This window comes from Euleptes europaea, chromosome 1 (assembly GCF_029931775.1).
Source record: "Euleptes europaea isolate rEulEur1 chromosome 1, rEulEur1.hap1, whole genome shotgun sequence".
NCBI classification, from domain to species: domain Eukaryota; kingdom Metazoa; phylum Chordata; class Lepidosauria; order Squamata; family Sphaerodactylidae; genus Euleptes; species Euleptes europaea.
In genome coordinates, this window is record NC_079312.1 from 52,664,919 (window position 1) to 52,809,097 (window position 144,179).

The following is a 144,179-nucleotide window of genomic DNA, read 5'->3' on the forward strand; positions in this document are numbered from 1 at the left end:
TATTTTGTAAACCCTTAACCCCCCTCCTTACCCACTGAAACTGAACCTAAACACATACAACAGGAGTTCACGCATAGCCTTCTCATGTTGTTCCCTTGTTCCTTCTCCCTTATAGCAAACTTTAGATTGTAAGATCTTTGGGGCAGGGACCTGGCTTCTTGTACTCTGTAAAAGGCCATGTACACTTACAGTATTGAATAGTGATGGTTACATCAGTGCTTATAAAAAGGTTTGTCCCGTTGCTGGCTTGCTTCTTGAGAAAAGGTTGAACAAGATGTTTGTGCTGCTGTCTGTTCAGATACTAGAAAGCAATACTGATGGGATATTGGCGTTCCCATCTTAGCAGCTCTAGTGAATCCAGATAGGAGGGGGAACATTTCAGACTTACAGATCTTGCATGTAACACATTTGGAAATTGGCAGTGCATGCGTCTGTGCATGTGTGTGTGCGTATAGACAGGATGCTGGACTAGATGGACCACTGGTCTGATCCAGCAGGGCTCTTCTTATCATAGAATCAGAATTGAAAGGGGCCATACAGGCCAACTATATTTTGTGTTGTTATGTTTTGAAGATTAGACCTATATTGAGTAAACAATGAGAGGTCCCTGTTGAGACCAGGCTAACAGATTTCTATTTGCATTCTCCTTTTGACGTTTTTCTATTGGAAAAGAGTGACTTTGAAGATTAAAATATTCACCTACTCATATTGTATTATTTGATACTGTAAGGCAATGAGTTCTCCTAACCACTAGATGTCAGCCAAAGCCAAGGTTGAACAAAAGAATGGACGGTCCCAGCTACGTGAAGTACCAAAACACCAAATAAAGCACCGGCAACTATGAGAGCTGTATAGAATGAAACCATGCAAAGGTGCTGTGATATACATCTAGTGATTTGTCAATTATTTTTGTTTAGGGCTTATGTTCTAAACAGTGGTTTACTCAGTGGGAGCCAGTGTGATATAATGGCTAGAAAAGATTACCAGGCTAGGAAGAGAGGTTCAAATCAAGCATGAAGTTCGCTGGAGACCTTGGGGCAGCCATTCTCTCAGCATAACTTACTTGACAGGCCTGTTATAAAGATAAAGGGAGAGAACAATGTAAGCTGCACTGAGCTCCTAGGAGGAAGGGTGGGATTAATGGGGAGAAACTGAAGGCCTAGGGTTGCCAACCTCCAGGTAGTAGCTGGAGATCTCCTGCTATTGCATCTGATCTCCAGCCGGTAGAGATCAGTTCACCTGGGGAAAATGGCCGCTTTGGCAATTGGATTCTATGGCATTGAAGTCCCTCCCCTCCCCAAACCCCGCCCTCCTTAAGGTCCGCCCCAAAAACCTCCCTCCAATTGTGAAGAGGGACCTGGCAACCCTATGTAGGCCTCATGATTGAGGCCTGGATGCTGTTTTGAGCACATACATCCATATTGACACAGGAATTGTGGGAGTTGCAGTGCCCATGCTTCCCAAAACTAATGGATAGGGTTGCCAACTACCAGGTAACGCTGCAAACAACATAATAGCAGCATAGGTTTTGTGTTTGTTATGGGGACCATAACTACCAGGTAATAGCTGGAGATCTCCTGCTACTATAGCTGATCTCCAGCCGACAGACATCAGTTCCCCTGGAGAAAATGGCCGCTTTGGCCATTGGACTCTATGGCATTGAAGTCCCTTCCCCCCAAACCCCGCCCTCCCTCAGGCTCCGCCCCAAAAACCTCCCACCCGTTGCGAAAAGGGACCTGGCAACCCGATTAATGGATGCTGCACCTACCTTCTCTGCCACCCTGCTTCCTCAGGATGCTTGAGAAGGGAGGTGGGAGGGTCTTGGGGCGAGGTTTGGTGGTAGGCCTTGTCGTGTTCCTAGCGACATCACCATGGGTTTCGCATGGCCCAGTGTGGGACGGAAACTGCATTAAAACAAATGTTGGAGTGTCCGAGAAGCATTCCTCAAACGTTTTCAGCTTATTCTTAACTGAGCTGAGGGAAATTTGCCTATCTACAGATCACTGGTGAATGTTCTTTTAAAAAAATATGAATTCCTGCTCAGAGTCGTATTTGTAGGAGCGGTTGGTTTGTGGTATTGGTTTGGGCTCCTGGTGCTGTCTCGCAACACATCATTTATCCTGAGCAGGGCTACCAGAAAGGGGGGGGGGAGGAAAAGAAGCCAGTCCAGAAGCCTCTCTTTAAAGCGAAAACTCTGGGTTTGCGATGACATGTGTGACGGATCGAAGGGAGACTTGTATTTTTCAGGGAAATTAGGCCTGTCAGAAATTTGCTGGCACGCAGAGGCTTGTGGTAAAAGTTCAAAACAGCAGGAAGTTATTTATAACAGAAAAGCAGGACGAGGATTTAGGCAGGCAAACTTGGATCTCAGAAAGACGTTAGTAAGTAAAGGTAAAGGTCCCCTGTGTGCAAGCACCAGGTCATTCCTGACCCATGGGGTGACGTCACACCCCGACGTTTCCTAGGCAGACTTTGTTTATGGGGTGGTTTGTTTGCCAGTGCCTTCCCCAGTCATCTTCCCTTTACCCCCAGCAAGCTGGGTATTCATTTGACCAACCTCGGAAGGATGGAAGGCTGAGTCAACCTTGAGCCGGCTACCTGAAACCGACTTCCGTTGGGATTGAACTCAGGTCGTGAGCAGAGCTTGGACTGCAGTACTGCAGCCTACCACTCTGCGCCACGGGGCTCCTAGAAAGGCATTAGGATGTTCCAAAAAACAAACAGAGAGTAGGCACTTCACAATAATATATATTTACACAAGAGAGGTTTGGTTCTTCTAGATGGTATGGCTCAATTCACTTCAAGATGCTAGATCTTTGTTTTCACTGAGAGGCTGTCAGTTTCTGGTTTAGATTTCACTTGAGTTGGCTTTAAAACACACTCCAGTTTCAGTTTCTGAAGTAAGGAACGACACGGCACTCTTCACCAGTTTAACACCTAAACTGGACTGGGATTACTCAGGACTCTGGAGACTAATTCTCCTCAACCTTACTTAGGGATCACTCAATACACCTGAGATGTCCTTCCCTCTCCCTGGTTTTTGATAACTCTCTTTTCCCTCAGCGCTAACTCCCAATGTCAAAACCCAGATGCACTCTATTCACTCAGAGTTAACATCCTTGTTACCCAGTTGTGGGTCCTGTATTAATCAAACAACTTAAAATCGTGTTCCTTTATGTTTCACTCCTGAGGACTAATCCTCACCCAGCTGCCACTAGCTTCTCAGAGCTGAACTGCCCCTCCCACTGATTGAGAGTGGAATGTAAGTAACACTTTCACTAGCCACTAGGCTTGCCAACCTCCAGGTACTAGCTGGAGATGTCCCGCTATTACAACTGATCTCCGGTCGATAGAGATCAGTTCCCCTGGAGAAAATGGCCTCTGGCAATTGGCCTCTGTGGGAGTGAAGTCCCTCCCCTCCACAAATCCCTCCCTCCTCAGGCTCTGCCCCAAAAACCTCCCGCTGGTTGCAAAGAGGGGCCTGGCAACCCTACTAGCCCCTCCCAGGACTCCCTTTAGCTGTCAATCAACTGCCTGTAAGGCAGTTTCTATTGTCTTCATCACAAAATGATTCAGCAGTTGAACAATTGGAACAGATAAGTGAGGGAAGAGCCCCAAACCACAGGTGCTTTGATTCTGAACACTCTTGACTCCCAACTGCAAACCCAAATATGAGATACGCACCTCTCCTACTCACCCACAGCTGTGCTGTTTAAGCAGCTTTTCTTGGGGGTGGGGGAGAGCAAAATTCTTGTATGATTTTACCGCCACTGGAACTACAGAAACGGATGTGGCCAGTTCATTTAAGCCTGGACATTGCTGTTTCCCTTTTACACATCTCTATGTGAATAGTTGTCAGAGGACTGTCTGTGACAAAGAATGGAGGAGATGCAGACATAAATATAACTGCAGAACAGCTAAAATTGTACCACCAGATGGCACACAAGACCAAGAATAGACTGAGATAAAGTAGTTACCCAGCCATGCTCTGTTAAGCACGAAAAACAATGGTTTCATCCACAACCTTAATAACGATGCTAGGATTTCCATTAATACAGCCCCCAGTGCTCTTCTTCATTAAATTGGCGGCACATGTGAGCCTAGTTGAGATCTTTCCCCTGAACTTAAAAGTCCCTGAAGAGTTGATATTAGCCCTGTTGGGGGAAACATACGGGTGCTGGTACACATACCTGTATGCTTGTTCCTATAGGGCAGACAGGAGCTCCGCAATTCATATGGCCATTTCAGGTTGTGAAAATGGGCTGCGCGTATGCTTTAAGTCCCTCTTCCAGCATGCCATGGTCCTGATCGAAAAGGGAATGGCTCGTGCCGATTTAAACACTTACACACATACAAAAAAACAACAACACACTGTTGGGAGCTTCATTCACAGAACTCCCAGTATCATGTCAGGGTTCATATGCACACATGACAAAATCCTCATGTTTGTTAGGGAACAAGAACTTTGCATGAAGGGAGTTTTCTGCCTCCCACATACACAGCTCTGTGGGATCCACTGTTAGAATCACGTTATTTATGAGGCTACACCTAAGTTTCACAACAAAGCCAAAAGCAGCTTGACTGGGTGGTTTGCAAATGCAAAAATAGCAGTGGGAAGAGGCTTAAGCTGTTTCTTCCCTCCTGCTATGGTCACAAGCAGAAAAGTGTGTGTGTGTGTGTGGGGGGGGGAGAAAACTCCCATCACACATCTGACATAAAGTCCTTGTGTTATTCCCCACAAAACATGAGGATTTTGTAATGTGTGGATGGAGCATCAGCATGACCCTGAAAATGTCTGTTAACAGATGATCCTTGTCAAGTAAAATGTCCCCATGGAATAGGCTTTCCAAAACGCTCCCACAAGAGGGTGGAATTGCAGGGGGATCAAATTGGACCATTTTCAGAGTATATTTTCCATCCTTATTATATATGTCCAAAAGGTTATATATAGCCTGAAAATTATATTCTTTTTTCTGGTGTAGAGTGAGTCAAAAATTCACAGAGGTTCTAGGGGATAAAATTCCTTGTGAATTCTTAAAGTTATGAGGTTTCATAGCGTCCACGTTTATCAAGACCTGACCTGGATAGCCCAGGCTAACCTGATCTTGTCAGATCTCTAAAGCTAAGCAGGGTCAGCCCTGGTCAGTATTTGGATGGGAGACCACCAAGGAAGTTCAGGGTCACGATGCAGAGACAGGCAATGGCAAACTACCTCTGAAGTGTCTTGCCTTGAAAACCCTACTGGGTCACCATAAGTGAGATGGGTGTTGACTAGAGACAGGGTATTTTCTGTAGTGGCACCTCATCTTTGGAATGCCCTCCCCATTAATGTTCAGTTGGCACTTACTTTTTTTTGCTTGTTAAGGTGCCAGGCCAAAAAAAAGTATCTTTTTACCCAGGCTTTTAATTTGGGGTTTATCTTTCCAGCTTTTAATGATCTGCTTCCGATTTGGGTTATTTTATGGATATTTCCGTCTTGTGGCTTGATTTTAATGGCTTGTTATTTTTTATATCAACAATTTATTGGTTTATTGTAAGTCATATTGAGCAGGACTCTGATGAGGCACCATCAAAATCAAACAAATTAAATAAATCATCTACTCTTGGTATTGCACAGCACCAAGGTGCAGCTGAGACCCCACCAATAAGTTATTTAATAGTTATCAAAGTAAAATACCAGTTATCTTTATTAATATAAAACATTTCTATCCCACCTTTCCACATAAAAAGGTCCCTAATGTGGCGAACATCAAAACAATGTCTATTTTAGGTCCTCTGGTAATTATGGGCACTTGAGAGTCTTACTCCAGCTTAAAAGAAAATATAGAAACTTAATAAAACTTTTTTTAAAAACCCAGCAGTATATCCAAAAGGAGTGGGACCTACTTATTGATGCCTCTAGGGAAAAAGACACAAAACAATTTTGGTCCCTGATCTCTAAAGTGAGTCATCAACCCTCAACAGGGAGCTCTATTTTCTTCTCAAAAGCGGGTTCAATACTTTTCTGAGCTTCTTACGCAATCACACCCAATAACTGTCCTACCTCAGTTTCACTTCCCAAAGTTACTGCACTAGAGATAGAAAATCTGATCAATAAATTGAAGTTAGCAAAGCCCTCTGGTCCTGATTTTTTTTTTTAACCTCCGGATCTTTTCCACAATAAGGTCAAATGGTGGGCCCCTATACTAGCAGAGGCCTTTATGAGAATAAATGAGTCAGGCTTAATTCCTGAGAACTGAAAAACAGGGTCTTTTGCCGGTGCCAACCTGCAAATGGGCAAAACCATCTATTGCCTGTACAACCGTTTTCTCCATTGTGGTTCCCGCCTTAAGGAATGGCCTGCCTGACGAGGTCAGGAAGGGTCACACTGTCCTAGCTTTCTGCAAATGATGTAAAACTGAATTATTCAAGAGGGGCTTTTTGCATAGGTAATAGGGTTGCACTGCACAAAAGGGTCTCAGAACTTACTTGGATAAATGATTAGGGACCGTGGTCTATACTACTGTGTTTAGTTTACTGTAAGTACGCTCCTGCTATGTAATTTTTGTATGCACTGCTTAATGTGTCACGTTAATATTTATACTATGTGTCACATGAACACATGAAAACCTGGAGCTGACTTATACTGAATCAGACCCTTGGTCCATCAGTCAGTATTGTCTACTCAGACTGGCAGCGGCTCTCTAGGGTCTCAGGCAGGCGTCTTTCACATTACCTACCTGCCTAGTCCCTTTAACTGGAGAAGCCGGGGATTGGACCTGGGACCTTCTGCATGCCAAGCAGATGCTCTACCACTGAGCCACGGCCCCTCAGTTATATCTTTTAAGTTCCAGAATTCTACAATTCTACTGCATTGTTTATCAAATTTCTCACTTTGTTGGTTGTACTGACTCATTCTGTGTAATGTGCCTTGAAGCCCTGTGAGAAAGATGGACTATAAATAATGTAAATAAATAAATTTAATGCAGCATTTGAAAGTATATATAAAATAAACAATTCAATAAAAACATAAATACACCTGACACAATAAGGGAGAAGAGCCATTAATAGTTACTGGGGGTACTCCAAACAAAACAAAAAAGACTTCACTCGCTGGTGGAAGACGATTGAGGGAGAGGGACAAATCTCCCTAGGGAGGGAGTTCCAAAGTTTAGGTGCCATGACAGAGAAGGCCCTAGCCTCAGATGGAGGGGGCACGCAAAACAGGGCCTCAGAAGGTAACTGGAGCAGATGGGTAGGTTCAGATGGGAGAAGGTCCTTAAGGTATACTGGTCTCAAGCCCATATCAACATCGTGAATTGTGCTTGAAAGCAAATTGGGAGCCAGTGTAGATGGTACAAGACTGGAGTAATATGGTCCCTACAACTCACTCCAGTCAACATGCTGGCTGCAGCATTCTGTAGCAACTGTAGCCTCCAGACAGTCTTCAAGGGCAGTCCCACATACAGTACATTACAGTAATCTAATCTAGATGTTATCACAGCATGCACTACCACAGTGGCAAATTCTTTCCCATCCAGGTGGCTCACCAGCTGAAATAATACAATAATTTCCCCCCAAAAGAGTTGGATTGGTAAACTTTAAGTTAAAAGCAATGGCCCTTCTAATTTTGTTTGATTAAATACTCTCCAAAAAGGATTCCATTTAATTTTTCACTTTTTAACTCTATCTAGCTAAATAGTTTAGTATGAATCAACTGCACACTTTAGATCAATGTTGAGCTTTTGGAATTTCAAGAAAAGTTAAAATGCTGCCACCACAAAATATAAAAAAATCAATGAAGCAGAGAATACAAATGTGATATAAACTAGAGCATTTGCATTAAAAACATAATTTAAATTAGATATGATAAAGATTAGAATATTAAAAGTGCTAAAAGAATGAACATATTTATCAATACCATAAAATGTATGAAAAATATTAGAGCCGGTAAAGATAAATATATGAACACTGGTGAACAGCATGAGTGGGATATACACCCCACACCCACCCATCCACCCACCTACACCCACCCTCACACACACAGACACACACACACACACACACACACACACGAACAGTGAGCCACAGTGGAAAAATAAATATTCAAGTGAAGTAGAAAGGGGAATCTCCATCTCCTTCCTGGATGCCAGCAATATTTACTTCTGAAGGGGGGGGTGATATAAAGAAACCACTTTCTCTTTCTCCAGCGAGGATAAATGTGTGGGGGGAAGAAAATGGAAGGGTGAAAAAGTAGTGAAAGACTAGAAAATATAAAGGAACTGGTGGCAAAATTAGGGCCAGACTGAAGACAAAGATCTATGACCAGATTTCCCTGTCATTGAATATTGAATATTTATGGGGTGCTGATTTGGATCCAAAGGGAGATTTAGAGCTGCCTGCAGGCCCAGGTCTCTCTCCCCTCCAATACTGTAGCATTGGAGATGCATATTTCTTATCTTATTTAGTCCTGTTGTTGCTGTGGGATGTAAAAGGAGCTCCACAGAATAAGAGCTCTGTTCCTTTCCTCAATTACAAAATGTATCATCAGTTTATCCCGGGGGTCCCTGTGATATCATGTGGAGCCTCATGCATAATCTGCTATTTCCCAATCAGAGGGGTCACCTGCACCCAACCAAGTACAACTCCTCCATACTCCTTTCACCATGACAGAGTCATGCTCTGTCACCTTCACCAGGCGCCTCTACCTCCAGGCATGGGGCCCATCAAGGACTTTCTGAACTTGGGATGTCTGAACACTGCTGAGCATGACTTTTGGCTTCTTTGAGCACAACACTTCCACACTCTTCTGTGTTCTCCAACAGGCAGAAAATGATATTGCTCTAGAGGCCCCTGCGGATGAGGCCTCTGACATGATCTTGGGAGGATTTTTGGAGGTGGACCTTGGCATACTCATCCTTTTGGAGGCACAGGACCTCAACAACACGAAAGAGGTTGCTTTCACACACCCTCCAGCAAACATTCTTTTGCATTCTGCTTCCTCTACCACATCATGTACTTCTACCATGTTTATGATCATGGGAAACCATAAGGACAATACTGAGCTAGATGGACCAACTGTATGGCTTGCCATTAGGCAGCTTCATATATTCAGTGTATCCCACACAACAACTGCAAAGTACTATTCATTTTTTTCTTCTTCTGGATGTCTATATATCTGTAACAAATGATTTTGTTTGCCCAAAACATAATTTCTCCTTTTGCCAATAAAAACTCACAAATATTCTCTGCTTATCTTCTGCTTATGATCAGTAAAAATAACTTGTATTCTTAAATTACAAGGTTTCACAGCGCTTAATGAAACAAGAACTAAAGTAGACGGCAATTCTCATGGTGCTGAAGTCTCCAATATACTGTGTCAGCAGAATTCAAGGGGGAAGAGCTGATGACTGCATGAGCAGCGCTCGGTTGGTGCAGTTCGAAATCCATGGTAGATGCTTCTGTCATTGATAGTCTGATTCAGCACATGTACCTGTTCTTTCCCACAAGAGCATAATGGGGGGAAAGTATGCTGCCGATTTCTGTAAGCCTTGGGGTCCAGTTTCAAGCCTCATGTAATTACTTCAACACATGCTCAGACCTAAAAACCCGGGACACCCCTGCAAGGAACCACTACGGTATATTAAATAGATGTTGTACTTGTTATGGGAAGCCATGAATGTCACTAGGAAATCCTGGGATAGCCATTACCTCTGAGCTCAGCAACTCTCTGGAGAGATTGTGCAGTCATGGGAGTTTTGGGTGTGTTCAGGTCACATTACCAGTTCATCGAGTGTGACGGATGAGGGCTACCAGGCTGAACCAAGGTTTTGTGCGAACCATGTTCCCTAAATGACCCCAATCCAATATGCAGAGTTTCCTCATCAGACATATGAATACGAGTTCCTGAAAGGTAGCAAGTGCGAACCATACTGTCAGTGAACAGTTTCTGTAACAGAGCACGTACTTTGCATGTAAAAAATCTTAAGAGTGTTGGACTAGTATCTGGCAGACCCAGGTTCAAATCCCCACTCATGCAATGGAAGCTCGCTGAGTGACCTTGGGCCAGTCACAGTCTCTCAGCCTAACCTACCTCCCAGGGTTGTTGTGAGGATAAAATGGAGGAGAGGAGAATGATGTATGCTGCTTTGGGTCCGAGCTGGGGAGAAAGGCGGGGTACAAATGAATAAAATAAAATTCATTTGACTCAGTTCTATACTAGTTTGCAAAGTTCAGGTAAAAACAACAACAACAACACAAAACAGCTAGCACCTTCAGTTTGAGCAAAACATGCCCGATACCTTGCCAGTAGTGGGCTAGTAAGAAGAAGAGGAAGAGGAAGAAGAAGAATCAAACCAGCTTACAATCTCCTTTCCTTACAGACACCTTGTAAGATAAGTGGGGCTGAGAGCGGAGAGAACTGTGACTAGCCCAAAGTCACCCAGCTGGCTTCATGTGTAGAAGTGGGAAAACCAACCCGGTTCTCCAGATTAGAGTCCACCGCTCTTAACCACTACACCACGCTGGTTAGATCAAGTCTGATGCTTTATATGGCAGCTTTATATATAACCATGAAATGTAGTAAGTCACCTGAATGTAGTAAGTGGCATGACTACCATGTGCTCAGAGAATAAACACCCCACATTCTATATTCACTCAGCCAGCACATTGTCCTCAGAAAGGGTCATGTGATACAGCTGTAGTTGGGAAGTTAGTATTTCCTGCAGCAGTATAAAAGCGCTATAAATATCTTACAACACACTGTTATTTTTATGCGCAGAACCTAACCCTCTCCCCAGACTGCCTTTAGAAACACCGAACTCACACAATACTTAATATCTGAGGTCTTTATTTAATTTTATATACAGTATAAGTCACAGACAAACCTGTGACTACCAGACAAGACACATGTCAATCCCTCTCAACAGTTAGCAGCTTAAAGATCTATAAACTACAGTGTTACGTTCACAAGTGTCATTTCTGTACTCTTCATCCCGTGCAAGTGAGTTTTTTATACTTTAAAAAAAAAAAAAAAACCCCCGCACTTACAGCTATGTCAGTTGCCTACTAATGCACGATACCACCTGGCATACACAACACAGACACACACACACATACGGAGAACTCTTTAGCCACATTCAGAACTCTCTTAGAACTGGCAAGTGATCGGGCCAAGATCAACACCCACTATCCACCCTTCATCACCTGGCTTCAGTTGTATGGCGGGCAGCTTTCACTTCTTACGGTCCTCTTCCCCAATCTCCAATAGCTGAACGACAATGCCCTTCTAGGTCAGCAGGTCAACCTCCACAACAAAACCTGGTTTGTAAAAGTGTCCACAAGATTGGTTTGTTCCAACAAAATAACTGATGTGAACACGCTCAGTTATTGTCTTCGAATACACAGTATCACTTTGCAGTGGTAGAAGGGAATGCCATCTAGGATTTTTTTTTTAAAGTAGCAGGGAAAGGGCGAAATATTTACGAACCATGGAAAGTCTTTTAAACTGTCAACCCCTGACTTTTTAGCAAGGCAGTCTGCTCTACATTCTTTCTTTGTTTATGATCATATGATATGTGAGGAACTTAACATCTCACTCTAACCACACAGAAAATTTTGTATGAGGAAACAAATTCCACAAGTTAAAAGAGGGCAACAGTAGTAAAAAACCCAATGTTAAAAACACACACACACCAGTCACTGTCACACACAGCCTTCCAGGAATGCTTCATGTTTAAGAGAAAAAAATACAGCACTTATACAGGGCATGGGAGTTTTAAAGCTAGAGTCACATTGTCAAACAATTAACATGTGTTAAGCAGTTTGATGCAGTCACAACCCTTCACACAACAGGAGGCGGAAACTGAACAACCTGCTAGCGAAGAAGGCAAAATGACAAAACAAGAGCCATGTTAGGATAGTCAATCGATTGGGTGCAACATCACATAAAGCACTGACAGCTTAACTTAGTATCAAGACATAATTGCAATCTAAAAGGCCTTCAACAGAACAATTTTGGAGAGGAAGGTTCTACCAACCATTTTCTTTCTAGTAAATAGCTGGTCAAAGATTGTACACTTACAATCCAGAAACTGAATTATTTTTTACTGGCGTCCTTTCTGACGTGGGTGTTGAGATCAAGTACCAAAATGTGGGTTTATAATACACTTCTTATTGGTTTATATTATGGACTAAACCTATCTTCAGGGAACACGACTGGTTGGATTCTACATCTCCCTCTCTTAATGTTGAAGCTTTCCACCCAGCACAAAGAGTCTTGAACTGGCACAAGAAGCTCCTGATGCTGGACAAAAGCTCCAGCATTAGTGGAATAGAGCTGTAGGATTAAACCCTATGTATGGCCATACATCTTAAGATGGTACCAGGAAATGGGTTTCCAGAAGTGGCCCATCAAGCACTTCAGGTAGCAGTCAAAGCATTTGTTTTTGTTTAGTTTGAGGATTATCATGATAAAAAGGGAGAGGAAGAAAGAGTGCTTGGAGTTCTACTAGGAAACTGGCATCAGATTAATCAAGGCTTGCTATGATTGGCCAAGATGAACGGTAACAGGAATGCTAATATATTCATCCTCCATCTGCGAGTCTAGGGAAACACAAATGTTTCTTTTTGGCTTGGGTGTTGAAACTGGCAAGTTATGTCCTTACAAGAACAAGCTGATATTCACCCAGTGACAATGAGGCGTAAGATTTTAGCATGAGGAACCTGAGTATATAAAGAGCTGTGACTATGGAAGTGATATGTTGGATCTCTTGAATGATGAGTGGGGACACAGGGAAGATTTCCTATTGCTGGCAGTTAGCAATCAAAAGAGCAAGTCCCATTTATCAGCACAAAGGAGATGGCGACACCACCGTTCTAGAGAATAAAGCCCTCACAACATGAGTTCCTGGACTAATTATTTTACATTTTTTAGGTCACTTGGGCATTGTTAGGTTCTGAGATGGACGACAGGCTAAGGATGAATTACGATAATTAAATTCCAGCAATGTAAAAGAATCAGGGTTTTTTTTTTTTTAATGTTCCACGGTGGAAACAGCCAGAATTAAGAATTATACTGAATTATATATCTATAGAAAGCCTGTTAGCTTATTAAAAAACAAAGACAGGACACTATGGCTAAAGACACACAAATACAACCAACATTCTTGCAATCCTAGAGCCAGTTCATATGTTACCAAAAAAAGTAGAAGCGGCTCATGTAATCTCTCCGTTCTGGTTCTCTAAAATGCAAGTGAGCACTGCAAACTTTGTGAGAGCTGAGAGCCCCCGTGGGAGCCATCTACAAAAGATGCAGGAGTCCCTACTTGGCATCTTAGAAACAGAGGAAAGTGTGATAAGTAACAGAGGGGGTGGGGGAAAGCAACATAAGCCACTGGTGATTCTGGCTTTCCTCATTTCTGGGTAATGCATGAACCAGAGCTGAGTAAAATTGTACCAAGTATTACAACTTGTGTGTGTGTGTGTGTGTGTGGGGGCTCTATCTGCAATATACTATATGGGAACAAGATGTACAGATGCGCGCAAAACACAAACACACCAACAAGGAACATTGTTCGGATTTGTTATCAGGGCAACTTTGGTTTCAGTTATAGGGGAGTTTGTTGAATAATAAGTTAAATCCAAGTGTGTCTAAGGAATTGGGCTTCTGACCTAACATGTCCTTTAGCATTTACTCTTTCCTTAAAGGCCCAGGGTCACTTCTTGACTAGATCCTAAGTTACTAGGTAGCCGTCATCCAGTCGGCAACCCCAACTTTGGCATGCAGGAGACTAATCTGAGAGTTTAAATCCCTATGGATTATCAAGTGAGACTGAGACTGCCAAGTACCAACTTCGTTTCTCAGAACAGAACTTCGGCTCTCTCTCTCAGTTGCTTAAAATAAAAAGTCATTGTTCATCTCTGTTAAGACAAACAAGGATATCCTTACTTCTCATGAAAATATTCTGAGTCTGGATGCCACAGATCCAGGATAAGAGCTTTAATTCTTGCCCCTATAAAAGAAGGGGAAAAAAACCTGTGCGAACACTGAGAGGAGGAGAAAGAGGATCTTTTTTTCCATGATGTTGCATCTACAAGTGCAGGATAATGCAAAAATCGCTTCTGATCAGGTGTCACTAGAAGCTACTTTCTGCCCTCCTCAAACCTGTTTCAGGACAAGACACCTCACATTTATTCACACGTTTCTTCATTTAAGAACATCACTTCTTTATTTTTTAAGGAAAAAAAAGAGAGAGAGAGAGAGAGAGACAACTCTCTCCCAACCCCTAAATTTAAAAACAACCCCCAATAACAACAACAATAAAAAATCCTATTAGAAACAATAAGGAAGCACTGAGAGTTTGAGTATTACACTCTTCAAGTATGCCATTTGGATTTTTAAATCTGTGACTATACATATTTTAAAAAACCGTAAAAGTGCAACCAAGGGCTTTTTGCTTAAAGTATTTAAAGGGCTACTTCAAAATACTGTAGAATGACTGTGCAGTTACTGTACGGTATTATTCATCCACTTCATATACCTAGCCAAAAAGTTTAGCAGGCCTTACAGAAAAAAGAGAGGCAGCCAGGTTAGCAGAAGGGGCCAACTCAGCAAGAGATCCAGGGAGTTCCACGCATTGTCTTGGTCTTCCACTAGAGAAAGCCACCCTGAAGCTAAACATTCGGACATGGAATGTGGTCAGGTTTCACAGTAGCATTACAGGATCGTCCAGTACCATTGTACGAGGCTGTGCACTAGATTAATCTTTGTTATGCTTTATGTAACCATATTCTCCTCTTCCCAACAGGTTTAGTACAGTAGTCCGAGCCATAATTTAAATCGCCCAATGGTGTGCTCCAAATCGGTGTTTTTTTAAATTTTGTACACTTAAGGAATCTTAAGATTTGCATCCAAAGAGAACCATGCTACATAAAAAATTATCCAGGATTTTTTTTTTTTTTTTGCCAAAAAGAGCTCTTGAATAAAATCTAAAAAATACTATTGCCAATGTGTCTCGTAGAGAGAAAACGTTATTTTTAACTGTAAACAAATTCACACTCTGACACTTAAAAAACTTCAGTGGAGGAAGGAGTTGCTGACTCAGCTTTGCCGCGCTTGCCAGAGCAAACTGGAGTGGGTGGAGTAGGTGGGGGGGCAACAGCCAGTTCTTCTCAACATCATCTAGGGGCTGAAAAGAATCGTTCCAAGTAGCCAGCGAGGGCATCCCAGTGCTTCCACAAAAAGGCAACGAAGACCACTGCGAATAAAGTGCTGAACGTCCTGCTGCGAGTTTTCATGAGGGGCACGACACAGTTGGCCACGGTGGAGACGAAGACCAACAGGACAGCCATGACGGCCAAGAGGATGTTGATGAGTTTGCCCAGGAGGTTTCTGGCAGTGGCATTTTCAAGGCCCTCCAACTGGACAACTTGCTGCTGCTGTTGCTGCAGCTCCATCTTTGAGATTCTGGTCTGACACGCCTCTAGTGCCTCCTGTGGAGCAGAATGGGGTAGTTTAGTAATGGCATGGGGCATTCTTGTGTCTGCGTACACACCAGTAGCGTTTAAAATATTCTGTGACAGTGAGAATCAAAGCAGGCCCTGAAATACTTTTTACCCAGGTGGTAAGGACTGACCATAAGCAGGATGCAAGACACATATGGATGGCTTCAGGGCCAGTTCCACGTCCTGGTGGCTCCCTTCCCCTCTTCTGATCACCTCCAGGCCCTCCTCTCACATCCTCCTTCTTCCCCACCCATCCACCTTCCTCCCCTGCCTGCTTATGAGCCTCCCCACCACTGCCAATGCCCACCGCCCCCTGCAGTGCCTGCAGCCCTTTCCCCAGTGGCACTGGCAATGCGAGCATTTGAGAGCACGGGTGGAGCGCTAGCAAGTGGGCAGGGGTGCGCGTGGCAGAAGAGGGCCCCGACAGCTGCCCCGCTTCACGGTATGCTGACACCAGCCCTAGTGTGCTGTTATTTGGACCATGTGTGAAAAAGCCTCAGGGAGTTGACACATTATGGTAGTGGCAAAGCATGGGAACTGGCTTGGCTTCTAAATAAAGTGCTTGGGAAATACGGATGTAGATACAGCATGATGTGTCTGCATTCCTGGTTCCTCAGTCACTCGTTGCAGGATGTGAGTCACTCCTGCTGGTTTCATATATCAGAGACCAAACAAGAAGTGGTGTCTTCATGTTGCATACATGAAACCGCTGTCTCATCAATGAATGGTGAGCAGGGGGATCCAACCAGAATGCTGGCTGGTTATCACCTTTACAATGGTATTTGCAGTTTGGTGGCATATTTCACCAGCCGTAATTAGCCTGGAGGGTCTTCTATTTGATGTTTTCAAAGCCAATGGTCTCTGCTGTTACAGATAGTGCAACTTGGGAGATACAATGAAATTGAAATCCTCCAGATAAGACAAGACCAATAGTCACCACAGTCAGAAACCCACCCTGGGTCTATGTGTTTTTTTTTACATGTGTGTTGAGTATTTCTTTGCATGTAAAGTGTCTTCCTCTTCTTCATGCCACCACCCCAAGTTAAAAATCCAGCCTCCCATGTCACCTGTGACTTGGGGGACACTAGTAAATGCTGCCTCTGAGCTGGTGACAAAGGACAGAGTTTCCAAACTACTTCAGCCCTCTCTCCTGTGTGTGCTTATTTACGTGAAAAGGACTCTGAATCACCATGTGTGCTCTTCAACAGGAAAGGTTTATTGCTATAGAGAAGGGGTGGGGAACGTCAGGCCCAGGGGGCCGTATAAGGCCCGCGAAATCATTTGGTCTGGCCCTCCATGGGTCCTGGCTTATCTCTAGTTCAGAAGGATGCTGCCCTGCCTGAATCTCTTGGGCTCAGCTGGGGACGGCAGAGCTCAAAAGCAAGTCACTCTTTGAGCCATCTCCTGTCATGCCTCTTGGCTAAATGTTTGACCAAATATAGCAGGCTAATTTTTAAGTTTATAATTTTGTATGGCCCGTGAATGATGTCATAAATATCCAAATGGCCCTTAGCAGAAAAAAGGTTCCCCACCCCTGAGTAAGCTAGAGCATAAGACAGAAAATACTATTGTGCCTACTGGGTTACAGATCTAATGAAAAGAATGGAAAACACAACACTAAGTTAAACTTAAAAATACAGAAGATTTACCTCTGACCCCACCCCCCAGGTTTGTGGAACAAATGTGCATCCTGATCCCCACTAGCTCCATGCAGGGGAATCTGACTTCCAGCATTTGAGCAAAGACTAACAGATGTTACCAATCTTTTAACCCTTCCTGCCTTTACTAGCAGGAGGCTTCTACTCAATCCAGATTTAGGGAACTCACTCTCACAGGCAGGTGAAGCTCAATCTCCCAATCAACCTAGGGTGCGTGTCCCACACATCTCAATACCTAGATCATGTTTGAAAATAACTATTCATGTTGCCCTCCCTAGCAGGTAGAGTATATGGTTCTCTCTCTGTGGAAATACATCTCTGCTCTCTAACCTCTAGGTGCATTTTATGGCTCTCTTCCCCAGGAAAACAAGCAGCTGTCAGGATCCCAGGAACTTCCTGGTATGCTCCAAATCACGTTACATCTCCAGGGCTTGACAACTATATTTTCAGTTATACTTTCCTAACATTTATTGCCTGCATAACTGCTTACATCTCATGCACCTGACCAATAATGGTGGCATTTCATAGACTAAAGACTTCAGTCATGATCATACCCATAAATGTTTAACTTATTTTGAACAACAGTACCACAACTGGTCAAGAAACATTTTAGGGCATCAATTCAAGGCTGAGATTTGGAAATCTCGCAAATTCAGCTCAGCCTAAATGCAAAGCAGAATGATACTGAGTGCTCCCTGCCTTGCCAATGATGAAGGTACCTGATCTTTCAGACTGAGTAGTGATAGAATGGGAAAGCAGGGGGAAGCAATGAAACTTTCTTTTTTAAGTGGCAGGAACTCCCCAAATGGGGAAATAATGGGAAGTCACTTCACATTGCTGTAACTGCCCACTTGCTGGTGACTGTGTTCTTCCGTGCTTCTAAAAGGGAAGGCTATCTCCCACCCTACTGCAAGTCTGATGTTTATCTGGCTATGAACCTGCTCACTAGTCAAGCTGGGCATCTGAGGTCTTGAAGAGCATTTTCTGTGGTGGTGGCTTGGCTTTGGAGTTCTCTCCTTACAGTGGTTCGCCTAGACCCTCACCCAACAAAAGCCAATTTCACTTGCCCAAGATCTCTGTTCATTATGAAGTGTTATTTGTTCTTTCAATTGCTGTGTTTTTTGACTGGGCTTGCTGAATTGTGCAGTGTTTTTTCCCCCCTATCACCATGTAAAAAGTCTGATCTACTCCAGAAAGCAACTGGCAGGAGAGAGGAAAATGGCTCAAATCCCCGTCTGGCCTGCTGCTCCTTTGGGTGAAATCAAAATCTGTCTCGCTCTCACACCCCCTCCACACTACACTGCTGTGTGGCAGACTTACATTCTAGCATTCGGGGCTGCTGCCATCACATTTAGTTAGCTCCTCACAATATGTTTCCCTTTTTTTTCTATCTCCTGCAAGAATCCTTTGGGCTTCAATATCAAGGCGAATGTACTACAAACAGATTTGTTGTGTCACTGAACTATAGCATGTGGTCCTAGTGTTTGCTCTGCAGCTGCAACTCTCTCAGCCCAATTTCCCACTTTTGGCTTCAAATACTTTACTTACAGACCAAACCTTCCCATCAAATGCCTCCTTATTTGGGCAAGAAAAACAGAATAGGTTGCTTCCTGAATGGGCAGCATAGACATATAAAGCCAGCTTACTGTTTTTAGTTCAACATCTGTGTTGAATGCATTCAGTCTAACGACAGACACATCCTGCTAACAGTGGACCAGGAACAATACTCAAAGAAAGCTCTTGGTGCAGCCTTTTGGCCCCCAAACAAGTGGAGGAGATTCATTGCGGCTTCCTTCCACATATGGAGAAAAGCTCCTGTTTGAACTATAGGCAGCAGAAGTCCTTATATCAGTCAGCAAAGTAATATAAATCAGGAAGAGCAGATAGCAAGTTTAAAGAATAGCAAGTATAAAATGGCATGGCCTAGATGGTTTATCTTTACATGAACGAGCCTGCAGGATCCGTTGGGCTCCATGCTCTCTTCCCTCACTTTCTGGCCATGGCTTGACAATTAAACCATTCTGCTTTAATGCAAACCATTATTTGTCATTATGTCAATGCCATAGACTATGGTTTGCTCTGTTTCCAGATCTGAGAACAAGCCATAGATGTATAACAAACTATATCTTGCAATAAAAGTGGAAGATTTAATTAATGAGGAGGAAGGAAGTGAGAGAGCATGTGAGCCTGAGGATTCCCAGGCTAACTCAATTAACAACAAATCATGGTTTGCCAATACATCTGATTCATGGCAGTGGCTTGTTTCAGAGCATGGTTAACAGTTTTGAACAACACAGCTAAAAAGGAAGTCATGGCTTTGTGTGTAAAGTGCCATCAAATTGCAGTCGACTTATGGCAAACCCTTAGGATTTTCAAGGCAAGTGAGAAGTAGAGGTGGTTTGCCATTGCCCTCCTCTGCAGTCTTCTCTGGTGGGCTCCCATCCAAGTACTGATCCTGCTTAGCTTACAAGATTGTGCTGTACTATACCGTTCCACATCCCAAACCAGAGTTTTAGAGCACAATAATCCAATCCCATTGATTAGGGAGATTAATATACACAAATTTAACCATCCCAATATTTGAGGGTAGATGTTGGAAGGGTGTGTGTGCGTGTGTGGGGGTCTTCTTCCTTTCACCAACCTGAATGTCTCTGGCTCGCTCGTAGGACTGATAAGCTATTTTTTCCTCCATGCTGGCCAATTCCTGCTTTAAATTGAGGATCTCATTCTGGTGGAGCTCAGTCAGGTCATTCAGCTGCTCTTCTAACCGTTCACATCTAGAACACAGAAAAATTGTACTTGCTTTAGGGAGATCACCGACAATCCTAAGAACCAGAGCTGATACATTCCTCTTGTGATGTGATGACTGTAAAGGTTAAACCTGTTTTAAGGCTAAACACTTCCAAGGAACCAAGCTGGACTCACACATCACAATAAACACTGGCTTGCTTAAACCCCAGTTTTGCACAAATCCTGGTTATCTACCAGACATAAGTAACAGTCTGTCTGTAAATCTGAGTTAGTCTGCAGTTTGTTTCCTTGTCTGCCTCTACAGAGAATCCTGGATGCTGTAGCTGAGCTGCCCTTCATTGCCAAGCGGCTAGCAAATCTGACCAATATATCCAGTCTGCTTCCTATATTGTTTGGCTGAAATAGGGAGGTAAGGGAGTGGGGAAGCCTAGTTAGAGATGTAAAGGCTGACAGGAAAAAACCCTGGTAATATTTTTTTTGGGGAAATCCTATTTTTGCAAGGACTTAAAAAAAAATTTCCTTTTTCAAAATTGGAAACTTTAGGGAGGGAGGAAAAATACTCCTATGAAGTATTTTCTTAAATTAAATGCTTTTGAAGCCAAGGAATGAGGATTTTTGTGCAAGTGAATCTTTGTATACTACAGACATATAAACAAATATATTTTTGAAAATGTTGTATATGTGTTCATTTCAGATAATATATAAGTGTTCAGATACGTGTTTTAAAGAAACACGCAAAGGCTATAGCAGTAGAAAAGAGCAAGAGTCCAGTAGCACCTTAAAGACTAACAACATTTCTGGTAGAGTATGAGCTTCCGTGAGTCACAGCTCACTTCTGAAGACTCATGAAAGCTCCCACCTTACCAGAAATGTTGTTAAGTCTCTAGGGTGCTACTGGACTCTTGCTCTTTTTTGTACTGCTACAGAAAGACTAATATGGCTACCCATCATGGCATAAAGTCTATGTTATAAAGATACCCGCTCTGAGCCCAGCTTGTCTGAAATGAGGGCAGGCTATAACTGTAAAAAAAAAAAAAAATCTAGATACGCTACTAGTCCTATAGTGATTGCATGAGACTGATTTTGTCCAAATAAACTTTCTTCTGTTAAATACAGAGTGTTTCCCCCCTATTTTCACCATATATTTTCTCCAACCTCCCGGATGACTAAAATTAAGATAAATATGGTACGGTAGCATGTGGTGCAACAGTTTGTAGCTCTCTCTCTCTCTCTCTCTCTCTCTCTCTCTCTCTCCCCCTCTCTCTCTCTCGTACTGGGTTTATTTCCAATTTTGCATGTAGAAAACTAAGGCATTTATAAATTTCATAAGTATGCCAAATCGCACAAATGCATATGCTAAATAAGTTATAATCAATGCATGTTATTTTGTTAAACCAATAAAATATGTTTAGGTTTTATAAGAAAATAAGTACTGCACATATTTCAATTATGCCTTTAAAGTTTCTAGAAGTTTTATATCTTTCACCCTCCTCTTTGGTCTCATCTAAGGACTTTCAACCACCCTCCCTTTCACCTTGTCTAGCCATTTCTTTGTATCCTTTAGCCTTTTAACTTTGAAGCAAAATGCATCATTTAGAGCATCCTCTCACACTGAGATTTCCCTTCTGCCACATTCCCTAACTGGGTTTTCTCTCAGAAAGAAAATAAAAACTTGGGGAAAACATGCACACGTACACCCATGGCCACTCATTCATTCACTCTCTTGGAATATAATAGGGGGAGTTCTCTTTAAGGGTGAGCTGTAAACTATTTTTGACTATTGTTATTTTTTGTGGAGCAATTCCTATTGGAGAATTGAATAAAGGTATGTGAGTAAGCACGATCTTTTGCCATGCTACCTTTTAAATTTATCTTCTGCAGAGGATGGTTAGGGAGTCTTCACTAGAGAAGGAGGGAGAAGAGGATACAGAGAGTAGGTGAATCCTGAGAAAGCCCTATTACTAGGTCAGTTCAGTGAGATCAAAATTTCTCCTGTTTCATGCTATGGTCTGTATGCAGGAGGCTGAAAAATGCAGTTATTGCTGCATTCAGGCATCTGGCACAGTTATTGCTGCATTCAGACATTGGGCACTGCTAGTATTAACCACAGTTAACAGGCCATATACAAGCCTGGGTTAGCACCCACCAACAAACAACAGTTTGTTAGGCAGTTGGCATTTACACATCACAATAAGCCACAGTTTTATAAATCACGGTTTGACTAAACTATGGTTTATTGTGACATCTAAATGAGCCAAAATCTTCACCATCCTCATCTAAAAGCAGTCTTGTAGCAATGAAACTGGAGATAATATATTTATATTTTGAAAGGACAGGTTATAGATAAATCTAATCAAGAATACATCAATGTCTGTCAGGCAATCACTAAGAAAGGAAACTACAGTAATTAAAAATATACCACTGTCACAGGCAGGCTAAGAATATGATGCAGGCTTTGGAATGGCCATGTCTCATGAAAAGTCAGGTGAGTAGATTTCATCTTTTAACAACCATGAATAACTTGGCTTTGCCGGACTGAATCTATTTACATTGATCTAGCCATGTGAGTTTCAGGGCTCAATAACAAAGGAAACACTACTTAAATTTCCTATAATTGCAAAAGAAATTGCTATGTGCACACTTTACTAATGACTAAGCTTAAAGCACGTGAAGGGAAGAGCAACTTAACATTTGCACAGCAAATCTGTAGGAATGACCATGTTGCTTCTAGACACTATATTATTGGTGTAATTACCTGCCTCAAAAATAATTATAGCTCAACACTGGCAAAGTTCTAAATCCCATCTGTTAAGGCATGGGCAAATAAAATTTGTTTTGCTACATTCTCAAAAGCTTACAGAAATGGTTAGATTGAAAGATGGGAAACAAGTGAAACAAACATTTGAAGCTGTTTGAAAACCCTTTCTTGAGTTTTGGGAAGAAAAAGAAAAGCTAGCTACAAAAAGTTATAACTGTCTTCCGTGGATTTAAATAATGTATACATCAAATGAGATGTTTTAAAAGTAAATATGGTTGCTTAATCTTTAATCATACTAATTTGACTCTACATATTTAATAGATCCTACTACTACTAAAATGCCTCATTAGTATGTCCCTCTTCTTTTCTTATGGTTTCTTATGTGAATATTTGAATAAACTTTTATGTGGAGGTGGTGGAAAGTGCCATCAAGTTGACTTATGGCAACCCCACAGGGTTTTCAAGGCAAGAGACGTTCAGAGGTGGTTTGCCATTGCCTGGCTCCACGTGGGCTGAGAGTGTTCTGAGAGAACTGTGACTGCCCCAAGGTCACCCAGTAGGCTTCATGCGGAGGAGTGGGGAATCGAACCTGGTTCTCCAGATTAGAGTCCACCAGCCTTAACCCCTACACCACACTGGCACTTATTTGCGATATGCTAATTCATGATAACCATAATTGAAAGTTTCTATTCTAAATTAAAAATAAATGACCAAATGCATACCCCATTATAACACTTTATTATGTGCTAAAAATGCTGTCCTCACAATGGCAGGGCTTAGGTTCTGCTGGGCTCAGGGGGGACATCCATTTTCCATGCCAAATCTTAACACTGGAACATATAAAGTGAATACACGAAAGGCTGCCTCTGAGAAGGCGCAGAGTAACTAAGAGAAAACTCCACACACAGAAAGCCACTATGGCGGTGATCTAGATCTGGGAAGACCTGGGTTCAAACTCCAGTCCAGCTATGAAGCTCCCTGGGCGAACTTGGCCCAGTCGCTCTCTCTCAGCCTTACCTATCTTTTTTTTAGATAGATAGATAGATAGATAGATAGATTTTATAATAACACATACAAAAAAAGAATTTTTTTTAATAATAATAAAATCATAATCCAATACATCAACAACAAAAAATAAAAACGTAAAATACACAAAAATATATACAGAGCACTAATATGCTACTAATACATTGTTTACTAACTCGTCTTTTTATAAAAGCTTATAGTGCCCTAAACCTTAAACCCTACCACCCACCACAGTGCCCTTCACCATTGGACTTCCGGCAAGGTGTTATGACAGTATATAAAAACCTATTATTATAATCATTAATTAAGAATCACATAGAACTATAATTCGTTAATTATACCTTTAAAATCCGTTTTTGCCAATTTGTCCCAATATGCAGATGCCTTTAACCATGTATGTTTAAATTCCTCCATATCTTTACCATGTAAAGAATCTGTAATTTTGGCCATCCGCATATACATCCATAATTTTTCTCTCCACTTTTTGATTGAAGGTTTATTTATTTGCTTCCATTTTTTAGCAATTATAATTCTTGCTGCGGCAAAGCTATATTGACATATGACTCTGTCACCTTTATCTAAATCTTTTTTTGGGATACCCAGTAAACAAAAGGCGGGATCTTTTTTTATTTTTAGTTTAATCAAATTGTTAGTTTCATTCAAAACTAATCGCCAAAATCTCCTAATTTTTTTGCAAAACCACCAAACATGCATGAATGTACCTACATCAGAACCACATTTCCAACACAGGGCTTTGTCATCTTACTTAATAATACTGGGGTTATGTACCATCTGTAAAACATTTTATATAAATTTTCTCTTATTTCATTCGTAATAGTAAATTTAAACTCCTTTTCCCACAAATTTCCCCATATTTCCAAATCTATATTATAACCTAAATCCCTCATCCATTTCACCATCACTGGTTTAATCCTTTCCTGTTCTAAATTCATTTCTATAAATGCTTTATAAAAAACTTCCTATCAATCCTTTATTACCCTTAGATAATATATTCTCAATTTTAGATTTGGTTTGATTAAAACCCAACCTGTTATCTTTACTAAATACATCCCTTAGTTTATAGTACATAAACCAATCTTTAATTTGAAGTTCTTCTCGCGATTTCAACACCCATACCCCATCTTTATATTCTATCATTTCTCTGTAGTTATCACAATCCAAATTTAAATGTGCCCCTCTTCTCATAAATGCTTCTATGGGGTTAACCCAACCAGGAGTTTTACTTTCAAAAAAACCTTTATATTTATTCCAAATTTGTAATATTTTTTTTCTAATTATATGGGAATTAAATTCTTTATTTACTTTCTCCTTCTTGTACCATAAATATGCGTGCCACCCAAATCGCAGTTTAAATCCTTCTAATTCTAATAACTTCGGGTTCTCTAAGAGAATCCAATTTTTAATCCAGGTGAAACAAGCTGCTTGATAATACATTTTCAAATCTGGCAATCCCAACCCTCCTGTTTCTTTTAACTCTATTAAATTATTATATGCAATCCTATGTCTTTCATTACCCCAAAGAAACCTCAAAATATCTCCCTTCGTATACGTGGATTGAAAGAAAAGATTGAAGATCGAGGCCTGCGTGGATATTTGACAGTACTGTTGGCAGATTTTTTACAGGAAGCGGAAGAAGTCATTGGGGGTATGATTGTGACAGCCATTGGGATAAACTTTTAAGACAGACAGATTAGGCCACAAATTTCAAGAGACACTTGAGCTCCACTATCTTTTAACAGAAAGGCAGCCTCAGAATATGTACGTTGCTCGGGACAAATACAATTCACTGTCTTTTGTAGCTTTGAATTCATGTTATATTTTTTACGTCAGAGACGGCCGGCCATTTTCTTTTCTTTGCTAAATTTAATCTGTTTAGAATGTTCTATTATTACACTGAACTGGTTGAGACTGCTGAGTTAGAGAAGGGGAGGCAAAGGTTCCAGTTCTCTTCCCCCTTCTTTCCACTGCAACAAGACAGGGAAGTCAGGGAGAGAGAGAAGAGGCGGGCAGTGGCTCAGGACCTAACACACAACACCAAACCAAGCAGAGTGCCTGAACCAGCAGAGACTTTCCCCAGTCATTTGTGCTTTGGCCTTATCCCTCCTCATTCAGTTTCCTCTCCACAGATCTACAGGGAGGAAAACAGATCTGGCCATTTGAGGGTGGATAATTCTTCAGGTGTTGGTGTGCACTTTCGCAGTCCATCTCTACTCAACTCCCAACTTGGGATGGAAAGAAACCAAGAGGGATCTGTTGCAAATGTGAAGAAAAGATTTCCTTTCCTTGACTTATTTTTCTGGCTACAGGTGTGTGGGGGATGAGGCAGGGGTTGGAAAACCACGCATCACCCTTTGCTTGCCTGGCAAACTCTCATCATGGTAATGGTGATGACAGCATTGATAAGGCCTTCTTTCAAGCTGCTGCTTGTGTTGCCAACACCGCAGAAGGTGCAAAGGATCAATTCAGGTCCCGATTACCAAAACACTGATGGAGTGCATATACAGATGATGTATTCAAGCTGGAATTCAAAGGTTTTTTGTTTACCTGTATGTTCTTGGGGGGGGGGTTACTTAAGGTTTGGATACAATAAAACATAGCTGAACTGCTACAGTTCACATGTGAGCATAGTGACACTTGGAATAAACATAACCACACAAGCTTGCACACCTATAATAACATACATCATCAGAAAACCTCATCAACTCTAATCTTCCCCTACCAGAGCTATTTAATGTTCTTAAACTGTAATCAGATTCTGCAGTAGTCATGACTTTTCGTAGGTTACAGCTGGCCCACAGAACAATGGACCTGAGATCAGCCAGATGGATCAGACCAGAAGAAGAAGAGTTGGTTTTTATATGCCGATTTTCGCTACCACTTAAGGGAGAAGCAAACCGGTTTACAATCACCTTCCGTTCCCCTCCCCACAACAGACACCCTGTGAGGTAGGCGAGACTGAGAGAGTGTGACCAGCCCAAGGTCACCCAGCTGGCTTCGCGTGTAGGAGCGGGGAAACAAATCCAGTTCACTAGATTAGCCTCCGCTGCTCATGTGGAGGAGTGGGGAATCAAACTAGGTTCTCCAGATTAAAGTCCACAGCTCCAAACTACCGCTCTTAACCACTACACCATGCTGACCAGTAGTCCATCTGGTCCAGTATCCTGTTTAACAGAGTAGCAAACCAGTTGCCCTGAAGGGCCAAACAAATAAGAGCACAGAGGCCCTCACCTGCTGATGTCTCCCCGAACTGGTATTCCGATGCTTGCTACTTTTGTTGATGGAGGCTGCCTCTAGAGATGGGTAAGGCCACCAGCGCTTCAGAACATATGTGGGTTTTCTATAGCCTTTCAATAAAATATAAGGTGCTCATCCTAACTAAACAAAACACAGTTCCAGCATAAATTCCAGTTAAGTTCTAGCATAATCACTAGTTGTCTAAGAACTGTGACTATGGGCGAAAACGCATGTTCGCTTTAGCCTCCTTTATTCCCTGTTTTAGCCAGGATTCAGCCAGGATCGAACACACGTTCGGCAAAACGCATGCGTTCGATCCTGGCTGAATCCTGGCTGAAACAGGGCATAAAGGAGGCTAAAGCGACCATGGGTTATCACTCTATAAGTAGAGAGGCATTCTTGGTGGCTATTTCCCAGCTTTGGACACCAAAACCAAAGTGTCTTTTAGATGAAATGCGACACATTTACTGTAGGAGGGGGTTGACGGGCCAGTGATCACTAGGGTAACAACATTCACAAATGGGCAAGGACAGATGTAGGAAAAAACTCCCACTACCTTGATTTAGTTTGGCAGCAGAGCCTGAGAGGAATTAGCCACCCTCTACCTAACAAGTATTCAAAGGGTGTGGAGAAACCTGTCTCAAAAAATGCAGGATTCCCAGCCTCAAGACATTACTTCAAAGGGAGGCTGAATCTGCTCAGTCTCTATCACAGGCTCTTTGGCAGTGGAATTCACCCTCCACTTGGATTTTGGTGGCAAAGGCAATCTGCATTCAAAGCTGGCAGCTCCAGGAAACCTGTGGGTGTGTGATGACCTTAAGGCCAGCACCGTGTCCTCCTGAACGGCCTTCTCGAAGTTTTCCACCACATGGCTCTTTGTGTTTGTACTCATCCATATGGAGCAGGTACTAGAAGCATGTGATGTCCTCACATCAAAAGTCAACCCAATTAACTCCAGCACATGTGCAACACTGTTAGCTGCCAGGGATATTCTCTGCCAACATGAGGAAGGGCACCTGATCTATCTTCATGGGGCAGTTTGGGGACCTTCAGAGGAGGGGTAGTGCTCTAATCTCTCTTCCCCCCACCAAAAAAAGCAGATTCTACTATGCTATTGTCTGCTCTCAATGCTTGTGTATTTTGGTTTGACCGTGATGGTCTGCTGTTTTGGGTTGTGTAAATGGGGCAGTCTACTACCCATCCTGAGTAGAGGCACAGACAATTATGAATACTACCATCCCACATTTTATCTTCCTAAAGCTGCCCAATTTCAGGTCTCTTCAAAGACCCATCACTCACTCACTCTCTTTCAGCACACTTAAAGAGTGCACAGGTAGTTAAATTAGTTTCTTAATCCAACTGAATGATTATTTTGATTATGACACCATTTAAAACAACAGTTGATAATAAGAACAGGGTACTCCTTAAGATAATGCATATGTGGTATATGGCACTATTAAAGTTTGTGTTTCATAGATTACAACAAAGCTCTTGACTGTGTGGATCATGAAAAGCTATGGTAGGTTTTTTAAAAAATGGGTGTGCCCGAGCATCTGATTGTTTTGATGTGCATCCTGTACTCTGGACAAGGGGCTTCTGTGAGGACACAATATGAAGAAACAGAATGATTACCAATTGGCAAAGGGGTTGAACAAGTATGTATTTTACCTCCCTATCTCTTCAGTCTACATGCGGAACATATCATAAGGAAAATTGGATTAGATTTGGATGAAGGAGGAGCAAAATTGGTGGAAGGAACATTAACAATTTGAGATATGCCGATGACACCACATTACTGGCAGAGAATAGTGAAGACTTGAAACGACTACTAATGAAGGCTAAAGCAGAAACTACCAAAGCAGGATTAGAGGTGAACATCGACAAGACAAAAGTAATGATTACTGGGGAATTACACAATTTTAAGGCTGACAATGAATAAATTGAAATAGTTAAAAAATCCCTATTCCTTGGCTCCATCATCAACCAAAAGGGAAACTGCAACTAAGAAATCAGGAGACTGAGACTGAGAAGGGCAGCCATGAATAGGCTAGAAAAGATTCTTAAGTGTAAGGATGTGTTGCTGGTGACCAAGATCAAGTTAATTTATGCCATTGTATTCTCCATTACTAGGGTTGCCAACTGCCAGGAGATCTCCTGCTAATTCAACTGATTTCCAGTAAATTCAATTGATCAGTTCACCTGGAGAAAAATGGCCGCTTTGGCAATTGAACTCTATGGCATTGAAGTCCCTCCCCTCCCCAAACCCTGCCCTCTTCAGGCTCTGCCCCCAAAATCTTCCGCCAGTTGAGAAGAGGGACCTGGCAACCCTATCCATTACTATGTATGGATATGAAAGTCAGACAATGAAGAAAGCTGACAGGAAGAAAGTTGATTTAATTGAAATGTGGTGATGGAGGAGAGTTTTACAGATACCGTGGACTGTCAAAAAGATCAAAACAAGCCTGAACTGTCTCTAGAAGCTAAAAAGATTAAACCAAGGCTGTTGTACTTTGGTCACGTTATGAGAAGACAACTCACTGAAAAAGATGATAATGCTAGGAAAAATTGAATGCAGCAGGAAAACAGGAAGACCCAATATGAGATGGATGGACTATCACGGAAGCCATGGCCCTCAGTTTGCAAGACCTGAGCAAGGATGTTAATGGCAGGACGTTTTGGAGAACATTAATTCATAGGCGTGCCAGAAGCAAATTGATGGCACTTAACACACACAAATATGTAACTCTTGGATTCCAGCTCTATGGAGAAATCACTGAAATAGCTGGACAGAATATCATCCAGTATTCATGTCTATCATTTGGGATTTTTCAAGGATATAGTAAAAATCAGTTGCACAAAAACCTCAGATTCACCCTTATCACTGCTGCAAGATTAGATATTGCTAGAAAATGGAAAACAATCACAAGACTTTGCATCAAATCATGGTACAAAGGAGTGTGAGGTGAAGCACTGGTGGACAAGTTAACTTTTCATTTACAATGAATGAAAGACCACTCACAATCCAGTAGATTTACTGGAAAATGGTCAATTTTCATGCTTTATGTTAATAAAATCTTTAGACCTACTTCAATCATCAATTGTTTTTTAGATGACACTGGTAATACTTAACTGAAAATGCCAGGTGCTTTGTAGTTTAAAGATGATGCTTCTAGTGTTATATTTTGTCCAATTTATTTAGCAGTACTTTCATGCTCTTGTTTATTGGTTTATTTGCTTAGCTTTCTTTGTGAGGAGCTCTGTCTTAATTATTCAGTTGTTGTCTCGTCTTACCTGGAAACCTCCTAATAAATACATTTAAAATGTAACATGGAGGCTATGAAAATATTCCCTGAACAGTACTTGCTGAACTTTAAGAACATCAGCACCAAGAATTGTAAACACCCTTTAACTGTTGACTCCATCTCCTAAATGTGATGTGGAAACAGAATGCATTATCAATTTTTTTGTAGTTTATTGGATGGGTGTTTACTGCCCATGCACCCCAGCTTATTAGCCTGCTTGCGAAACCCAACAGTTGGTTGGTGTCGGTTTTAATTCAGCAAAAAACCCCAGTCTTTTGCTGTTCTTGAAGCTGTGATCCACTCTATCTTTAACAGAGGGATAACTCTAGGTCCTGTCAGATGTTACACTAGTGTTGTAGGAGGAACCCAAGGAAAAGCACATAAAAGCAGGGAATTATTTATAGTGTACCATCTAGCAGAAAGAGGTATCCATCAAATTCAGCAATTCAGTTTCTGTTGTTTATGAGTACAAATGCACATCTCTGAACATAAAGTCTTTCGCATGGCACAAGCACCACCTGTAGACTTTAGCTGTAAGTTTGAGCACCCAGCAACCGTTCTCAAGCTCCAACAAACATGCAGCTCAATAGAGAAGCTTTTAACAGCATGATTTAGAATTGGGAATATAAGGCTATTTTGATAGGCAGCAATTAAACATTAGAATAAAGTTCAAGGAGATAACAATTCACAAAAATTGCAACACAAATGCAGCGCAACATAATTGTTCTTTTAGGAGACCCTACAGAAAGTGGCATTGGCCAAGAGGAAATCATTGGAGTGTATCTTAGCTACATAGGCTGTGTTTCACTGTGTGTAAGAAAGGGTTTGTTTTTTAAATGGGGCATGACCTGTAACAAGAGAGACTCAACAGGAACTCTCACAGCATAGAAAGTCCCTAACTACCCGCCTCCCACCCCCAAATCTGTCACATTCTAAAAGCTAATCAGGAGCAGCTTGTTTTGTAGTTTGGTCTAGCTGATCAAGCAGAGATTGCAAAAAAGAACAGAGATCAAGATAGAGCCGAACTGCCAGGGAGGAGGAGGGAGCTGGGAGGAGCAGCTAATCTGTCTCGGCTATGAGGCCACATCCACTATCCAATAGCTGCTTTGGCAAAAGCCAGTGCTGCCTAACAAACTCATAGCTCTACTGTACAGGGAGTGACTTGCAGGAATCACGCTGTCCTCAAATTGTCCTGAGGAGGGGAAGAGTCAGAAGAACAGGAGAGGCAGCTCCAAGCAACACCCAGTCCCAGTGAAAACAAAAGCAGCTACAAGGAGGGCAGGAACAAGGCAGGCTGCAGCCGAACAGAAAATGACAAACCGAAACCAGGCAAAGGTCGAGAACTCTAATTAAGAAAAGGAAGTTTCAGGAACAGGGAGCCAAAGCCTTAGAAACATGGTGGAACCTTATGGCACAATCATATCCAGTTCTCTCTAAGAAAAGCATTGAGGTCAGGAGAAAAGTCAAACAACACAATACATAGCTCTGATACTGGTTCCTCTGGCTGCCTCATGTTTTGCTGGCCGGGGTTTCTCCTCTACACAGGGGGGGTTGGGAAAGCTTAGTAGTTCGTCTCAGATATTTTAAAATGAGCTTCACAAAGCTCCATACAAGGGATGAATCCTACCACCAGGGATGAATCCTACCACGCAAAAAGGTGAATATAATACACTTGAGTTTTTCTTGCAATACTTTGTGTTTGTTTCCCTGGAGTGTTTCTCCTATAAATGTGCCATTAAAGGAAGCCCTGACACAGCTGTGCTAACGACACTGCGAACAGCATGATTTCTGCTTGTCATCAAAGCAGCAGCCTTAACCTCTCCTTTCCATTAGGGAAAGTAACAACCCACACTACTACCCTTTAACCCATCTGGCAATAGTTCAGATCCACCATTTTGATTAACGATACTTTCAGGAGGCGGTTTTTGCTTACAAACAACGGTGTTCTTCATTCAAGTGGCAAACTAATTGAAGAGGGGCAGCTGGAAAAAAGATCCACGTTTTTCTTTGGCCATTTATGCATGGAAGGTTTTGCCTTGGATCTGCCGCTCTACAGATGCACATTTTCCCCATCCAAATTCTCAAAACTCTACCCAGTAGCTTATTTTTGAGTTTTAAGAATTTGGATGGGGAAAATGTGCATCTATAGAGTGGAAAATCCTAGGCAAAACCTTCCATGCATAAATGGCCTCTGACAAAAAGTGATACCTTCTACCATGTTCTGTAGCAGCAAAGATGACCAGTTAGCCTACAGAGTAAAAAGTATCCAAGTCATCCTTGCTACACAGTTCTGTGGGTCTAAAAGACAAACCTGAAACTGATTTTACTAACATATTAACTCCTCTCCTTAAAAAAGGCACGGAGAACAGTTATTTTGTGTAGCTGCCAGAGATTAAGCAGAACTCTCAGCACCTTTGCAAAAGTACAGTTCTCAAGAGTTCTCTGAAATGGGGAGCTATGCAATTTAAATAATAGATGTATCTTTGACAGTCAAGTGAGATTCAAAACCCATTAAAAAAAACAGCTCCCCCAGCCCCTGGTCTAGTTATATGACTGCAGGGAAAAACTGATAAAATGAAAGCAGTACTGCTCAGTGGAGGTGAACATACTTTGCATGCAGGAAGTCTCATGTTCAGACCACTGCATCTCCGGTTAAGAGTATCCCAGATAACAGGGAAAGAGCAGAAAAAACCTCTGCTTGAACTCCTGAAGAACACGTGCCAGGCAAAGACAGCACTGGACTAGATGGACCAATGACCTGGCAAAACAGGATTACTTCAGATGCGTCAATTGTTTGTGGAAAAGATTCAGAGACCAAAAGATAGCCACTTCCTAGTCACCAAGAGGAAATTCCCCCAAACCATCTAATTTTCCCCATTACTGTCCTCTTTGCTCTTGGTTTTAGTTACTGGCAAATGTCCTCTCCCACCCGGTTCTGAAGTTTGCAAGTAAACTGAAGTATGCCTACAAAACATACTCTGCCAACTCAAACAAATCTGCTGGTCTATCATAGTACAAAGTTATGCTTTCTGATTGCACAATGTTTGCAGGACATTTACATGACTTCTCATAAATTCTTATACGAGATGGGTTTCGGCATAGTGTTAACATGGAATCCCCACAGAATGATTAACGGTAACCAGTGACTGAATGCCAATAAAGCTGGTTTTATAGCATGCAGGAGAGAGGGTAGCAATGGGGAGAGAAGCAGCAGCTCTTTGGCCAATGCTGTGATAAATGACTCTGTGTTTAACCATCAAGTAGCTTCCTAATAAATTCTAATATGTGAATCCCAAAAACCTTTAAATGCATTCAGAATGACAGTGCCCATCACACCAGACTGAGAACTGCCAAGACTTTTCCAGTCCTACACATATTAATTCAAGGTTGCCTTTTTTAAAGGTCATACTCTAGTCTACTTTATACCACCCACCTGTGTTCCTTAAGGACTATTGTGTTTTATATTCCAGAGTGAAGGATCACATTATAGGCCAACTACAAAAGTTACTGTCACAGCAAGGGGCTTGAAAATTTACACTTCCTTTGCTTTACCCATTCAGGTCTGTGAATTACATAAAAGTAGTCAAATCTCATTAGTATTAGCTCAAGGGTTCTAGCATCTAAGCATCCTACACACAGCAAACAGTATATCTTAATTTATTTTGCCCAACAACTAAGTGCTATTCACTCATGCTTGGCTGAACGAATGCTATTCATGTCATACAATTTGAGACCTTTTGTGGAACGGTTACTGCAAAGAGATGATTTCAAAATCTGGAGTCCTGGGGTCCTAGAACTATAGAGCTTCCCCATAAAAAACCCTTAACCTTCGTCTATGAAAACAACTGATAGGGTTCTGCTCAAACATCTTTCCTCCATCAAGAACAAGATTATAGGATTGGCTAGGAAATAATATGACAGTACTAATTACTGTTCTAAATTGGGATACATACTCATGATGGAAGCCAAACAGTCAGAGGTGAGAGAGGACAGGAAGGGGAAGGGACCTAAGTAAAAGATAGTGGGTGTACCCATGTCCTTTGAATTAGTTGAAACGATGCTGCTTGAGATGTGCAAGTCTGGCAAAGTTTTGTGAATGTACCCAGATAATTCTGCATTCGCCCTAACAGATTAATAGCAATAGTAACAGAGTACTTTGTTAAATGCTTACCTGTATTTCTCTTCCTGCAAAGCCTGCATTATCAAGGAATAATCCCTCTGATAGAGAGCCTTGAGGTTCTCAAAGGATTCCTCCAGTCGCCCTTGATTCTCTCTGATCTCTTGAATCTCATGGAGTATTGCATCAAACCCTGAGCTCTGCATATCCAGAGTGTTTGTTTTGGAGCTTGGCGCTCCCATGGGGATCCCTGTGGTACTATTGGCTCCCACAGAGCCCGATGTGGCACTGGAACAATCTTCCTCACTGCCATATTTTGGGCTCGACTGAAAGTTATGAACACCTAAAGTCTTTCCCCCAGTCCCGTCTTCTTGACCTTCTTCCAAAGAGTCCTTCAAGTTAGCTATATTGTCTGCACTTCCAAACTTGTTCCTAATGAGCGAGGCAATCTCCCGAGGTTTGGAAACAACCGCACCTGCTGCCGAATGCGTGGCCTGGGAGAAACTAGAAAGTCCACCCTTAACACTGTCTACCACTCCTTCACTGAAGCCAGTGACCTTTGCGCCCACATCTTTCAGCCCCTGGTGCATATCCCTCAAGACATCTTTTGGCTGTCGAGGGATGCCATTTTGTTCAATCTCTCGCAGCTTGCGATGGTAGTGCTCTAACTTTTTCTGCAGCTGGAGGATCGTCTGGGCTGACTTCTGGTTCTTCTTCTCAAACACTTGCTTGATGCGAGCGCTCTGCTGCTTGTCAGCATTGTTGGCTAATTTCAGGTACTCTGCCACGTTGTCATCGCGAGCAGTTTGCTCTATTTTGATCTGCTCCGTCAGCTTCAGTATCTTCTGCTGCAGGTGGGTGATGGCCACTTTTGTGCGCTGAGGATCTGGTGTTCCATCAACGGAGTCTGCATTAATGCTGCAGTCTGTGCTTGAGACCACTGCACTAGATGTTTGTGCTAGGCTGCTCACATCTAACCGTTCGATCTGGAGAAAGAGGGCAGAGGGGGAAATACATTAGAAAAAATTATCTTGGTCATACGAACAAAAGCAGCAAGCTTTCACAGTTTCCATTAGAGAGTAAAAAGTCTCATTTGCTAGAGGCCCCACTCTTCAATTTTCAGGTGAAATATTCCCACCCTTAAAAGCAGTGAAAAGAATATATCTCTGCTAATCTAAGAGTTTTGAAGGATGTAGTCAAGGAACTTCAACCAACTCAGTTAAATCTCATGCAGGATTCATTAAAGCAACGTGTTAAGGCATAAAGAGAAAACAGAATAATATGTGTGGCTAAGTGCAGGATAGAGAGGATAACAAAGACTTTAGGAACTATTTTGAATAAAACAACTAGCAAAATAAATTGCTTATGTATAATGTTAACCCATGAGATAAATTCAAGTCTATCAATCTGCTGTAAAATAAGCAGTTTATTTATATAAGAATGCTCAGGTTGTATGAGAACTCCCCACTTTGCATGGTCGAGTGTACCAGCACCAAAGTGGGGTATCTACCCCAGAGAGAATATGCTGGTACAAGAGGTGGAAGACGTGGGGAGAAAAAGAATGAACTTATTCTTATTTAATAATGTGTTGTATGCAAGTCAAGGCAGGATATCAGACTTCCAGATAGCACCCACCCCAGTTTTTTGCCATACCTATGTCCAAAACCTACATCAATGGATACGAAGTACACAAAATCTACAGCAACAAGAGATACTGAAACAGTCTCAAAACAAAATGTACTTTGTATACAAACCTTAAACTCATGCATACTGGTAATCATCAAGTGATAACCAAATTAATTCTTAACTTTCGGCATATAGGCTACTCTTAATCGATACATTCAACAGTTAAAGTCTTAATGTTTATTTTCCCCTCCTAAGTCTTCCAACTTTTCCTTTTGTAGTAAAGAAAGAAAGCAGTCTCCCTTCTGTAGCCTACCTTGGCTTTTCTGAGGCGTAATAGCTGTTCCCAATGCATGGCTTGAACAAAAGCAACATGCCTACCATCGCTCTGCTGAAAGTTAATCCATACACTCACATATACACTCCCGGAACGCTGTAAAACACAGTCTCAAGGAAAGCAGCTGAAGACAGAAACCAATGAATCATTTAATTACTCAGCAGCTCCTCCCCAAACCAGGAACACATTAGTCTGCCCTGAACACGTGTATGAAAAATAGCAACATGACATCATTATGAGAGGTACGGATGGCATAACGACACCAGCTTTCACTCTCTCGTCTTTAAGCAGCAGTCCAAAGAAAAACAAAGGAAACCACAAAGACTTGCAAGCAGATGGAACATGAGTCTGTCCTACTAGCATGCAGGAGTGAGAACCAAAATGTTTTCTGAGCCAGAGAAGGCATTTGAGGTGAGGGCGGAAAGGGACAAGTCTACACTTTTAAACTCCCCTGCCCTCTCTGTGAAGGGAGTTGGTTATTTAAGCAACAGTGAAATTTTTAAAAAAAACTTTTCAGAAAACTTTTCAGTTCCTATTCGACCCGGTATTCAAATAAGCAGCTGCGTAGACATACACAAATATTGTTTAGATGAACACACCACTTAAATGGTTTCATTTTTGGGAGGTTCTGTGGAGGAACGGGGTTAGCAAACCCCCCCCCCCACACCAAACAGATTAAAACAGAAAACAAACAAGCATATGTGTACATTTACATGTTTAATTTGAGGCTTAGCGCATATTAAGCCCCAAGCAACAGTGAGAATGGGGAGATCTTTATTGGCCTCATGCCCCCCTAGAACTGGTTTGCTAGGATTTGAAACTAGATTGGGCTGGGTTAACCACACTAGAAACCCAAACACTGGAAGGCTGCTTGATCTTTAAGGATATGGCACAAACTGGTGTATCAAAAAGGTGCTTTACAATCTATCCACCTGTATGTGGATTTTCATTTGAAGTTTCATTTCCACATTCCTCTGCAGTGGTGAGCATGGAAACCACTCTGTGGTTTTACTGATAGCTTGTTTGTGGCAATATTGAGAAAATGAGAGGAACAGCTTTAGACATGTGACCCCCGCCCCAGCTGGAAAAGCCCAAATTCGAATGGAAGATGATCTTGTAAACAGCTGTGAACTGTGGGAGACATTTACAGACATGGTTTTTAAAGCCCAACAGATTTAGCCCATGAGATTCTAGGAACCTTAGCCAGCCCAATAACCACGACAGTCAAGCTAGTGAATAAAGGCTGATCCTACTTTGCAGCACAAACAACTTTACTTCCTTAAAATGTTGTTCTCTGTGAGTAAATGGTTTCACTGCTCAGTCTAAGACTGAACAGATTTCAGCTCCTCGGTCATTTTGAATAATATCCTAGGAACAGCTACTTACGGCTATACTAGAAATGGTGAAATATGGTTTCTCAAATGGCAAAGCACAAAGCTATGATTCCATTTGCCTTCAATATGAACCCCACTCCTGGACTTTGAAGTTTTATATCCATCCTGTGTGTCATCCTGTTCATTCTCTCTTGGTTAGGAAATAAACATGCGCTGCACACATGCCATGAGCAAACAGGATTATGAGTAAATCACTTAAAAAAAACACACACTAGAAATAACTTTGGTAAGTGGTAAGAAGCACTCTCGTTTAGTCTGAAATCTTGGCATTCTTAGTTAGGCTCCACATTTCTTCCAAAACTGTGTGGGCAGACCTGATAAACTAGTAAAGAAAGCAATACTGTGCATGTGTGGTACACTCACAGAAAGCAGCCAGTGCTTTCAGATACTGGAAAACTGGGCCCAGAGCAGGTTTGCCTTTAAAGGCAGATGGCCATAGATAATTTTATCATGTTTACAAGTGATATACTTCATTTGCATAGGACTAATTTGGCTCCTTAACATTTTTCTTTGGGACAAGCTAGATGTGACCGGGGAGGGGGGGTCCATCTGTGCATCTAACCCCCCCTCCTTTAAAAAGTACACAGGCTAGGTGAACTAAACCTTACCCTCCCTTTCCTGCCTTACCTCGCTGCATTCAGTCACTTTAAGGATTATTATCCTAGCTCAGTCCCAATAGCGGAAGAGAGCTGGACTGGAACAAAAGTAAAAGCGATGAAACATACTAAAGCAAAGGAAGGAGCGGGGATTGGGAGTGGTTAAAACCCTTAGGGTTGTTTAGCTTGGAAAGAAGGCGGCTGAGGGGAGACATGATAGAGGTCTATAAAATTATGCATGGTTTGGAGAGAGTGGACAGGGAGAAGTTTTTATCCCTCTCCCATAATACTAGAATGCGGGGTCATCTGCTGAAGCTGGAGGGTGTGAGATTCAAAACAGATAAAAGGAAGTATTTTTTCACACAACTCATAGCTAAACTGTGGAACTCCCTGCCCCAAAATGTGGTGATGGCTGCCAACTTGGAAGGCTTTAAGAGGGGAGTGGATATGTTCATGGAGGAAAGGGGTATTCATGGCTACTAGTTAAAATGAATACTGGTCATGATGCATACCTATTCTCTCCAGGATCAGAGGATCATGCTGAATATATTAGGTGCTGTGGAACACAGGCAGGATGGTGCTGCTGCAGTCGTCTTGTTTGGGGGCTTCCTAGAGGCACCTGGTTGGCCACTGTGTGAACAGACTGCTGGACTTGATGGGCCTTGGTCTGATCCAGCAGGGCTTTTCTTATGTTCCCCTTCCCAGAACATTCGGTTGTTGTTTAGCAAAATAGATCTCCATCCTCTGCTTTAAATGTGATGGGTCTTCTCCTTCCCCCAAACCAGTTCTGTCCAGTTTGGCCCTGCATCCTGGGCACCACTCTTTCTGCTAAATTTGTAATTTTGATTCCCTTCACAGTTTGAAAATTCGTATTTTTTTTCTTTTCACATTATTTCACAGAGAGTTTGTAGCACTCTAGCAATATCATCTAAACTCAGCTCCAAAAAAATTTCTTTGGCTCTAGCAGCCAGCCCAAAATTTTAGGAACCACTCATTTTTCAGCCTTCAGGGGTTTGCATTTTAACAACCAATAATTTCATTAAAACATAATACTAAACGCGTCAGTTTCTTGTAATTTTCTTAACATTATGACAAAAAACGTTATAGTAAATAAATATGGCATAACCCTGGTAGTAGTCACCATTAACAAAAAGCTAACCTCTAACCCTAACTTAGCTTCTCCCCAATTTCTTGTAATTACTTTAAAAAGCTCCACATAATTGAATATTGGAGCCAGTATAAAAAGCAACTGGTTAAGAAATGAATTAATCTACCATCATGAAATGGTGGAAAGTTAACATAAAAACATGTATCAAGAACTTCATGCTCGTGCATTTTATGTCTCATGACAAAACATTATGATATGAAATAATAACCTGGAATGAGGGATTTGTCAAGTCCTGTTCTAAACAATTTTATTTAAAATATTAAACCAAACATCTGAAGCAACTTACAGAACTGATTTTTGGATCCTAAGCCTTGCTTTCATTTGCACCATGTTTGTCCATTGTGGAGGTGGTCCTGAATCCCCACCCCCCAGAAAACAGTACAGCGCAAACGGGAGCATGGGTTTGGATCCAAGCCCTATTCAAACAAAATACTTGAAATGACATATCGTATATACTCGAGTGTAAGCCGAGTTTTTTGGCCATGCTTTTTGGCTTAAAAAACTCACCTCGGCTTATACTCGGGTCAATACGGTAATTCGCCTGCTGGGCCCTCTCCCAGTGCGCTCCCGCCGGCCAGCTGATGGGCGGGCTGTCCCACCTTCTCCCCCCCACCCCACCCGATCACGCCTTCTGCGCAGCGGCGGTGGCAGCTTCTCCCCCCCCCACCCGATCGCGCCTTCTGTGTGGCGGCGGTGGCAGCTTCTCCCCCCCCACCCGATCACGCCTTCTGCGCGGCGGCGGTTTCTTAGATCGCGCCTTTTGCGCGATCGTCGTGCCTTCTGTGCAGCGGCGGCGGTTTCTTCACCCCTCACCCACACTGCCTTCTGCTGGGCGGCGGCGGTTTCTTCCCCCCCACCTCACCAGGGCCGGTCCTCCCGCTTGCCAGCTGACCCTGCGGGGCCTCCTGCGCGCAGGGAGGGGGCCGCCACCGCCTGCCTGCGCGCCTGGTCAGGTAAGCCTGCGGGGGGGGGTGCATTTCCCCCTTGGCTTATACGTGGGTGCCTAATTTTTCCCCATTTTTGGGGTGAAATTAGGCACCTCGGCTTATACTCGGGTCGGCTTATACCCAAGTATATACGGTATCCTAAATCTTATAAGCAATCTCAAACAAAGCAGCACTACAGCTCTAATCAAAACAATTCAACACTGAAAGCAGTATTGCCTAGAGGTTAAAGCTTCCCAATTCAACTGTAGGAAATAAATGGCCTTTAGTTTTCCTGGATACACAGCAAAGAGGAACATTGCTGCGCCTCTTTGCAGAGATCATTTTAAAGCTTTGAGGCTACTACTGAGCAAGGCCTGCTCCTGACAAGCATTCTGACCTCTCCAGAGGATGAGATTTTAAGCACAGCCTTACAGGAAGTTATTAATAGACAGGTACAGGAGCAGGCAGTCTCTGAGATGTACAGATCTCAGGCTATAAAATCTTTTAAAGGTCAATACCAGCACCTTGAATTGGGCCTGAAAACCAACAGCTGAGTCAGCAGCTACAATATAAGTTCCACATGTTCCTGCCTCCCTGTAATAGCGGGAGCCATGAGGAGCAGCCCGCAACAGCTGAATTTCCTGAACTGTTTTCAAGGGCAGCCCAATGTTGAATCAATTGGCCTATGCTAATGATTATATATATATGGAAAACGGTGGCCAGGTTCTTATCATCCTTTTAGGAGCTGCAAAACTGGCAGATTAGATGTAGATGCACTCCCTTTTACCACTGCAACTACTTATCAAGTAGCAACATCAGGTCCAGAAGCACCACCAGGCTACATACCTGCTCCCCAAAGTTAACAGTTACTCCATCAACAACAAGAAAAATCACTGTTCCAATAACGCTTGACCTAAAATCTGTATCAGCTTGCATTAAGGAACCCGGCTCAGCAATATTTCTACCAGGCCTGAAGCTGTGTAAAAACAAACCCCTGCAATTGATACATGATGTGATCAGACAATGGCCTTTTAAACCATCATTCAAATAAACAGGCCGCTTGATGTAGAGGCATGAATCACAATTAAGTTGCAGTAGTATTTATTCTCCTCTAATTAGAGTCAACTTTTTGAATGGCTTGAAATGCCTGTTACCATTCCATTTATTGCTAAGTCTCTCAACACTACAGGAAATATTTCCATGTAATGTAAGAAGAATGCAACCTATATATACCAAGTTCAATTATAATAAAGCTTCAGTGACTTAACTTCTCCTTCCTACTAAAGTGTGCCTTTGAGCACAGTAAGGGATCGAATCAAACTAAAATGAATGCCCTTTTTGTACTCGTAAAGCACCTTTAAAGGCTCCACATGCACAACAATTTTTGACCTTGGCTATAACAACGGTGGTGTTAACTTAATGAAGGTGGATACATACGGCGAAATATTGTAATAGTTAATGTATGTACTGTGGCGCACAACACAGCAACATGATAATGGAACAGCATGGCAAACACAAACCCCATATTGCAGACACTGTGCCACATCTGATATTAACTTGAGGCAGAAAGGTGTCCTTGACTTAAGCCATTTGGTATCTTTGAGAGTCACCAGTCTGACATTTCACTGCTTTGATCTCTCTTGTAATGTTGCCTTGTAAGGAATCTCCTTGAATTGGTACACTGCCCCCATGTGTTTCTATTAAAAATGAATACTTCCCTATTAAATGTAATAAACAGTATTAGGTAAAAAAACATTTATTACTGTGAAATGAAGCAGCATAATGAGAAGAGGAAAGAGATGGAACAGCCTGTCAGATAGCCCAAGGGAAGAGAACAGCATGAAAGAACAGGTGAGGACATATTATCTAAGCAATGGATTAGCCTGAAATGTGTGGAAGGCAGCTACTACAGGACATGTTTCTTGAAGCCCCTGTTTTTTACACACACACACACACAGAATATTTTTATACACCTAGAGTATTTTGCACACTGACTCAGGAGTTTCTTTTTCAAGAACAGAGGCAATTGATAAATACAATAAAGTAATATATCCCTTATATTCTACAAACAGGAATCTACAATTTAACGAGACAGTCTAAGGATATTTCAGAATAGAACCCTCCCCGCCCCATATCAGTGAAGCAGATGGGAGAAGTCCTGGACAGGGAAAAGGCCATTTTCTGTATTTGGTCACTTATGCATGGTCGGTTTAGCCTCCTTCATTCCCTGTTTCAGCCAGGATCAAGTTTTTGAAAATGCACGTTACCTCATTCCTTTTCGGCTCAACCCCATTTCAACCTTAAACTAACTCGGCTTTTTCCATTCCTCTTCTTACCTGAGTCAAACCGTCTTTCCTGGCTCAAACCAGATTGAAAGAGTGTGCATATGCCTGCCTCGCATTGAGCTCCCCTTTCCAAACCCCTCTTCTGTTTGCTGATAGCCATATAAGGGAAGCATAGAAGATTGGCATCTCTCACAGCCAATCACGAAGAAGTGTGTAAAGAGGCAGGGAGGGATTCAAGTGCTACCTGCTTCCTGGGGGCTCTTTCTGAGAGAAAGAAAGGTTTTTTTAAAAAGGAGGCTTGGATTTCGCCTGCCCCCCCTCTTTCAAATGGCTCAGTTTTTTGTTCTTAAAATGCTTTTTTATGCGGCAGTTGGGTCTGGGGGGAAGGAAATGTTATCTCATGAGGTGAGCCAATTACAGAGCACCAATTAAAGGGGTGGGACTTGATCTGAACTTGGGAGACTGCTTTTCTATTCATGCTTCCATTAGCACAGGGTTTTATCCCTGATCATTCTAGCCAATGCATACAGTTTGACCCAACCCGGGTTACTTTGATCCTGGCTGAAACAGGGAATGAAGGAGGCTAAACCGACCATGCATAAGTGACCTATGTGATGTTTTTGCCATTCAATTTCAATTCTGCTGTACAGCAAAGAGGGTTTCTCAGTGCCAACAAGTGAAGTTATGTCACCTGCAATTTTATTGAACCATGAATTTTCTGTTGGTGAGGTACCCATTCAGAGTTGTATGCAAGACACAAACATTCTATATAGAGAGGAGGCATCTCCTACTAGTCACTTTCAAAGCATTTCCCAAACTAAGGAGGAGCTAGGATGCAACACTCAATCTGGCTCGTGCTTGTCTGACTCAAATGCATGCATTTTCCTACAGGAAAACTTATAGAGAGCACTAGAAGTATGTGTAACTGGGTTTGAAAAGAGCAATGGTTGATAAGTCTGCCTAGTAAACAAGCAAGAGCAAGACTAGCCTGATAACCTCTTGCACCTAAACAATACATCTGCAAAGCTCTGATATGAGTCCCAAGTGGACAAAGGCAGGATACAAATATGTTTTAAGTAAGTAAATGCTATGCAATGTCTATTTAGGCTGTGTAGCAGCAACGATCACAGACCCGGGAGATGCCCAATGAACTCAACAGATTAGGAATTTGCAGTCGCTTTCTAAGCAGGTTGTGATGATTTAGCTAAATATTACCTGTTGACTGTTTACAAATGCACAAACCCAAGCCATGAGAGATAGCAGTGTGATTCATAATGAATGCCAGGGATCAGGTGCACTCTGGAAACTTAGATGGTGACAAAAGCACATGTCCTTAACTCTGCAGCTGACAGGACTAATTCCAAGCACTGCATCCGGCTGCATTGGGTCTTTCAAAAATACTCTCGACTGAGCTAGCCAATGATTATTCTGTGCCATGTTTACTACTTCTACAGAAAACGGAGAGTGTTTTTGTCCTGATTTGCATAATGCTGATTTACAAATCCTCTCACCTGACACCATTCTTAAGAAAGCTCACTTTCACTGAGCCTGGCGGGCAGCTTGGCACTGTGTTGGTATTGATTAGCCTACTTAGCAAACTGGCTGTTTCAACAACAGAAGGCTAATCTGAAAGTTACCATTAATGAAGTGAGTGATTTTAAAAACAGTATCCGGAAACAAATGGCAAGGTTCACAGAACCTTAACATGCTAACAACAACTGGTGAACCCTTAGGGTAAAACTACATTCTACCTTGGCAAATGTGCTCACTGAGGAGCATATGTTTCTCTATGTGCATGTGTGTATTAATGGCAGGAAGGATACATGTGTAAAGTGCCATCAAGTCTCAGCCGACTTATGGGGATAAGGTTGCCAGGTCCCTCTTCATCACCGGCCTGAGGAGGGTAGGGTTTGGGGAGGGGAGGGACTTCAATGCCATAGAGTCCAACTGCCAAAGCGGCCATTTTTTCCAGGGGAACTGATCCCTATCGGCTGGAGATCAGTTGTAATAGCAGGAGATCTCCAGCTAGTACCTGGAGTTTGGCAACCCTATATGGGGACTCTGTAGGGTTTTAAGGCACGAGATACAGACGTGGTTTGCCCTCACTTTCCTCTGTATAGAGACCCTGGAATTCCTTGGTGGTCTCCCATCCAAATACTAACCAGTGCCGACCCTGCTTAGCTTCTGAGATCTGATGATATCAAGCTAGCCTGGGCCATCCAGGTAAGGGACAGGGAGGGCATCTGTGGTGACAAATGCCCACCCAGCCTTGTTTCCTCCACAGTCTGGTTCACTTCCAGTTCTGGAGCCTGCTGGGAGAAAAACAGGCTAAACAGACCATACAGAAGCATTTCCAGTGGAAGAGTAAAATCCATCCTTTCATTTCTCTCTACATATGTCCCTGCCCACACATTTAGTATTCCAAGGCAAAAACATGTCATTCTTCCCATACTTTTATAAGAACAAACAGTGCCCTGGAACAATTCTCAATTAAGAAAGTAAACAGTTCTGCAGTCTAATCTATACAGGGCAACATGTCCAACCCTGTCAATAGAAATTTGCTCAGTCCTGGGTTATTTTCTCACCCATAAAATACAATCTCTTTAAACTGAGGATCATCATAATCAACACAACCATTTCTACTCTGTCCTCACTATTTTATTGCTCAGTGGTAGGAAATGCATGTGTTTGTCATGCAGACAGTTCCAGCTTCAATCCCTGGCACCTTTGTTGAAACTGATCTCAGACAGCAAAGCTGGGAAATCCAAAAGAGTCCCTACCCATCAGAGCAGACTGTATGGGGCTAGATGGACCAATCATATGGCTCAGAACAAGGCAACTAACTTGATGTGTTCATTGTCTCCTACCAACGAAGAATAAATCAATGAAATGACACCTTCATTTTCTAATACCAAAAACAACTTTTCTCAGCTAATTAAAGGCATTAGAAAACACTATTTATACACTGAAAATTCATCATGATTTCAAGCCAGAGAAATATAGGTGGGGCATCACATCTATTGTAGACCTTTGGTGAGTAATCTTTTTTGCAAATTTGCCATAAGACCAGTCTAAAATACATGATAGCAAAATCACACAAGGTTGGAAGAGACCACAAGGGCCATTCAGTCCAACCTCCTGCCATGCAGGATCCCACAATCAAAGAGCTCCCGACAGATGGCCATCCAACCTCTACTTGAAGACCTCCAAAGCTGGGAACTCCACCCCCTTCCCCGAGGCAGCACATTTTACTGTCGAACTGCCCTCACCGTCAGAAAGTTCTTCCTAATGTTTAGGTGGGATCGCTTTTCTCTTAGTTTAAATCCATTACTCTGTGCCCTAGTCTCTGAAGCAGCTGAGAACAAGCTAGTTCCCTCATTAATATGACATCCCTTCAAATATTTAAACATGGCTATCATGTCATTCCTTAACCTTCTCTTCTCCAGACTAAACAACCCAGCTCTTTAGTCTCTCCTTGTAGGGCATAAATTCCAGACCTTTGACCATTCTGATCGCCCTCCTCTGGACACGCTCCAACTTGTCAACATCCTTCTTAAATTGTGGAGCCCAAAACTGGACACAGTATTCCAAGTGAAATCTGACCAATGCAGAATACAGTGGTAGTATTACTTCCCTTGATCTAGACACAATACTCCTATTGATGCAGCCCAGAATTGAATTGGCCTTCTTAGCTGCCGTATCACACTGTTGACTCATATTCAGTTTTTGGTCCACTAAGACTCCCAGATCTCTTTCACATGTACTGTTGTCAAGCCAACTATCTCCCATCCTGTATCTGTGCCTTATGTTGTTTCTTTCTAGGTGAAGTACCTTACACTTCTCCCTACTGAAATCCATTTTATTGTTTATGGCCCAGCTCTCCAGTCTATCAAGGTCATTCTGAACCTTGACCCTGTCCTCTGGGGTGTGCAGCCTGCCCCTCCATGCTATGGTATAGTTTGTCACTAGTCTACTGGACTGGGGAAACATGCCCAGATGTACCATAAAGCCTGTGCCACCTGTGGCATCCATACCACACCAGCTGGCCACCAACGTGGTACATAGTTTAGAAATCTTTAATTATTTTTAATGTTCTCTACTCAAACATGGCAGTCCAGGGACCAACTGCCAATGTCACCATAAATTAACAAAAAACTGCTTAAAGGACACCCATCCTTGGCTTGCTGATAGTTCGTGTTATCTTCCATTCTACATTTATTTCTAACTTTTGTCAACGTTTTTGCAACAACCAGCCTGATAAAGAGTTTGGTGAACACAAAAGCTTACATATTGTCTGTGCCACTTTGGTTGGGCCTAATAAAAGGTGCTATGTTGATTGTGTTCTTGTCTTTAGATTTTCCTCCAGGATTTCAAAGGGGGAAATGCTCTGGTAAGCAGACTGGTACTTACTAGCGTGGTAGTGACCATGCCAAAAAGACACATCTATGGAGCCTTTTTAAAGCACTCGAAATATTTCAAAATATCCATGTTTCAGCAACCTCACATCTCACTCCAAACTGAGTTCAAGTTTTCAGAACCTCTGGAAAAGTACTGTGTTGGCCAAACAGGTACACATGTGGCAGATAAGATCTGGTACTGTTTTGAAATTTAGAATAAACATCAGTGAACATGACAAAATGAATACTTTTATCTGTTCTACAGGCAAAGATACAATGAAATTCTAGAAAAGGAAGTGGGATAAACCATAATTATTACTGATGTTACTAGCCAGCAACTGAAGTGGTTTAACAAGAAAAACCAGGTCTGCTTTTGAAATTCTGAAGAGCGCTTCACAGAAAGCAGCCAGTTCAGTAACAGAGTTCTATAATTACGGACTTCAGCTGAGACACAATTCCATCCACCTGTCATGGGTACATAAATCACCAGTTTACAACCCTATGTCTGCAGACACCAGTCCCCTCAAACCACATTCTTGCCGCATCTCTGTGGAAAGGTCAGATAACAATTCACTATTGACTAAGCAAGCACATAAGAGATTACTTTGGGATGACGGGAGGACTGAGAAAAGTTCTAGGTGGCAAAAATGTTCATCCTAGAAGAATTGGATTGCTGAGCTATTATCACAAAGTTGTCAAGGTTACTGGGGCAGGGGGTCACGGATTTTACAACTGCATGTTTGTTAAGCATTGCCAAGATCAGCTGTATCTATACCCATATACTCTGGCCTAGGAAATTTGCTTAGAAAATCACTCAGATGATATTAAAACATAAGAAGGACTCTGTTTAGGAGATTCCATGGAAGCTGTCCTTCAATATTACAGCGCAATTTAGTCTTCCTCAGAATTTCACTCACTGGGGATAGAAAGAGAAGGCCTAACATTCTCTACAACACACAGTTAAACTAATTTCACTGAGGGGAAAAATATGAATAAAGGCTTAATTGGGACGAGGGGGTGATGAAAACAATCATCTTATTTGCTCAGCCTAACCAATATATTGTAAAAGTAAAAAGCTTCCAGCCTCTAGGAAGACTCGTCTAAATAAATGTATCTACAGAGGCTTCCTATTGTTCCACATAAAAAACAAGACCTATGATGATCTGAAAGAACCTCTGAGAAACAGCCAACAGGATGTAAATAATACCTTAAGTGCATTTATCCCATCTTTCTTTCCATAGAAGGTTTTTCATTACAATCTACATTTTTCAAAATCCATATAACATGACTGAAATATCCCCAGACATTTGAAGCAGTAATCTAAAACAATGATTTCATTACGTGGTGGTGTAATCCTATGCGCTCGAAACTGTTGGCACAGAGCTATCAAGTTTTGAGCTAGTATCCATACATTCTTTTAAATATTCTTTTAGTGAATGAACAAAAAGTAAACACCTATACTCAACATTTATGTCAAGGAGATTTATAAACCTTCTAATTGGCACACCATTAAAAAGCTTGCTTTTGGGAAAACAGTCCAATTACAAGCTTGCTTACCTACTGGTCAAAGGACAGCTCACTTCCTCCATGCAATCAGAAAAAAATCTGACATGCTCAGGAAACAGAAAGGGTAGCCACAGACGCCATTGATAACTGGTTTTAATTAGCTCCTTGTAATCCTGACATGAAGAAAAGTGATGCACTGAAAACCCACTCCTGCAAGGTTGACCTCATTTCAGATACTGCTCAACCTGAGATTTTGGGAGGGAGATTTGTTGTCAGGGTACTGATGATACCTAAATGCAATATTTCCTTATTCAAGCATGGTGGAGTATTTGCCTGTGAATGGTGGGCAAGGAGATGCGCCTAAGTTGAATCTTCTTATCCCACGGGAGGAGGTTTGGACTCTGGGCCCTGCTTTGCTTCTAGAAATCAAGCAGCAGCATGGGCCAGGAGTACCTTTCACCTATTGCATTCATTCTATTGACTGAGACCTGTTTTTGAACAAAGGGATCTCCCACTGCTTATACACATGTTTGCAACCTTGAGGCTTGATTACTCCAAAGCACTTCTATGAGGAGCTGGCCCTTGAAAACTGCTTGGAAACTTCAGGCAGTACAAAATTTCCCAATTCACCTCATGATGGGGTATGGGGGTGGAGAGAACATGGTCAGGTTTTGTACAGGCTGCCTGTATACTTTCAGGCCCAACTCAAAGTGCTTGTGCTTACTTTTAAAGACCTTCCTAACCTGGTACCATATTTTAGAGGCCATATTCCCCTGCATGAACCATACACAGGGTTGCCAGGTCCCTCTTTGCCACCGGTGGGAGATTTTTGGGGCGGAGCCTGAGGAGGGCGGGGTTTGGGGAGGGGAGGGACTTCAATGCCATAGAGTCCAATTGCCAATGCAGCCATTTTCTCCAGGTGAACGAATCTCTATCGGCTGGAGATCAGTTGTAATAGCAGGAGATCTCCAGCTAGTACCTGGAGGTTGAGCAACCAAAATTAACACCACTGTACTGCTACCACAGGTTAGGAAATTAGCACAGGACTGGCTGAAATAACTACTGGATAACAATCTAGTAAACAAGTGTATTAAAGTGCATAAAGTGAAATAAATAAATAAATATATACAACAATATCTTAGACAGTCCAAATGGTACTATTTTCAAATATTCAATGTAGATCAAGCTGGAACGCTTCTTCAAAGATGAATGATGAGGGGGACGATCGTTTCATTTCTTCTTCAGCCCCTTTTTATTGGAATCATTTCACATGCATATATCCATATACAGGAATTCAATTATTTTCACTTCTCCCATGGGGATGAAAGTGGCAACTTATGTAGAATGGCAATATCAAGTTCCATGCAGGATACAACAGCTCAGAGACATAGTTGCACAGACGACTTCAACCGTTCCAAAAGGGATACAATAGGTAACTGAGGTTGGCAACCCTAACCATATGAGAAGTACTGGGCAAGCTCTGCTGCTTTCAGCCTCCGTATGTGAGGTGAGATCATTAACGGCTAGGAGCAAGGCCTTAATTGCAACCACTTCAAGGTTACGAGATGGCATCCCAATGGAGATCTTGTGGCATTCTGTTAAGTAGGCAAGACTCACCTTTTAAAACTGGATGGTGGAGACAGATTTAGAATATTTCTAAGTTAATTTTCTTTAGAGCTGAATGTTTGTGGAATGTTGGAGAGTTTATTAAGTTGTAATAGACATGATATTTTGGTGTAAGCTATCTACAGCTGGGAAACACAGTACAAGCATACTCGGAGATGTTGCGGGTTCGGTTCCAGACCCCCACGATAAAACAAATATCGCAATAAAGCGAGTCGTGCACATTTTTGGGGTTTCCCAGTGCATGTAAAAGTTATATTTGCACTATACTAAGTATGCAATAGTATTATGTCTAAAAAAATGTGATAGAGACATGAAATGAGCACATGCTGTTTGAAAAATGGTGCTGATAGACTTGCTCAAAAACACAATATCGGTGAAGTGCAATAAACTGAAGCACAACAAAACGAGGTATGCCTGTATGTAAATACAGAAGCCAGGAGGAGAGGGAAGTTTACCTCATTCAATTTGCTATCAGTGCCAGTTCCCTTTAAGTAATTAAATATTAGGGTATTAGCATACAGAACATTTGTTTTGTGACACTTTCTATCTAAAGAGTATTTTGCTTAGATTTTACTTTCCAAATAGCAGATTTCTTTTTAAAACATATATATTTTTCTTCAACTTTTTTGGCTTTTTGTGGTTTTGCGGTTGGTGGTAGGTTATCCCCTGTCCCCAGCACCATCTACACATTTTTTTTAATCTCCAAGAAAGATAATTATTCATGATGGTTCTTTTCTGGAAAATACACATGGATTTTAAATAATTCACAGTGGGTAGCCGTGTTAAGTCTGTCTGCAGTAGTAGAAAAGAGCAAGAGTCCAGTAGCACCTTAAAGACTAACAAAAATATTTTCTGGCAGGGTATGAGCTTTCGTGAGCCACAGCTTACTTCTTCAGTATCTGAAAAAGTAAGCTGTGGCTCACGAAAGCTCATACCCTGCCAGAAAATATTTTTGTTAGTCTTTAAGGTGCTAATGGATTTTAAAGTTCTGGACTAGCATTTCACAAGAATTATTTAATCCATTTAATTGTTTTAATACCACACAGTAGAAAGATAAAAGATGCTAGATTTTTACTGGGGGGGAAATAAGCTTGGCTGTTCTGACAGTGGCACGACAGCAACTTTCCAAGCAAATCAGAAATGGTTATAATAGGTTATGATTCTTCTGGAAGTAACTCACAGGCATGCTGGGGCCACTGAAATAAAACACTTGCCTATACCCCATTTAATTCTGAATTCTTTTATAATACAACTGATATACTTTCTAACTATGCATATGGACTGGAAATAGAACTTGTCCTGAATAGATTTCAGAGTAATTCATCACTGCAGGTATAGAAATTGTCCAGGATCGCTGATTTCTGGCATTCAGGTTCTTTTTCTTCAAGGAAAGCTCAACACCTAGTGTGATCAGTTCTTTTGCTGCCCAGTATTTAATTCAGAAAGTATTTTGAATAGAATGAACCACCTCACTGCAAGGTGGATTGCTCCCATAGTTGAAATAGAGAGCTTTGGATTCTATCACACACCCTGACAAAACATCAAGGGGGTTAGTAATAATCTAGCCGGGTGATCTAATAGGAGCAACAACCATCACAACTGACCACAGTCAAACTTCAAGATCATGCCACACTGGGAACCTACAATCAAAACTGCATGCACATGAGCTGTGCTGCTTGTGAGAAGAACTCAAGCCACAATAACATGCTTTTGAATTGCTAAATATGCTCCTTGGAAGCTATTAGCACCGCCTTTGCCATCTCTTAACGAAGTCACATTTAGGCATAGAGCCCTATGTTTTCTTCCTTAGCTCAGTGCCAAGATGCATAAGCTTCAAGTCAATACTATGCTGATTTATCCAGCACAGAACACACCTCAAGATCTCCCCTCCCTTAACAGGATTTTAAAATACTGGACATTAACTTGGAAGACTTATCTTGACCAAGGCAATGAGAGAATAAGAAATGAACAGCCCAGAGGGCAATACACTTAGCTCTCCCACAAAAACACCTGAAAGTACTCTGGTCCTGGGTGCAGTTTACTGGCAGGCTAGTGAACAAATTATGCTTTATTCGTTTCAAAATGATGCAGTACTGCATCAAATGGACTGGTTGCTCCTCACTGCAACAGTAAGCGCATCACCACCACCATCACATTTAAAGTTAGGCAACTTCCTGTTATGAGGATCATTTTAGGACAACCCATACAGGTGTGATATTTACACATGAACAGTGACATCATCCATATCAATAAGGCTGCAAAGGTTGCCAAACCAGGCACATGCCCTCACAGGTGTGGCATAAATGCACAATGTACTTTAAACTTGCCCATCAGGTTGTTACAGACCTGAATAAAGAATCAAATTCTTTGTCTATAGTCAAATGTCCTTAAGTAGGATGCAAAATTATTTTTTGTTTTTATGTAAAGAAGCTACGAAACAAAAAGGAAATAATTAGAGATAACAAATAAAAAAGAATATAAAGTACAAATCATAACTCAAATGTGTGTACCAATTTCAAATATTCATAGGAACTGATATAATTTCAGGTGCACGGATCACAGCTCAAAATGTAAAGGTGATATAGTTGAAGAATTACATGTGTTCTATCAGCTGCCAGTCACTTGGCTTATTTAAGGAGATCTTCATAAAACAAGTAATTTAGATGCAAGTTTCAGCAAGCAATTACAATTCATAGGGCACAAAACAAAATAAATGTGTGTTTGAATCTTAAAAATGATTCAGCTGAGCCAGCATGAGGACATTTGCTATCTTGTTCCATTATGTAAACTGATCTCCTGAAAATAGTAAAGAGAAAGTGTTGGGTGCATCCAACCACTACACCCCCAGTAAAATGCAAAAGTGCAAACATTCACAGAGTAAAGAATCGTCACTGATGACTGAATGAGAAACATAGTATACACTACTTATACACTACAGCATATTTGTACACTCCCCATATCACAACAGGTGAGCTGGAATATTAATTCACAAAGCTATGTTAGGTTAAAATAATATACGTGAACACTGTGTACTAGAAAAATAATCAGCCTTTAGGAATTATCTGCGTCATGTCTTTGTTTGGATCCTAGAACATGGTTATTTTTATTGCAGAAGAAAATCTGTTACATACATAGTGTAGATCAGGGGTCCCCTGCAGGCACCTTTGGAATTCTGACACAGGGTGGATGTTCTGTAGCAATTTCTGCTATGCATTTATTCTTACCAATTGCTTTGACTTATATCACCAGGATGCCCTTCTGCATACCAACAAGAATGAGAAAGGAACTCAGTCCACTCAGACTGAACTCATCACCCCTGCTCACAAATAATATCAGATTAGTATCCTAGTAGTTGTTGGAGTCCTGATGGAACTGCTTAACCATGTTCATCCTGTACTGTACAGCAGCAAAGAATCCAAGCCAACTACCTTCCAGTATGAGCACACCAAAACGTAAGGCCTGAAAATGTTATGTATTCCCTTTAGGGCACTGGATTTTCATGATAAGAGAAATATCAATGGTTTAATAGGCTTGTGTGCCTAGGCTCCACAAGACAAGAGAAGTTATCACTAACAGACATATGGATGGAGAAAGGTTTGACCTTTTCACACTTATCCTTATATCTGTATCTGAAGAAGTGAGCTGTGGCTCACGAAAGCTCATAACCTACCAGAAAATATTTTTGTTAGTCTTTAAGGTGCTACTGGACACTTGCCCTTTTTGACTACTGCAAACAGACTAACATGGCTACCCACTGTGAATTATCCTTATATGTTAAAGTAGGATGTTTGGTGTGACAGCTTTGAAAGCTCAAGATGACTAGGAATTTTATCATTAACTCAACAAAGACATTTGCCCATCTTTGCTCCTTTGTCCAGCACCAAGGATGATTTTGCAGTATGTTTACATCTCCCGTGATACAGTTGAAAAAGCAAATCAAGCATTTGCATTGAAAGATCTGCCTGACCAAATCCATCTGACACATTGATTTCACTAATCCTACCTCCTGCAAAAGAATGTGGCATTTATAATCAAAATTAATACTCACTCAGCTAAGAGGTTTGCATACTTCCAAGCTTCTTAAGAACAGATGGTAAAATGTCTTCAGGATTATAATAAGCATCCAAGCTAGCAAAGAAGGGGGAAACTGCATTTCCAATAATATCGCTTATTAATGAGGTCAGTTACTATGGGAGCTATAAATAGAGCAGCCAAGTAGGAAGCAGCTAACCCTTTTCTGAATAATCTCACCTCCACAGGCTCATAGAAATGCTTTTCACAGCACACACAGGTACAGCAGCACCACATAAGCATTGCTGCATGGCCCATCTGCAGTGCCCTGCCCAGTGCTAGGTACTGCTTGGACTGCCTCCCAGGCTGCTCCATACATCTGCCAGCCTGAAAGAGCTCTGGGCCCTTGCTGGATAAACAGACCATTTGCTCGAACAAGCAGCCCTGTGTGCTCCAGAATCACTGATGCAAATGAACAGTTCCACTGACCTCCAGCATGGTATATATGCCTTGCCTCCAATACAGAGAATTAAAAAAAAAAAAGCGAGATCACTCGTGCTTGCGCATTTAAAGATACAGAGAACATAGCTCTAAATTCATTAACAATTTTTTTTAATACTATATTGCCTATAGTGTGGTGCAGCACTTAGCCTGTTGGCATAGGATCTGAGACACCCAGGTTCACACACACATGAAGCTGCCTTATACTGAATCAGATCCTTGGTCCATCAATGTCAGTATTGTCTACTCAGACCGGCAGTGGTTCTCCAGGGTCTCAGGCAGAGGTCTTTCACATCACCTACTTGCCTAATCCCTTTGACTGGAGATGCCGGGGAATGGAACATGGGACCTTCTGCATGCCAAGCAGATGCTCTGCCACTGAGCCACAGCCCCTCAAATCCCTACTCTGACATGGAAGCTTGCTGGGTGATCTTGGGCCAGTCACTCTCTCTCAGCCTAACCTACCCCACAGGCTGGCCGTTGTGAAGACATAATGGAGAGAACAACAATATTGTAAGCTGCTTTGAGACCCCACTGGGAAGAAATGTGGGGTATAAATTATATACACATAATATTATATTATATTTACTGGGAAGAATTCAACACGTTTTCGATCATCCTGTTCTCTCCCCCCCAGCAGTCATCCAGGTTAACAACATGCAGGAGTCAGAACAATTAACATATATAGATATGTAAAACATGCATATAAGGCAACTAAAAAGGACAATCTTTACAACTTTTTGTTTTGAGCCTGGTAGCTAAACTTCACTTTAAACGTCCAGTTTGAAACTTTGAAAACATATGAAACACTAGCCACAATACTGCATTAGAAGTGTCAAGGGATTCCTACAGACAAGTCAACCACATAATACTCAAACTCCACTAAGCTGGAGTTAGTGAGATACTCAGTCATCCCACCCACCAATAACTTGGGGTCATTCAATACCTTCTTATTCCCAGTGCACCTGAGAGTTCTCAGGCAAGTTCTAATAATCTCTCTACTTCTGACATATTCATTGATAAGCAAGACCTTTGGGTTTCTGGAGACATGAGTGGAATTGAATACTCAAACAAGACTTCTGATTGTGACTTGCTAGAGAGGTTATGGGGTAAGAAAGGTAGCTGACGTGTTCTGCATCAGTTCCCTTTTTATGAACTACAGGCATTCTACATAATCTGAAGCACTCAAGTAGCTAACAGAGAACACAAAACCATCTTGGGCATTACATGTTAGCCACATCAGTCTGGCGTAGCAAAATTAAACAAGAGCTTGTAGTACTTGGATGACTAGCATTTTTATTCTAGCATAAGCTTCTGTGGACTTCAGCCTACTTCAACAGATGCATGCATATGAGGCTCTAGTCTACAAAACCTTATGCTAGAAGAAAGACATCAGTCTTTAAGGTGACACAAGACTCCAGTCATGGAATGACAAAGCACAGGGATTCTTGAATCCTATTATCATGAACCTCACAGAGGCAAGAAAAACAAAGGTGCTCAGGTCTCATGTAACAAAAGCCATTAGTGGACTGATCTGCTATTTGTTTGTCCAAACAATCTCTGTTAGTTGAACCAACTAAAGAGGTGGCAGTGGCACTAGGTTGTTGCAGGAGAATCCCAAAGCCCTTATGATAAATTGACAATTGCCTCATAAGCACACCAGTAAGTCTCATAAACACAAGGGAAAGGGCACACAGTCTACAAAATACTGCCCATAGTCTGCACTAATAGTCTACCACTGCACATAGTCTATGCTAATACTGCCCAGCCCAATCTAGGTAAAATAATATGAGGGGTGGGGAGGAAGAAGCTCCGATTTCTCACAGCTCTGGACTATAATATAACTTCATCAGCAGACCCACCTTCCTTTCTCAACCCGATTTCTCCAATCTGGCTGTCAGAGACTTATTTTTAAAAATCTGTGAAATAATTCATATACTTAAATGCTAATACATGTGATTGGCAACAGCTAACTTGGGAGAGGTTCACACCCTAGCTAGGCTTCTACACCTGGGCAACTGCTTGATGCTTTAAAAAGAAAGCAACCTGGGGGTGACATGTTACATGACGCTAAGAGTTTCACGTTATATGATCGACAGCTTTTCCACAAACACACACATTCCCCTCTGCTCTCCGTCCCTCCCTCCCATGTGTCTGGTGGCTAGAAAGCTCAGAGAAATCAATCTAGAGAACAAACAGAGGCCAAGTGGGGGAGAAACAAGCTAGCACTGATGCTAAAACCAAATCAATATTCTTGCTTTTTATTACAAAGCCTCTTTGTGAAAGCATAATGATTACTTTACTAGAGATACATCAAAGACTGACTATTCACAGTACTTGAACACATTTCTCTTTTCTTTTCTTTTTTTTTTGGTCTTGGAGGTTCACTATGATCCGATGCAAGAATCCCTGTTTTGCAACTACATGACTAGACTGAAATAAAGCCCAACCGTCCCCTTCACTGTATAAATTTCTTTCAAATAATTGTGAATCTTGAATGCATTGGCATACTTTCGGACGGCCCTGCCCTTGGGCATTAACAGAAGAAAGAGATGATATACTCCCTCCCATCCCTCTCTCTCACACACCTGTTTCTGAAACAGAAAAAATGCATTAAAGGGTTAAAGAGAAACACTGTGTATCCAGGACACAAACACACACATTAAATATGCACCAAAGCAACTGATTTTGTAAGATTTCATGCTATTTAAAGAATCTCATTATTTCACGGCAATCAGGCTTTGTTCGTTTATCAACGAAAGCCCCTGTTGGAGCACAAGATGAAGCTTGCGCAGGGATGCGTTGTGATGTAAATCATTCCTCAGTAAAAACTAAAGCAACCGACATTTGAGACTGACATCCTCATTTGAGTATCTGTGGCTTTTGGGAGCGTGCCCGAGGACTAACAAATCATACAAAATTCACTGAACACCGTAGCAAACCTTAGTCAGCCTACCATGGCCAGCCTTGCCTCCATCGAGGAAGCCTCATTCCCACAAGCTCACTCTCCAAGCATTGATAGTTTAGCTCTCAGCTACTCATGTCTGAAGGACATCAGATACCCGCGAGTGTTTAGAATTTCGTTCCCTCAAAAACTTTTTGGCACAGTCTTCACTGGAAACAAAATTCACAGCGATGCAACCATTCATCAAGACTTAGGCTCTCACAGGCTACACACTGCCATTTTCTGGGCTTTCATCTGTGCCTTCCCTCCTTGCTCTTCTAAGTTTTGTTACTGAGGAGTGGCAGAGCACCACCCAAAACCATTTAAAGGCAAGTGCAGAAGCCCCAAGGCCACGTTAGTCATTTAACATACGGAAACAAATACACACAGAGACGTGTGTGAGAATGCCAACAGTTTCTGAAGCAAGAGTTCATTCACAAAGCTTTCCATGACAGCTCTTCAAATGCTGTCAACTTCACCACAGCCCACATATCCTTCTCCCCAAGCCTTCTTCCTTTTCTCCAGTTCCAGCTACTGAATCTTAATTGCATTGCTGACATACTAGGTCCTTGTCTCCAGCATATCTTTCTTTGGCTGCAGCCGCTTGATGTAACAAACTGGTGGGATAAGGCTCCAGCAATTAAAGCTCCAATTCTGATTCAGCTTACAAATGTTTAAAGATTGGATGCTCGTATGATTGAAGTAACAAGGCAGGGCACCTTTCCAAGCTTACTTGGAACCAATTCATGTACAGAAATGGGGAAGAATGCGCAATGTCTTTGTTGAACTGTTGCAGCCCATTCCTGAAGGGGGGGACAGTTAGGCAGCCGTGCCGCCTCCACAGAGGCTTTCCGGCCAGGAATAAACAACAACACTTAAAATAAAAAAGGCGGGAAAATGCCCCCACAGACTCAACGCTGCAGCGTTGAGGGGCATTCCCGGGCCGAAAGGGGTTAGGAAGCTACCTAAAGGCAGGAACGCTGCCCAGAACACCAGCACGGGGAGATACACTGGGGAAATGCCAGTCGGAGGCTGTGCCGGCGTCCAAGAGCCACACTGTCACTGTGGTCCAAGGGGGGGGGGGCGCGTGTAGGTCACCCTACGCTAGTGGCCATGCCAGTTTGCAGAGTGCAAGTGGCATGGATGCCGGCATAGGGGTCACGTCAGCTGCTATGGGCATTCGGCCCTTCAGGATTGCACGGTTAACGCTACAAATTAAATAAACCAAGAATAAATGAAGCAGCAAGAGAGAGACAAGCTGATAGAATCCCTCAGAGTAGAGGGCATAAGCATTTTCTCCTATATGACATTTAAATGGCTCAAGATTTCTAGCAACTCTCTCTCGATTCCTGAATCCCACTAACTTTCTATGTTCTGTGCTTAAAAGCCTACACAACAGGAGCTGTTGAGAATGATTTGTAAATTATTGTCGAAGGCTTTTCACGGTCAGAGTTCATTGGTTCTTGTAGGTTATCCGGGCTGTGTGACCGTGGTCTTGGTATTTTCTTTCCTGACGTTTGGTCAGCAGCTGTGGCAGGCATCTTCAGAGGAGTAACACTGAAGGACAGTGTCTCTCCAATTTGTAAATTATTCAAGCCCAAAAGAAAGAAAGCCAGTTAAAGAGAGTACTGAAAGGGCAGAGGAATTTAGAGACACAGAATAATCCCTAGAGATGGAAGAATCAACTCTTTGCTGATTTGAAAGCCTGGTATAGGACAACTGCTCATCTTATAGCATCTGCTATCATGTAGCAGGCCCCCCACCCACTGGGGGTGGATTCCATTTTTCTCATTATGGACATTACTTGTGGATAAACGTTGACACTGGAATACCCCTCCCCAATCAGCTCATTACATCATTGTAATTCTACAACCGCACAGATGTTCAAGTACTTGAAGGGCTGTCATACAGAGGAGGGTGCCGAGTTGTTTTCTGTTGCCCCAGAAGGTCGGACCAGAACCAATGGGTTAAAATTAAATCAAAAGAGTTTCCATCTAGACATTAGGAAGAATGTTCTAACAGTTAAAGCGGTTCCTCAGTGGAACAGGCTTCCTCGGGAGGTGGTAAGCGCTCCTTCCCTGGAGGTTTTCAAGCAGAGACTGGATGGCCATCTGTCAGCAATGCTGGTTCTATGACCTTAGGCAGTTCATGAGAGGGAGGGCATCGTGGCCATCTTCTGGGCATGGAGTAGGGGTTGCTGGGGTGTATGGGGGAGATGGTTGTGAAATTCCTGCATTGTGCAGGGGGTTGGACTAGATGACTCTGGTGGTACCTTCCAACTCTATGATTCTATGAGATTATCTGGCTGCAAAAACCACAATATAACATTTAACAGGTTAAACGAGAGTGCTGGCAATATTAAAATATCACTTGTCATTGCTCAAATTCAAATGACAATAAACAGAGGCTTTTGTTTAAATAACCACAATATGGTATCACTGAACGAAGCTTTTATCTCCCTTTCTGAAACAGGCGCCTATTTGGGTAAACTTGCAAGATCTATACTATGATCTGCTCCACCTGAATCAAGATAGCTTCCACGTTAAATAATGTGAGAAAGGGCTATTCCAATTCGTCTGATATTTAAATTATTATTGCCAGACAAGAAATAATTCAGACAAGCTCTGAAGACTCTCCAGAAGATATGTGTACTTCTTTCAGCAACTTGGGCCCACCAATCATCATGATATTTAAAGATAGAGACCAGCAGGAAGGGAAGGCAGCATAGCATAGCCTGATCTTGTCAGATCTTGGAAGCTAAGCAGGGTCAGCCCTGGTTATTATTTGGATGGGAGACCACCAAGGAGTACCAGGGTTGCTATGCAGAGGAAGGCAATGGCAAACCACCTCTGTTAAGTCTCTTGCCTTGAAAACCTCATGAGGGGTCGCCATAAGTCGGCTGTGACTTGACGGAACTTCACACACACACACACACACACACACACACACGCCAGCAATTTGAACAGAACTCTACCATGAGACAGTACAGGACTTTTAACACAAATGCTCTCTTTGAGTTACTCCCCAGATTAGCCAGATGGTTGCGTTTTGAACTAACTAAAACTTCCAAATTGTTTTCAAAGGCATTATAGTAACTTGGAGGTTATCTAGACACAACACTGTTGCCAGGTCACCCACTGCCTGAAGCCAGTATTGCTACTAGTTATATACACAGTGTAGTTGTGCTAAAGCTGTTTCCTTACTGGATTCCTTGCTAGATAACAACTGTTTTGTTTTACTACATTCAAGAAATTGCCCAAATTATGCAAGCAGAATGAACAAGGTAAGTCCAACAGGAAAGGATGAAATCTTTATCTAATTCACTGGAGAAGACAACACCTTTATCTATTTCATAGAATGCACAGTATAGGAGAATTTAGAGTATTAACAACCTATAAATACCTCCAAACTACATTTGAATAGGAGACTTCTGTATCTGAATAGGATAGGTAAAGGCAGATATTTTTTTTTAAAGACCTGAAGGCAAAATGACAGCGGTTGTTCTACATATAAATATTTTTTCCTCTCCCACTAAGATTTCTGGACGAGGAACTTTGTATGTTTTCAAAGCACTACCACCACCACCCTCTTACTAAAGCTGTTTGGCCATAATGGGAGAGTTAGCAGGTATATCTAAGGTTATCTTACAATCTTTAGGTCTCTGAGACTATTTGTCCACAGCTTTAGTCATGATCCTTTAGTTAGTTCCTTAGATAGTTCAGTTATTGTGGCTTTGCTCCATTAGATTCAGAATCCGTTGCTTCAAGTAAAAAGGGTTTTATCCAATAAGCCAGAATTTTTGAAGTAATTGTGTGCATACATAAGAGAGCAACTATTTATGGAATTAACGGCCCTTCAAAGACGGTTTGTTTCAAAGTGCTGGGAAATGGGGCTGAAATGGAAGACAACTCATTCAGAGGGTAAGCATGATCTCAAGGGAAAAAATGTGAAAGAATGTTTCTTCATCCAATGTTACAAGGGATAAACTAGGATCCAGCAGAGAAAAGGGGGTAGAAAAAATTTAAACGCTGCCTACTAAATGTGTCAAAAATATAACAAAGAAGGAATACTAGCAACAGGAGTTTTGAAAATGATACAGGATCTGTTGTATACAAGGTATGTTGGCATAAAGAAAAGCTTTTATTTTACCATGGAAGTAAACCCCCTTGTAATTTTCCATACAAATTAATATTGAGAGAGAAATTGTATTTAGATGGTGTAAACCTATCTTTTACTTCAGGATAGGTAACTGTAGTCTGTCGAGAACCTGTCCTCTAGAACGATAGCATAAAATCTAAAAACCATGGGGGAGTGTGTTATGGATGGCATATTTTATGGTTCATACATTTAGAATTGGGTCCAGCTGCCACCAAAGAATCTGAGAAACACAGCAGCTGCTCTTGGAATGGTTCCTGGCAAACATGGGCATGCCATACATGCTCACAGCCATATCGAGGGCATAATGTAAGAACCACAATGACACCGACTGAATCATCCTTGTGGTTGCTACACCCAGATCATTCTTTAAAAAAGGCTCTGTGGGACCAGCTGGCACAGGACTCAAGCCAGGCCCGGATCACATTCCCAAAGCGACATCATCTCGTGAAATTTCAAAACAGAAGTCCATACAGAAGATTGGCAACATTTGTGTCATGACATTAGGAATGACAAACAGGACATGTGCAATATTTGTGGGGGACAAAAATCCCGCTTCCAGTTTTTCCTTTCCCCCCTTTCCCTTCCCCTACTCCACAAAGGCCATTTTCTCTCCCTTCTTCCCCCACTCCAGGCTGCCTTCTTCTTCCACTCTGACAGCCTCACCCCTAGTCAGCTGGGCGTCAGCGGGGACTGAAGGCCGAAGCAGAAAGTGTATCCTTTGTGTTTTCTGCTTCAGTCTCTTGCTGCCACCACAGCCAACCACCTGCTCACAGGAGATGGGGGCTTCCTTCCTCCTGTATTTATCAAGCAGTTTAACAACTTCAAGAAGAATGACAAAAGCTGCATTCAGTTGACAATATCAATTGTTAAATTTAAGCTACTTGCTTGCACAAAACCTGGTTAGTTTACCACAAGTGTATGACAAACCAGTTTCTCCATAAACCCCAGTTAGCCAGCCATTTATCACTTTTCCCACCTCTAAGTAGAATCTCCATATGCTATCCAGATAATCCTTGCTTTTCCTGGCTGCTGGCTATTGGTCAGCCACAAGAAATAGGCAGGAAAGCTGAGGGCAAGTCAATTTCCCTCCTCTTTAGTAAAGTATCACCACCTCTCCCACTTTCTGTCTAGCTACTTCAGTGCATTCTGTAAACTCTCACATATTGAATCAGTCTTCAATCTTTACCACTTTTGCCATATTCCCCAAGCTTGCCCCCCCTCCAGAAATAAAAGACCCTTGGGAAGAGAAGAGTTGCTTTTTATATGCCGACTTTCTCTACCACCTAAGGAAGAATCAAACCAGCTTACAATCACCTTCCCTTCCCCTCCCCACAACAGACACCCTGTGAGGTAGGTGGGGCTGAGAGAGCTCTAAGAGAGCTGCAACTGGCCCAAGGTCACCCAGAGCTAGCTTCATGTGGAGGAGTGAGGAAACTCAGTTCACCACATTAGAGTCCACCACTCATGTGGAGGAGCGGGGAATCAAACCCAGTTCTCCAGATTAGAGTCCACCATTCCAAACCACTGATCTTAACCACTACACCATGTTGAGAATGTCCTGGTAACTCACTCATTCTCATAGGATATAAAGAGTGGTGGGGGTTTTTTTGTGGAGGGGAGCTCTCTTTGCGGGAAGAAGATTTAGCTGTAAGCAGTATGTAAACTTCTTTTAACTAACAATATTTTGAGTGGGGCAGCCTGTAGCATGTAGGTTGCTAAACTAAATAAAACCATGTGAGTAAGAAGGATCTTTTGCACAGCTGCCTTCTACACTTTCCCTAGGGAGAGGCTGGAGTTGTGCAATCCTGCCTTGAGAATCATTATTAGCAAAGAGGAGTGCTGTGGAGAGTAGGTGGACAGAGGGGTCAAGCTGCGGAAGTGCCCCCCATTGCCAACTGCAGGAGGAACAGGTTGGAGCTTCTGCTCTGCGCAACTGCTTCTGTATGCTGAAGGCAGGCGGTACCCCTGATGCTGAACAAAATAGGACTTCTAGATTCAGAGAAAGAAACCACAGATAACAAGCCAGGGTGCCAACTGAAGCTTTGAGTCTTGGGTTAGAACCCACCAAAACATAGGGCAGCTCACATTCAGGTGACGCACTAACAGTGCATTCCTAAGAAGAGATACTCCAGTTTAAGCCCATTCATTTCAATGGGCTTAGACTGGAGTAACTGTCTTTAGGAATGCACTGTTAATGAGAGTTTCATCAAACTGTGGTTTATCACATCTGAATGCAGTCTAATTGGGTACTGAGGCACCTTGAAGACTAACATATACACAGAAACGTACGCACCACCAATCAGTTGATTAACCTTTTAAGATGCAACAAGACATTGTTGTAGAAAAACTACAAATATGCATACCCCCTGCTGGGAATTTGTTACTATAAAAAGTTCCAGGAAAAAATGCTTGATTTACAGAGTTTATTTCAGGCAGCATTTTATCATAATTATCTGAAGAAGATTACTCAAAATGGAATCTGCTAGCAAACTAATTTTTCTGGAGCTTTGCCTTTTAGACTCCTGGTGGATCTGTCTTGGATTTATTTATTCAATTGTCATAGACTTAATTATTTGTACACTATTTCCATGGGAATTTATATTGTATGTAGCAATTTAGCGCACTGTTACAGTAGTTGTGATGAATGCTATTGCTATCCCAGTTGTATTTATTGCTGGGTTACACTAATTGTTTTTATTAGTGTGCTCAAGGTCGATTTATTGGATATTTGTCCACCCATATGTTACGCTCTTCTGTATTTTTTACTTGACTGTTTGCAGGAATGACAGTTTGAATCTCTTTTCTCACCACTCATTTCAATGGTTTCTTTAAATTAAACCCTTGGAGCCTAGCATTCTACAACATCACAAGACAGTTATTTATGAAGTTTTAGCTTTTACCTAATGCAGCTATGCCAATATACAAAACACATCTACTTTGCAGATCATAAATTCCTCAAGGTAATTGTTCCATCTTGTGCAACAGCACTTTCCATATGAAGCAATCCAAACATGCAGACAGCTTGCAATTGTTCATTACCCATTAGCATATATTCCACAATATAAATTAGTTCAATTACAGGTGCAGTGTAAGGGTAGCAATTCTAAGGAACAACTTTCAAGTTAAATTATTGACACGTTTACTATTTCTGTGGATAAAGTTAGGCCTGACGGCTCTGGGACTGCATACAGAAAAGAAAATCTTAAAGAGAAATTTCAGTTCTGGTTCAGTGAACCTTGTCAGATGTCAACAGGGTGTGCTCTTCATTCAAGCGCTCACCAGCTTAGCTTCAGAGCTACCAAAATGAAGAAAAGCTCAACCTTCACTAAATTTGTTCTGGATAGTGGAGACTTAAATGTTTACATGAAAGAAAGCCTTTGGGATAATTTGCATAAGACCATTTTGCCCTTGGTATACAATAATATGTCTCTACTCATGCTGGCTTATAACCAATAATAATCCAAAAGCTGCTTTTCAGAGTTAATTTTTGAGTAGTCTCATCTCTGTAAATATGAGACATAAATGAGAATGCATTCATCTATTTTGGACAAGAATGACCTCCAAAGCCACCTCTAGAATCTTGCTGCACATTGGTCTTCTATCAAAGAAGAGTTGTGTATATATATTCATTCCAACATTTCTTTCTTCACTTAGTTTGGGCTAGGTTGTTGTTTGCAAGAGTGAACATATGTTGAGAAATAATGAAAGGAAACTCCCCTGAATTGTGAAAGACCATTTTTAATCTGATCTTCTCCAAAGATTCCTTCAGGGCTAGTGAACTATCTAAAGTACCTATCCCTATCCTACAAGAGAGGGGTCCCTAACCTTGTTGAACTTGTGGGTGTTTTTGGAGTTCTGAGAACAGTGTTCACCTCAAGAAAACGGCTGCCATGGGGACCAACCACAAAGCGCCTGCCCACGAGGGCTGGATTCCCTGCAGGAAAACAGGCTTCCTGGGCTCTTCTGAAGCACGGGACTGGCTCTTTTTTTGGGAGAAGCAGTAAACAGGCGGCAAAAGCTACATCAGTAGGCATCACAGTGCCCACATGCACCTTGTTGGGGACCACTGCTACAGGATCTACTGCGATGGATAGCCTGTGGAGACAAATGGGAATCCAATGTGAACTTTCAGAAATATTACCCATGAGCAGGACCAGTTGGACATGAAAAGGTGCAGTGGACACAAGGTGTGTATGACACTTGGGGCCTAACTATATGTCACATTATCCTTGCACCCTCCCCAGGTCTACCCCAGGGACTTTCAAGCAGACATGCCCTCCAAGTTACATGCTCACAACTCAGTCACCAGGGAGAAGGGGCTTAAAGCCTCCCTACCTGCACCATCTCCCCCAATCTGAAACAGCCCCTGAGACCTGCTATTTGCCCTGTTGGGGAAAATTACAAGTAGCCATCAGTACACGCAAGCTTCCCAAACTGAGCAAACAGTGGCTTCTCAGGTCAGCAAAATGGTGTTGGGGGGCAATTATACCCCTTTTCCTCATGTGCCACAGTCCAACCTGAACTGGGGCTAAGCATGGAAATCACAAGGAACATCTGATCCAAAGTCCTTGTGGTAGACCTGGGGAAGACACAAGGATAACATATAGTCAGTCCCATAGTGACAAGAGAAAGGGTTTAGATTTGCCAGGCACTGGGGAACATCTACGGACAACGTAGGATGCCAAAGGTATGAAGCTATTACATGAAGATAGCTCCCTTAAAAACCATAAGGTTTAGTAGGTGAAGCTGAATATTTTAGGTAAACAAATATGAAAACTGCAGAGAAACTAAATAAATGCTTTGAATTCATCTTAAATGGTAAGATAGTCACATACCCTGAATCAATTGCAGTAAGTCAAGTAGAGGCTGATAACAAAAATCCTTGGGCTGATTGACAAATTACCAGCTAACAAGTCTACCAGATCTGGATAGCATATCAAAGTATTAACAGCTAAAATATAAAGTTGCTGATCTACTAAAAATATGCAACATCATTAAAACTGGCTCCATCCTTCCCTACCTGGTTTACCTGATCTTTGGCTAAGAAGCCTGGTAAATGCTACTGGGAAACAAAACTAGACAGAAATGGGCCACACATTTATGCAGCTAGAGAGATTTTCAGCATCTGAACTGCCTTCAATTTCAAAGGCAGAATGTCTTACCTTTCCTCCAGAATACCTAACAGTTCTTTATAAGCACCCTGTGGATTATATCAAACAAGCATTCTAGCCCAGAAAAAGCTTGTACACCATACAATTGCCAATTCTTTGAAACTAAGGTCCATGGCATTCCACACTGCACGTGAACATCACTTCAGGTACCTTATATGGTGAGTTTCCAGACAGACTAAGTCACTCATAGCCACTATGCACCATTATGTGGCAGGTTTTAACAAGAACCCAGGAAGAGACAGCTCTCTTGACATAATGGCTATTGCCTGGCTTAGCACAGTATAGGACACGTGCAACTATAGAAATGTAGATAATGTTAGTCTGAGAATCTCTCGTGAACTTTAAATGAATTCATTGCTGAGCGGTTCAACAGGATTAAAAATCTTAATGAAGAGTCAAATGTGAGAGTTAGCAGTTACATATTTGCATTCTGTCTCCAGCACTCATAATCTTTAGTGGTATCAAGCATTTTGTACAATGCTGTTTAATCATGCAGTGATAGTTGGCCTCCCAGCAGTACAAAAGCCGGGTAATCGGAAAGATCTGTGCTTGGCACCATTTACGTACTGGCATCTCTCTCACTAAATAGCACCCTATTAGGAAGATGCACACATTTTCATTCACAATTTAATTTAATCCAAGTTTAGTAAGTCAAAAGTTCCAAATTTCACCCCTTGAGCAAATAAAATGTGTGCTAATACGTGTTGTATTATTATTATTTATTTAATTTCTATACTGTACATGCAATGGATATGTGTATTGTTTCACGTAATACAGATTCTGCTAGAAAGTGTAAAGGATTCTAGTGCAAGAGGTTCTTGCTCCCAAATCCATCGGTTTTCCTTGTTTAAAACACAAATTAGCCTCTACTAGCTTTTATGTGTGCACGTGTATGTTAAGTGCCATCAAGTCGCTTCCAACTCATGGCCACCCTATGAAGCAGAGTCCTTCAAAACGTCCTATCTTTTAACAGCCTTACTCAAGGTCTTGAAAATTGAGGGCTGTGGCTTCCTTTATAGAGTCAATCCATCTAAACTAGCCTTTACAGTTAATAGTTATCCCCACATATTGAGAACATACTTCCAACATTTCACCTGTGCGTATTCAAGAAGTGTACCGGCTGGAGTCATGGTTAGAATGTCAAACTAGAATCAAGGAGACCCAGCTTCATTTGCAGCTTTCTCTCATGGAAGCTGGCTGGGAGACCCTGGGCCAGTCACTAACACTCAGCCAAGCCTACCTCACAGGGTTGTTAAGAGGATAAAATGGAGACAAGGGGAACAATGTAAGTTGCATTATGTTCCCTAGGTATTAAAGAGTAAATAAATCAAATGACTATGCATTAAAGAAAGGCATACTTGGAAAGCTGTGATTTAGAGCGTGGAAGAGTATCTTGGGGGGTGGGGGGGACAGAATAAGATACTTCACTGTTTTCCTGCAGGCACCAGCAAAGCAGAAAGCTAATGATCAAAAGAGCATTCTAGTCGCTAATCTACTAATGAATTACTTCACTTATTGTGCTTTACTAAATTTAGCCAGTAGAGGGCACAAATCAAATTCTTTATCAATTTATACTTTAATACCTTTATGAATTTAGCATAAAACCATTAAATGAAAATACTGAATTGATGATATAAATATTTTAAAAGATATCATTCAAAAGCACATAAAGTAATGATAATTTCAAAATACTTGTCTGCCTACAAATCTCAAATTAAATCAAATCTACTAGTAAATGCAACTTCAAACGGCTATGATATTCTTATGTGCAAACCGTAACCTTTGCCTATAAAACAGCAGCCATTCACTTATGTGGGTGAAGGAAGAAAAAGTGCTCAGGAACACCCCTGCTCAGCATTCCCCTGCCCCTAATGACCCATCGGTTCCCACTGGCACCTCCCTGTCTCAAGTTCTACCTGATGATGGTCATGACACAAGATACTGAAGCCCAGTGTACTAAAGTCAATACAGTGTTTGACTAGGACCACAGAGATCTGGATTCAGTTCTTGTTTAGCCATCAGTTTCACTGGAAGACAAGTTGCTTGTACTTCTCAGATCAAACCTACCTCAGACTTTTTTGGAAGCTGGTTCACTCAGACCCTCACCTTCCTTACTGATCTTCCCCCCTTTCTGTCCATCCTTAATTTGCACTGGCTTTTGTGACAATGTTTCCAGTATCAGAAGAGAAATTTCACCACAAATGAAAGGAAATTATTTGAATGCTTTTGCTATTTTCCCTTTCCTTTGCCCCCAACAAAGCAACTCTGTTCTACGAGCAAGAGCTAAAGACAAAATACAGTACGCCATTCTTCTTCTATGTAGCTTCTCCACTTTTCTCTTATTTTTGCATCTACCAATCCTCTGCATCACGTTCCTTTTGAATACAACTATTTTAATTGAAGCTAGAAATCTTTTAATTTTCCTTTTGCTCCAAAATAGAGATCAAGCAGGAGACATTACCTCTTTTATTAGAAGATAATAGTATGCCTATCACTCTTTCAATTGAGAAATGTTATGCACTTGATATTTGCAGCCGTTCAGATGTGGTCTAGTTTTTTTATATTTTAGTAATCTGCTTCAAACGAATAAGTTAAGACACAGTATGAGGTAGAGAAACTTCAACAAATGGCAACGGAGTTTAAAGCTGCGCAGCGCTGCAACAAGCTGACCTAGTGTAACCTTTGAGGAAATAAATTTTGTCAGCATGGCTGAATCGAAGCAGACAACGTAAAACAGAACTGTTGCATTACGAAGCCACAATGGAAAGATTAACCACATGACAGAAGAAATTAAGAGTCTCCCTGGAATGGTGGTGGAGGAACTGTTATTCAGGCCATCGAAACTACTATGCTTGAACAAATTTTAAGAGACCTAAATCCAGTAGATTAGGAAAAACAAGTTTTCTAACATTCGGAACATTGAGCATCAAACTGTACTAGAAATAATTCCAAATTCAAAGTTACACATTATTATCACTGTTAAACCAAACATATTCAAACGAGACTGATACAGGAGAGGCAAGTACTTTAAAATATTAACACCATTCATTTGATCTACCTTTGGATTTTCTAGAACCTCTGACATCCTAGCATGTTCGGGCAGATTGAATTTCAGTTTGTTGCTAAAGCAAAGCCTGACCTCAAATCTCCAGGGGGGGGGGGGAAATCACTTTGTGTAACTACAAACAGCTCTAATGAGGACAAAAAACTTTTGGATCATGGTTCATCTTGTAGCAAGGCAGCTTCACAATGTCTAATTATTCTTCCATCAAAAAGTTGTACAAATGACATCATTTATATCACATAGCCAGAATACATATACATTTATGTATCTTCTTATTACATCTTCAAAAAATATCAGAGACTTGCACAAAAGAACAGTACTAGGAGAACAAGAAAAGACTCATTTATCTAAACTTCCCATGACCTGAATCCTTCTACATGGTGAAGATGTCTTATGCCAGCTATATATCAACAGGTTACATACACATCGTTCAGGCTTATTCTATGACCCGCGGCCTGAGTGGATAACTGTGATAATTTATATATTAACTTGTGGTATTTGAAAAAAAAATGCCACTGCTGAAATCAGGGACTGCTGAACATTTGTATTCACTGCCCATTTGCGGATTGAGTTAGTATGGTTTCTTGCTAGAATGACAGCGAAAGCAACACTGCTGAAGGGAAGGACGACAAAACATACTGTATCAGAAGGCGATGTCAAGGCTTCCATGCCGGCTCACAAATAAGCAAAAGAATGTGAAGTCAAGCCGAAGGCTTTCCCCTTGCCTGAACATGCTGTCCTAGAGCGTAAGCTTGGTATGAGTGCTACTCTTCAACAGAATGCCACCCTGACAACAGACGATGAATGGAATATGAAGTAGGGGCACGGCGAGCGTGTTGGCAGAGTTCTGAGTGGGTGTTCTAGAAAGATACCGTAACTCCAAACAAGCAAACTGCCCAGTGACCCATGAACGGTCCTTCAACTGCGGACCGCTGAAAATATTCCCAGCCTCTGACACAGTAAGATTGAAATCTGGCGTTCACTTCTTTCTGCAATTACAGCAAGCAAAGATTATTTATTCCCATTCAGCAGAAGATCCAGCCCAACTGGTGTGTTAACACACTCTGCTGACACAAAGGCAGAGCTAAAAGCAACACTGTGAGCTAATGCTAGGTTGCAAACCCCTGCAGCGTTGTCCCCCCCCCCTGCTTTCTGGAAAGACCTGCTGCAGGTGCACATGCATAGAGTACAAGGGCGCCAGGCCTCCTGCCTCTCTTTGCTGGGATGCAGATTCCTTCATGGCTTTAACCCCTCAGCATGTTCCTCATTACTGGGTGAACACCTTGGGGTTCTGATTTGTGCTTTCTGCGCCCCCCCCCCCCCAGCTTTCTTGGTCTGTAAGCCACTGCCCTGGCCTTGACATGAGTGAGGCCATAAATCTAGCTCTCCTTCATCTATCGCATGACTTGAGGTCCCACGTTTGCAGCTTAGTGGATGCCATGCTGCTGCTAAGGAGTTAAGATGGGTCCCAGATGTGGAAAGGTTGAATGCCACTGCTTTAGCTGAAACAAATAAGACAGGGAGCTTAAATAGTTCAAAACATGTTTGCAAGTCCAGTCTCTAAGGGAATCGCATTTGTCCATTGGACGGTCTCAATATCTGAATAGCCATCTTCTACTAAAATATGAACATTAACTTTGGTCCCTACTGCTGTTACACACTGATTTAAAAAGGAAAGAGATGACAGGCATATAATGAAGTAATTTTGATAAAAGGCATATAATCAGGCTCAGGAACCACATTGTGCTCTGGACAGAGGTTTAACCTAGTTGCCATGTTGAGCTTTTAAAATATTGTTCACAAATGTCAGGTCATTGCTAATAATGAATTACATTGTCACACTGAATTGGGTAACATGTCAGCTGTAAGACCCTATTGCCAGGATTTCATTTATCAAATGAGGATTTCATTTATCAAACTTCATCCCCAAGCTGTCTTCGCAGTCACTCCTACCAGCCAGATCCCCCGCATACAGTTCTTAAAGGCTAGCTTGAGGCAGACAGTGGCCACATGTCATTGTATAGAACAGACAGAGCTTATTCCATATAACTCTGGCAGTGAAAGATAGATTCTGTTACCCTATCAAACACTATTGTGGAAAGTGCCGTCAAGTCACAGCTGACTTATGGAGACCCCATAGGGTTTTCAAGGCAAGAGACATTCAGAGGTGGTTTGCCATTGCCTGCCTCTGCATGGGCTGAGAGAGTTCTGGGAGAACTGTGACTGCCCCAAGGTCACCCAGCAGGCTTCATGTGGAGGAGTGGGAAAATGAACCTGGTTCTCCAGATTAGGGTTTACCACTCTTAACCACCACACTGGCTCTAATATCAAACACTACACGAACAAATGGTACAAGAGTTAAGCTATTTTGTAACAGGTCAGGACTAGGGTTGTGCATATCAATAAACTCGAACCGAAAATAAACCCGAAATCAGCCGTTTCAGCAATATTCAGTTTTTGGTTTTACCAAATAACAAAACCTGGGAATAAAGCTGAAGCCAGATAGCCAACTGCCGAATCAGCCAAATAGGTGTTCGGCTTTTTTCATCTTCAGCTTTCCCCAGGCTTTTCCCTATGGGAATTTTTTTAATAAGCTCGGGGGTAAGCATTTTTGGAAGTAGAGTTCCCAGATTTTCAGGGTAGCTTCAAGGGACTCTCCTTGCATGAACCTCAAAGTTTGGTGAAGATTGGGTCAGGGGGTCCGATTTTATGGAGTCCCGAAGGGGTTGCCCCCTCCTCCATAGAGAAGCAGTGTAAAGTTTACCATGTTTCCCTTTGGGACCCCATAAAATCGGACCCCTGACTCAAAAAAATTGGGCCCAATAAACCAGATATTTACCGATATATATATATATATATATTGCACAACCCTAGTCAGGACAATTATTATTCTTTAAATCTAAAAACTGAAGTTTTGTATATTTTGCATGACAGTAGCAGAGGCTCATACATTGGAGCCCAAACAAAACAATCAAGGGCTTTTAAAAATATTGTCAAGTTTAAAAGTTGTTTTCTCGAGAATGGGGTGAATGCAGAAAGTGTGTCTGGCACATATGAATATCTGGTCCTGAGCTTATAATTAGAGGTGTAAAAATTATTACACCGTAGCTAGGAAGTGAGAGAAAGACAGTCTTTATCTGACATAATCTGGTCTCCCTTTTCTTTCCTGCATTCTTTCTAGGGAGACAAGACAGGAAAGATTTTCTTTATTACATTTTTATTCCACTCTTCCTCTTGGTGGCCCAGGGTGGCATACACAGTTCTCCCTCTTCCATTTTAGCCTCACACTGATTAGGAGACTGTTAGGTTGAGAGAAAGAACGATAGAATCATAGAGCTGGAAGGGGCCAAACAGGCTACATCTAGTTCAACCCCCTTGCTCAACGCAGGATCAACCTAAAACAGAAGGGTACCCACAAAACTGGGCCAAGATCACTCAGTGAGTTTTAAGATAAGTGGTGATCAGAACCTGGGTCTTTCCAAGCTTTCTTCCATTTCTTAATATGAGCCAGACGGTCCAAACTTTACCCAGGGTTAGGGCTCAAGCCCCAGAACATGAACCAGCGATGAATAAACTTTTTGGCTCCCTTAAGATTGACCTTGGTGGGTGGTGGCAGGGGTATTTCAAAATGAGACAATATTGGGCAGGCAGGCTTGAGCTGCATCACCTCTCATTTCATAAATTAAGCATGACTTTTTCGTGAGCAGACTGAGTCCAAGCTGAGAGCCAGTGTGGTGTAGTGGTTAAGAGCGGTGGTTTGGAGCAGTGGACTCTAATCTGGAGAACTGGGTTTGATTCCCCACTCCTACACATGAAGCCAACTGGGTAACCTTGGGCTTGTCATACTCTCTCATCCCCACCTACCTCATAGGGTGTCTGTTGTGGGGAGAGGAAGGGAAGGTGATTGTAAGCCCGTTTGATTCTTCCTTAAGTGGTAGAGAAAGTCAGCATATAAAAACTAATTCTTCTTCCTCCTCCTCCTTCTTCTTGCAATAAATTCTCCTTCTATTAGTGCAGTCCAGCCTGCTTCAGGAAACCAAATGCAAGAGGACAGTAAAAGGCATAAAAACCATGATGGATGAACGTGGTGGGTAAAGCAGGGGTAGAATTCTAACTCAAGCAGAAGGTACGGCCCCACATATAATAGAAAGCCACCCCTATCAATCTACAAAACAAGACTAGATATTTGCAAAGACATTGGCAAAGCCAACCTCTGTATTTAGTGATGCATGTGCATAATCTTTTGATTATAATTAAAAACCTGCAATTTAATCTTTTAAATATTTATATTGTTTTTTGACATAAGTAAAAGGTAAAATGAGACTCCCCAAGGTAATAACAAGGTGCACCAGGCCCACCCTGAATTCCACTCCAGTAGGCAATGTGTCAGAATCCATTTGGAAAGTATAATCTAGCAAGAGCTTCTTTCTTTAGCAAAAAGGGCTTTCTAGGCCCCTGGCTCCAGCCAGGTGAATTGCTCTGCCTAGTAACATCAGGGCCCTGCAAAACTTTAAAGAGTTCCGCAAGACCTATAAGACAGAGCCATTCCGCCAGGCCTACAATTGAGGACCGCAGCAGATGTTATCTGTGCTGGCCTCCCTACCCCCGCCCTCTTTTTTCTACATCACTTACTTTGCACTGGCCTTGCTTTGAGGGGGCCCTGCCTGCCTGCTGACAGCCTTCCAGAGAGTGTTTATGGTATTGTGTGCCATCTACGGTTTTAATGAAATAGGACCGTGGTAGTCTGTTTTTATTGCTTTTAACTGTTTTATTGATATATTTATATTGGAATTACGTTTGACTTCATGGTTGTTAGCCGTCCTGAGGTTGACTTCAGCTGGGGAGGGCAGGCTATAAGTTGAAAAACAAACAAACAAACAAATAAATAATAGGCTGCTCTGCTACTAAGAAGAGGGGAAAACCCAGTCAAACAAAACACCCAGCAGACATTTTAAAGTACTATTTGAAACTGCAGCTCACGTTAGTAGAACGAGCCTTGGCACTTACCGTGAAGGCTTCTTCTGCTCTGGGATAAAGAGGTCATCTTAAGATGGGTGTTTCCATTCTCTCTTGCTCTGGGGAGCAGGTCTAATTGAAAACTTCCTGTCTCCTAGGAGGGAATGCCCCCCCTTCTCAGTTCAACACTTTCCGAGCTTGTGTGCTCACTGATAAAAAACGTCATGAAAATGGACAGGAAGGCTAACCAGGAGAAAGTTAATACAGTATAAACACTGATAACAAGTTATAAACATTGATAACAAGTCCCAAACAAGGGATAAACTTGAACAAGTCAGCTGTTAGTGACAGAATGGAGGAAGATAATAAACAAGGGGATGTAACCCACTACTGAGGAAGTGCCCTGTGTTGATTTAAATGCTTCTTCAACAATGCCCTCCCGACAGAGCTACTGCTGGGCTAGATGACCTCCTTACCCCAGAGCAGAAGAAGCCTTCACGGTAAGTGCCAAGGCTCATTCTCTCTCTGGGGAAGGAGGTCATCTTAAGATGGGACCTACAAGAGCAGTCCCTAACTCGGGTGGGAACTAAACATCCTGCAGTATACTCTGAAGAACTCGCCTACCGAAGGTGGCGTCCGTAGAGGCATACAAGTTCATTTTCTAGTGGCGGGCAAATGTGGAAGATGACTTCCACGTTGCCGCCTTACATATTTCTTCTAGAGAGGCCTGGCGATAGAAAGCTGCTGTGGTGGATGTGCTTCGCACTGAATGGGCCGTAATCCCCATGGGTGCTGGTTTGTTACTGTAACAGTAGGCTTGTGAAATGCAAGTTTTGATAGTGCGGCTAATGGCCGCCTTAGACATAGATTTGCCTTTATTAGGTGGAGAAATGTTAATGAACAGGGTGTCAGATGCCCTAACACTCTCGGTGCGCCTGATGTAGATCTTTAGCGCCCTCCTGAGGTCTAAAGTGTGCCATTCCTTTTCCTTAGGGTGTTGAGGATTAACACAAAAGGAGGGCAGTACTATATCTTGGTCCTTATGAAAGGGAGAATCAATTTTTGGTCGGAAGGAAGGGTCGGGGCGAAGTACGACCTTATCGCTATGGAAAACACAGAACCCAGGTCTGATGGATAGAGCCCCCAGTTCCGAGACCCTATGGGCAGAAGTGACAGCCGTCAGAAATAAGACCTTCATTTGTAGCCACTTTAGGTCTACTGAGCGTAAAGGTTCAAAGGGCTTCCTCGTTAGGGCTGACAGTACTGTATGGAGACTCCATGTGGGGAATTGGTGAGATGCCGCAGGAGAGGTGAGGCTTACTCCCCGTAGGAAGGCTTTAATGTGTGGATGTCTGGTGATCTGGATACCGGACACTCTGGGTACGACCGAAACGATGGCTGCCAACTGGCGTCGGAGTGTGGCTGGCTTAAGATCTTGCTTGCGACCATCTTGCAAAAAAGACAGCAGATTAGAAATACTTGGACGCAAGGGGTCCACTTCCTTGCGGATGCACCAGCGAACGAAGGCCTTCCAAGTAGTATTGTAAATTCTCCGCGTGGACAGTTTCCTGGATGTCAAGATAGTATCTATGATGTCTGCGCCATATCCTCGGGCTAGGAGCCTGCTCCTTTCAATGACCATACGGTCAGATGGTACCAGCCGGGATCGGGATGGTAGATGGGACCCTGTCTGAGACGGTCAGGGTGAACTGGTAGGGGCCAAGGATCCTGAAAGGACATCTCCAGCAACACTGGGAACCATGGGCGTCTGGGCCAGAATGGAGCCACCAGGAGAATTGTTGCTTTCAGAAGACTAATTCTTCTGAGTACCCGTGGGATTAGCAGTAGTGGAGGGAAGGCGTACAGTAGATTTGGAGGCCACGGTGCGATCAAAGCATCAGTCTGCTCCGCTTCGGGATGGAAGAAGTGAGAGAAGAACCGAGGAATCTCTCGGTTGGATGCCAAGGTGGAAAGGTCCACTAGAGGGCAGCAGAGGACATAAGTTGGTAAACTTCCGGGTGAATGGACCACTCCGATTCTTCCAGATGTTGGCGGCTTAGCCAGTCTGCCTCCATATTCATGGTGCCTTTGATGTGTTCCGCATATATGGACGTTAGGTTGTTCTCTGCCCAGGAGAGAATCCGTAGGGCTTCCAGGTGAAGAATGGAGGATTGTGAACCTCCCTGCTTGTTCATGTGCGCTTTTGCTGCTACATTGTCTGTTCTGACTAAAAGATGGATGCCCCGGATTTGGTTTTGGAAATGGAGGAGAGCCTTGAAGACTGCCCGAATCTTCAGGGCATTGGTGTTCATCTTCTTCTCCTGTGGGGACCAGAGGCCTTGTGCCAGTTGACCCTTGAAGGTCGCTCCCCAACCCGTCAGGCAAGCATCTGAAAAAAGTTGGATCAGCGTTTGGTGAATGTACTGCACACCCTTTGACAGGTTGCGGCTCTGGGACCACCATTTGAGACTGTCCTTGACCGGCTTGGATAAGACAAAAGCCTTGGATCTTTTCCTTGCGCTGTCCCACTGATAAGGTCGGAGGAACCATTGCAGTGGTCTCGAATGGAGATGGGCCCACGGAATCGCTGGCATGGCTGAAACCATATGTCCTTGGAGCCTGGCAAGGGTCATAAGTTGAGTCGTGGGAGACTTCAAGATGAGGCTGATCGTCGCAGCAAACTTGGCTATCTTGTCCTCCGGTAATGAAAGGGAGTTTGAAGTAGTGTCGATGTGCACTCCCAGGTGGAGAGGGCGCTGAACCGGAATGAGATGACTTTTTTCCCGATTCAGGAGGAATCCATGGACTTCTAGGATGTGTATGACCCTCTCCGTGCGTGAGAGGCACTGGGCCTTCGTAGGGGCACAAATCAGGATATCGTCCAAGTACAGGTGGAGATGAATTCCTTCCTTTCTGGCCAGCGCCACCAGGGTCACGAGGACCTTGGTGAAGACTCGGGGCGCCGATGAAAGGCCGAACGGAAGGGCCCTGAACTGGTAGTGCTGCTGTAGGTAAGAGAATCGAAGGAATCTTCGATGAAGGGGGTGGATCTGAACATGCAGGTAGGCTTCCTTCAAGTCGATGGATGCAAGGAAGTCTCCTTGGCGCAGAGCCTTCGTGACCGATTGCAATGTCTCCATCCGGAATTTCTTCTTGTATACGTGCCTGTTTAGGAATTTTAGGTTGAGGATGGCCCGCCCATCCTCGTTCCTTTTGGGCACTGTAAAGAACATGGAATAGACTCCCAATGACTTTTCCTGGGGAATCACTGGTTCTATGGCCTGGATCTCTAGAATATGTTGGATGGCAGAAGATGTTCTGAGTCATTTTGACTTCTGGGAGAAGCTTGGGGAAGGTACGAAGCGGTCTGGAGGAACCTTGTTGAATTCGATTTGGTAGCCCTGAGACACTATTAGTAATACCCAGTGATCTGGATGGGAGGATTCCCACTGGTGAAGGAATGATGAAAGCCTGCCCCCCACAGGTAGAGGATTGACGTCACTGCTTAGCCTGGTGCTGGCCTTTATCCCCTCAGTCTGCTTGAAAATTGGAAAAGCGTGGGGGCTTAGAACCGCATCCTCCCCTACGAAAGGAATTGTGGAAGTTCCACTGATTCCTTCTTTGGTCTGACCTGTACTTAGACGAGGGATGGTAGGGGCGAAAAGGAGTCTGAGGGAAGAAGCTTTTCTGCCCTTTATGAAGGCTTTTGGGGAGAGCCTTCTTCTTATCCTTAGTCTCCACTAAAATCTCCTGCAGCTTCTCCTCGAATAACCTCTTGCCCTGGAAGGGATACCCCATTAACATCGACTTGGAACGGTGCTCGACCTGCCAAGGTCGTAGCCAGAGCAACCTTCTGGCTGCAGAGGTGGTGGCCATGGTTCTAGCAGCAAAGGACATCGTGTCCAGAGAGGAGTCGGCCAGGAAGGAGACGGCCTTTAAAACCCTAGAAGCCCCTTCTAGGGCATTCCTGTTCTCCTCTGGGATGAGTTGGCCCAGTTTTCTGGTCCAAACTATTGCCGCCCTAGACACTAGAGCCGAGGTTATGGAGGCATTTATGGCCCAGGCTGCAGACTCGTGAGACTTTTTACACGCTATGTCTGCCTTCCGGTCCACAGGATCCTTTATCATCCCAGCCCCTTCTTCAGTGACCAAATCCCAGGAATGAAGTGCAGTGACAGGTGCCTCCACCAGGGGTAGCTTAAGAAGGTCTGCCGGGTTGCTGGCCAAGTTATAAAACTTTTTTGCCACAGAAGAGATTTGGCGGGATGCCATAGGCTTTTCCCATTCTGCCCTAATTAAGGATAGAAAATAATCTGGCACAGGGACTACCTTTGGGGATACATTATGTTTATGAAAGAACTCTTTTGACCCAAACTGCTTTTCTTTTGGTTGAGACCCTGGTTCCCCAGTGAGGTCCAAAGCAGCCAAGGTCTTACTTAAAAGGGAGTGATAATCCTCCTGACTGAAAAGCCTTAACTGCTGTCCCTCCTCTGGAATGGGCTCCTCCGGATTGGAGGAAAATTATCCCCCCTCCCCTTCCTCGTCCGAGGAGGGAGGTGAGGAGACGCACTCTGATTGTTCCCTTAGAGGGGGTTTGCGTGCCGCTTTTGTGGGCCAAGGTGTCCCCTCCCCAGTGACAACCATAGTGGTACTGGTCCCTTCACCCGGGTCCATTAAGGGTGGTTCAGGGCGAGAGCCGTGGAGCAAAGGGGCTGGGGAGGCCGGTTGTACCGCCCGCAAACCGTCTGCAAAGGCATCCTTGATAAGAGCGGAAAGCTCCGCTCTCAGCTGAGATAAACCTCCCACCTCTATAGAGGATGCGGGAGCATAATAACCCACCAACAAGGGGGGGAAACATTACCCTCCAAGGCCGTAGGAGGAGGTGGAGGGGAGGTGGTTGCCGCTGCGGTCCCAAGCGCGCTGGCGCGGGGTTGACTCACTGCTTCCACAGCAGTAACCGGCTTAGAAGAAGCGGCAGGTGCTTTAGAATGGGGCTGGTTCCCTGTCTCCGCAGCGGCGGCAAGTTTGCGAGAAGCGGCAGGCGCGATCTCTCCTTCGGCGCCCTAAGTCGAGTTGACTCGTTTCCTTTTTGAGGAAGCCGCTCCTGCCGTTTTGCCCTTTCCCTTAGTGCCGCCGGAGTGGCTGCCAGGGGTTTTTGGAAGGGCCGGGTCCAAATCTCCCGGGACTATGAAGGATACGGTTCCGTCCGCCATTTTGTTTTGGCGGGAAAAATCGCTCAGGAATTTATTTCTTATTAAAAAAGAGAAAAATAGTATAGAAGATATAAAAGGTTAGCAAGAATAAAGGTGGAAGAAAAACAGAGTGAAGACAAGAAAAAAGAGCTGCTAAGACGCTGCTGCTCCCAAGCGAGGCAGGAAAAGAACTGAGAAGGGGGGAACGTTCCCTCCTAGGAGACAAGAAGTTTTCAATTAGACCTGCCTCCCAGAGCAAGAGAGGACGAAAACACCCATCTTAAGATGACCTCCTTCCCCAGAGAGAGAACTGAGTGGCAGTGGGGTTTTCTCAGTTTGTCAGAAATTACATTCTCCATCAGCAGATGGAGCTCTAGCGTAAATGTTCATTCATTTCACTTGTATAAAATGTATTTTCTTTGCTTAACAGTTAATTCTTGGCTTTTTAATGAATATAACAAACATATACTGCATAGAAGCCACGCAGATGAACCCCCTTTACCAGTCTTTCATGGTACATCACTTCTCTGATAAAGCTTAAAAGGCCAACTGTTGCTCGTTAAAAAAATCCCTAAACAACTACTTGCTACCCTCCAAGATTCTCTAGAGCTCAAAATGCAGGTTTATTTCGGGGGGGGGGACATTTATCTATCCACCTGAAATTCTGACAGGAACACACTGGGCAACTGGTGTTTGTTTTTCTGGTTAGCAGCAATGGCATAAGATCTAAAAGTGAGCTGGCTACCCATGCAAAGTCTGCAGCTGCCAGGCAGTTCGAAGAAAGCAAATGGTGTGCGGCGTGCGCGTGATTCATTCGCTCTAACTCACCTCTCCCTTTGCAGGCTTACAATGCATGGCTTTTAACTTCAGGGTATTCCCCTTCCTTGAGTCTTCCACTGATCATATTTATGCTCCTGTCAACAATTCCATCATGCTACATTGCTGAGTTCCATTAAATATCCAAGTCAGTGTTGTAAAGCCATTATTGTTCAACTTTGCTTCTAATCAGGTAGAATCGTTATAGACGATGAGTCTATAGATACAGTGATCGGTCTCCAGAGAAAGGTTGCCAGACAGCTTCAGTCCTGGGAGGTTTGCTTCTCTTACCACTCTTTCACGGTACATCACTTCTCAGATAAAGCTTAAAAGGCCAACTGTTGCTCGTTAAAAAAAACCCCTAAGCAACTACTTGCTAGCTTCCAAGATTCTCTAGAGCTCAAAATGCAGGTTTATTGGAGGGGGGGGGGACATTTATCTATCCATCTACAATGCAACCCCATTTAAAACATCCAAGAAGAACAATGCCCTGAGTAAAGTATTTCAGCACAGAATCTGTATGATACATCTGGTACTGAAAACACCCTTCTATTTCTATTCTTAGCATCTTTATGGATTATTTGCAGAAAAGGAGCAAGAAGTGTTGAATGGCAAGTGAGTGGTGTTAGGAGAGGGGGGCAGAAGCATAAAGGTTACCACAAATAGGAACCAGAGTGGGAAATAGTGGGAGGAAAAGAAGAGAGAGCAGTCATCCACAGAAATCATAGCCCATTTTGTAGGTATTGGCATATCATCATCAGTAGAGTTCCAGTCCTGTCTCCAGAATCATAAAATCAGTTCTCTTGGCTTTATAAATGACCCTCAAGAAGCCACATTATACAAAATGAGATTCTGAGGTGGGGGAACAGAATCTCACATTGGACAAACTATATGCACAGTGCTGATTACATTCTCCAAGCTGAGCTTTCTTGTGGGGGGGGGATCTTGGTAAATCAATGTCTGAGTTCACTTTGCTGCATTTCAGGAAAATGAAGTGCCATTGGAAGTTGAGAATGCTTTTTGAAAAACATAGTATTCACATAGTATTTCACCTGAAGATGAAAGTTGGACAAATGACAGTAACCTCTACACCACTGCGGTGTAGAGGTTAAGAGTGGTGGTTTGAAGCGGTGGAGCCTGACCTGGAGAATCGGGTTTGATTCCCCACTCCTCCACATGAGCGGCAGAGGCTAATCTGGTGAACTGGATTGTTAGGTAAAAGAAGTTTGTATACTATTTACAGCTATATCTTCTTCCCACAAAGAGAGCTTCCCTCCCCCCCTCAAAAAACCCCACCACTCTATATCCTAGGAAAATGAGTACGTTACCAGGACATGCTCAGCGTGGTGTAGTGGTTAAGAGTGGTGGTTTGGAATGATCGACTCTGATCTGGAGAACTGGGTTTGATTCCCCACACCTCCACATGAGCAGAGGAACTCTAATCTGGTGAACCAAGTTGGTTTCCTCACTCCTCCACATGAAGCCAGCTCTGGGTGATCTTGGGCCAGTCGCAGCACTCTTAGAGCTCTCTCAGCCTCACCTACCTCACAGGGTGTCTGTTATGGGTAGGGGAAGGGTAGGTGATTGTAAGCCAGTTTGAGTCTCCCTTAAGTGGTAGAGAAAGTCGGCATATAAAAATCAACTCTTCTTTTTCTTCTTCTTCTAAAGGGGATCTTGACAAACTATCCAAATCTGACAATGTGTGTTCTCGAATATGCAAGAAGGTACCCCTATCATTCACTGAACAGAAAAACAAGGGAGAACTATAAAAGGCAATTAAGCATAAATCATATTGAAGAACTCAAGGCAGCCGCCTAAACATTATCAGCCTAGGCCCATGGAGGCCTTGACAGAAGCAGAACGGCTTCTCCCAAGAGGTGGCTTTTGCATAACTGAGAACAGCAACTTCAGTATACACAAGTTGTTTCATGCACAACGAAGTAGAGTAATTCTAAATACAAGTAAAGGAACAAGATTGAAAAACAGAATTATGCTCTGTTCAGCATGTTCAAAGAAATAATCAGTGAGACAATCTTGTTCAAACTAAACGCCCAGAAGCTATTCTCTCTGAAGAAGTGAATTCCAATCTACAAAAGCTTACGCTAGAATAAAATATGGCAGTCTTTAAAGAGTGGAACCTGTTGTTGGAGCAGGAAGAGTCTGGCTATATCTCACAGTACCTGATTGAATTCTGTAAACCAGGGTGCAATTTCATATTGTAGTAAGCGACAATTGGAAATTTCCCCCTCGACATACAGATTCCTTCAGTACTGTTTCTAACAAACCTTTACTAGAGTTGCTGGGGTCTGACCCAAGTATTTCAGGACTGACATGGTTTTAATCTACCTAGAAAGTTTCTTTGTTTTTACAAGAATAGAAAGGTAGGTGCTTTGGCTCACTTGATGTTACTCCATCCAGATAAGTGTGCTCAGCATGGTGTAGTGGTTAAGAGTGGTGGTTAGGAGAAGTGGACTCTAATCTGGAGAACCAGGTTTGATTCCCCACTCATATACATTAAGCCAGCTGGGTGACCTTGGGCTAGTCACAGTTCTCTTAGAGCTCTCTCAGTCCCACCTACCTCACAGGGTGTCTCTTGTGGGGAGGGGGAGGGGAGGTGATTGTAGGCCAGTTGGATTCTTCCTTAACTGGTAGAGAAAGTCAGCCTATAAAAACCAACTCTTCTTCTTCAAATTGTTTATTAACCTTACTTTTTTTGGTATTTAGATAAATATAGAAACACTGTCAAGATGCAAAAAAGTGCATCAAATGCAAAAAAAAGGGGGCATATGAAATATAATAAACTATTCTAAATGTAGTAGAAAAGGGCAAGAGTCCAGTCGCACCTTAAAGACTAACAAAAATATTTTCTGGTAGGGTATGAGCTTTCGTGAGCCACAGGTCACTTCTTCGTGAGCCACAGGTCACTCACTTCTGAAGAAGTGAGGTCACTCACTTCTGAAGTCACTCACTTCTGAAGAAGTGAGCTGTGGCTCACGAAAGCTCATACCCTACCAGAAAATATTTTTGTTAGTCTTTAAGGTGCTACTGGACTCTTGCCCTTTTCTACTACTGCAGACAGACTAACACGGCTACCCACTGTGAATATTTTAAATGTATTAAGCAGCTTTCATTTTACTACTTTAAATGCTTGGGAGCCAGCATACAGTAAAATATGCTTGCTAGTTTTTACAGTACAGACATTGGTACCAAAGGAATGGCTAGTATTTGTTTCTCTTCACTATTTATGCAACTTGCACACTATGTAGAACGCGTAACATGATTCCTTTTACTTTCCCTCCTTGGATGCCACCGTTTAGTCAAACAATCTGAAGTTATGTCAGTAGGGGGAGCATGCCATCTTTCAGACATGAAACAACCAGTGTCTGCTATAAAAGTCCACTCATGAAAAATTAAAGAGCCATGCAGAACATGAGCATACCAATTCAATTCTAGCAAGGAAAAACAATAATCTTGACTTCCACTTTATGTCATACTTTGTTAATCCAATACGATATAGCCATCAGCACAAAACTGATCCCTGCGCATAAGAATGGAGTGCACTAGAGATTCACTGGATAATACAGATGCAAGTGTCAGCATTATAATTCCCACCCACCCCAACGTATTCTCTGGTCCTTCAATAATATATTAGCTTCACAGGAGCTCCTCTACTTAAAATCCAGAATCAATTATGAACTCTATATGCTTCTAAACAGTATTTAAACGATTGTCGAAGGCTTTCACGGTCAGAGTTCATTGGTTCTTGTAGGTTATCTGGGCTGTGAGACCGTGGTCTTGGTATTTTCTTTCCTGATGTTTCGCCATAAGCTGTGGCAGGCATCTTCAGAGGAGTAACACTGTATTTAATAGTATTTAAACTCTTTTATCACACTAAAGCAGCCCGATTAGCCCAGTTAGATCTGAGCTTGTCAGGACTTGAGAGCTAAGAAGGGTGTGCTAGTGGCAGCACTTGGACTGGAGACTGCCAAGGAAGACTGAGGTTCAATTCAATTCAAGACCTTTATTGGCATTCAGTACAATAAGTGATCCATACAAATGATGAATAGCTATAGGAAAACAAGGAATATTGGACACCATCAATCATTAACCTTATCCAATCTGTTATTGATTACTGAACTTAAAAAAACAGGTACTTTTTCAGTTATGTCGGTTGACAAGTCATTGAGAAGACAATAAACTTTCAGGGCCTCCGAGTGTCCTGACATATTAGTTAAGATAGGATCGAGTAGATTGTGACGAATAACATCAAACTGAGGACAATAATCGGGAAACTGACTCAATTGAATTTGAGTTGCAGGGACATAGCCTTGCCGAATTATTGGTTTGGTTATATTGTCCAAAAGTAACAGCTGAAGGGAGAGCATTGCACCTAGCAAGCCCGATTAGCCCAGTTAGATCTGAGCTTGTCAGGACTTGAGAGCTAAGAAGAGTGTGCCAGTGGCAGCACTTGAACTGGAGACTGCCAAGGAAGACTGAGGTTGCTACATGGAGGAAGGCAATGGCAAACCACTTCTGCTCATCTCATGCTTGGAACACCCTGTGGAATGGGTCGCCATGAGTCAGTTGCAACTTGACAGCATGGTCTCCAAGAGTGATCTACCCTATTTCTTAAGAGTGTACTGCAGATAACTACTCTGTAATCATTACGCATAATATTTATAAACAAATTCCCAAAATAAATCTGTCAATAGGGGTATTTTTTGCCTATGTACAGAGGCTCCTGCCTTTAGACAAGAGGTGGGAACAGGCTTTTAGATACGTTCTATGTATAGGAGTTGATCAGTAAATTCAACTTGCAATCTAAAAATGTAATAGATATACTCTTGAGTTGGATCCTAGGCAATGCCAACATAAGGCACTGACAGAAGGAACCTTCCTATGTTTTACCTCCAGAACCACTTGTGAGTGAGAAGAAAAACGATGCTGGAGGTTGGGGGAACCACTTGGACTAAAGGCCATGCAACATGGGCAGTTAGAAAAAATAGGATATCATTCTTCATATTTCCTGCATCAGCAGATCTTCTGCTGGTGCCAAACTTTTTACACCATGGAAAGATGATGTAGGCAACAATCCTTTAAACGTCACTCCCCTCCCACAAAAGGATCACTGATGAATATTAGCTGCCCTGCCTTTTTCTAGTTATGAGGTTTATCTTATGTCATGCATTTTGATCATGATATCTCAAGATGCCTCATATTCAGCTCTTAATATCTTGGGTACATTTTAAACAGGTGAGAAAACTTCAGTGGGACAAGTGTGAGAGACAGTATGGCAGAGGGGTCAGAAGGTCAGAATAGGACTAAAATCCTCACTCTGCCATGAAGCTCACGGGGAGACCTTGGGCCAGCAACTCTCAGAGTAACCTCCTAATTCACAGGGCTGTTGTGAAGATAAAATGGGGAGTGGAGAATCATGTTTGCTCCTCCTAGGACAGGTGCAATAAAAATGTGACAGACCACTCTGCAGTGACATCCAGATTTGATCCCACACAATGCCTTGGGCACCCTCTTGATCTTGTCTTCACCAACAAACTGCTCTGCCTCTAGCCCAGGCCTCAACAAAAGCAAGGCACCCGTGTGACATTGTAATTTGGTAATTCTGTGTTGCATGACTCCTGCAGTCCCCATATGCAAACAGAGCCCAAAGAGCAAGCCAGATACTTCATGCTAAAAGCCTTAACACTCCATTGAAGCTGCCAGCCTTTTCCTCCCACTCAGAGCTTCCTGGCTTGGATCAAAGGGGATAGGGTGGGAATGAAAGCCTGGAGTGGAATAAACACCACAGCTCTGGATCCTGCCTTTGACTGCTCCCAAACAAAGCTATTCTGTCTATTTCTAATCCACTCTAGGCTCTTTGCAACTCCTGTTCTCAATCATTTTTCTTCTGCTACAATTGAGTGTGCCTTGAGCTCAGCTCCTGCTTTGGCCACCCACCACCCACCACCCACCCTCTACTCTTGGGAGAGACTCAGCATTCAACAGACCCACAACATACACTGTACAGATCAGGCCTTTCCCAGCCCAGAAAGCAGGAGCCAAGGCTCTGCACGCTGCCGCCCTACAAATGCTTTCCCTGCCACCTTATCCTTTACTTCCCTTTATCTTTTGACCTATTCTGCAACAAATTTTACATTTTAGTATTTTTAACCCACTAGGGCAGGGGTGGGGAACCTTTTTCCTGCCAAGGGCCATTCACACATTTATAACATCTTTTGGGGGCCATACCAGGTGTAGATCTCCCGTGTGTGGGGGGGGAGAGGCTAGGGTTGCCAGGTCTCCAGCCACCACCTGGAGGTTGGCAACCCCAGGGGAGGCCACCCAGAGAAGGCCTGCAGGGCGCCCCCACTCCCCCCTCCCAGGTGGGAGGGCAGCTAGCGGTGGGCCTCAGAAAACGAGGCGCCAGGGGGGCGCAGCCCACAGTTGATTGGCAAGGGAGGAAGGAAAACAGAGAAAGAGGAAAAGGGAGGGAGGGAGAAAGAGAGAGAAAGGGAGAAAGAAATGGAGAGAGGGGGAGAAAGAAAGAAAAGGACGGAGGGAAAGAAAAAAAAGGACGGAGGGAGACAAAGAGACAGAAAAAGAGGGAGGAAGAGAGGGAGAGAAAGGAGAAAGAGTGACAGAAAAAGAGGAAGAGAGAAAAGCCTCCCCCCCACATACACATACACACACCCGCGCATGCCGGCCTGTGCGACCGGGCCCCAGCCACCCCACCTCCCCCGCCCACACACACCCGGCAGTGCACGGAGCACCAAGCAACCGGGCCCCAGTCTCCATGCACTCCCCCCCCCGAGCTCCGCGGCAGGGTTCCCGCGGCAGGGTTCCCGGAGCTCTCGAGGGCCACAAAAAATGTCCTCGGGGGCCGCATACGGCCCCCGGGCCTGAGGTTCCCCACCCCTGTACTAGGGGCTATATTTTAAAATAATGTCTAAAAAGAAATATATAGAATTATAGGGGCTATATTTTAAAAGAATGTATAAAAAGAAATACACAGAATTATCAATGATTATAATGGCAGACAAAGTGAAGCCATTTTCTTATCTGTTACACTATCACACCAGAATCAAGACAGCTTCAGAAACGTTGTCACTGATACTTTTACTGCAAGCTAATCCATTTTGCGTTGGTAATAGAAGAAAATCTCCCAGACATCTGCAAATTATACTAATCCAATCTATGTCCAGAGCACTTGAATAAACAGCTGATGAAAGAAACAAAAGACAACTGTACATTGTACAGCCTTTATAATGAAGATTTAAGGCAATTTCTTGTCCACTGATAACACTGGCTGGAAATTGATAAGGCAATTGATTGGAAATTGATAAGGCAATTGACTGGAAATTGATAAGGCAATTGACTGGAAATTGAAAAGGCAATTTCTTGTCCATTGATACACTGGCTTCCTTGCATGGATCTTCATTTTCCCACACTGCTTAGACTGCCATTTTTGCCTTCATCTCATTCCTGTCCTTTACTCATTTGCCACAAAACTCCGAAGAACCTTTACTTCCGTTAGGGCTGCTGACCGAAGCGTGTGTCTCCCCGGGCGCTCCCAGTTGGAAACCAAGAAACGTCCAAAACCGGGGTGCAATGCGCCCCCCCGATTCCTAAATAGTGGAACGGGTTCCAGGAATGCTCCTGCTGCCGATGAAGAGCGGTGTTGACCCCTGAATTCTCCGAGAGTGCTTTATTAAGACTCCCGGAGATTCAGATGCTGTCCCGCTGGCTTGAGGGGATTTACTTCCCCGCAGACGTCTCTTTGGCATTAGGCTTCGCTCTCCCCTATACATACCATCTATACAACTACATCAAAGGAAGAAAGCCTCACCCTCCGATATCTGAGTAAGTTCCAAGAACCCCTTCGTTTTTTCTGATAAAAAAAACAAATGTGACTTAAGAAATAAATGGCTACGGAATCCAAGCCTCCCACCCTAGCATATGATTGAATCGGACTTTGTTAAAACAACTGAATTAAACGGCAGGAAGCTTATCAACTCTATCAGGAGATAGACTAAACAAACGAGATTTTGAAATGACATTTTGACCTCCAATAAAATGCTGAGCTGATTAAGAGAGAAGGAGGAAGTTGAAGAAATCCCTCCTCCAGTTAATGGCCTCCGCTGTGAAGATCCTCCGCCACGTTGCTTACAATAGAGGCACCCTGTACTTGGTGAGGGCAGAGAAGACCGGCAGACGACATCGTAGGGCCAGAAGTACGTTTCCCTGTGCAACGGGTAATTTTGTCCTACCCTCTCTGATCATAGAAAGGAAACGACAGAAGGTCCGTGGTACTTCCTACTTCCTGTCCAAGAAGCCGAGCTGGAGCGTCTTTATTCTCTATGGTGCCTTGATATTACAAACTTGTTTTCTGCATCAATTTGGAGGTTAAATTACAAGCAAATACAGCGAATCAGCTGGGAGGCTGTACCAGAATTAATATATTTAAGGACTAATATATTGGAGACCTGCCTTATACTGAGAGATTATATGTCTGTTCCACGGCAATGCTCTGGATCATTGCATAGTCCTGCAATACCCAAACTTAAGGAACCTTCTACAGATACAACAATGGAGAAGCAAGATAAGAAGATGCAAGACCTTTTAGCCAAACAAACAGACATTTTTACTAAACAAATGGAACAAATGTCTAAACAGCAAGAAAAACAGATGAATCAGTTAACTGAGATGTTAGCTGAAAAATTGGATACTGCAATGAAGGAAGTGAAGGAGGTGAAGACTCAAGTTACCTCATTGCAATCAGATATGAAGACAATGGATGCTTCTGTCAAGAAAATGACTGAAGAACATAAAGAAGTGAGGGAAAAAGTTGAAAGTCATGAAAAACAACTGGAAAAATGCAAACACAGGAAGAAGCCACGGAAGATCAATTTGCTATGATGGACCTGAAAGTCAGAGAATCTAATCTACGCTTGCGAAACTTACCTGAAGATTGTGGTAATACAAGAGAATCATTGGTGAAAACATTGGCTACCTTATTCCATATAGAAGAACAAGACCTAGAACATGCAGTTAACAAAATTTATAGGATGCCTTTGCCTCCTAAATTGAAGAGAGCAAAGGCAAGAGATGTTATGATATCTTTTTATGATGTCAGAATGAAAGATATAATCATGCAACAACATTATAAAGATCCAATAGTCCTGGAAGGAAACTCATTAATTCTCCTTAAGGACATACCAAGACATCTGATGACAAAAAGGAATATCTTTAAAGACTTTACAATATCTCTGAGGAAAAATGGAATAAGACACAGATGGCTGTTGCCTCAAGGACTTGCATTCACCTACAAGGAAGTGAAATATACCATCACCACAATGGAAGACGTAGGGAAATTTTTGAGAAAATACAGAAGGGAATTGACAGGCCTTACACCAGACCAGAAACAAGATTCAAACCAAGACGACGACGATGACTCACTAAAAGGAGCAGTGGGTGGATTATAAAATCTATACAATAATATTCTGACAATATGGCCAAAGTAATTTCGTGGAATGTAAATGGTTTAAATGAAAAGGTGAAAAGAGGATGGATTTTTAAATTTTTACAAAAACAAAAATACTTTTTAATATGTTTGCAGGAAACTCATATTTCTAGGAAAGACAAAAAGTACCTAGAAAGAAATTTATTGGGGCAAATCTTCATCTCTTCATCTAACACAAAAACTAAAGGAGTAGTTATTTATGCACATGCATCATTTGCTCCTGAACTTGTATATAAAGATGAAGAGGGCAGAATACTTATAATAAGAGCCAAAATATTAGGCCAAAAAACATTGGTGGTAGGGATCTATGCACCAAATGAGGGCAAAGCACAATTTTACAAGCAACTTCACGATATTTTATTGCAACATGCTGAAGAACAAATATTGATAATGGGTGACTTTAATGGAGTTACAAATTGTGTAATTGATAAAAAGTCAAAAGCCAAAGATGATAAGGAAGGCTGCCTTCCTAAGACATTTTATCAACTTATTGAGGAATTCAAAATACAAGACATTTGGAGGACAATGAATTTGTCGTCAAGAGAGTATACCTTTTATTCCGCGAGACATGAATCACACTCCCGTATAGACATGATATGGGTGAGTAAATCTATCTTTACACAACTACGCAAGGTACAAGTAATACCTAGAACCTTCTCTGATCATAACCTGGTTTCCTTTGAATGGAATAATAGACAAAAGCATTCAGATGGAGGTTAAATGATAGACTTTTGAGAGAGGACAAAATAAGACAAGAATTACATACCCTTATTAAAGACTTCTTTGAGATTAATATCAATGGAGAAACCAGCTTAAACACAATTTGGGATGCTTTTAAGGCTGTATTGAGAGGATTTATGATTCAGAAGAATACTGCATGGAGGAAAAAACAACTACAGCAAACAAATGATATACTCTGGGAGTTACAAAATTTAGAACAACAACTTATTTTGGAATCTAAAGAAGACCAGAGGAAAGATATTCTACTAAAGATCAAAGTTGCTAAACATCAACTCAGTCTGTTGGTTATGGAAGAAATGAATAAAAACATGAAGTATGCGAAGCAGAGATACTTTGAACATGCGAACCGTTCAGGCAAACTCTTGGCCAGTCAATTAAGAGAGACTATGCAGAAGAAGATAATTAGTAAAATACAGACAGAAAGGGGACCGGTGTATACTACAACAGATGTACAGAAAGAATTTGTATCTTTCTATACTAAATTATGTCAAAAAGATCTTATTTTTGAGAAGAAAATGGACAAATATCTGAGAACAGTAAATATCCCCAAATTATCCTCCGAACAACATAGATCTATGGATGCTCCAATTACAACAGAAATAGAAGAAGCAATATTAAGACAGAAAATAGATAAAACTCCTGGCCCAGACGGAATTACGGCTTTGTTTTTTAAGTTGTTTAAAGATGATTTGAAGAATCCCTTCATGGTGGTATGCAACCCATACTGGACACGGGACTTTCTCCTGAGATGTGGTCTCATGCTTTTATATCGTTGATCCATAAAGTTGGAAGAGACTCGGAAAGAGTAACTAATTTTAGACCTATTTCTCTATTAAATGTGGATTATAAAATAAATGCTTCAATACTATTGAATCATCTTAAACAATTTATTACAACTTTGATTCATGAAGATCAAGCGGGCTTTGTTCCTGAAAGACAGATAAAAAACAACTTGAGGATCTTACTAGATGCAATGGAATACTATGCATATAATAATCAACATAAAGCTGCTTTTATTTTCTTGGATGCTGAGAAGGCTTTTGATACGGTTTCATGGGAATATATGAAAAAAGTTTTGGAAAAAATGAACTTTGGTGTAAGGTTTCAGACTGGAACTGATGTCATTTATACTACGCAGAAAGCTAAAATATTAGTGAATCAATATCAGATAATTGTGAAATACAAAAAGGAACCAGACAAGGCTGTCCGCTATCTCCATTGCTTTTTATTTTGGTTTTAGAAACTCTATGTTGTAAGATACGTGATACAGATGTAGTTCACGGCCTCAAGGTGAACAAACAAGAATTTAAAATGAGAGCTTTTGTGGATGACTTATTACTCATTCTGAATGACCCGAATCAATCTATTAATTTTTGTTGGATTTATTGAAGCAATATGGTGACGTCTCGGGATTTAAGATTAATCAAGATAAGACCCAGGTATTGTTTAAAAATCTTTCAAATGAAGAACAAAAAGACTTTGTACATACTTCAAGATGGGAGAAAACAAAGTAAAGTACTTAGGTACTTGGATTACAAACAAAAGTAAAGACTTAATAGCTAACAACTATGTTAAATTGTGGGAAGCAGTTAAAAAAGATATGATATCATGGTCCAATAAAAAATTTCCTTTTTAGGTCGTATTTCAGTAATTCAAATGAACATTTTACCAAGACTGTTGTTTTTATTTCAGAATCTACCAATAATTACACAAACAAAATATTTTGGTATGTGGAGGAAGGATTTGTTGAATTTTGTTTGGCAAGGGAAAAAAACTAGAATTGCCTATAAATACTTGATTGACTCTAAAGAAAGAGGAGGGTTTGCTCTTCCAAATTTTAAATTATATGCGGAAGCATCAGCTTTTGTATGGCTAAAAGACTGGATTCAACTGAAGAATACTCGTTTACTGGATTTAGAAGGTTTTGACAACAGATTTGGGTGGCATGGTTATATGTGGTACGACAAACTTAAAAACCATACGACATTTCAACATCATATTGTTAAATCTTCTTTAATAAAAATTTGGCAAAGATATAAACAACTTTTAGAAACCAGAACGCCTTTATGGATCTCTCCACAAGAAATGTTAACATTACGACCACTGAGACTATCCCAATTTGTAACTTACCAGGACCTTTTAATATGGGATGATAACAAATGTGCCCTAAAGGACCATGAAGACTTAAAAGAACATCTTCAATATTATCAAATAAAATCTGTATATATACAGGATATGAAGATAGGTTTTTTCAAAGACAAATCAATTTTACAACAAACGTTATTGGATAATAATGATCATTTAATTTCAAAGATGCATAAGTTACTGTTAATAATATATACAGAACAAGATCAAATTAAACCTACGATGATTACCTGGGCACAGACATTGGGTCACAATATTCCTTTGAACAGATGGGAAAGACTCTGGTCAAGAGACATGAAATATATACTTTCTCAATCGTTAAGAGAGAACATATATAAAATGATTTATAGATGGTATCTGACACCAAAAAAAACTAGCTACAACGTATAAAACAATGTCACCAAACTGTTGGAAATTGTCAGGCCTCAGCAACACATTGCGTTTCTTGCAAAGGAACGTCACTCCAGACGTTGCGAGTTAAAAGTTTATTTCAGAAAGACAGCGAGTTCAGCAGGTCATAGAGACTTAAGGCTAGAATACAGACATGGGGAAATCTCGGTACATATATAGGGTAAATACAATGGGGTTGATTAGGTTTTAGAAACAAAGAAACAATACAGAAGTTAACTACCGGTAAAGACTTAAGACAACGCATACAGGAAATAAATGCGTGCGTTAACTGGCTGATCTTCCCGGGCTCCCGGCATTGCCTTGCGGGACCCGGTATCAGATCAGCGATTACTCGGGCGGGTCTCCATTGAGGTGCAGATCTTGGGCAGGAGACCGGGTGCAAACAGGGAGGAATGGAGTGCACGAAAAACTCCATTTTGTCCGTGGGGGGAACCATCTTGTTTCTTATCCGGGGCCGGCAGAGAGCCTATCTGACAGAAATGTAAAGAAGAGATTGGCACCTTTCATCATGTTTGGTGGCTATGTGAAAAAGCAAATAACTTTTGGGATATGATTTATAATGAACCAAGACTGATATTACAACAAAATATCCCCAAAACACCGGAAATGATGTTGTTAAGTATTATACCGGAATCTATATTGACTCAGATATCTTTTTTGATGTGTGCCACTACAACTGCAAGATTGGTTTATGCAGCAAAATGGAAAATGTTTGAGATACCTGATAAGACTGATTGGATACATAAAATGTTGGAACTGGCAGAAATGGCTAAACTTACTGCATTAGTAAATCAAAAGGAGAATACAGAATTTGTGGGAGAATGGGAGGCATGGACAACATACTGTGTAAATGAATTAAACATGGGAGACATCAAACGATATGCATTGCTTTAATTCATATGTTTAAAGTAGCAACAGTAAAATTTATGTTTTAAGATAGCTGAATGTTTATTTAAATTTACAATTAAAATATTATAATGAATTAGAAATTAAATACTAAGGGGAGAATAGATATAATAAACAGATAGAGGAGGGGAGAGGGGAAGTTTATATAGTTAGAATTATTTACTTTGATTGAAAAGATAAAGTTTATGTTATAAATCTATGGTATTTGAATGATAGAAATGAAAATGATGTAACTAGAAAATAATAAAAAAAATTTTTTTAAAAAAACACCTCCGAGGAACCTTCAGTGCCTCCTGGTTCACTTTGTTACCTCTGTTCATTATCTTGAACAGCTGAACCGACAAAAGAGCTAACTGATTTTATCAGTTACTTAATTCCCATTCCTTGTCGGCCGTCTACTTAGCTAAGCAATACTACTACAACTCCCTGATTCATATAAACTCTAGGAATCCTCACTACATCTTTCCACCTTCGACACTCTACTGAGTTTCTCTGCATCTCTGCTGCTTATTCTCTGCTCAGTGGTGGAGAGTTTCAGAGCTTTAGTGAGTGGCTTATGTATGAGCGTGCAAGAAGGACTGTGTATTTGCGAATCATGGAAAGGATGGTGCAAAAGGAAGAAGAAGAAGAGTTGGTTTTTATATGCCGACTTTCTCTACCACTTAAGGGAGACTCAAACCGGCTTACGATCACCTTCCCTTCTCCTCCCCACAACAGACACCCTGGGAGGTAGATGGGGCTGAGAGAGCTGTGACTGGCCCAAGGTCACCCAGCTGGCTCCGTGTGTAGGAGTGGGGAAACCAATCCAGTTCACCAGATTAGCCTCAGCCGCTCATGTGGAGGAGTGGGGAATCAAACCCAGTTCTCCAGATCAGACTCCACTGCTCCAAACCACCGCTCTTAACCACTACACCACGCTGGTGTAGTGGGAAGGGGTTTCTCCAGTTGCCTTCTACCTACCCACCAGTAGGAGCCAGGTCTCTGAAAAGCTTAGAGAGTGACCCATTAGCAGAGATCAGCAGGAGGTAAAGATGAAGGCATTAATATAAAGCCTCTTCCTTCTCCACAAATGGGCCAGAGCTTGGCAAAAGATTCAACAGTGTCAGCATATTGGAACCACATCAATATATTACATTACATAAGAATAATATTTAAAGTGGCACACACTATTTTTTTAAAGCTAAGCTTTAGAACTATGTATTTTGCATTGGTAATAGAAGAAAATCTCCCAGACATCTTCAAATTATACTAATCCAATCTATGTCCAGAGCACTTGAATAAACAGCTGATGAAAGAAACAAAAGACAGCTGTAGATTGTACAGCCTTTTAATGAAGATTTAAGGCAATTTCTTGTAAAAACCGATCTCAAATTACTATCTATTAAAGTTCTGAATGGCTTTTTGAAATAGCGTTGTAAATCTGCACATTGTAACAGCAGAGATAAGCAGTATCTCACTTTAAATGGCTTCCCAAAGGCAAGTACAATGAAAGCCAATTTGAAGAGTTTGCATAGAGATTAAAACAGTTTTATTATCTCAGAACAAGGAATAACTTCTAAATTGAAACTTCAATTGCAACAAGGGGGGGGGGAAACCTCAATTTCCCCCAACTCTCCCATCAGAAGAGGGTGGATCTTCTATACTCCACAATGGTTTCAGTTGGTTTTCCCACACAGATACACATAAAAACTGTACAGTGAGGTGACAAATCAAGTATACAGCAAATTCAGAAGTCACACATGAAAACGCTGGTGGCAGATGCAGTTTCGAGGTTTATCAATTCAAGCTATAAGCCTCCTCCTTAAGATGCCACCATTCTGCCAGATCTTCCATGCCATTGATCCTTTGGAGATTACACTTCAAAATATCTCATCAATTTTAAGCCTACTAAGGATCTTACTATATAGCTATTAGCGCAACAAGTGGGCAGTTATTCCATACCTGACCATTTGTACAGGTTGCACTTTGCAGCACTAGTCATCCAGACTGCATATCCTTTTTACTGAGACTGCTGTGTGTACATCGAATCACTGCCACACACACCCTTTAGGCATACATTTCTAGATAGCTTTGAAAAGCTTCCTTCAAATCAAGGATGGTTCAGGTGTGTGAAAAGGCATGGAGTCTAATATTCCTGCATACCGTCAAGCACTACTTGGCTTACTATCCGCTATTGTAAGGCAGGATTCATGTTGCAAGTTTTGGGCATGAAGCATCCCACCACTCCAGTGTTTTACTGGGTACATTTTCACTTGTATTCAGACAAGCAAAGGCAAGTTTTCGTAGTGTGAGCCACAGCAAGGTGCACAGGTAAGAATCAAGGCAATTGCTTTCTTTCAACTACTACAGCTGCATTCTACAGGATCAACTCTTGAGTACATACAGATTACAGGAGTAGTCTAAGAAGAAAATGAAACATGGAAAGATTGCTAGCCTAACTTGGAACTCACAAATTCTGAGCATCTGATCTCCCCTCCTCGTTGGGAGATTGAAACAGGTGTATGGGGAAAGAGGATGCTGTCCTTCACATGGTCACACTTTCCCCGAGGTCATACACACACATGCAGAGAAAGGACAGCTTCTTTCCAGGTCTCTCCCTCCCACACACACATACAGAGACATGTGTAAGAAAGTCATAGCCAATGTGAGCCTTGGGTTCTGTGAGCAACAGCCCACCAGAACCTGCTCCACAACTAGAGAGGTGCTAGCATATCAAAGAGATGCCATGTTCTCATTCCTGGGTGTAAAACTACGCAAAGCCGGCAGGATAAGATCTTTTCCCTGGCCTTAGTGGCCACCACAAACACTGATCAATCTTCATAAATGTCATTCCCCTTCTGCTCTCATTCATGACAGGCTGTCCCTGGGCATCCAAGGTAAGTGCTAGGTATTCCATGATAAGAAATTGTCTGCTCAATCACCAAAGATACAGATGAAATAAAAAAGTAACATAGCTCAACTACTACATTAGTCATTGATTCCTTTCTTGAAATCCTTTGTACACAAAACACACACAAAAAATCAGGCTCTCTGTGATTGTTTGCTAAGCAAATATTTGAGTTTTATTTCTGTGTTTGAATGTGGGGCTTTATGTATGTTGCTGTGGGTTAAAAGTAGGCCTCTAGAGTAAGAAAGAGGGGGGCTGGAGGGGTGAATGAAGTGTGTTATGATTGGATGGTAGCTGTAGTTGACCAGTTTGTGTGAGAGTTTTTAATGGGGGGGGGAGAGAAGAGAGTTGAGGTGGTGGAAGGGTGATGTGTGTGAGAAATCTGTGTTTTGTGTGGAAGTTATTAGCCTAAACGGCAAGTGAAGAAAATAAGCCTTTGTGGCTAGGTCTATAGAGAAAGCAACTACCGAGAAAGAAGCAGAACTGTACCTATCTGAAACCATTACACTTATGAACTTTACTGAAACCTACTCTACTTTTACATAAACTCTGCATTTAGGAGAATACAGCTGTTTTATTTAAAGGAGCCCCTTTTACCTCAGAGCCACCCCCATTCACTGTCCTTTCTGTCATTCTACCAAATACAACTAAGCGATCTTGTTCTTTGGGTCCAACTAAGAATTTTAAGGCAAGTGAAACTAAGTAGGAGAAACACTAAGGAAGGCAAGGACACAGCATAACACACATCCTCTCATAATGCCACAGAGAGGTGCATTTACAGGAGTTATATATAAGGAGTCTCAGTAAAGAGCGAAAATGTTACATACTCTAATTACTACAGAACAGTTAATTCTAAAATCTAGGAAAGGGGAAACTACAAGCCAGTTTAGAGGCATCCAAGAAAACAGGAAATAAGGTGGGAAGTTAAAGTATGGAAGAACATGAACAACAGTGAAAAAACCAAGCAACCACTGTATGAATGTTTGGAAAGTCCAACTTTGATAGTGTTTAGACAAGGTAAACCTCTACAGAAATATATGAGTAACTAAAGAATTCTAGCCAAAGAACTAGTTTTAAACAATCCAGACAATAGAATGTGGCATTTGCTTTCTTTGTCTGTGTCCACAGCAATCTGAGTCAGCCATTCTTTATTATTCAGAGACTACTGCACAATGAACAAGTCTAGGAAAGGACTGAATATGCACTTTGTGCAGAAATAATAGCTGCATAATGCACACACTTGTTACTATTTATAGAGGCTTTCTGAACAGTATTAGAAACCAAGATGGAATGTGCAATCATATTGGTTTCCCTCATTGGGGGGAAAAAAACCTCAATGAAATTTCCTCCAATTTGTACCATTTTTGTAAGAGAACAGATTAGCTTCAAGCATACACAATTTGAAAAGATATACTGCCCCAGAAACTACACTGCTTTATCAAACATCACACGAGGAAATCGGGCAAAGCAAGTTTTGTTTTCCATTAGTAGCTCTAGACTAAAAAAAAAGAATTAGAAGCAATTTGCAAGTATAACTTGATTGCTAAAGAATACTTCACCTTTCATGAAACAAAGGTGGTCTTAACACACTTTTATGTGTACCACACTATATGCGAAGTGCAGAGATCACAAGTGTGCATATTATACCTGAATAGACTTTATGAAGCTAGAAGAAATGAAGAATGATTATGTTTGCTGAAGTAATAGCCTCAGTTAATTATCAACCCACTAAATCATCAAAATGTGCTAATGGAAAAATCTCGCTGAAACAAACTTGACTTATTAGGGTGCAAGGAAGAGTAGAGTGTGAACCATACGAATAGGCATTAATGCGTACAAAGTTGAAGGTAATTAACTAGAACTAGGTCCACCTCTACAAGGAATGAAATTTACTGTTGTTTCAACTCAGGGCAGCCAAGAATTCCCTTTAAGACAGGGGTGGGGAACCTTTTTCCTGCCAAGGGCCATTTGCACTTTATGACACCATTCAGGGGCCATACCAGGTGTACATCTCCCGGTGGGGGGGAGGGAAGAGGCTAGGGTTGCCAGGTCTCCAGCCACCACCTGGAGGTTGGCAACCCCAGGGGAGGCCACCCAGAGAAGGCCTGCAGGGTGCCCCCACTCCCCCCTCCCAGGCGGAAGGGCAGCAGCAGCAGTGGGCCCGAGCAAACGAGGTGCCAGGGGGGCGCAGCCCACAGTCAATCGGCAAGGGAAAAAGGAAAACAGAGAAAGAGGAAAAGGGAGGGAGGGAGAAAGGGAGAGAAAGGGAGAAAGAAATGAAGAGAGAGGGAGAAAGAAAGAAAAGGACGGAGGGGGACAAAGAAAAGGACTGAGGGAGACAAAGAAAAAGACAGAAAAAGAGGGAGAGTGACAGAAAAAGAGGAAGAAAAGAGAGAAAAGCCTTCCCCCACACACACACCTGCTGGCCCTGCTCGACCGGGCCCCAGCCTCCCCTGCCCACACACACACACGGCGGTGCACAGAGCCCCACGCGACCGGGCCCCAGTCTCCATGCCCTCTCCACCCCAGAGTCCACAAAAGGGCCCCCTTGAAGCCTGATCGGCTCCTGCATGCATGCGCTGCCGCCGGGAGCCGCCAGCCTCTTTCCCCCTCCCTCTCGCTGCTCAACAGCCAACAGTCGGTGAGAGGAGGTCCAAAGGGCGCCGCAGCGCCGCTGTAAGCCTTGGCACCAGGAACACCCTCTGGAAGGGCCGCCCTGTGCCCCGCCTCTGCAGCAGGGCCCCGGAGCTCCCGAGGGCCACAAAAAATGTCCTCGGGGGCCGCATACGGTCCCCGGGCCTGAGGTTCCCCACCCCTGCTTTAAGAGACTGCAAGCCACTAACAGAAAAATAGGTTTTTTTTAACGCATTCTCATTTCCCTCGCTTTTAAGTTCCTGTTTCTTCAGGGTTTTTTCCCCCTGTTCCACACATGTTTTACTCCCTCTAGTGGGCTATTTTACATTACACCCCCTCTCTCTTACCTGCTGGCTGGTAAGGACTTCATAGGTGGCAGCCATGCAGACAGGACTGAAGGCAAGCCCAGCCTTCAGTTCTTTGCTGCCAGCTCCAAAGTCCACGGGGACTTCAGAGGCAATGGGGGTGATGCAGAACTGAAGGCTAGGCTCGTTCCAAGCCCAACCTTCGGCTCTGTGCTGCATATTTTTCGGGTTTGGATTTAATAAACTCGAACATTTTCAATTATCTAGGAAAAGCCTAAATAAGTATTTGGGTTTTTCCAGATTTTTCAAAAATTTCTAGGTCTATTAAACCCAAGCCCAAAAAATACCGGGGGGGGGGGGGATGCTGCACTGCCCTCATAAAAACCTGCAGTTAAAATCTTCAGGGAAATATGCTGGACATAAACTGGTGTAAGATCAAATCAACCTGTAGATGAAGCAAAACACTTGTGGAACATGTGGTTCTTTGGGAATACCCCCACCCCCAAGAAACAGGAACTTCCAAGTCAGGAAAATGAGAATGCGGAAAAACCCAGGGTCATTTCACAGTTAATGAAGAATTTATGTTGCTTTCACTGATTAAGATGAACGATTTACCACCATACAAGGGCCTCCAAAAACATTTGTCACCTTTTCTCCTCGAACAAATGTTATTACTTGCTCATGGCATTCTACTACAGCTGCAGAGATCAAGCACAGAATGTCATTGCCTATGTTAATCTTTAAATTAACTACTGGATATAACTAGGTGACTCAAGAAACAATTCCCTTCTTTGCCCTTTTGAAGACTCCCTCATCTCCACAGACGATTGGAAGTGCCCAGATGCTGGCCTCTAAGAATTGTTTTCAGCTCTATATCAAAGTTATACAAGATTCCTGAACAGACAATTTGTACGATGTGTTGCCAATAAAACCAAAGGAATTATTAGAAGGTTAAAAAGTCAAACATTTTAGAAACTACATTTGAGAATTTCATTAATGAAGTGGTGATGTTGCGGCCCGAAGGCAGAAGTGGGAATTGACAATCATTCCACAGATACACACGGCTCTGAAGCAATGAAGTAGGAAATTCCATGTCATGTCAGTCAGAGCCACTGAAATAAGCCAAAAAAATGTCGAATGACGTTTCTTTTATCAAGACCGGAGGATCAGAAAGCTAGGACTTAGTAGATTCCCAGTCTGAAAAACAGTGCAACACACTAGGAACAGGGCAACACACTAGTCTTTTCACTGAAGGAGTCTGTAATCTTAAGAATTTGACAGCTTGTATTCAAAGGGTCACACCTTCCTTATTCAGGAGCTCCCTTACTACTGAAGTTTTAAACTATCCTGAAAGCTGTTTCTTACATTACTACTTGCAATTCAGAGTAGATTAAGTACAAATGCAATTGTCAAGCATCAATATTCAGCGACCTCAAGTTAGAACAGGAAAACAGTCAAGCAATTTTTTTCAAGCTTTTGCTTTTCAAGCTGTCAAATTTAGATTGTTCTGTCTGATTTAAAACTAAAGGACCCCACCACCAGTGGAAAACAGTCCCACTGCACCAGAAAAAGTATATTTCCCCTTAAATCTCATTTTCCTTCTCATGTAACTATATTAAGAAATTGATTGAACTGCTCCACAAATCAATTACTGCACACTGCCGAGTCTTGTGATCATGCAAAGGCTGTAATAGCCAGTGTTTCTGTCTTTATACATTCTTAAATTAAATGTCAGCCTAGAGGAAAACAAGTTGAAATATTACCCAGGTTGCATGTGTGCAAGTTAAAAGGAACAACATTCACACTGTATAATTTTTTTTACAAGAGAATGTGTACTCTATCTGATATTAACATATTCAGCCCACAAGTGTTATTTTACAAATATAAAAGACATCTGAAAGATCACTTCTGCCCTAATTCATATTCACACATTACACCCTTATGCATAGAAAAGTACTCCAGAAGTTTCACAACCTTCCAAAACTTAACACTCCAATGTAAACCAACTTAGACTTACTATACCCTATTGATAGATTCATCTTCCAGAGAAGGCAATATGCCAGCGTATATAGAGGATGCATGTATAAGACTACAGAAGCTCTGCACACGTTGTTGCCTTCAGATCAACTGGCTATAGATAGACCTTGTTCAAATTATGCATTTACCAAGTATTCTATTTACCCCAGACAAATAAATTAGAGACTCAGGGCAAGTACAAAATGCACCAGGTGAATGGGCAACCAGCTGCCATCAATCCCAGTGCAACGAAGGTATTTCTTTCCATAGATTAGAACAGCGCCCATGGGTGCAAGGGTGCCTGGTGATATGTTCCCTTGCTCTTGCTTGTCTCACAACCATCTCTCATCTATCAGAGCTCAGCTGATTGGCTCCTCTCTAGATCCTCACGCACACCCTTGCTCACAGTGTGTACCTTTTAACTCAAAGCTCCCCCGCCCACTAACGGAGTCTTATTTCAGACCAGTTTATCTATGTGAGCCACTCTTCTCACCAATGAAATTAATCAGATTAAAAGTTTTAAGGATGACCATCTTGATGACTGTTCACAAACTGGGATTTTATAAGATACCTCCAGTTGTGGCAAACCTGAAGAAGACATGCAACGTCAAGCCTCATGCTAATCTGGCAAACTGCATCTTGCGTGTGGAAATGCCCAGTATTTTTTGATGGACTCCATCACAATGGTGGCCATTTTGTGGTGCCCTCCCCACTACTCCCTCTCAAAATTCTAGAAATGCCCACATTCTCAACCAAGTTGGGAACTCCATGTCAGAAAAGTCACAGGAAGAGACCAAGATGGACACATGAACACACTGGAAGCTGTCTTATACTAAGCCAGACCCTTTGATTACTCAAGGTCAGTCTGACAGGCAGTGCCACGCCACAGGCTCAGGTAGAGGTTAGGGTTAGGATCAGCAGGACTAAGTCAATCAAGGCAACAAGGCACCTGTGTCTGCTATCCTTCAAGTGGTCATCTGTGCAAGCACTATAAAGGGAACTCAAGCCCACATTAGAAGTGTGGGAATTATTTAGTGCTTTATTTTTCTGTAGAAATATTATTTCTAAAGATCCACTGTTTCATAATATTAACAATGAATGGATGCCATTGCCAATACAATACAAAGCAACATTGGCAGTTTCACCATTGTAATTAGTGTTTTTATGTGATTATCCCTGAGATTTGTGCGAGAGAGTACATGTAAGTTTTATTGACTTGCATACAGAGAAACAGAAATAAAACCACAAGAAATAATACGATCAAACTTTTAAAATCAAGTTATGAATTCACGGTAAAATAAAAAACCAAGTTGTGACTGTGGACAAGAGAAAAATTCTGTTGAAAAAGAAATGTCATGGATCTAATTGTCCACTTACCATGCAGAAGATGTGCTAAAATGAGTGTGTCAACTGTTTTCGCTGCCTGCGGTTTAAAGAGTGCAAGGGAAACACAGGCTACACTGTATTTAAATATTTACAGGTATTGCCAACAAAAATAATTTCCACATAAAGATTTGAATTTGTTTGAACATTTAAACCACCCTTGATTCCCCCCCCCCCTTCTAATCATATTCCAGTTCAAGTTTTTGTTGCTACTGGGACATAAACTTAACATGAAGTACCCAGTATCTGATGAAAGGAGCTTTGACTATAGAAAATTTATACCCTAGAAAATCTTGTTGGTCTTTTAGACGCCATTAGATTGGAAACTTCTTCTTGTATGTAATTTTAATATATAACCTGAAAGACGTCTCATACTCCAAAACGAAGATATAAACTAGTGTCTTACATGGAAAACTGCACTGTCTCCCCCTCTCTCTACGCAATGTAACCCTGAAAAAACCAAACAAGTTTCCTGTACTATGTGAATACACAAGAAACCCACTTCATACTGAATCAGATTGCTGGTCTAACAAGGTCATTATTGTCTAACCTGATTGGTAGCGGCTTCTCTCACTTGACCTACTACCTGAACTGGAGATGCTGGGCACTGAACCAGGGACCATTTGCAGACAAAGCAGATGTTCTACCACTGAGCCACACATTTCATAAGGATGCAATGTACCTGAGTCAAGGATCCTGAAGGACTCCAGATCATAAGAACAATTCCGTTGGTATGGTGTTGCTCTTTTTTTACCCTCTACATTATCTGAAACCTTGAAAAGCTCAACAGCAGCATGATGTAGTTGTTAAGAGAGGTGGACTCTGATCTGGAGAACCAGGTTTCATTCCCCACTCCTCCACATGGGTGGGGGAGGCTAATCTGGTGAACTGAATTTGTTTCCTCACTCCTACACATGAAGCCAGCTGGGTCACCTTGGGCAAGTTAGATCTCTGTTAGAGATCTCTCAGCCTCACCTACCTCACAGGGTGCCTGTTGTGGGGAGGGGAGGGGATTGTAAGCCGGTTTGAGTCTTCCTTGAGTGGTAGAGAAAGTCGGCATATAAAAACCAACTCTTTTTCTTCTTCTATTCCTTGTATATTTTTAACAATTTTTCATATTACTTTGATATCCCCTTGTTCCAAATTTCATGTTCTGCCCACCCCCCAATAAATTCTGATTTATGAAATTTCCAGTCCATTTAAATCAAAATTTAGCCTCGGATTCAATCTTGGACTTCCTGCATGTGACACAGATGTCTACCACTGTGTCACAGCCCTCCTGGTAAGCACGTATGATTTTACCAACATCATAAAAGAAATTGTTAGTTTCTTTCTAGGACTGCGACAGGTTATTTTAAGAGAAAAGAACATTTAGATCAAGTAGATAATTTAAATTTCTTCTCTACTGGTCCCTGTTTGGAGTAACTCCTTAAGGCAAATACCTATTTCATAAACCCCAAAGCATTCAGAGTGCCTCAGAGTACAAACAGAAACTCAACACCCCTGGGTCTCATCCAAGATCACAACTGCCCAGTGGAGTTATAAGAATGCCTCCCACAGAGTTAAACAAGGTCCTTATTGTTCCCAAGAAAGTATCCCAAAAGTACTTAGTTTCATGTTCTTTTACTAGCAAACTTATTTTTAGGGCAAACATTTATTCACAGTCTGGCTAATAGACTTATCTTTATTAGGGTCTTGTCTGACATTCCAAATAAATGGGGGGGGGGAGAAAACAAATTTCCTCCTATTTTGTTGTCATGTTTCTTTCCCTAACTGCCACCTGGCTCTGACAAAGCTGGCAAGCAGTCCATAAGACTTGAAAGAGAAACTGGTAGATCAAGAGAAGGAGTCTCAATTAAGAGTACGTAAAAATCGTTGCCTTTAAATTCTATAAAGTTTAATGGAATAAGAGAGAAGCATTTCTATAACTTGCAAGAGCCATGACTTTACACAAGATCGGTCCACCATTACTTATTATTTATTAAAATGTATACCCCACCTTTCTCCCCAATGGGGAGCCAAGGCGGCATTACATCGTTCTCCTCTCCTCCATTTTATCCTCACAACAATCCTGTGAAGTAGGTTAGGCTGAGACAGTGTGACTGGCCCAAGGTCACCCAGCAAGCTTCCATGGCAAGAGTGGGGATTCGAACCCGGGTCTCCCAGATACCCATCCAACACTTAACCACTACACCGCACCGGCTCTCAATGTGTGAATTACAGAATGAGGTATGGTTTAATACTGCAAAAACAGTAGTACGAGAGCTTGTAAAAGGAAGATTTAAAAGGCTGAAACAAAGAGATTTTCCAAGAAAAATGTCAACAGGCTTTCCTATTCAGCTCAGCATTCATAACACACTCACTGCTATGAAGTGTACTATTACTACAGGTCAACTCAGACTGATTGGGCCCATGTCAAAAGAGATAGCTACCTTTCATAAGTCAGTGCCACTGCAGAGAATAATACACCTGTCGTGTGGAGACTTCTCCATGCAGCGCATTATTTGTGTATGTAGTGGCCCTCTGCAGATTGTTGGGTTTTTTTGTTCCATGGCCTGTCTACACGCTCGTTCTCAAACATTTCAAGCAGCAGCCTATGATGGCAAATCACGCAGACTGGGACAATTTGCACAGTGAGCTACGATGCATGAACAAGGGTTCTCCGCTCAGGACAGATGCCATGCGCTGGCCTTTTCAAGCAGCCTGCACATGGCAGCAGCGCTGCGTGAAGCAGCTGTCAGACGGACAGCTGTAACAGCTTCAGTGGTCAGGAAACTTCTGTTACTATTTCATTAAGTGAAAACGTTTTGAAACAGAGCCTCACAAACAATTGCCAGTACACATTTCTTCAAGGTGACAGGTGCTGTGCTACCATACACAGTAACTTCACTGTAGTCAAATTTTCATCCCAAGGCATAGTTGCTCCATTATCTGATCTACTTGTTTTTCCCACATAAGTTACACATATAGAGATGCAAAGGGGGAGAGGGAGGGGAGAGAGAGCAAGCTCTTTTTAGCCTAATACTAATTCAAGTATTTTATTTTTAAGGGGCTTTTGTAAATGCAGTTTTCAAATAAAGACCATAATTGGGGGAAATATGAAAAAGGTCAGACAGTTACTACCTCAAAGATTTAACCACCTATTCAAATACAAAGTAGCTTTATGAGGTACCATTTGATTATATTTATTTACTTTATAGCCCATCTTTCTTGCTGAAACTCAAGGCAGATTACACAGCATAAAACAATACAATCTAATGGCAGACAACATCCAACAAAAATGCAATAGGATTAGGTTTACAAAAATTAGAAACAATGCAAAACAACAACAACCCCACACCCTATCAGACACAGTATTTCATAAACAATGCAAAAAGGTGGAATTTGCTTAATCCTCTAGAAGCAGCTAATGGAAACTAGCTTATTTGACAATGATAATCATTTGATTGGTTAAAATATCGACTGAATGTCTAAGTGTAGCATTCAGGACAAATAATCAGATGAATTTTCAGAGGACACAATGATCCAAGATTATCACATGAAACTCTAACAAGAGATTCAATGCTAATGCGCATATCTGTCTTCAGAAGATATGATTATTTATTGAAAATAAAAATCAGCAAACTTGGGGAGCAGTTCTGGCTAGAGCCTAACCCTGAGACAGAATTTCTAGGGATGAAGTGTTCCTGTTTAGGGACTACTCAGCTTTGGGCAGTCGGTACAAGCAGCTCAGAACTCTGTTTTTTTAATAAAAGAAAATACTGATTATCAGACTGTCAATATGTTTTATGCACTCTAGCAACAAAGTGACAGTGCCCACGTTGGTGAACCTTTTTTTTGGGGGGGGGGTCAAAATGGTTTACAAATCCCAATCCCAAAGTATAACAGAGCTATATGATTGCTGATCTTATGCGTCCTGAATGCCAAGTTCTTTCATGGGAAAGCTGTTTGTGTAAATATGGCCTTAACTGGACAAAATACAACAGTAGTTTAATTGCTTCTTTTGGTAAGATTTGACATTTGGATTAGTAATAATCGTTCAGATGTTTGTGTTCCTACAGATCAGTGTAACAAACATTAAAATAAAACCATATTTCATAAAAAGACATAAGCTGTACTCCTGGATTTACATTAGGCCTCTTCTTTACTCCTGCAAACTGTTGCTGCTATAGCTGAAGGTGCCAGGTTTTTATTGTTGTAAATGTAATTTATGGATGACTTTAAACTGTTTTAAAAGGTTGTGAGCCACTCTGAGCCTAGCCTTGGCCAGGAGAGAGCGGCCGATAAATCATCACCATCATCATCATCATCATCAATTATGTGATCATTCTGGGTTTAATTTTATACGCTGCTCATAGTCAGAAGCACTTCCATTAACATTGTTGGAAAATTGCAATGCAAGAACTTGCAAGTGTTTTAAGGACTCCCTTCACACGTTTAGATATATTTCCTAGAAGCATTTCTAAATAACTCTCAAAAATGTGAACACATCAAGCTACAAGTTTCCTAACTAATTATGCATTAATGATGGTCTAAGAGCCCCTTTGAGCCAACAATTTAGGAGAAAATGTTCATTGCTCTTGATCAAAGGATTCCAAAGCAGATACAAACTGATCATCTATTCCAAGCCCCTATTCCCTAGATAGGAATGTATTAAGAGCTGGGTCTCTTAACACATGCTTGTGCACAACCTTTTCTTCAAAGCCTCCAAGTGTAATCTCTACCCAGTATCCCTTGGGTAACTGCTCAAAGCTACAGCAGACAACACGGATTCTGGAGTTTTAGAATATCCTTATAGATAAAAAGGTCATTTACAAGCTCCATTCCAATTTCATTCTATGCTTATGTTCACAGTGAAAAATGTCTGGAGATATGAATCCACATGTTTGCACTTAAGAGGGTCTCAAATGTAAGCTTTAGATCTTGTCTATGTTTTTTGTTTCCTTGTAACTCACTTTAGGTCCTGTGGGAGAGAGGCGTGATACAATTTTTTAGAGATAAAGAAATAAATATAACTACGCATAACTAATAAGTGTTGTCTCTTTGATGTAGTGCATAATGTGAGACTAAGGCTGGAAAACCTAGGTTCAAAACGCCACTCAGCTATGGGGCTCACAAGGCAACCTTGGGTCAATCACTTTCCCAGACTAACTTCCAGGGTGGTTGCCAGGATAAAATGGGGGAGAGTACCATCCCGACCTCCTTGGAGGAAGGGTGGGATAAAAACGTACTAAACACAGGAATTAATTACTGGTAATCAGTCTTCGTCAAGCCCAGCCCAGTCCAGTTGAGTCCTGGAACCTTAGGGGAAGACGCCTCAGAGGTAGCTGAAGACTGACCTATCCCTCAAACACGGAGGATAAGGGGGGATGTCCAAACTGCAAGTTAAACACTAAGAAGTGCTAGCTAGAGTTTTCTCTAGGCAATCCTGCTACATTTCCCCTTTCAGTAAGTTACTTCCAAACTATCTGTGCTTCCTGAGTAATTAGATGTGTGTGGGGGGGGGGGGGCTGCACCATAGCAGGAAAGGGAAGATAACAAGCTGACAGAGGTTTTGGGTGTTGTGTGTGTTTGTGTGTGTGTGTGTGAAGTGCCGTCAAGTCACAGCCGACTTATGGCGACCCCTTTTTGGGGTTTTCATTGCACAAGACTAACAGAGGTGGTTTGCCAGTGCCTTCCTCTGCACAGTAACCCTGGTATTCCTTGGTGGTCTCCCATCCAAATACTAGTCGAACGTTTATTCCCAATACTAACTCTGTTGTCACTGTAGTGCTGGAGGCAAACACCTAGCCTTCCCTTAAATTTAGGCTATTAGCTTCCAGAGTTAAATTCCACTACGGTAGCAACCCAGATCCAGAACATTGGCTCTTTAGGACAAACCACACACAACTCTGTCGACCGATATTCAGATTTGAATATGCTGCTATAAAAAGTGTGTAGGGTATAGATTGGGGACATATGGACTAGAGGAGGTTTAGTCATCCTTTAGTGACATCTACTTAACCAAAATTTCTACTATTCCTGCTTTAAATCCAGTGAGGGGGGGATAACAGATATGGGTATGTGCCTTAAAAAAAATTCCTATCCAGAGTTTACCACAGCTGGTGTGTGTTTGTGTGCTTGCACTTCCAACTTGGGTAAATGGCACCAAGGGAAGAGAAACTACCCTCCCCTCAGTAATACAGCCCAAACCCATATTAGACACCTCAAAGATGCTTTATTCAGCTCAATTATACACCTGGGGATCCGAACATGGACCTCCAGTATCATGTGGTTCACCCTACTGGCTTCAATTCTGACTCTGCTTATGAGCAGTAACATTCCAATTGAATATACACTGTAGTGGAGGCAAGAAAGTCTGCAATCAAATCTAGAAGTATCTTTACTTAGGAATAAATCTTTCACTAAGCAACATTAGCACACATTTGAGGGATGCACACAAAACACACTAGGTCACTCAACCAATGGGAAATCAAGAACAAGGTGCATGCTTCCACCCACTCACGCCCTTCTGTTCTGGGCCACAAATTCTCCAAGGCAGACATCAATTACAAAACCTCCCCCTTAACCAAGATGTAGACATAGATTCCAGCTGGACTTCAAAATTAATTTCCAGAGGAATCCTGGTAAGCTTTAACCCCACTGCTAGTGTTAACAAAGGACTTGCTTGTGGGTATTTGCCTGAATCTTGTACCTTAACAATTGTTAAGCAACCAGGGAGTATTGCACATACATCAGCCAAAGTAAATTTTCCAGTTAGGTCATAAAATATCTGTGTCATGATGGAGACATATGTCTGTACATTCCACTTTAAAGAATATTACTTCACAATGAAAAGAAAGTAAGCCAATCTGATTTATTCTCATACTGCAAATTTCTTCCTTGCATCTCCATTCTTCTGAATTTGCCGACAGCAGCAAGCAGTCAAATCCCAAGGTTCAACAATCCTGAAGTGAGCAAGAGCTCTCATGTCTCCTTTTCCTCACAGAACTATTACTGATTTCTAAGAACAGAGATTCTCTGATTAATAGCTTAATTACTGAATGTGTCCCAGAAACTAGAACAAAGTAATTACAACAATACCTTGTGTTACTCCATTCCAGAGATAGGGTATGTGTGTATTGGCCTTCAAGTAATAAAACTCTCAAGTGGAACACAACAGCACTTAAATCTCAAACACAGAACAAGGTTTGCTGGTTTATCAGCAACAGGCCAAGCAAGAGAAAACCAATGTCTCAAAAAGTACCACATCTTATCAGAATCCAACACAGGGCCATGGAGGGGCCATGGCTCAGTGGTAGAGCACCTGCTGGGCATGTAGAGGGTCCTAGGTTCCATCCCCGGCATCTCCAGGTAAAAGGACCAGGTAGTAGGTGATGTGAAAGGCCTCTGCCTGAGACCTCAAGAGTTTGAGATGGTTATGTCCTATTTAAGTGGAAATATTAGACAAGTAGATATGTGGAATTGGATGGAAAGATAACAGTCAGGGGTAAGTGAGACAAAGCCAGGTGATACAAAAAGCCGCTGGATTTGTTGAGGTTACTTAGGGACAGTGTACAAAAATATTAAAAGAAAGACAGATCCCCAGGGGATCCCAACAAAGAATAGGAAATCAGAGAAAGTTCCTTGGTGGAAGTGTTAAATGAGCAATCAGATAGGTGCAAAGACAACTAGCTGAAGACAGATTCAGGGAAACTAACGTGTGCAGGGAGTCAAGTGGGACTGTATCAAAGACAGAGAGGTCAAGGAAAATGAGGACAGACTGGAGACCTCTGGTTTTGGCAATGACGAATCAGTGATTTTGGTGAGGAGCTTTTCAACTGAGTGCAGAGGGATGAAACCCAGTTGTAAGAGGCTAAGAGAAAAATTGGAGGAAAGTGAAGAAAATAGGAGGAAGCAGCACCATTTAATAAGTTTTGAGATAAGAAGGAAAATTGGGCAACAGTTGGAAAAGAAGCATGGATTGGTTCTTAAAACTGGGGAGGGGGGGCATAGCATATTAATGTTGCAGGGAAGGAGCCAGAGGAGATCGATTAGTTAAGTGGTGGAGAGGAAGGACAGCGGTCACTGAGGTGTCAAGCAGACATTGGAAGGAACAGAATTTAGGGTCACGCGAATTTAGGGTTCAAGTTAAGAGGGCAAATTCATCAAGTGCTGCTGGCTATAGAGGAAAGAACAGAAGGGCATGTAGGAATAGGGAGAGAGAAAAGAAAAAAGTAAGATGGTGAAAGATGAAGAGAGTTCTGAGTCACCAACTTCAAGTTCTTCATGGAAGAAAGCAGCAAAGTCTTAAGCAAAGAGTAGTGATGAGTGAGCAGAAAGGACAGTCCTTAGCAGAGCATCAAAAGCTGGAGAGGAGCTGTGGATCAGAGATGAGCAATAATGTTACCTAGCCAGGCAGAAGGCAAATGAAAAAGTGGAGGGTACATTTAAACTGGACAAAAACCAGCCAGCTCTTCTGTTTTCCTTCAGTCATTCTGCTGCACAAGGACATGAGCAAAGGTATCAAACGGAGGTGCCGAGCCAGGGTGATGACTGCGGCAGCTAGTTCATCAGGTGATTTCCCCCCTTTGAGTTCAGCCTGAGAGAACAGAGATTTACAGAAGAAAGAAGAGTGGACAAAGTTTCTAAGACAGTCACTGAACCAACTGACTCCAGGTCACTGAAGGAGCATGGACTGTATGCAGTGCTGAGAGGGGTATTCCACCGCAGAGGTCAGGCACAGAGAAGCTGTTGAAGATAAGATCAAGAATGCAGCCAAGGCACATTCAGAAAACTAGTGACAAACTGCATTTTTGAAAATGGGAAGTTTTCCATGGGAAACTTTCCATCCTACATTATTGCTACCCCATTACAAGAGCCTTGATGGTAGGCCTTTGAATATTCACATTTTTATATTATCTATCACTGGTGGGGAAATAGGAGTTCAACTTTTTGGAAAGTTTTCTGAGTCAACTGAAGGGGAATGTCACAGGCTAATTCTAATGTAAACAGAGATGAGGCTCACACCTCTGAATAGTGGCAAATGTCTCCTTTCATTTTACATAATTATAGGATACTAACACATTAAAACTAGCTATCATTGGAGATCCTTGTTTGTATGAGATACAGCAAAGAGCTGACTGACAAGGGTGGAGAAGCTTAACATTGAAATTCTACAGATCAAGAGTAGATTTCCAGTGGAAGGACAACAGAAGGACAGCAAACCACCAGGAACAAAGTATAAATAAATATGAAAAGGTGATGGTGGTGAAATTATGTTTTTCATGCCAACCTCTTCATCTACAGTGTATAATAGGTGTATTACAAGTGGGGGACCCACAAGGACTTGCAGTGGGCATCTCATTTTCCTCTCCCCCAATATTTCCTCTTTTCCTTTCCTGAAAACCTCATGGCCTCTCCCCTTTTCCTGCTTTCCTTTCCTTCCCACCCGCCAGCCTGCCAGCCTTTCTCTGCCCCCTAACGTCAGCTTTCCCTCCTTCCACCCCCCTGGAAGGCTCTCCCCAGAAGAAGCCTGGCTGAGATGTGTGGCGGACGCTGGGCTAAGCTGTGTGGTGCCAGCCAGGCTGGGTCTAGTTGCACAGGGGGAACCCTGCAAGGACTTGTAGAGAGCACCTTATGTTCCCATGTATCTCCCTCCTCACACTATTTTTTCTCCTCTTAGAGCCCCCATATCCTTAACTTTTCCTCTCTCCTTCCCGCCCACTAATCGCCCCTCTCCCAATCTTCAGCAGTTTTTATTATTTAGTTCATTTATACCCCCCTTTCTCCCCAGTGGGGACCCAAAGCAGCTTACATCATTCTTCTCTCCTCTATTTTATCTTCACAACAACCCTGTGAGGCTGGTTAGGCTAGAGTTGCCAGCTACAGGTTAGGGAAATTCCTGGATATTTGGGTTTGGAGTCTAGGGAGTGTGGGATTCGGGGAGGTGAGTGGCTTCAGCAGGGATACAATGTCATAGAGTCTACCCTTCGAAGTAGCCATTTTCTCCAGAGGAACTATCTGTCACCTCAAGATCAGTTATAATGTCAGATCTCCAGGCTCCACCTGGAGTTTCGCAACCCTACATTAGGCTCAGAATATATGACTGGCCCAATGCCACCTTGCAAGCTTCCATGGCAGAGGGGGGGATTTTATCCTGGGTCTCCCAGATTCTAGTCTGAAACTCTAACCAATACAACAGGAACCTATTCAGCAATAAGTGCTTTGGCACCAGTTCTGCTCCCATCCATCCCAGACTACTCAGAGACCTACACTGACTGGATCAAGCACAGATAGACTACAAGATGGACAACCTGATCTTCTTCCTACTGAGTATTCTAAATGACAGGGTTCCTCATATCTCACAAGGCTACAACCTGGCAGTTGCAAAGATTCTCTGTGAATAATTTCCATCTCCATACGCTGTGCAAATGGGAACAGTGCCTCAATAGCGGAGAGAATTTCCCCAAATATGATGGGGGAAATTCTAAGTAATCGAAAAAAAGCAACACCATCTCCCCATGCTCTCAAAAATTATGTTTAACTCCCCTGTAGCTGTAAGTTGTATACAATGCACCAGGAGCACAGAAAAAGAGTTCAGTTATGGAGACTGAGTGCTGTTTCCTAAGAATCTCAGTTTGTTTGTTTGTTTGTTTGTTTGTTTTAAAGAAAGCAAGTTTCTAGTGTATGTGCATGGGGATGGCAGGGGCAGCGTAATATTGGGACAATGCCTGCTATAACCTACAGGCCATCTGTGACTGAAACAAAGATTTCTTAACTGGTGTAGAAGGGTAGGATTACTTATGTATGCAGCTGTAGCGGCCATATGAAGTCACCCAAACAAATCCAGGGGTTGGAACTTCCATAGATTTCAGCAGGCAAAAGGCCCATTCTCACCAATTTTCCCCTCCTGCGGCAGCCGCCAAACACACCTAAAATGCTGCTCCTGGGGGGACAGGGGACCACCAGGAATAGCTCAGTTGAAGTTGGAGAACTGGAAGTCTCTTATGAGAGGAAGGGCTCTCCCACACACACACACACACACACACACACACACACACACACACACACACAGAAATCTCAGCAGGACTCACACTTAGGGTTGTATAATTTGCTACCAGGTCTACACAGTTGTTTGGGCACCATACATACCCTATGCTCCCAATACTACACGTAAAACCAATCACGAAAATTCACCGCCTCTCTGACGAGTAAATTAGCCTATGATTACTCCAACTCCCAACACAGACGTTTCCTCTGTTTCAGGAGGACAAAACTGAAGAAAGCTTCATTGTTAATAAGATCTTCGGGTCCAGATCCTGAGGATGCCACGTGGAATAACTTCCAAATAATTCATTAAGGACTGGGATTAAGCTACTTGGTGAGCAGCTCATTTCCCCCCGCCCCTTTTAAATAGAGCCAACAGATATTTTCTATTTGTGGCCTTCTGATCATACGATGGGAAGGAAGAAAAAAAACAACCCTAGTGATTCCCTTCTTCATTGATAACTGATACGCTCATTGCTTAGCTATTTCAAAAATGCTGACAAACTCTAAAGAAAGGACACAGAATGCCAGTTCAATGCAACACCCTAAAGCTTCCCTCCCAATAGACTGTCTGTAGGGAGTGCTTTTGACCTAAATGTAGTGATCAGCAGTTGATAGCTGCATTTAGAACAAAAAGAAAGCCTTTACAGGCATTTTAGCAAGAAAGCACTAGCTTTTATTTTTCAATAAAAATACCTGGTAGTACAGACTCAAGATCCTACCATTTAAAAGAGGCCTACTATTTTAAGATTTAGAAACAGAACCTCTCTTATCAAGAACATATTTCAAGGCCCTAATTTTATACAGTTTATTTTTTATCCCCCAAACACATTTTTGAAAGCTAAAGAAATGGATTGGCTGAATGAGGTTATCTGCATGCCCAATTTGCCTAATATTCAGTTTTCTCAAAAGGCACTATATAACACAAATGAATTAAAGTGGGGGGGGGGGAATGCTTCAGAACAACTCCTTTGTTCTTTGCACCACACCGAGCCATGCCTCATATGCTGAAGCAACAGCAAGAGCTACCCTCCACTTCGCCAGGAGTATTCCCTGACTAGGAGCAAAACACTTATCATACCTAGAAAGTACTTCTTCATGTGTTCTACCCGGGCTCGCTTTTCCATCAGTTCACATTCTGACATGATAATAAGACCCCCATTTTCTTCACACCACACATGCACATCGGTGGTTAAAATCAAAAGGAAAATACAGCAGCAGGCTCACCCAAGCCCAGAGCGAAAGCCCTGGTTTTACAAGCCACAAGAAAAAGAAGAGCCCTGATGCCTGCCAGTTAACAGTCTGCTTTAAAAAACCTTTTGTGTCTGTCAAGAGGGAAGAACAAAAGGCAGAGCGGCTTTCTCCCAGCACACGGACCCCCGCCCACCTCTGCACAAGCAAAGATCCATGCTGAGGCATAAGAGAAAAGTGAGACAAATGAGCACAGTTCCACATTATCTAGCTGGAATAAGCAACCTACCTTTGATAGCTGCCTCCTGAGGCTGAAACGCTGGACCATGGTCACCCTTGTTCTTCAGACAAAGCAATGCAACAAGGGGAGGGGGAGATAGAAGTGGGGAATAAAAGACTGACAGCTGTCTAACACTGTCTCAAGCAATACATCCTGTAGTTTGCCAGACAGATAAGACCAAGGACATCCCCCCTGTTCTTAAAACTTCAAAATCAGTTCATTGTTCTTTTTTTTAAAAAGTCCATGAAACATGCAGACAGAGGCAGGGAGGAGGGGCAGAATCCTGGAGCTGCTCGCTCTGTGCCAAGCTTTTTAGCACTTCCTGTGAGTCAGCTGTGAGGGGTCCTGACAGATGGACCACCCCCCTCTCCAGATTCACTAGCTAAACATTACCAGGAAGCCACCTGAGCCTTGGAAGGGAATGACTGGCTGCTCTAGTTAACACAGGGTGGGGTTATAGCAAGCATGTGCCTGAAGTGCCGGTAAGGAGGTTTAAACGGCAGCCAAAATAATCCTTGCGGAGATTTAAGCTGCATGCCCTGCCTCTTGTGGGTGTCCCTTTTGTTAACACACACACACACACACACACACACACACACACCTCTTTCACGTTTTTCTTCCCCATTTCAAAATGTAACCCATTCAAAAATTGGGGTGGGCAGACAGAGGGTTAACGTTGCTGAGAGGAAACACGCTCCTGGGCTCGGCAGCTGCAGGACTGGGTCTCACACGGCTGGTTACACATTTCCTCTTATTCATACAAGAGAGACCTCACCTCTCGAGTGACTGGCAGGTACAGGGTGACATACCGCAGCAGCGACATCAACTTTGCTGGAGTCCCAGAACAAATTAAAGGTGTTTGCTTTGCTCTGAAGGGTTAGAAAACCGGCAGATGATTCATAAGAAAATGAAGCCTCTCTCCGGACACCCAACAGAAGCCTGAACACCACTCTCTCAGAAAATCTGAAATAATAAGTTATTTTACCACTCATTACTTTAAATCCTCCCAGTCTATTCTCTCCTTGGCTTGATACCACAATGTACTCTAAACCAGTGGTTCTCAACCTGGGGTCATATGACCCCCTGGGGAGGCCCAGGTTATTCCAAGGGGGCCACAGGTGAAAATTGTGTAAATGGGGGCCCACAGCACGAGACTAGGGGGCCACAGAGGGAACTGAGAAGTGAAGAAAACAGAGAAGTGACCGAGAAAATAAAACAGAAAAGAAATACAATTTGTACCTTCAGTGGACTGAAAACCTAACACGTGACTTTCTTCATTGCACTTCTATACATCGTTTGCAACTGTGGATTTTTGTATCGCTGTCATCTTGGGCAACGGTGATAGATGCTTTGTTCTCCCTTGTATGTGAACATTGTTGTTTATTAGCATGTTGTATTCCCTTTTTGTGGGGTATTTTTTTTTTATAAATTTCAGTTTCTCAATAAGAACTGCATGTGTGCATTTTGCGTGGCTGTTTATGCTTCTTTGTTCCTTGGCTATTTACAAGCAAAACATTTAAATAGCTACCTTTCTACCAGTAGGACAGGGGGGCCACAGGAAGGAAACAAGGTCAGAAGGGGGCCACGGTCGAAGAAAGGTTAAGAACCACTGCTCTAAACAGTACTTAAACAAAGTCTCACTGGGGAAGTGGGATTAGTGGACTGAAACGTCGACCACATACCTGTCCTGAAGCCCCGTCCTTGGGGCAGGAAGCACGCAGAGGCAGAAAATTAGTTCTCTATACATGTATGTGGTGAATTGTGGAAATAAACAAAGGTTTATTTTGGGAAAAACAGCCAGAACAGCAGCATCAAAAAGACAGTGCTGGCTACTCTCTCTCACACAGAGAACCTGACTTAAGCAGGATACATATCAGTAGGGCAGCTACTTGATAGTCAGGCCCACCTTCAGGCTCCACAAGTGCACACATGCATAGAGCACACACATATCTGCAGTACTAGTCAAGCAGGGTCATTAGTATGTGTTTGCATAAGACGTCACAGAATGGGGCCCAACCTAGTCAAAACCTTTAGGCAGTAAAGCAATACAAATAAGGGTTCTCAGAGCTGGACTGGATAGCATCTTTAACCCGTTCCTTGCCACATGTAGTTCAGCACATTCAAGAAAGGCCTCCCCCTCCCCAAATCTGCTGCATCCATCCCACTGGAAGCTTGGACAGAAGTGGCTCCAGTCTTCTTACAATCTGAGGAAGAAACAGTTGCCTCAACTGCCACCTCCTTGAACAGCAGCAGAGCACTGCGTGAAAAGCTTCCTTCACTTTGTGCAGAGAATGAGACAAGAAGACCTGAGTCAAAGGGGAAAGGTTCCTATATTCCATAAAGACTTGTAGTAGTGTGGGGAGAACTCACCGACAAACTGTGTGGATAGTCTGGAAAGGAGTAAGCAGCTCCATTTCCATTAACAGAGGTATCCAGGCCTGCAGCAGAAGAATGGAGAATGGAGAACTTGCCCCTCACTGAACATCAGGAAGGGTACCAAACTCTGATACTTCCTTCCATTCCTTCATTGAATCAATCCTTCTCATGTTGGGTCTTCGGCTTTTCAGACTGCCTTCCAATTTGCCGAGCATTATTGTCTTTTCCAGTGACTCTTTTAATGGGCAAGGGAGGGGACGTGGCTCAGTGGTAGAGCATCTGCTTGGCATGCAGAAGGTCCCAGGTTCAATCCCCGGCATCTCCAGTTAAAGGGACTAGGCTATTAGGTGATGTGAAAGACCTCTGCCTGAGACCCTGGAGAGCCACTGCCGATCTGAGTAGACAATACTGACTTTGATGGACCAAGGGTCTGATTCAGTATAAGGCAGCTCCATGTGTTCATGTGTTCAATGTGACCAAAGTAAGATAGTTTGGTCATTTTCACTTCTAGGGAGAGTTCAGGCTCAATTTGATCTAGAACCCACTTATTTGTCTTTTTGGCAGACCTCAGTATCCATAAAACTCTCCTCCAACACCACATTTCAATTGAATCAACCTTCTTCCTGACAGCTTTCTTCATTGTCCAACTTTCTCACCTAGTAATGGGGAATACTATGGCATGAATTATATTGATCACCAGTGACACATCCTTACACTTAAGAACATTCTCTAGTTCCTTCATGGCTGCCCTTCCTAGTCTCAGTCTCTTTCTGATATTTTGGTTGCAGCATATACTTTAATCTGAATTAGTCACTTGCATTAACAGAACTGAACAAACTGTTAAAACCGATCCCTGATTTAGACACTTATTTGTGAGCAACAGCTCGTTCCTTAATACAATACAATGTTACTTCATTACTTGATGGCCAGACCCAACCCCTCACCCACATATCTGCCTGTTCCCAAGTGCTGAACTGTGCTGTTCTTTTATGGTGCTCCCTGTACAAAGTTAATTCAAAGCTACCATACATGAAATAACATGACAGTGAACATGGGCAGCCATAGCAACTGCCCAGTAACTGAAGAAATCCCTGGCAGATCAGGCTGGGGAGCCAGTGTTTACTAAGGGGCACTAAATGTGTACAGCAAATGTGAAGAAAAGGCAAGCAACAGAGGCTTGTATTGACTGCCAGTTGCCTGCTGATTGACTATACCTTTTCTGTATGGTGTATTCAGCCTGGCAGAAAAAAAGTCCATGAAACACCACCCCTTCAGCTATATGTAGTCTCATGCAGTATTGTTGAGTATGCACACTGGTTTGAAATACACGTCTTATCAGATGCTGTCAATTTACAATTTGCTACTGACCCACTTATGATGCACAACTTTGCTTTACACTATGTGTGGGTAACAGCTGTTGGACAAGTGACAGAGCTCAGCGTTAATCCCTGAAGCAACTCAGAAGCAGTAAGTCTAGAGGAACCTGTTCAACAATGCTTTGCGTTTTAGAACTTAAGTTGGGGAAAGGTTGAGAATTTAACCTTTGATAATTAGGTTCTCTATTTTTCACTGGCATGTTTGGAAATCACGTATATCACCATGTTACCAAAAACACATATGTTTATCATCTCTTTTACATGCACACACACACACAGCTACATCACGTACCTAAATAAGGGTACTAAAGAGAAATCCTTTACTTTCCAGACTTTGGAAGCCGGTGCAGGCTAATCCAATGCAAGGTTACACTGGTGACAGAGTTCAAGGGTATGAGTTCAAGGGATATGTCTTGCCTTGCTGTGGCCTCAGACCAGAGACCCTCTGCACTGGCGCACAGAGGTTCCTCCTAGGCCACTCACTTTACATTTAATGACTGCTACACTAATTCTAGTGCTTGGACACCACATTCACTATTAGACCTCAGTGCCTTCAGTGAATAGTCCTTTCTCTTGCTGGAGTTCAGTGCCACGGCCAGACCACCAGACTAACCACCCATCATTAAGGCACCTTCCCACAGTCCTAGCTGGCACTGGGGTTTGGGCTCCTGGCCCTCAAGCCCCTCTGACAAGTTCTTTCCTTGGTCCTTTGTGCCTAGGGCTTGCTTGCACCCAGCAGCCCCCTCCTTCCGGTGCCCTTCCTCCCAGTCCAGCCACTGTCTCCCCACCAGAACTGGCGTTGCCAGGGTCCCTGGACTCCTCAGTCCTCCCGCCCCCACCTGTGACCTCACCAGCATTTCAGGATCTCTGCCCAGGTCTTCCTCAGCCTCAGAGGTGTCCACAGCTCCCTCTACCTCCTTGCTGTCGCTAGCCTCTGCAGCTTGCTTCCTGGCCATTACGCTGCTCTCCCCCATCTCCCTGGCTGCTGGCATTTAAATCTCCTGCCCAGAAGGCTGGGGGCCCCTCCTCCAACAGTATTCCACCTCCAACCCAGTCGTTTCTTCTTTCAACTGGGCTGCGGGAAGCATCCAGCCACCACTGGGGGCTCACAGGGCTGGCTCACTGGCCACAGGGATGGCAGCCTTATAATTGGCCTAAATTGGTGCCATTTACTCTATTGTAAAAATATGAGTTATTTTCTAGAATTTCAAGTTTTTGGAGCAGAGATTATCACCACAAATGGAGGGGAATGAATCTAAACCAAATTCCACTGAACAATAAATTCAGCACTTTTGGCTGCTAGAAAACTTTCTATAGCTGGACCTTCTTGTGGGCAATACCTGTACCACTTCAAGCACTTTTCAACCACAATGAGGGCTGCAAATTTAGCAGGTATTTCATAGAGTATTTCTTTATATTCTGAAGGCACTGCATATTACAGCGAGTGTATTCCTTTTGTTCTTGCATTTCCCTTACAAAGATCAACAGACATGCTAGGAAGTATGGAAGTATATATTTCAACAGCAGAGGGCCTCAACCAGAGACCAATTTAGGCACATTTTAGCTACAGTAGAAATTATCAACCTGGTTTGTCGATGGTCACGCACCTGGCCACCAGGGAAGCCTTACAGAACTTAAATAATTTTTGGCCTAAAAAAAAAAAAAAAAAGAACGAACAGGTATGTTTGAACAGCTGGGCCAGTAACTAGTGGGCCTATATTTGCAATGGTGCTAGGAAACAAAAATGTGAAAAGTTACTCTATTTAGACATTGCCTTGTATAATTTTAATATATTTTTTCAAGTTAACGTGAACAGCAATATAATCAAGAATCAGGATTTCCAATAGCTTTGGAAAAGTCAGGACATCAGGCCATGACCACCATGAAACCCTTCCATGAAGGTAGATTTTGATGTATAAGGCTGTGGGACATTTAAGCATCAGTCTTCTAACTAGAGCATTCAGATAAATACAGTCACATGCATTTGTTAGCAGCGCTTTCTACTCTTACTCACAGCCTTGTATAGACACAGTCATCTTATGTTTAGAGGATAATTTGCCTTCTTCCACTGTAATGTCGTATGTGTTTGTCTTAAAAAGATGAAAGACAAGGAACATGCTATCCGCCTCCTTGGTTTTTTATTTTTTGACAGGGTTGGTTTTCCACAGATAAAAAACAAGTTTTAAAATGCACTGAAGAGAGAGAGGGAAAGCGTGTATGTAACAACTGCAAGGATGCAGAACAGAATAACCATTTCCAACCAAGGTTTGTCACCTTAGGTATCTTTTAGGTTCTCAAAACATGAGTCATCTCTTCAATGATGTGTCATTTCAAAACCATTATGTTTCAGTGGGTGTGGGAGCTAGAGCAATTCTGGAATCCCAATTCAGTTAACTGTTGCTGGTCTTGGTTTTGGGTTTGTTGGTACTGCTGATCTGTTTTTTATTCTGTTGTGTGCATTATTTGACTGGGTGTTACTTTGCAGATTTCAATGCTGTGTTGTGTTTTTGACTGTGAGCTACTTTGTGGGTCTAAACAGGCCAAGAAGTGGGGGGGGGGGATAAAATCTCTATGGCTAGACATACTGATCTATGCCTCTGTAATCTCTACAATAGATTACTGCAATGGAGTATTACTTACTCTCTGTAAGGCTGCCCTTGAACATATCAGGGAAACTAATTTTTCTTTGGAGGAGCGAGAACTAAAAAGTTATGGAAATTTAATAACTTTTACTTAAATATCAAGTGAGCGTAGGGAAGTAGACAAGCACCCAGATAATGCTAGTTTTTAAAGTTCGTCCAGTTGTCCCAAAAGTATACCCTTGGGATCGCTATCCCCTCCATGACTTCCAGTTGGCCAGGTAGCTGCAAAACCTCAGAGGTGTCTTCCTCATAGCCCAGCTGCTTACTTGTCCCTCTCCAGTCCTCATGAAAGAGGTCTAGTACCTATTAGCCACCAACATCAGAGGCTGTACAACATTCATCTTCTAGCCAATGCCCACTAAGAAGCAAGCATCAGCTACAAAGAGACAGAGAAAAGGTCATTCCTTCACTTTGCACAGAGTTACTACGTAACTGAGCCTCACTAGACATTTTCCCCACCTTTTGCGGAAACTCCTTTTTAGGACAGGAAACCTTTTAACAAAGTTGGAAAGGCCACTAGTTCCAAATCTTTCTTTGCTGTAAGTATAAATACTTTTCTCACAGCTCAAGAGAATCAAGGCAGATATCTAAAAAGTAGGCCAAAGTTTGTTCAAGGTTAGTGTGGAGTACACTTAGCACTTATGACAGTGCATTTATGTTGTTAGTAGATGTGCATGGGATTCTGAATGTGAACATTTCAGTAAGCAGCAACCATGCATTTCCAATGCATCTAAATCCCAATATTATACCAAGGATGCTTTCTACTACTGCAGTAAATCACAAACTACACCACCTTGAAAAGCAACCTAGAAACTGTAATGGGAGGTGTGTGTGAAAAACTCTGCAAAGAAAAGCTGAAAAATTGTTTAAAATCTAACAGCAGTACCTTTCACAGCTCAGAGCTGCTGTAGTAAAATGATACCAAGTAAATAGACTTTCTAACATGTTGAATTTCTACATATAACACAGATCTATATGGAGGCTATAAACCACTGAATGTAACCAATGTGAAGCCACCAAACTGGAATTTAGTAGCAAAGTTGAAGTCATTGATTTTGGGCTTCAAACAATAGTAGCAGCTAGCCTATTAACAGAAATTAATGGTCCCTTTGAAAGTATTAATTTACATTATTCACTTTGTTATACTATTTAATATGCATTATTAAGGTGTGTCAAATCCATGCCAATTGAATCTTGCAATCATTTTACAGGATTAATTTGTGCTATTCATAATATTGTGACAAGGAACAGCCCCTTTCTGAATTGCTGAGAAAGCTGACTACTTCACTCATCTTGCAAAGCAGATTTGTCCATGAACTTTTACCACAGCCCATCCATTAGACTAGCATGAATTAACTAGTCCATTAGACTAGCATGGATTAGATGGTCATCTGTCAGCAATGCTGATTCTATGACCTTAAGCAGATGATGAGAGGCAGGGCATCTTGGTCATCTTCTGGGCATGGAGTAGGGGTCACTGGGGGTGTGGGGGGAGGTTGCTGTGAATTTCCTGCATTGTGCAGGGAGTTGGACTAGATGACCCTGGTGATCCCTTCTAACGCTATGATTCTATTATTTTAACACAGCTACCTCCTCTGCAGAGCTCCCTTTGTAATTTCTCATTAAAAAAATGAGAGGAAAGAGGGAAGACATTTGTTGGTATAATTTATTTAGTATAATGCAGTTAGCGCAAAGCACCAGAATTTGCAAGTCAGTTCAGGAAAGTCATTGGATCATCACATACCTACAACTAAGATGTTTCAAACGGAAAGATAAATTCGGATGCACAAGTAGCATTTTAGGAAGCACACTTAAAAAACACAGTTTCTGTTTTTTCAGAATTGTGGTATAACCAACTCGCAGATGTAACCCACTTTGGGTCTCCACTGGGGAGAAAGATGGGGTATAAAGTAAATAAATAAATGTTGAAAGCATCTTGGTTCTCAGGAGGGGGGGCTTTATGGTGCTCAGGCCATCAAATGTTAGGCCTCTCTCTTTCTTTCACATACAGGGCTGAAGAATCCCTGCCCTGGCATTTGTCTGCTGTGAATTAAGGTCGCATGTCAGCTAGCACTTACAGCAAAGTTCAAGAATCTGTAGAGATGGAATTATCTGTAAACAACTGAAATCCCAGAGAATCTCTTTGATTCTTGCCCCACATACCAAACATTGTTCTGACTCCAGGTACTTCCTAATCTCTGAGGTCTTTTTGTTTTACTTGGGTCTGAAGTTTTATTGCTTTCAGAAGCCTGTACAAGTTCTCTAGCAGTGATTCACCATTGATGCTGGCACTGCATAACAGGAACCAAATTCTCTCCCACTTTTTTAAAAAAAGAATTACTTCATTAAAAAAAACTAGTAACATAATGAATAGATAAACTGGTCAGGTGATTATTCCCAAGAAACATACAGTAAATATAAATTTGATTTACACACATTGCAGAAACTAGATGGAACTAGATGGGGGTCTGTTGCAATTTTTAAACAGCTTGCTGCAAAGACAGAACTGTTCACTGAAGAATACAACAAACAGCATCTAGGATCATTTCTGTGAATATCTCTAAAGAGATTATCAAAAATATACAGCTGGGTTTGAGTTCAAGAAGCATTCACTTAACCACTTGAAATGGGAGGTATCCACTGAGAGATCTAAAGATATACCAACAACTAAATGGAAATCTATTTCATAGAATCATAGAGTTGGAAGTCTTGTTTGTGGCTTCCTAGAGGCACCTGGTTGGCTACTGTGTGGACAGACTGCTGGACTTGATGGGCCTTGGTCTGATTCAGCAGGGCCTTTCTTATGTTCTAAGTAGCCATACAGGCCACCAAGTTCAACCCCCTGCTCAATGCAAGATCAGCCTAGAGCATCCTTGATCATCCTCATCACTCTCTTCTGCCCAACCCTCCATTCTGTCCACATCCTTTTCGAATTGAGACCAGAAAAACACAGAGTACCTCTAGGTGCAGCCAGACCAATGAGGTATAACGCGGGACTATGACATCTTGCGATTTGGATGTTATGCCCCTGTTGATACACCCCAAGACTGCATTAGCCTATTTGAATTTGCCACGTTCTATTTTTTTATTAAAAAATGTAACAAAAGTAAAACAAATGAACACTTTGTTAAGCTTATTTTAATTTCACAAATAATACTTTTGAATAAGCAGTCACAAACAAGATTTGCCCACATGAAACATAGTAAATTGCCCACAGATTAACTGCAAGTATGCTTTATTTAAAAAAATAAAAATAACATTGCTCTGAATCAATTCAAGAAATTCTGAATCATATTAATTCCCAATCAAAACTGGAATAATAAAGAAGAGATTCTACAGTCAGTGGCACACAAGGTGCTCACGGTGAAAATTAAACTTTTGAAACAAATTAATGAATATTAGGGGTATACCATGATCATGACTGGGTATGCTGAAGTATGATTACAGTTTTCAGTGCCTTAAGAAAAATAATTTAATTTTAAATGGCACAAGAGAAGTTAGCTCTCACATCTTGAAATATTCAAATAAAAATTATTTCCAAATAAATTCAAAAAGATTTGTATTTTTTAAAAATCATAATAATTTGAATGTGTTGGAATATAATATTTCAACCACATTAAGTGTGCTTTATTGATTTTTTTTGTCCCAACCAAGTATTTCACCTCAATTTCTTTGGCCTATTTTAAAAAAAACTGTTTTAAGGAACTGCAAAGTCTTCCAATTTAATTGTTGAGAAACCCCAATACATTATTTTTTTCTCTTTCATTTTTAACAATTTCTTGTTAAATGGAATGAACAGACATTTTCTCTCTAAGCACAATGTTGTAGAACTGTTAACAGTCAGCTAGCAGAACTCCAGCCTCATGAAGTCCAAGAGCCCATCATCAGAATACTGTAGCCTCTCATCCTAAGATGTTAAAGCACACTAACGCCTGAGGAAGATGTTTGAAGCTACACCTACAGAAGACTTCACAGGTCAAACCAAGTTGTCCTTCATAGGATCTGTTCGCACATGCTCAAACACCAGCCTGTTCACAGCTGTCTCTTTTCCTTCCTCTTTCATCACATGGTCATTTCTCTCTCTCTGCCCCATTCTCACTGTTTGGAAGTTACCTGACCCTTGAAACTGGCTATACCCAGTTTTTTAATTGGGGAAAGGAAGAGGAGAAAATGAAACCTATACTGTTCCTTTATTTCTCAGAACTAGGGAATCCTGCTGACTGGAGTGAGTACTGGCAGCTGAAAAAGGGATATGTACAAGTAACTCTCCGTGGCTGGAAGAGTATGCTATGCCAATCTAAAGGACCAAGGAAAAACTGAAAGTCCCACTTTCCCAAAGGTACCACAATGCCAGGTGGAATGATAGAGGTTTGCTCTGCTTGGCTGAGAAGAAAGCGTTGGTTGGCCACTGTGTGAACAGACTGCTGGACTTAATAGGCCTTGGTCTGATCCAGCATGGCTTTTCTTATGTTCTTAGCTATGCAAGTGGCACCTGTGCTGTTGAGGTCCATAGACATGGAGGCGTCAGGATGGAAAGAAAATGGAGGGGAAGATACTTCTAAGAGCATCAATTCCTAGTAAACTGGGTGGTTTCTAAGCAGGCACAAACCATGCTGCCTATGTCACAAGAGTCCCAAAGAATGACCAAGAAACTCACTATCTGATAGCAGCCCATGATTGCTCTATAAAGCGAAAAAAAGGTAAGAGGAAAACATCCATGTAACAATATAGAATGATGAAACTTAAAAATACTGTGTGTGAGGGGGGTCCCATTCTGAATACGGAATGCATACCATAATACAGAGAATGTACTATGACAGAAAACACGTGACAGGCTCCATTTTAAAAGTGACACAGAACTTAAAAAAAATTCAATGGATTGATAGAGCATCAAAAGCTGGGCAATTAAGAGTTACAAAGGTGGAACACTCTCAGCCTCCAGGTTTACAAAATGTCAAGAACCTTCACAGCAGAATCTTGAGCTTTCATAACCGAACTCAAGAAACCTCAAGAGTGCACAATGAAATCAACCTCTGTTATTGGAGGCACAGTATTACATTGCATGATCCAAACTAATTCAGTGCAACCGAATTAAGTGTGCTCAGGATTGTAACCTTAGTCAAATTAAACATAATACAATCAGGACACTACAGGTGACGCAGTGAGCTCCTTCAAAACTCTGCCACTGTGCTGCACAGAATGAAGTGAAGTGATCAGCAGGGCTACATTTATGAAAATTAATTCAATGCACCACTGTAGGCTGAAATTATTTCACCATGTAGCCACTGCAAAAAACTCTAGAGAACAGAACAAAGAGGCTGTGATCTCAGCGTGACTTTATAAACACCAGCAACCTTTATCAGTGCTTTGAACCCCAAGGAAAGGTGGGATGTATTTTAATTAATAAATAAATAATGTAGCAAACAGCAATTAAGGAAGACTTGGGTTCAGTTCACACATTGAGGAACCCGTGGATGAGGCTAGTTGAAATGGGGATATTCAAATGGAGCCAAAAAGATTATGGAATTCACTTTCATCCTCCCTTTGACCATTTTTAAATTCAGGGAAAGGAGGAAAGCTCCTTTCTGCTGTATTTACAATAGGCACCTAGGCAAGAAAGGTTTCAGGGATTCACCTACTGTGCTAATAAACAAGAAAGGGGAGCAGATACCAACCAATCTTCCCAATATGTTGGTTCCCAAAGCCCTTGGGGCAGGGCAGGGCAATACACAATGACATGATTGTCATGTCACTCACTGAGTCGCAGCAGCCATCTCTGTAGAACATTTCAAGTGTTCAAAGCATTTCCGACAGTTATGTTTTAGCCAAGGGAAAATATAATCAAGCTGTTGGTCAGTTTCGCAAATAACTGGGGTGAATGCTGCTAAGCATGGCAGTAGATATTCATGTATGAGTACTGCTTTAGAATGCATGAACGTATCTGGTGTCGGCTAGGTATTTTCAATTTTAATCCAGGACTACTCAGGAGAAAAGGTTTGTGCAACAGATGAAGGATTACTTTGATGATTTACCCCAATTTCTTAGAACTGCCAACTACTGCTTGTGAATAATGCCTGGGACAAAATAAAAACAGGCATATGCTTGTACGTGTTCACCTCTAATAAATTTTCAAATGATGATCAGCTACATCAGCCTATTTAGAACAGGTCACATAAACAACTCCAGGACATGAAGAAAATTGAGAAGGTCCATAGCACCCTCTGTTGGCAAGTTAAAAAAAAAGACAGAGATTTGGACTGCTTATACAGAAAAATTTACATAGGTAAAATAAATCACTCACAAATTCAATGCTTAAAGATTCAAAGGTATGTCAATGTTTTTGTGCTTTGTGTGTTTATTTTTTGTTCTAGTATGGGAAAAAATATCTCAAGAACAAAAAATACTCCATTTGATTGCCAGAGATGGAATGCAGGTACACATGCCAAAGGCAGCGATGCCTCTTTCTAGCTGTCTCCCATATATTCTGTGGTTCAGTTCTGTAACTTAAACAACTGTAATATGCAATCTGAATAAGCATAAATATAAAGTTCAAATCTGGAAAACATGGATGTTTAAGTGTTTTAAAGTCTAATAAGCATTTGATCAAAATCGGAAAGCCCTTATGAATTAAAAGGCACAAAGGATAGCTCTTAATCTGGCAGCTACAAAATATTTTTTGTTAATTGCCATCAAGATAAAAAATGTTAACTAAGTTGTTTTAACAAATGGCGTTGGATACAGTGCAAAATTTCCACTTGTGCCAAAGCTACAAAATATTTTTTATTAATTGCCATCAAGTTAAAAAATGCTAAGTGTGTTTTAACAAACAACGTTGGATTCAGTGCAAAATTTCCACCTGGGCCATAGGTCTTCAGCAAGCAAAAATGCAAGAAAAAGACCACAGTAGCCAATTGCACTAAGTCAGATCTAATGTATCCCCACTTTCATTTATACTTCACTTTTCTTCTCAACCTGTAAATTATGACCTGTGCTTGTCCTCCAAAGAAGAACGGGAAGCCAACTCCAAACAGAGGATTCCAATTCAAGTTTGGAAGACAAGCTCAAACAATAGTTTGTAGATTGCCACTAAATCTGAAATGGATGGTTTTTCCCAAAAGACAACTCAGGGAAATTACCGAAGACCACTGACAACTGTACTCCAAGGAGTTTTCCCAGTCCTAGAACCCTTTGACTGACAGGGAGTTTGAAGAGAAATCTGAGAATGGCCATTAGACAGTTTGGACAGTTGACTCTTTCCAGCAGACAAAGCTTGGAGACAGCAGTGTGAGCTGCAAGCTGTCTGGCGGAGAATTCTCCTCTGGAGTGAAAAGGAACTCATTTGGGTTTCAGATCAGGAAGGATCCATAACTAGTTATCTAGGGGGATAGCTCTAAGGCTGATAGAGTGATCCCTAAGAGTTTAAAGGGAAATCGCTCTCATGAAAGGAGTGATCCCAGGCCAGTTTAAAAGAGAATCTGTGGAAGTGTGTTAATGTTCCTAACTCCTACAACTAAAGAACTACTGGGTAAAAGAAGCTTAAGTGTAAGAAACAAACCAGTGACTGTCAAGAGAACTCTCTCTTTTTTTTTTAAAGAATTTTATTGGTTTTTATAATAGAAATTTTCCATAATAACTAAGAACATATAAACATTACAGAAAAAGAGAAAAAATAAAGGAAATTTCTTTGACTTCCCCATCACCTCTGTCCGCCTCTTAATAAAGTATTTTATCCCAACGTGATATAGATTGATCTTGATTATTCTTAAATTCATTTAAATTTCATGTAAATTTCATATAACATACTCTATTGATATAAATGGTTATAATTCTTAATATTAATAGTGTCATTTAGATCAGATTAAAAGGTATTCTTGCATTTTTCCCAGTTTTAATTCATATTCGCAATATTTCATCCAAGCCTCCCATTCCCCCATAAATCGAACATTGTCTTTTTGATTTATAGTAGCTGTAAGTTTTGCCATTTCCACCAGGTCAAACATTTTCATAATCCAGTTTTTTTTCCCAGGAGTATCTGCCCCTTTCCATTTTGCTGCATAGAGCAATCTTGCAGCTGTTGTAGCGTAAATTAAAAAGTTTCTTTGTGTTGACAAGTCATCAGGTATCATACTTAGTAGCATCATTTCTGGTATTTTGGGTATATTTTTTTGTAGTATCAATCTTAATTCGTTATAAATCATATCCCAAAAATCCTTGGCTTTGTCACAGGTCCACCACATATGGTAAAAGGAACCAACTTCCTTGTTACATTTCCAACATTTAGGGGACGTCATTTTGTAAATCCTTGCAATCTTCTTAGGTGTTAAATGCCATCGATACATCATTTTATAAATATTTTCTCGAACTGACTGCGCATTTATTCCTTTCAGGTCTTTCGACCATAATCGTTCCCATTTGTTTAAAACAATATCATGTCCCACATTTTGAGCCCAATCAATCATTGTTGGTTTAATTGTCTCCTGTTCACAATATACCAAGAGAACTCACTCTCGATGGAAAATAAAAGTTTCAACACTTCTATGCGAGCCACCTTGATACATGTGGAATTACAATATACCACTTGAACATAACCATCTCAAGTTCCTCAATTCTGTTATTCTGTCACAAACCACATTCCTGTTATGACGTTTTGCTAACCTGACTTTTAAATTCCCCCAAAAGAGACAAATAAAACCATTTTTACTTTGTACTTCATAAACCTTCTCGAGTGCCATATTTCTGACCTTTTATAAAAAATAAGGGATCCAACATAATTAGTGGCAACAGTGGCATAACAATTTATAAGTCTCAACAGAGATAGTGAAGGTTGATATGAAGGAGAACAAATTTTAAAAATTATTAAAACAGGAAGAGTTCCATCGTAGCCACAAACCAGAGTTTTGCTCGTGCTCCAATACAACATGTGAGATGTACCCACACTGTGCATTTCTTCACCTTACCTTGACTGGCAGCAGAATCATGGAAACTTTCACTGCAACAATATCACATCACTACCTTGTAATGCAGAAATTTTTAAAAGGAAGGGGACCAAGGAAACAAAGCAGCAGCAACTCCATGATACATGTTTGGTGTCTCACTAAGCCAGCTTTCCAAAAACCTTTACAAATCTAGAGTAACTAAAAAAAGGGTAGGATTTCATAAAGCAGAAAGCTATAGAAATTGGGTTGCTGCCATTAAAGTAACTCCCACAGAATTTTATGAGACAAAAGTAAACAGTCTGTAGTCTGAGACCGAGATGAAAGGTGGAAAAACATGCTTCGCCTCTTCAGCATAAGTGGCTACAGGACTGATCTAGCTATAGTTGTTACAAGACGAATTTCAAGGCTTTTCTGCAGAAGCTGTAGAATGTGGACTATTCACTTTCAAGCCAGATCAACAGCGATAAGCTGGGTATACTAAAAATGTATTGGGGTATTTCTACGCCACTTTTCTCCCCAAAGCCACCAATTAGAGCCAAGTACCGTATTTTTCGCTCTATAAGACGCACCTGACCATAAGACGCACCTAGTTTTTAAAGGAGGAAAAAGAAGAAAAAAAATATTTTTTTTAAAGACCCGCTGGGTCTTTAAGAAAATATATTTCTCTTCTTTTTTCTCCTTTTTCCTTCTCTTTCCCCACCGCCCCCCCTTCCCAGGACTCCCGGGAAGGGGGGCGGTGGTGGTTTAAACTGCTCTGCGCTGCCTGCCCAGGCAGTGCAGAGCAGTTTAACCTCCGCACACACACACACACACACCGCTTCCCTACCAACAGCTGAGACGTTATTATGGCCAGGGCTGGGTGGAGGGATTACTGCACTCCCCTTCCAGTTTCCTAGTCCTGCTCTGTGGAGCGTGCGCACAGCAGGGCTAGGAGGAAGGCTCAGGCTTCCCTTTCCAGGCTGCAAGCCTGATTGGGACCAGTCAGGCTTGCAGCGTGGAAAGGGAGGCTGAAGCCTACAAAGCCCCACTGTGTGCACGCTCTGAGAGATCAGAGCGTGCGCACAGCAGGGCTTGGGGGAAGGCTCCAGCCTCCCTTTCCAGGCTGCAAGCCGGATTGGGACCAGTCAGGCTTGCAGCGTGGAAACGGAGACTGAAGCCTTCAAAGCCCCGCTGTGTGCACGCTCTGAGATATCAGAGCGTGCACACAGCGGGGCTTGGGGGAAGGCTCCAGCCTCCCTTTCCAGGCTGCAAGCCGGATTGGGACCAGTCAGGCAAGCCCAATCAGGAGGGGCGGTGGGTCTTCAAATTGCTCCTCCGCACCCCCCCCCCCGCTTCCCGGTCCCGAGGCTCAGCTGAGCCTCGGACCAGGAAGCGGGGGGAGGTTAAACTGCTCTGCACTGCTTGGGCAGGCAGCACAGAGCAGTTTAAAGACCCACCCCTCCCCCCGCACTTCCCGTTGCGAGGACTCGCCCAACAGCTGAGCCTCGGGACCGGGAAGGGGGGGAGGTTAAACTGCTCTGCCCTGCGCTGGGTGGCTGGGAGGGGCCTCCCGGCCCCAGCTGGCGGCATCCCAGCCGGCTCCCAAGGCGGCCGGTGCTGCATTCGCTCCATAAGACGCACTGACATTTCCCCTCACTTTTGAGGAAGAAAAAAGTGCGTCTTATAGAGCGAAAAATACGGTAATTTGAACAAAGAAAACACACACACAAACACAAGCACATCCTGAGCAGCTCCTGATTCACTGGGCTAGCTATCATAAGCCACAGGCTAAAAGCCAAGGGTCATGACCAGGTTTAAGTATCCTGTAGGCAGAGGAGAAAACAAGATCAGCCTAGGCAGTACTCAGCTGCTGCTAGCAAACAAGCAAGCTCTTCCCAGCTTCCTTCGCTGCCAGACATTCCCCTGGTCACACCCAGGGTTAAGGCGACACCCATCCTCTATAAATAGATGAAATATATCAGCCTTCTACAAATTAGCATGGATGACGAATAGGTCAACAAATCCACATGGTAAAAAAATATATTTTAAAAGCACTTTGTGGCCACACTACACTCTCTATTGACTTGAACTAGTCCAAGATGAGAGCCAAGCCTTCTCTCCTTAATCATTTGGCTCCTTATAATTCTGTTATGTCTTTGTCACCACCACTTCTTTGGCCACTGTCAGTCACATCAGTGGGCTCGGCATGAGAAGCATGGGAAAGAATATGGCTGTCCCTATCCCCTCCGTTGCTAGTGCTAGTCTTCTAATTAGTACTACTCAGCACAATCCATGCTGAGGAGGCATGGATGTGCCAATGGATGTGCAAGAGAGACTACATACATGTTGCAAACACTTTCTAAAGTGAGGTTCTGGGGCTCAAGTATACTTCTAGATCATAGACTCATATAATAGTATCATAGAGTTGGAAAAAGATTTTGAGGGGCATATTGCTAAACACATCAAAACAAACAATAAGAAATTCTTTAAGTATATTAGGAGTAGGAAACCAGCTAGGGAAGTGGTTGGACCATTGGATGACAATGGGAGTAAAGGAACTCTAAGGGAGGATAAAGCGATTGCTGAAAAACTAAATGAATTCTTCTCATCTGTCTTCACTGTTGAAGATACAGGGCAGATTCCTTCTCCTGAACAGAGATTTTGGAGAGGGGAAAATGAGGAACTGAGGCAAATAGTGGTAACAAGGCAGAAAGTCCTAGAACATCTCGACAAACTGCAAACTAACAAGACACAGGGACCAGACGGTATTCATCCTAGAGTTCTTCAAGAACTCAAATGGGAAATTGCTGAACTTCTAACAAAGATATGTAATATGTCCCTTCGATCAGCCTCTGTACCAGAGGACTGGAGAATGGCCAATGTAACACCCATTTATAAAAAAGGTTCTGGGGGGGGGGGGAACCAGGAAATTACAGGCTAGTTAGCTTAACGTCTGTTCCGGGTAAATTAGTGGAAAGCATTATTAAAGATAGAATTGTCAAGCATATAGAAGGGCAAGGTCTGCTGGGCAAAACCCAACATGGCTTCTGTAAGGGTAGGTCCTGTCTCACTAACCTATTAGAGTTTTTGAAAGTGTCAATAAGCATGTGGACAGGAATAAGCCTGTGGATATTGTGTATTTGGATTTCCAAAAAGCTTTTGACAAACTCCCCCACCAAAGACTGCTAAGCAAACTTCATAGTCACGGGATAAGAGGACAAGTCCTCTTATGGATTGAGAGCTGGCTGAAAAATAGGAAGCAGAGAGTAGGAATGAAGGATCTCTGCATACTGGAAGAATGGGCATTAAAATGGCAAATGAGATTCAATGTACCGTATTTTCCGGCGTACAAGACGACTGGGCGTATAAGACGACCCCCCATTTTTACAGTTAAAATTTAGAGTTTGGGATTGTCCCGAGTCCGCGGCCTAGGGTCGGCCCTCAGGACTGCGCCCCAACCCCGCGGCCGCCCCCAGACCTCCTGGAGTGGCCCAACCCAAGTCCGCGGCCTGGGGCCAGCCCTCGGGACTGCGCCCCAACCCCGCGGCCACCACCGGTCCTCCTGGGGCGGCTCAACCCCCGGGGACATGGACAGAGCGGAGGCGGCTCCCCAGGGAGATTCTCCAGTCCGGCTCGGAATTCAGCATCCGGCGTATAAGACGACACCCGGCGTATAAGACGACCCCCGACTTTTGAGAAGATTTTCCTGGGTTAAAAAGTAGTCTTATACGCCAGAAAATACAGTAAGTGTAAAGTGATGCATATTGGGACAAAAAATCCCAACTTCACATATACACTGATGGGATCTGTGCTGGCAGCAACAGACCAAGAAAGGGATCTTGGGGTGGTAGTGGATAGCTCAATGAAGTTGTCAACCCAGTGTACAGCTGCTGTAAAAAAGGCAAATTCCATGCCGGCTATAATTAGTCGAGGAATAGAGAATAAAACTGCTGATATCATACTGCCCTTGTACAAGTCTATGGTGAGACCACACTTGGAATACTGTGTACAGTTCTGGTCACCACACCTAAAAAAGGATATTACAGAGCTTGAGAAGGTGCAGAAAAGAGCAACCAAAATGATTAGGGGACTAGAGCAACTGTCCTATGGGGAGCGGTTAAGATGCCTAGGGCTGTTTAGCTTGGAAAGAAGGTGGCTGAGGGGAGACATGATAGAGGTCTATAAAATTATGCATGGTTTGGAGAGAGTGGACAGGGAGAAGTTTTTCTCCCTCTCCCATAATACTAGAACATGGGGTCATCTGCTAAAGCTGGAGGGTGAGAGATTCAAAACAGATAAAAGGAAGTATTTTTTCACACAACGCATACCGGTAGTTTAATTGTGGAACTCCCTGCCCCAGGATGTGCTGCCAGCTTGGAGGGCTTTAAGAGGGGAGTGGACATATTCATGGAGGAGAGGGGTATTCATGGCTGTTAGTTAGAATGGTTATTAGTCATGCTGCATACCTATTCTCTCTAGTATCAAAGGAGCATGCCTATTATTTTGGGTGAGGTGGAACAAAGGCAGGATGGTGCTGCTGTACTCATCTTGTTAGTGGCTTCCTAGAGGCACCTGGTTGGCCACTGTGTGAACAGACTGCTGGACTTGATGGGCCTTGGTCTGATCCAGTAGGGCCTTTCTTATCTTCTTATGGGACCACCAGGGTCATCTAGTCCAACCCCCTGCACAATGCAGGAAATTCACAACTACCTCCCCCAACACCCCCCAGTGACCCCTACTCCATGCCCAGAAGATGGCCAAGATGCTCTCCCTCTCATCATCTGCTTAAGGTCATAGAATCAGCATTGCTGACAGATGCCCATCTAACCTCTTCTTAAAAACCTCCAGGGAAGGAGAGCTTACCACCTCCCGAGGAAGCCTGTTCCACTGAGGAACCACTCTGTTAGAAAATTCTTCCTAATGTCTAGACAGAAACTCTTTTGATTTAATTTCAACCCAAATCAGATCATACACTCTGCCCTAAGAACCCATAAATCCTAATTCAAGGAAACTGTCTCTGCCCATTTATATTTCCCCTAGTTCACAATAGTTGGCTGTGGCTCAGATTTGTTATTTCATACACACTGGAGCCAGCCACTGAACATCAGTTGTAAATTTGCACCCAGGCACAAACACAGAGCTGGACCATGCATAAGAGTCACAATATTAGGCCTATATTGTCATGCGCAAGCATACACACTGGGGTATGGCTCTATAGCCAATTTTAAATGGGAGTCCCCAAACAGAAAAAGACCACATGCTTATTGCCATTAGTAGCACAACTGTGAGAGATCCCCCTCTCTGAGTTTGCTTCTCCAAATCAGTTGCTCAGACGTTGATACAGAAACAATAGATTTATTGAAGCCTTCAGGAGATGAGACAGGCACAGGTAGAAAGTTGCAAGTGAGGGGCTATACGGGTTTACAGCATATATTGACTCCAGGGCACTGGGGCACTGGGGTTCACACTTATTGTTATGGGAAGTTACAAGCTTGGCATAATACAAAACATCAGACGGATCCCAGGAAGTCTGGTGCGGCTATCACACTTCCAAGGCCGCACCGGCCTGAGGGAGTACTGGCAGGAAGAACAGCGGGGGGGAAGATACATGGGCCATCAGGCCTGGCGCCTGAGACCAGAAGGTGTGAACTGCTTTTACGAGTTCACTGATAACACCGCAGGTGATGGAAAGCAGAGACACAAAGACAGAGACCCTCACATTCTGCCCCCCTTAAGGCCCCCCTCCGAGAGGACGAGGCTTATCGGGATAAGCGAGGTGGAATTCTCGGACCAAGCGAGGAGCTGCCATGTGGGGTGCGGCCACCCATTCGTCATGAGCGGAGCCAAGGTTTTTCCAGCGAACAAAGTAAAACAGTTTCCCTTTCTTCCATTTGGAATCTAAAACCTTGGATATTTCCAAATGGGTATCCCCTCCTACTACGGTAGGAATCTCATGAGCGGGAGGGGGGTGGAACTGGGGAGCTGCTACATAAGGTTTGAGGAGGCTTATATGGAAGACTGGATGAACTCCCTTGAGAGTCTTAGGGAGACTCAGTTCCACGGTAACCTCGTTGATTACTCTGGTAATGGGGAAAGGTCCTACATAACGGTCGCTCAGTTTTTTGCAGGGGCGAAGAGAGCGGAGGTTTTTGGTGGACAGATAGACTTGCTCCCCCACCTTGAGTTCCCATCCCGGAGACCGGTGTTTGTCTGCTTGTTCCTTGTACTTGCTTTTTGCCCTTTCCAGATTTTTGAGCAACCATGGCCAGGTGGATTTAACCACCTGAATCCACTCCTGAAGATCAGGGGTAGACTGGAGCTCTGGCGAGACGGGGGCAGAACCGAAAGGGCCAAAATCCGTCCCGTATATAACTTGGAAGGGACTAAAGCCGGTAGAGGAATGAGGCGCATTGTTGTACGCATATTCGGCAAATGGCAGCAGGTCGACCCAGTCGTCCTGGTGGAAATTTACATAGCAACGCAAATAACATTCTACTACCGCATTTACTCGTTCCGTTTGACCATCCGTTTGGGGGTGATAGGCGGAAGAAAGGCCCTGTTCCTCCACTCCCATTAACTTTAGGAAAGCCCGCCAGAATTTGGCAACAAACTGGACCCCCCGGTCGGAGAGGACCTTCCTCGGAATCGAGTGTAGCCTGAGGACGTGCGTGATGAACAGTTTAGCTAAGCCCTGGGCTGAAGGAAGACCTGCACATGGAACGAAATGAACCTGTTTGGAAAAGAGGTCTGTGATAACCCAGAGAACCGTTTTCCCCCGACTTGGAGGTAGGTCGGTGATAAAATCCATGGCGATGACTTCCCAGGGACGGGAGGGGTTCTCAAGCGGTTTGAGAAGCCCCGGGGGTTTTCCCATCCGTTTCTTGGCTGTGGCGCAGGTGGGGCAGCTGCGCACATACAACTCTACATCAGATCTCATACCGGGCCACCAGAATTGCCTTCGAACCAGGTGAAGCGTTTTTATGAAACCAAAATGACCCGCTAGCCTGGCCCCATGTACAAGTCCCAATACTTCTTTGCGAAGGGAAGATGGGACATATAGTTTCCCCCCTTGCACCCACCAAGTGTTGGTTCGTTCCAAGCCAGTGGGGAGGAGATGGTGCTCCTCCTCCTGTAAGGAGGCGTCCCGGAGTCGCTGTTGGAATGCTTCCGGGATACCTTTGAGCGTAGGGGGGGTCTCCGGTTGGCGGGCTTGGGATCGGGTGGTGACGGCCAAGCCAGGGACTTCCCCTCGCTGTTCGGGAGTGAACAGGGAGTCGACGGGGCGATCGAAATCGTTGCGATACTGGGGAAGTCGTGACAAAGCATCAGCTAGGGCATTTTCTTTGCCAGGGACATGTTTGAGGGTGAACCGGAATTTAGCAAAAAATTGGGCCCACCGAATTTGTTTGGCATTGAGTTTTCTAGCTCCCTTGAGAGCCTCAAGATTCTTGTGATCTGTGCACACTTCGAACGGCAGCTCGGCCCCCTCTAAGAAGTGTCTCCATATGGTAAGGGCATGTTTGACCGCTGCTGCCTCCTTCTCCCAAATGGCCCAGTTGATTTCGGACTGGGAAAACTTCTTGGAGAAGTAGGCGCATGGCCTCAACCGTCCCCCCTCATCCCTCTGCAATAGGGCCCCGCCCATGGCTACATCCGAGGCATCCACCTGCACCACGAAGGGCTTGGTGCAATCCGGGTGAGCCAAAACGGGTTCGGATGAAAAAAGTAGCTTTAAACGTTCAAAAGCTTGCTGGCACTGGGGAGACCATTGCAGACGGGCTGAGGGGAGTGCGGCGCTAGCCCCCCTGTCCTTGGTACGCAACAGGGCAGTGAGGGGAAGCGCAACTTGGGCAAAGTTGGGAATGAAATTCCGGTAAAAGTTGGCAAACCCCAAAAACTGTTGAAGTTGGCGGCGGGTAGTGGGGGTTTCCCAGTCCCGCACCGCCTGGACCTTGGCGGGGTCCATTTCCAACCCTTGGTGGGAAATCACATACCCCAGAAATGTAATAGAAGGTTGGTGGAATTCACACTTGGACACCTTAGCATACAGTTTGTGCTCCCGCAGCCGCTGGAGCACTTCTCGCACTAGGCGCACATGTTCTTCCATGGTCTCAGAGTAAATAAGAATGTCATCGAGAAATACCACCACCCCCCGAAACAGTAAATCATGCAAAACTTCATTAATTAATTGCATAAAGACACTCGGAGCCCCCGAAAGTCCGAACGGCATGACCAGGTACTCAAACATCCCAAAACAACTGGAAAAGGCCGTTTTGGGTTCGTCTCCTTCTTTGATGCGAATGCGGTGGTAGGCTTCTACCAAGTCCAGTTTGGTGAAGATTCGGCCCTCCTTTAATTGTGCTAGAAGGTCAGGAATAAGAGGGAGGGGGTAAGCATTAGACTGGGTGACTGCGTTCAGTCTGCGAAAGTCAATACACAGTCTTAAATCTCCCGTCTTTTTCTTTACAAAGAAAGCTGGGGCTGAATAAGGAGCCTTGGAGGGGCGTATGAAACCCCTCGCCAGATTGACATCCAGATAGTCTCGCAATACAGTCTTTTCACTAGGGCTCATGGGGTAAACCTTTCCCTTAGACAGTTTGCCTTCCCCTACAATCTCGATGGCACAGTCCGTTTCTCTGTGGGGAGGCAGTTCGTCGCACTCTCTAACATCGAAAACATCAGTAAACTGCGAGTACTCAGAGGGTAATTGAGGAGAGACTGGGGCGGGGGACCCTACCAGTGCGGCGGCTGGAGTTCTGAGTACCCGTTCCTTGTCATGCAACCCACAGGGGTTTTCGGGGAAGGAAAGCACCCGTTCAACCCAATCAATGGAGGGATTGTGTCCCCTTAACCAGTTCATCCCTAACACCACAGGGGTTACAATAGGGGCGATGGTGAAATACAACCGTTCCCAATGTTCCCCCACGGACATAATCACGGCTGCAGTTCTGTGGGTCACAGGGCCCCGTTTAAAGTCACTCCCGTCCATTTGGGAAAAACGGAGGGGTCCCGGAAGCCGCTTGCGCCGGACACCCAACTTCTTGGCAGTTTCCTCATTTATCATGGTGCGGGCACACCCCGAGTCGACCAACGCGGGGACCTCTAACGGGGGACCCCCTTTGGGTAGGGACAGATGAACACGCACAAATACATTGTCCTCTTGGGCGCTTACCATCGGTGGAGCTCCTTGCACAACGATAGGGACGGTCTGCTGCGGAGCCCCCTCTACAGCAGACCGACGGCGTTTTTTGCCGGCTGTTCCCACTCTTCCTCCTCGCTGGAAGAGGGGGACGGGGTGGTGGCTTCCGGGGAGCCGTCCGAATCAAAGACGGTATTTGTAATCCGGGACCCCGATGGGACCGTAGAGTCGGATGCCCCATCCTGGGGGCGCGCGTGGAGAGCGGAGGGTGCGCCGGAGCGCCGGCTCAGTGGTCCACTTCTGCGGCGAGGCTGGCTGTCGGCGGCCGGTTTCGTCGGCTCGGCCGGGGTTTGGCGGGGAGGGGTCGGACGGCCTGAGCGAGAGGGGCATTGCGATGCAAAGTGACCCTTTCCCCCGCAGATCAGGCAGACGCCGGCCTCGAACCGCTTGCGGCGTTCCGCGGCCGAGAGACCCCCGCCACCCCCTTGCCGGAGTTCCCGGCCACGGTCACCTCGGGGCCTGGGGTCTCGCCCAAGCCGTTGCTTGGACAAGTTCAGGAGTTGTTTGCGATTCTCGATGTCAGCAGCATGGCGAACCCAACCTTCCACATCCGGGGGGTTCCCTTGCATGAAGGCCCAATGTTGGAGGTCTGGGTTGAGACCCTCCCTGAAACATTGTACCAAAGTAGCTTCACTCCAGTCCAGAATTCGGCTAGCCAGTGACTGGAACTCACTTGCATACTGCGCCACCGACTTAGTCCCTTGGCGCAGTTGCATCAGGGAGGCTTTAGCCCGCTCACCCAGAGTCGGGTCCTCAAAACGGTTTCGGAGTGCTACCATGAACTCGTCCAGGGTTCGCAGCACCGGCGAGCGGAGTTCATACTGCAACACCATCCAGGCAGCCGCCTCCCCTTGCAGTAAGGAAGCCACGTACTGCACCCGGGACTCCTCAGAAACGAAGGTTCGGCCTTGTTCCCGCATAAAAATGTCTACTTGGACCATAAAAAAGGTCAACTGGTCTCCCGACCCGTCATACGTGACTTTCAGGTCCCGACGGGCCGGGGGGGCAGGGGTTGCGGGCGGAACTACCGGCGCCCCGTCTGGGGGAGCACCGGCTGGAGGTTGCAACTTCAGCGCATCTAGGGTCGTGGCCATCTCACCCATTACGCGTTGCATGATCTCCATCTGCTCCTGCATAGCCCGGCGGTCTTCCTGCCACTGCTTTCGTTCTTCCTCCATGAGGGCCTCTTTGCGGGCCGGGTCCCCTTCGAGTCCCGTGCTGGGGAAGGCCAACCGGCGATCCTTCGCCGCAGTCCGCGAGAGCGACCAGCCCTTGGGAGAGTCCAGCCAATAAGTAAGCCCCCGGGGACGTCCGTCCCGATCTTGGTCGGGTGCGCGACCCTTCGGTTCCTTTGGCTTGGCTCCCTCCTCCTTCGGGTCCGGCTTCTCCGGCTCGTCCGGTTCCTTGGGGGCATCGGGGTTAGGGGTGGTGTCCTCGTCGGCTGACATTCTGTCCAAAGCGGTACAGCTGCAGTCCGAGAGGCAAGGACTTGCAACTTAATGTGAGAGATCCCCCTCTCTGAGTTTGCTTCTCCAAATCAGTTGCTCAGACGTTGATACAGAAACAATAGATTTATTGAAGCCTTCAGGAGATGAGACAGGCACAGGTAGAAAGTTGCAAGTGAGGGGCTATACGGGTTTACAGCATATATTGACTCCAGGGCACTGGGGCACTGGGGTTCACACTTATTGTTATGGGAAGTTACAAGCTTGGCATAATACAAAACATCAGACGGATCCCAGGAAGTCTGGTGCGGCTATCACACTTCCAAGGCCGCACCGGCCTGAGGGAGTACTGGCAGGAAGAACAGCGGGGGGGAAGATACATGGGCCATCAGGCCTGGCGCCTGAGACCAGAAGGTGTGAACTGCTTTTACGAGTTCACTGATAACACCGCAGGTGATGGAAAGCAGAGACACAAAGACAGAGACCCTCACAACAACGCAGGCTCTATTGTGTATTGTTCTGCATACTAAGTAAAATCCCAGGCTTCCAACAGACTCCACTCATTGGGTTTGTTGTATTCAGCCATCCAATGGTGCCTGGTACAGAAAGTGCTGTTCAGTAAATCGGAGTCAGCTTGTAAAACCATCCTGCAGCCTTGACACTGCCTTACCAATATGCAATTAGCCCACAGTGCCATCTGACAGTTTGTCTTGTCTTGCTTCAACACACAAACAATGCAACGCTATCTCTGCATAAGCCATTGGCATTTACTCAGGCCATTTTTACTGAGAACAGACAACACACACTTGTGTTATGATTTGGGACTACAGGTGTGTCATCTAAGTATCTATAACGATGACTGAATTTGCCCCAAGGTAAATAAGAGCCATATAAAGTCAAGCTACATACATATACTTTAATTCAAAATTCTAACACATATACCCCGTGTCTCAAACTGGCAATGTGGTGTAATGCAATAAAGTTTAACATTATTCAACAAAATGCTGGATGTCAAACAAGGACTTTCAAGTAGTCAAGGTTACGAAAGTTTCAGAATGAGTCTGACCAGAAGGGTACTACAAATTATTATAATTGTTCAAAATCTTACAAACATATCATATATACTCGCGTATAAGCCGAGTTTTTCAGCCCAAAAAAAGGGCTGAAAAAGCCGGCCTCGGCTTATACGCGGGTCAATACGGTAGAGGGAGGAGGGAGGAGGGAGGAGGGAGGGGGCAACTTACCGCCACCGCCATTGCTGCCGGGCCCACGCGGCTTCCCCCAGCCAGGAGCGCCCTGTGAGGGCCTCCTGCGGCCGCTGGAAGGACGCGCGCCCGGCTCCCTCCGCCCAGGACCGGCCTGGGGGAGCCTCCTGCGGCCGTTGGCAGGCCGCGCGGCCGCAGCCGGGCGCGCCCTGCTCCCTCCGCCCAGGACCGGCCTGGGGGAGCCTCCTGCGGGGGGCCCGCTGCCACCACCGCCTTCGCCGGGCCTGGAGTGAAGGTAAGCCTGCGGGGGGGGAGGGGTTATAAGCCGACCCTCAGCTTATACGCGGGTGCCTAATTTTTCCCCATTTTTGGGGAGAAATTAGGCACCTTGGCTTATACGCGGGTCGGCTTATACATGGGTATATACGGTAACTCAGTTAATCAATATTGTGATACAGACTTTATAAAGATCAGACTGCACCTACACTTACTGCTCAAATAAATTGAGATCCGATGCCTTTGAGTTGACTGGCTTACTGTAAACAAAACCATTATT

At 42.8% G+C, this 144,179-nt stretch overlaps 1 protein-coding gene across 2 annotated transcripts; it reads right to left on the reverse strand.

The window, feature by feature from the left end:
* Positions 1 to 15,133: 15,133 nt before the first annotated feature.
* Positions 15,134 to 116,565, reverse strand: TMCC1 (transmembrane and coiled-coil domain family 1). Of its 2 annotated transcripts, none has more exons than XM_056855364.1 (4): positions 116,475 to 116,565; positions 34,405 to 35,336; positions 19,783 to 19,918; positions 15,134 to 15,471 (listed from the first exon to the last, which is right to left on the reverse strand). In XM_056855364.1, exons 1-4 carry the CDS (start codon positions 116,511 to 116,513, stop codon positions 15,157 to 15,159), a joined length of 1,422 nt encoding a protein of 473 aa, XP_056711342.1. In that variant the 5' UTR covers positions 116,514 to 116,565; the 3' UTR covers positions 15,134 to 15,156. The 2 variants fall into 2 exon arrangements, with proteins under 2 accessions (XP_056711342.1, XP_056711334.1); XM_056855356.1 differs by lacking the exon at positions 116,475 to 116,565 and adding an exon at positions 36,290 to 36,410.
* Positions 116,566 to 144,179: the final 27,614 nt, after the last annotated feature.

Bases quoted from the DNA above. Each gene is read 5' to 3' on its own strand.
- TMCC1 (XM_056855364.1), bottom strand. From the start codon at position 116,513: ATGGTCCAGCGTTTCAGCCTCAGGAGGCAGCTATCAAAG. The intron at 35,337-116,474 runs GTAGGTTGCTTA...CTCTTTCTCCAG, and splicing joins TCAGGAGGCAGCTATCAAAG to ATCGAACGGTTAGATGTGAG. The intron at 15,472-19,782 runs GTTGGTGAAAGG...TCTGCTCCACAG, and splicing joins AGCGAGCCAGAGACATTCAG to GAGGCACTAGAGGCGTGTCA.